At 37.4% G+C, this 112,446-nt stretch overlaps 2 protein-coding genes across 11 annotated transcripts; one reads left to right on the top strand and one right to left on the bottom strand.

Annotated features, from left to right (window-relative positions):
* Positions 1-13,214: 13,214 nt before the first annotated feature.
* Positions 13,215-31,478, top strand: ZRSR2 (zinc finger CCCH-type, RNA binding motif and serine/arginine rich 2). Of its 2 annotated transcripts, XM_043992357.1 has the most exons (11): positions 13,215-13,291; positions 13,563-13,642; positions 16,201-16,282; positions 18,408-18,516; positions 18,777-18,863; positions 21,513-21,551; positions 22,496-22,614; positions 24,035-24,248; positions 26,245-26,300; positions 27,436-27,545; positions 29,253-31,478. In XM_043992357.1, the coding sequence occupies exons 1-11, from the start codon at positions 13,251-13,253 to the stop codon at positions 29,714-29,716; spliced, it is 1,401 nt and encodes a 466-aa protein (XP_043848292.1). In that variant the 5' UTR covers positions 13,215-13,250; the 3' UTR covers positions 29,717-31,478. The 2 variants fall into 2 exon arrangements, with proteins under 2 accessions (XP_043848292.1, XP_043848293.1); XM_043992358.1 differs by lacking the exons at positions 13,215-13,291; positions 13,563-13,642; positions 16,201-16,282 and adding an exon at positions 19,745-19,794 and having other exon boundaries at positions 18,406-18,516; positions 18,777-18,896.
* Positions 31,479-32,001: 523 nt separating this feature from the next.
* On the bottom strand, positions 32,002-69,580 carry AP1S2 (adaptor related protein complex 1 subunit sigma 2). 9 transcript variants are annotated; one of them, XR_006355559.1, is made up of 7 exons: positions 69,438-69,579; positions 66,483-66,661; positions 55,510-55,618; positions 54,146-54,283; positions 49,609-49,704; positions 33,965-33,973; positions 32,002-33,228 (listed from the first exon to the last, which is right to left on the bottom strand). XR_006355559.1 is itself a non-coding variant. In XM_043992364.1 (6 exons), the coding sequence occupies exons 1-6, from the start codon at positions 69,438-69,440 to the stop codon at positions 33,181-33,183; spliced, it is 486 nt and encodes a 161-aa protein (XP_043848299.1). In that variant the 5' UTR covers positions 69,441-69,578; the 3' UTR covers positions 32,002-33,180. The 9 variants fall into 9 exon arrangements, 7 of the variants coding, with proteins under 7 accessions (XP_043848299.1, XP_043848300.1, XP_043848295.1 ...); XR_006355560.1 differs by lacking the exon at positions 33,965-33,973; XM_043992364.1 differs by lacking the exon at positions 49,609-49,704 and having other exon boundaries at positions 69,438-69,578.
* Positions 69,581-112,446: the final 42,866 nt, after the last annotated feature.

The following is a 112,446-nucleotide window of genomic DNA, read 5'->3' as shown; positions in this document are numbered from 1 at the left end:
TTTTTCCATTATTTCTCATGGCCAGTAACCTCATTCTTCGTCCTCACCAGGACTTCTATTCCTTCTGCCCTTCAGTTCTTTATTTGGTTACTTCCCCTGTCCTAGCTATAACCATCCCTCTTTCCCTATGTCAACTCCTAGGGGTTCATTTCAACTCTGCAGTATCCTTTACTTCCAAATCCCTTGGTTTTTTTTTGTTGTTTTTTTTTTCAATTGATGATCTTGCCTTGCCAAACTCCAACCCTGGATTACTCTTTTGTCCCGTGCTGCTGCCCAGGACTGGAGAAAATCACAGTCCTTTGTTTGGCACTTAATGCTCTTCAAAATTTGGTCCCTTCTGGGGGTCAGCTAGGTGATGCAGTGGATAAAGCACCGGCCCTGGATTCAGGAGTACCTGAGTTCAAATCGGCCTCAGACACTTGAAGTCACTTAACTCTCATTGCCCCACAAAAACAAAACAAAACAAAAAACTGAAAACAAAATCTGATCCCTTCTTACATTTCCAGGCTTATACTTCAATGCCCTCTATGCATTACATGATCCAGCTATATTACCCACTTGCTATTCTTTGTACATGACACTCCACCTGTCATCTCTGTATCTTTCATTGGCTAACCCTCATGTTTGGATTGCTCTCCTTCATTTCCATCTCTTAGTTTCCCTGGCTTCTTTCAAGACTAAATTGAAATCCCACCTTGTTTTGAAGGTCTTTCATGTCTTCCTTCTCCCACTCCCTCACCCCCAGGTACTAGAGCCTCTGAGATTACCTTTCACTGACTCTGTCTATATTTTTAATTATTTACTTATTTATATTATCTTCTTTATTAGAATGTAAGCCCCATGAAGGCAGGAACTCTTTTTTGCCTTTTTTTAATATCACCAGCACTTAGCACAGTGTCTGACACACTTAATAAATGATTAATAAATGCTTAATAAATAATATAATGCTTAATAAATAAATAATGCTTAATAAATTATTGTTGCCTACCTCAATAATTACATAATTAATCTTTATTATGTTAATTCCTTACTAAGTTTAGTATTTCTATGGAAATTTAAATATACTTCAAGTGTAAAATTTGAACATATATATATATATATATGTATGCCCTTTTATAGGATATATTTTTATCTGGTTTTTTTTTAGTCTGGATTAATATTTGTTATATACCTAAAGGGAATTTTCATCAGAAAAAATGCAATTGCCAAATATGTGGAATTATAATAATTTCTTAAGAGGCCATGTGCATAAATTTAAAAGAAAAAAATTCAAATACTTATCCAGGTAAATGACTAATACTTGGGGTTCTTTTATGGTCCAGAAGTGATTTTCGGGTTTTTTTGGTTTTGTTTTTTTATTTTTTGCTGGGCAATGACGGTTAAGTGACTTGCCCACACAGCTGGTAAATGTCAAGTGTCTGAGATCAGATTTGAACTCAGGTCCTTCTGAATTCAGGGCTGGTGCTTTATCCACTGTGCCACCTAGCTGGCCCTCCAGAAATGATTTTCAAAAAAATTTTAATTGATTTTATATATTTGCATTTGTACACTTTATAGAGGAATACACTTTAGATAATATTCTTTTTATTTCAGCAACTTGGTTATAATAAAGCTTGCAGAAATGCTAACAAATTAAATAATGTAGTGTTTTTCTGGCCAGTAACAATTACTTTTTGTATTTTATATATTATAATTTATTGAGTTGCTATTTGTGACAGGCAAGTGACCAGCTAAAATCTTATAAATGTATATAATAGTCTACACATTGCTTTGTTGCATGGGTCCTTAACATACTTTTTATAAGTTGCCACTTTTTGGTCTATTTCTCCAAAATTGCCTGTAAATAGCTTTGGGTGGTTCTCTGAACTGTTTGGAAATCTGCCTTCACTTTTAGAACTGCAGAGATAATTGGAACTTTAATATTTCATTAATATGCTAATTTTCTGCAGAGTTAGCTGAGCATATTTGTTCCTATATTAAGTTGCCTTCTCTGAGTATCATAATCCTAGGTATTTGCCTTTTTGAAGGAAGCAAAATTTTAATGTTTCAAAGACACAAAAAGCATGTTAACATTCATCTTATGGACTTTTAGTACACTATGTATCTTGTGCACATTGTATCATGCAGCACATCGGGTATCAAATACCCAATTTCATACAAATGAAAAGACTAGTGCAAAGCTACAATACGGTAGATGTTATGTATTGGTAAAAGCCCAAACATATAAGAATCTGTCTTTCCCTATCCTCAAGGGTGAATGGATATTCTTTTTTGTTTGTTTGTTTGTTTTTGTTTTTTGTGGGGCAATGAGGGTTAAGTGACTTGCCCAGGGTCACATAGCTAGTGTCAAGTATCTGAGGCTGAATTTGAACTCAGGTCCTCCTGAATCCGAGGCCAGTGCTTTATCCACTTTGAAACCTAGCTGCCTCCTGGATATTCTTTTTATACTTTAATTTTTTAATTGATCTTATTGATACCTTCATTTCCAAACGTATCCCTCTCTATTCCTTTGCCCAGTGAGCTATTCCTTGTAACAAAAAAGATTAAGACAAATGGCAGGAAAAGTTCAGCAGAACTTAACACATCCAAGTAGAGCTAAAGGTCTGTAATATTTTGTACTTATAATTCCCCATTTTTGCAAAGAGAGGCCATGTGTTTTCTCATCTCTTCTTCAGGTAACACCTTAGTTATTATATTTGAGCTGCTTTAGTTTCTTATTTTGGATGCTGTTCTTTCCATTGATGTTTTTGTTCTAAGTATACTCCTTTCCTGGCTCTGCTTACTTCCCTTAGATTCAGTTCATATAAGGCTTCCTGTGTTGCTTATTTTTTCATATTTATTTTCTATTACATTTGTAGACTCTTTGTTTGGGCATTCCCCAATTGATAGGAATCATTTTGTTTCTAATTTGATAATACCACAAAAAAGGGCTACTATATTTTGTGGATGTGGGATACATCTTTCTGTCTCTTACTTCCTTTGGGGTATAAACTTAGCAAATAAGATTATGGATCAAAGGGTATGGATATTTGGGGTCTCTTTCAGGAGGTGATCAGTGGATTCTTTCAATGATGATTTTGTCCTCTGATTCTATGATATCAGGGCAGTTCTCCTTAATAATTTCCTGGAATATGGTGTCTAGATTCTTTTTCTGGTCATGGCTTTCAGGCAGTCCAATGATTCTCAAATTGTCTCTCCTCGATCTGTTTTCCAGATCAGTTGTCTTTCCAATGAGGTATTTCACATTTTCTTCTATTTTTTTCATTTTTTTAATTCTGCTTGACTGATTCCTGGTGTCTCATGGATTCCTTATCTTCCAACTGTCCCACTTTAATTTTTAAGGCATTGTTTTCTTCAGTGAGATTATGCACCTTTTTTTTTTTTTTTTGGGTATTTTTTTTTACAGGGCAATGGGGTTAAGTGACTTGCCCAGGGTCACACAGCCAGTAAGTGCCAAGTGTCTGAGGCCGGATTTGAACTCAGGAACTCCTGAATCCAGGGCCGGTGCTTTATCCACTGCGCCACCTAGCCGCCCTGCACCTTTTTTTCCATTTGGCCAAGTGAATTTTTTAAGGCAGTGTTTTCTTCAATGAGATTATGCACCTTTTTTTCCATTTGGCCAGATGAATTTTTTAAGGTATTGTTTTCTTCGGTGAGATTATGCACCTTTTTTTCCATTTGGCCAAATGAATTTTTTAAGGCTTTGTTTTCTTCAGTGAAATTATGTGCTTCCTTTTCCAAGCTGCTGATTCTTTTTTCATAGTTTTCTTGTTTTGCTTTCATTTCTCTCCCCATTTTTTCTTCTACCTCTCGCAATTGATTTTTAAAATCCTTTTTGAGCTCTTCCAGGAAGGCTTTTTGTTCTTGAGACCAATTCACCTTCCCTCGTGAGGCTTCAGATGTAGGCAATTTGAGGCTATTGTCCTCATCTGAGTTTGTGTTGGCTTCTTCCCTATTGATACAGAAGCTCTCAATGGAGAGGGCTCTTTTTTGCTTCTTACTCATTATTGCAGCTTATTTATTTATTTTTAAGTTGAGGTCTGCTCTGGGGGCACCAGGGACCCTGTTTTGGGCTTCTTGTGCAGGGGTATAGGTGCTGTGTGACCAGGTTTTTACTCTGAGGCCTTTATGGTGTGTGGAGATCTCCCGCCCTGCACTTCCTATCTGATTGTGCTCGGCCAGCCAGGTGCCGGACGCCAGCGTCTGATCCCGCCTGACCTGTTCGTGGCCCTCTCGGCCGGTGCAGGTAGGTTTTTCCACTGTCCTTCTTGGCCACCAGATTTTTGAACCAGGTTCCAGGGGCCTCAGTTGTTCGGCTGTAGCCTGCAGCTCCTGCTGACTTGCCCCGACCCCCTCTGCGCTGGGTTGCTGCCCTGCGCTGGGCCTCCCTTTTGCCCGAGTCAGACCGACCTTTTCCTGAAGTCTTCTAAATTATATCTGGTTGGAGGACTGTGTCTCTCTGTCTCTTTGCAGGTTCTGTAGTTTCAGAATCCGTCCAGAGGCTTGATTTAATGTTCGTTTTGAGGGAACAGAAGGAGAGCTCAGGCAGCTTGCTGCTTCCTCTCCGCCATCTTGGCTCCGCCCTGGATATGGATATTTGAATCAATTCAGAATTCACAAACAGTTTATTTATGTGCCTGTCTTTTTTCCATCTCTTTAATATTGCCTATTCCTATCTTTTGCCATTTTTGTCATTTTTCTGGATGTGATATAAAAACCTTGTTTTGTTTTGCATGAAAATGAATATTCTTGATGACTCATAATGATACTCTGGAGGGGTAAGGGCTGTGGTGGTCTAATTTTGCTATATATTGAAGTGATCTTTGTGTATCACCTTAGTCATATGGCTTCAAAGAGGAGAACTGTTGAGACTGGAGATGTAGGAATATCACTGTATCAGTTCTACTGTTCTGGTATATGCTATATATCAGTGTATATAGACAGGAAATCTGTTCACCCTCCTCCTGCTTGTACCCACAACATGGTATACTGCCTTCTAGATATGAAAGGGAAAGCACGATTTAAGATATATTTTTAAAAGGTTAAGTAAAAACTTTAGAATCAAATATGTTTTTCTTTTGTTAAATATGTCAGTAATACTTTTGTTATGGTATTTCAATATTTGTCCTTTTAGTTGGAGTTTAGAAATTTCTTATTTTGTGTTTACAAGATATCTAATCAGTTATTGGTCCAAAGTTCTAATATTCCATCCTCTGATATGAAGGTCTAAGAGCTCATATAGACTCTGAGTGCAATTTGGAAAACAATGCCATGTACTCCAGAGAAACTCAAAAATATTAAATTTGAAGTGAATTGTTATTTTAAAAGTATTTAATGGTAACATAAGATTTCCTCCCCCCCCACTTAATTTGTTTATAAGTTTCTCAAATCTTTATTTGTGTCTTTTTTTTCTTTCCCATTTGAACTCTACCTTTACTTGTTTGCAAATCAAAGGACTTGTACTCTTAATTCACACTGAGAATCTGATACTGAGTTCCTACCACAGTGACTTAACCATGGCTACGTAGCTTGTGTCAGAAGTAGGATTTGAATTAAAGGTTTCCTGACTTTTTATCCACTATGCCATCCTGCTTCTCATAAGGGAAACAGGGGAAAGATATTTTATAGGATTGATTTAGGACTTGAAGGAACCTGAGAATCCATCTTGTCCAACCTATTCATTTTACAGGTGAAGAAACAAATGCCCAGAGAGATTACATGACTTGCCCACACTTATATAGGCAACAAGTGTCAGAGGCAGGATTTGTACCCAGGACTGCTGACTTCTAATCCAATGTTCTTTCTACTATAATACACTGTCTCTGCTCTCTACCCTTATGCAAATAGAAGGGCATTGCAGACATTCCATGGATGAGTCCGTGCAGAATCCGCATTTTGGTGTGGTCAGGTGTGACAGGACCAGATATATCCCTCCAAGACTTCTCCATGCCAAAGGAAAGTTTAGGAGGACAACACAGGAGGCTTCTCTGAAGTATTCCCAGATGTAGAGTTGAGAATTTGCCACATGGAAGAGTCTAGATATTTGACTAGAAGACACAACTTTTCTTAATTGCCTTTTCTGTTTAAAAATTGTCTTAGCTAAATAGAATTTTGGATGTTTACTGATTCTGAAATCATATTGTCAAATTTTATCAATTAGGTACATGGCTAAAATAGGCTATAATAATTATAGTACTGTAAATAAAACAAGCATTGCATACACACACATATACACATAAAATGTGGAAGTGCAATAGTCTCTTAGCCAAATACAAATTCTTACATTGTGGTCTCAAGCACCTTCTATAGATAATGCTTTAGTTCTGGCACAGAGAGAGAACATCAAATTTACAGTGATTTCTACTTAAAACACCACTGGCTATGTGTTGTTTAGATGTTATAGCTATAAAGAAAAGTAAGACAAACTATGAAAGATTGGAACATCTAGAAATTCTAAATATTTTCTTCCACAAAAAAACAGAATATATTCATAATGATAAAATTACTATTATAACTATGGTGTGTGTGTATATACACACACACACACACACACACACACACACATCATACATGTTCTGCCAAGCCAAACAGAAATGGTGAAGAGATAGTTGAAGCATCATAGGCTACCCTGAAGAGGATGAAATTCTTCACCTCTCCTACATTCTTCCAATGATAGAAAAATGTGTTCATTGGCCAAACCTGTTGTGGGAACTAATTTTTAATTGGGGAGTGTTAGCTATGAGGCTCGCTGCAATATTGGGGTAAGGAAGGAGACCGACAGCCTCCCTCAAAAACAGAACAGGATTTATTAACAAGAAAGAACTTGAAAACACAATCAAGATCAGTATAATTAAGGGAAAGGAAATAAAATTGGGGAAGGGATATGATACAACCTGAATAACACCACCGCCCAGGAATCAGCTAAGAACACACTGCTGTGTCCTGTTGCCTTTCAGTTTCAAGTTAGAATGGTGAATCTCCTCCCTTCTTCTTCCCAGAAGACCCGAGGGTGACCACACACAGTCCCAAGCCAATTGGCTGGCAGCCCTGACTGACAGTCACATGACTGCCCTCACTGGGCTTCCAGTCATTATATTTTGCCAGGCCCATGTAGGCATCCGTGAGTGGTGATGACATGAGATGCCAGTGCCATGGCAACAATACCCTTTCGTTTGTGGAGGTGCTGTGCCTGAGCCCTAGGCCAGTCCCAGGGTTCTTAAAATTCTAGCCAAAAGATGGGATCATAAAAATCTCAAATAACAATTAATTCTTTACATTGTGTATGTTATAGTGAAGGATTTTTTAATTGCCTACATAACTATTCTCAGCCTAATGGTGTATTTGTGCAGTAACTTTGAAAATGTCAAAGAAAATGTTAACAGCCTTATAAACAAAAGAATAAACAGTTTATCACTTTGCCAAGTTAAAAAAAAAATCTATTTGCTGTAGTAATATCTATCAATGATGACAGCAGTTCTTGGTTTTGAATAACCAATCAGCAAGCATTTATTCACTCTTTTGTATCAAGACTATGCTAGAAAGTACATTGGTTGAAAATTCTAGTGTTGGGGGCAGCTAGGTAGCACAGTGGAGAGAGCACCAGCCCTGGATTCAGGAGAACCCGAGTTCAAATCCAGCCTCAGACACCTTACACTTACTAGCTGTGTGACCCTGGGCAAGTCACTTAACCCTTATTGCCCTGAAAAAAAAAGAAAAGAAAATTCTAGTGTTGGTAATAATTAAATCTACTAATGTGAGTCAATATTATGATCTTTGTGATAATGTCATCATGTATTAGGACAGTTATACAAGTTTTCAATAAAGTATATATAGAGCATTTCCACTTTAGAAAAGGAAAACAAAAAAGAATCTGACTACTGGCATTGCTAGTTTGATTGTCTACACTGGCTGAATGTAAAAACAAAATAAAAATTTCCTTTTGTTTACTATGTTGTACATTGGTGAATTCAATGATTTGTTTCACACTGAACATTCTATTGGAAATATTTCATGTGATTTCAAGCCCTTTCCATACAGCCATATTTAACTGAAACACAGAATCTCCTGGTTTCTGTCTTGCTGAAATTGACCTTAGCTTTCATCCCATCACTAAACAAACAAACAAACAAATGTAACGATTGGAATGACGCCACCTGCTGGAGACTTACTGTAGAAGAGTTCTGCCCATGAAGCGAAGGTCTTTGAGGGCAAGACCAGGAGTCTTTTCTTTGGCATCAGGAAGTGACGTGGGCTAGTGGGAGGAGGAAGGAAGAGACTGGCGCTCAGTCTCGGGCTCTTTCCTTTGGACTCTGGTGGAGAGCGGAGCTAGAAATGTGCTCTCCCTTTAATAGATAGGAATCTATGCCTTTCTCTCTCTTTACCAAATTCTTATTCTCCTTAATAAATGCTTAAAAGTCTAACTCTTGCTAAAGCTTATAATTTATTGGCGACCACTCATTAGATATTTTAGACAGACTAGCTAGAATTTTAGCCCTTAACACAAACAAACATCACTCCATACTGCACAAATGTTTTGGTGGTAGCCCCAGATAGATATAGGGACTGGATGTGTGATTTCATAGGAAACTCTACCAGTACAGGTTGGTACCTTCTCTATGACTTGAGAGCTTGACAGCTTAATGCACTGAGAGGTTAAGAGATTTGTCTAGGGTCTCAGAGTCAGTATGTGTCAGAGTCAGGACTTGAATCCATGTCTTCCTGGCATTGAAGTCAGCTCTTTATCCATTATGTTGAACTGTTTCTCATACTCAGATATTACACATTATTCTTATTTTGAAGAAGTATGGCATTCAGGAATTTTGTAAGTAGTATATTGCTTTAATATTAGTAAATAAGCTTTTTGCTGAGCATGTAACAAACAAGAGTGAGATCAAACCTGCGGACCACCTGAGTGCTACACCATTATTCACAAAATATTAAAAGAACAGAAGAATGTCTCTGGTTCACTGAGTGGATTTGCTGTTGTAGGATTTATGAAAAGATGTGGACAAGACATATGAGATGAAGTGGAGGTAAAGGAAGCATCTATAATTTTAAAATCACAGGTCAATTGAAATGTAAAAGTAGATGTTTCACTATATTTAAAATGCTATGAGATTTATGTATTTTGACATCTAAGTTGCATTGAATATTTGCATGATCAATTTGAAAATTCTTCAAGATATAAACTTGCCAAATTAGTGGCATCTTCCCATCCTTATGATTATTAAATTTAAGCTGGGAATTTATTATGTTTCCTTATTCAGAAGAGCAATTTAATGTTAACATTCTAAAAAATATTAATTGAACATATCTATTGAGCATTTGATATGTGCAAGGTTATCATGTGAGATGCAAGAAACTATAAGACACTGTTTTCACAAAGCATTTGGTTAAGTATTCAATCATATTAAGGAAGGTATAAAATGCAAATTGTCTAGCAGGTCAATAATCTAAAATTTATTTTTCCTAAAATAACCATAATTATAAGGGTATTAGGAATAAAATTTCACATGTAGATTGTTGGTTTACTCGACCCCCCCCCCCCCCAATATGTTAAGCCCTTGAAGGTAGAGGGCTACACATCTCTGCAGTTACTAGTATCCAGCATAGTACTGGGTGTGATACATAGTAATAATGTACTACGTGTTGAAATGAAGAGAACTTAAGTAGCAAAATATAGGCATGTTGTTCTTTATATCAATGGATAGTATAATTATTTTCCCTTTGCTTTAAAATTTTACAAAATTAGTTTTAGCTAAATTTGTTATTATTGATAATTATTATAATTTGATAACTGAATTGACTTTTGGGTGATACTTCTGGTGACATTAACCTGAGGCATTACATACAGCTTGTTGTTTGAAAATGACTTGTAATTGTTAGTAAAGAAAAGAAAAACTGTATTACCATAGGAAAAATAATAAAGGTTGATTTACATTTTAAAAAATAAACACTGTTGCTAGAAAACAAACTCAAAAGTTCTTTCAGAAAAATAAACACCAATTTTCAAATCAGTGAATTCAAAGTTGTAACTATGTTGAGAAGATAGCTTAGGGATCTGTGATGGTTTATTTTCAGATATTTCAAATGTCATGTATTTTTCTAGAGAAAGAGCAATAAGTCAGAATGATAGAGAGGCAAAGCATCGATCAACATAAGGGAATACTTTCCAACAATTAGCGTTGTTCAGAAGTGGAATAGTCTTTGGTAGGTAGAGAGTTTACCATCTTTTTAGGTCTTTAAGAGGAGGCTTTGCAAGTTGTTAGGGTTCATGTTAGACCAAGTGACCTCTGAGGGATGCCTCCATCACTGATATTCTGTGATTAGGACTCTAGGTTAGAGTTTTTTACACTGATTTTTTTTCTGCCTAATTCCAACTAAAGCACTATGTTTATTCAAATATACAGAAAAGTATTAAAATGATCAGAGGCAGACAGAGCACTTGGCCTAGAGTTAGGAAGACCTAAGTTCAAATGTAACCTCAGATACTAGCTGTGTGATCCTGTGCAAGTCACTTAACCTGTTTACCTTAGGTTATAAATAGCAAAGAAAGAGATAGCAGACCACTCCATGGACAGTATTGCCATGTTATGGTCACGAAGAGTCTATACAACTGAACAACAACAGAGAACATAGGACAGTGGGAAGTAAGGGGTTTCCCCCTCTTTTTATTCTATAAAAGCATAGTTAATTGTCCAAATAAGAGGTCAACAACAAACCACATGAAGTACACAAAACATGTCCAACCATTCTGGAGAACAATTTGGAACTATGCCCAAAGGGCTATAAAACTGTGCATACAGGGGGGCAGCTAGGTGGTGCGGTGGATAGAGCACTGGCCTTGGATTCAGGAGGACCTGAGTTCAAATACAGCCTCAGACACTTTACACTTACTAGCTGTGTGACCCTGGGCAAGTCACAACCCCAATTGCCTCACCAAAAACAAAAACAAAAACAAAAACAAAAAACCCAAAATAAACAAAAAAAAACCTGTGCATACCCTTTGATCCAGCAATACCAATACTAGATCTGTATCCCAAAGAGATCACAAAAAGGGAAAAGTACCCACAAGAATTTTTCTAGCAGCTCTTTTTGTGGTGGCAAAGACTTGGAAATTGAGGGGATGCCCATCAATTAGAGAATGGCTAAACAACTTGTGGTACATGAATGTAATGGAATACTATTGTACTGTAAGAAATGATGAGCAGGCAGATTTCAGAATAACTGGTAAAGACTTAAGTGAATTGATGCTGAGTGAAGTGAGCAGAACCAGGAGAACATTGTACACAATAACAGTAAGATTATGTAATGATCAATTATGATGGACTTAGCTCTTCTCAGCAAAGCAATGATCCAAGACAATTCTAAAAGACTCATGATGGAAAATGTTTTCCACATCCAGGAAAAGAAATATGGAGTCTGAATGCAGATTGAAGCATACTATTTTTACTTTTTTCTTTGTTTTTGTTCTTTTTCATGTTTTTTCCCTTTTGTTGATTCTTCTTTCACAACATGACTAATGTGGAAATGTTTAACATGACTGTACTGTATAAACTTAAAAAAAAAAGCCTATGCTCTATCCGAGGAAACAATAATAATAGCTAACACATATATAGTGCTTACTATGTGCCAGGTACTATACTAAATGCTTTACAAATACTACCTCATTTGATCCTCACAACTCTGGGAAGTAGGTGTATTATTATCACCATTTTACAGACGAGGAGGCCAAGGGAAACAGAAGTGAAGTGACTTGCCCAGGGACACAGCTTGTAAGTGACTGAGACCAGATTTGAATTTAGGTTCTTCCTGAATCCATGCCTGGCACTCCATCCACAGTTGCCTAGGCATATCTAAGTGTATGTATGTATGTATATATATATATATATATATATATGTATATATATATACAAGGCAGTTTAATACAAGGTAGTTAATGATGGAGGGCACTAGCATTTGAAATGATTCAGGAAAGGTTTAAGGTGGAAGGTGGTGCTTGAGCTGCAGCCATAAGACTGAAGTGAAGAGCCCCATTTCTGGGAAGGCCAAGAGACCTTACAAAGGACAAAGAGAAGGCCAGTTTGGCTGTACTGGAGAGTATGAGAAAGACAGTAATGTATGGAGCCAGGGAAGATAGGTTGGAGTCAAACTGTAAAGTCCTTTAAAAGCCATACAGAGGGGTTTTTATTTTATTCTTGAGGTAATAGGAAGCCGGTGGAGTTTTTTGAGTAGGGGAGGAATGTGGTCAGATAGGCTTATGGAAAATCACTTTGGCAGCTTTGTGGATAATGGATGGATTGTAGTGAGAAGCAGGTTGAAGCTGACTTGGGAACTAGTCCAGGTAAGGGGTAAGAAGAGACTCAGGTGGGTCGTGATAGCCGATGAGTAGCAGGAAAGCTGTCTTGTGGGAGAGGGATTGGACTTCAATTAGGAGCAACAGAAGGAAGGTGCAGAATCACGTTTATGTTTGAAGTGGTGGTGGGAGCCTATATGGAAGCCACCCAAAAGCAGAATGGACTGCCTGGGGAGGAGGAGTGGACCCCCTCCTTGGGGAGGTCTTTAGAGCCCAGGTTTTTAGGGAATGCTGTACATTGTGTTGGAGGGGTGGGGGGGGGGGGAATGGATTTCCCCAGAGGGCTGCTGAGGTCCCTTCCAGCGCTGCAATCGCGACGCCCTCATTTATTGGTGAATTGTATTTTTTTAGGATTCTTGGGTTCTTCCTCGTAGTCTCCAGGACTGGGTCGGTAACTCTAGGGTGGCGGCGATCTTTGAGCCTCCTTGACTCCTTTTCCCGAGCCTGGGAAGACGCACCCTCGGAGTCTGATTTCTCTAAGTGGGGGCGGACGATCTGGAGCGGGAGGGGGAGGCGGCGAGGCTCGGGACATCTCACGACATCCACCGTTCATCTTGAGAAATCTGGCCTACGGAGCAGAGCGGGCGATCAACCTCCAGTGCTCTTATCTTCTCCACCATCCTCCTCTTCTTGTCTGAGGATGGATCCCTTACCTTCGCGCCGAATATCGGTGAACCAACTGCGCTTGCGCGAGGGGCGCTACCTGCCCTTTCTCCCTCCCTCCCCAACGAAGGCGGGTACTTTGGAAGGAGGTGGGGTGGGGCGGGGCGTTTGTTTTCCCCACCTCCCCGAGAGGTGACAGCGAATCCGTGCGGCTGTTTCCCCGAGGCCCCGCCTCTTCCGGTTGACCCGGCGGGAAGTGAAGAGGCGTGTAGTGGGCGGTGGCGTTCTCAAGATGGCTGCGCCCGCGGTGTTGCCGTTACCGGAGAAACCTAAGTAAGCCGGGCTGGGGGACTCAACAGGGAGCGCCCCGAGGGACTGCGGTGAACGGCTGGGAGGAAAAGGTGGACGGCCCCGCTCCCGCCCCTGTCACCCGCCTCCCGTGTCACCGGGGCGGGGGTGATGGGGCGCCTGGGGCCGGCCGGGGCCGGGATGAGGACGGGGAGGCCTGACCAGAAACCCGAAGTGGCAGTTCCCGGAGGGCGAACGGGGGGCAGGGGGCCCCGCGGCAGGGCCCCCCGAGTGACCCCGCATGTCTGCTTTCTAGCCACAAGAAATACAGAGCTGCTTTGAAGAAAGAGAAACGCCGCAGACGGAGGCAGGAACGGGCTCGGTTGCGAGACTCAGGTAATGGGCACCCCGCCCTTACTTGTCATCCCCGCCCCCGAAGTGTGGGCGAGGACGCTGACACCCACGCGAGGCGGGCCTGGTGTAAGGGTATGTGGCCAGTCCACGGCCGGCTCCAGGATTTCTGAGATTGAAAGCTGGGAAGAGCCCTCGGACACCCGTCCAGTTCGTCTATTTAAAGATGAAAAAAGGCGAGAGTAACCTTTTTAAGTGGAGTGACTGTCACGCGGGGCACGGCGTGATGTCAGCCCCCCGACCAGTGCGCTTGGGAGCCCCGGTCCCCAGTGGGGAGGGCAGATGCTCTGTGAGTGTTGCCCCTAGTCTCGCGGTGTAGTGGAAAGAACACCTGCTTCCAGCGCTGATTAGGCGGACTGCAATTAATTGTGGCCAAGTCATTTGAACCCCTGAGCCCTAGTTTCCTTGTTTGCGCAATAGGGTGATCTTATGCACTAAAGGTACCTCGTGGGGTTGGTGCGAGGAAAGCACTTCGTAAATAATAAAGCGGATTTAAATGTGAGCTGCTGTCATTTGCCATTAGAGTAATAAGTGGTGTTGTGGATTTATTCTCTTTGATCTGTGAGGATACCAAAACAAGCGCAAGAGGTTGATGACTTCACAAGGTAATAAAGTAGCAGGTAATAGAGTTAGCAAGAATAAGATAGTGTAGGTTGATCTTTGAGGATACTGAATGAAGTACAAGAGGCTGGTGACTTCCCAAGGTAATAAAGTAGCAGGGACTGAGCCTAAAATGAAAGTCTCCTGAATCCCAATTCCAGACTTTGCTAAAGTACAGCTATTTCTTGCTTCTTTTTCTTGTGACATTGTTCAGATACTTGGGACAAGTAGGCAAGAGAAACATAAAACTACTTTGGTTATGTTATATTTGGTGAACCATTTTTATGATCCAGCGTTATTTCTGTTCTCAATGAGTTGCCAGATACATAGTTGTTAATCAAATAGTGCTCAGAACAGGGTATATAATTATATGGAAACTACAGAAAACATATAAATTTTATGTCAGTCATTTAAATCTTCCAATCCAAAGTTTTACCTGCTTTGCCAAGGAAAAAAGTTGAATTTTCTGAATTTTGTCTCTTTTAATTTCACCTGTCCAACTAAGGTCATCCTGAGTTTTTCAAAGTTACCATCTTAACAGGGAGTACTTAGGAGGATCTGGAATTACAGGTGGCTATAAAAACTTTGGACATAAATAGAAAACCTTCAAAGGATTTCAGTGTTGAAAACTCTTTAAAAAATTATTAATCAAGTAATTGAAGTTACTTTTACTTACACTTGGCTAAGTTGTAAAAATCACTTTCTCCATTAGCTGAAAAGAAATATCAACAAAACAATTTGTGCTGGAGGGTGAAAAACATTATTTCCTCTTAATGTGGATTTCATTGAATAACCAATACTTAGCCTTTCTTTTTTTTTTTTTTTTTTTTTGGTGAGGCAATTGGGGTTAAGTGATTCGCCCAGGGTCACACAGCTAGTAAGTGTTAAGTGTCTGAGGCAGATTTGAACTCAGGTCCTCCTGACTCCAGGGCTGGTGCTCTATCCACTGCGCCACCTAGCTGCCCCAATACTTAGCCTTTCTAAGGAAACATAGGATCTAAGCATTCCTTCTTAATATTTTGATTTTTTGATGACTAGAAATTTTAGGGGCGGCTAGGTGGCGCAGTGGATAAAGCACCGGCCCTGGATTCAGGAGTACCTGAGTTCAAATCCGTCCTCAGACACTTGACACTTACTAGCTGTGTGACCCTAGGCGAGTCACTTAACCCCCATTGCCTAAAAAAAAAAAAAGAATGTTCAGGAAATTTTAACTAAACTAGAACTTCTCGAATAATGGGGAAAATACAAGGAATCGTGACATAACCTAAAGCTGGAACATATGACTAGTCTTAAAGATATATTTCAAGGAACATTCTTTGTTGTCCTGCACTTATTGGATCATAGATTTAGATTTGGAATTTTAATTTAAAACTAAAAGGGATTTCATCCATTATACAGTCCAATTCCCTTATTTTACAGAAGAAAATGAAGCCCATGGAGGTTGTGATTTGCCCATGGACATATAGGTTTTATCCAGAGTTGAATCCAGATCTTTTGTCTTCAAATTTTGTACTCATTCCATTGAAAATTAGACACTATAGTAGACTCCTTGCCTTTGCTGCCATTACTTAATACTTAAACTTGTCTTAAGTGGAACAGAGTACTCATATTTCAAGTATCCTAAGTAACTTCTTTATAAATTGTGTGGAATTGCTGTTGAGTCCCATTTCAGGGACAAGTTTTCCTATCATCTCTGGATACCTGTCTTCCTTGCTTTCATTTTTTTAATCCCTTTAGGCTCCTTTATTCTCTTACTGTGAACTTTTCAGATTTGAATTAATGAGTAGAAGGAAGAAAATCCTTGGTAGAAGTTATTAGAAAACATTTTATTACCCCTTTTACCATAATTATTAATTAAAATTTTCCCCTGAATTATTAGGTAAAATTCAAAAGAAAATTGTAGAGCTCCTAGGCATTTAAGTAAGATATTCCTGTCCCTTCAGGACTGTCACAGAAAGATGAAGATGAAGATGAATCCATTGTTGAACAACTGGAAGAAGAGGAAAAACAGTTAGAAGCTGAAAGGTTAGTAGTGAGCTAAAATACATTAATTTAAGCAAAGGAAATAAATGTTAGTACTTATTAATACTTATGTTGGATGTACCAGATTTTTTGTTGGTAGTTACACTTTGGAGCAGCATACAATAATTTAGAAATTGAAACTGCAAACTTATGCCATTTCAGAGGTGTTTCAAGGGGTCCCCCTAAATTCCAGGATGAGAAAAAATATTCCACTCTTGAAGAACACACAGTAAAGTCTTCAAGAATAAGATTGGAGTGGGGAAGGGGAGATGTGGAGGCTTACATTCTACTAGAGACAATGTGTAAATAACTTGGAACATATAAAGCATATCCTAAGTAGATAGAAGGTAATCTGAAAGGGGGAGTCACTAGCAACTAGGTCAACAAGGACCCCTGCAAGAAGCTAAACTTTGTGCTGAACCTTGAAGGAAGTCAAGGAAATAGAAAAAAAAGATTAAGGGGCTGGTATGGGAAGATAGTGCAAAGGCATAAAGATGGAGAATGGAATGTCTTGTTTAAGCAACTGCAGGTAGGCCATCGTTGCTTGTAGGAAGAAATCAGGTTGTGAAGGGTTTTAAATGCCAAAAAAACCCAAACAAGACCCTTTATATTTTATTCTGATGGTAATAGAGATCTACAGACACTCATTAAGTAAGGGTAGTAATATAGTCAGTATAGTTATTTGTAAAAACAAAACCTTAACAGTTGAACAGTGGATGGATTGTAGTAGATCAAGACTTGATGAGGATACTTAGAAGGTCATTGTAATGGTCCAGGCAAAGGTGATCAGCACCTGCTCTACAGTGGTGGCTTTGTGAGCATAGAGAAGGGGATTTAGAGAAAAGATGTTGTGAAGGAGAAGCACAGGTTTATTCTATGCCACACATTGTACTAAATGCTGGGATTTAGATGCCTGGGATGAGTACAGATTGAAGGATAACACCAAGGTTACAGGTCTGGGTGACTGGGAGAGTGGTTGGGGTATCAAGGATAATAAGTTCAGAAGGGAGCTTTAAGGGGGAAAATAATGAATTCTGTTTTCAACATGTTGAACTTTAAGATGCCTATGAAATGTCCACTTTAAAATGTCTTAACAGTGGGGCAGCTAGGTGGCGCAGTGGATAGGGCACCGGCCCTGGAGTCAGGAGGACCTGAGTTCAAATCCGGCCTCAGACACTTAACACTTACTAGCTGTGTGACCCTGGGCAAGTCACTTAACCCCAATTGCCTCACTAAAAAAAAAAACAAAAACAAAAACAAAACAAAATGTCTTAACAGACATTTGGAGATGCAAGACTCCAGTTCACCAGTTTCTTATATTGAAACCTTGATATTATCATTGATGTTACTGTAGCTAATTCTTCACAGTTAATTAGTTGCCAAGTTCTTTTGGTTCTACTTCTGTATAGCTCTCCTATCCAACCTATTCCCATAGCTAGCACTGTAGTATTACCTTTTATTATTTGTTCTATACATAGCATGCTATCTGGTACATTGTAGCCTGACAGTAGCCTCCTAAGTGGTTTAATGGTATTAATTTTTTTTAACCCATTCTTCACAATTCTGCCAGTTTAATTTTCCTTATGCATATCTACATCAATGGCTTCTTATTGCCTATTGAGTTAAGTTGAAACAGCTTAACTAACCACTCAAGAGTACAAGCTGCTCTTATCTGCCTTTATTCAGCCTTATTTTATACAACTCTACTACTTACTATCCCTTGCCTTTTATCATTTCCTAGATCTGGAATGTCTTATCCAACTTATGGGAATGACCTCCCATCTATTAAACTCTTATATATACTTTTAAGTTGAAGTTTTAATTTTCTTCCTCCAATAAGTGGTTCCCAGTTTCCCCAGTATGCAATGATCTACCTTCCAAAACCACTTAAAGCACTTAGTTCCTCTCTCTTAAATACTTACATATATTTTTATATTATAATTTTTTTCTACCCATCAACATTGCTGTATAAACTGTGATTTCCATGAGAGCAGGGAGTGTTGTATCTAAATCTTCTTTAGCACCTAGCACAGTGTTGTAGGCCCTTAAAAATTTTGCATAAAGCCATATTCAAATATGTGTCTGGATTGACAGTTTGCTTTTTATGAGTGTTTGATTGTATTGGTAGGCAAAAATTACATGACGAGTGGTTGCTGAGGGAACAGAAGGCTCAAGAAGAATTTAAACTAAAGAAGGAAAAGGAAGAGGCAGCAAAAAGACGTCAAGAAGAAGAAGAGGTGTAGTACTAATCAAAACCAAAATGATTGTTAATTTTAATTCAGCTAACTGATGTTTATACATGACAGTTTTAAATACATTGAGAAATGAGAATTGATATTCTAAATTCTTGATCCCCATTGAAACATTTTAAATTTAGTTTATATCTGCTCTACCTATTTATTTACATTTTGGTTTTTATGTATGCTGGCTTAAGTGTTTCTTTTTTGAAGGGTGATTCTAAAAAAGCTTACCTCCCCCCCCCCCTTTTTTTTTAAAGAGAAAAATCAAAGAAGAATGGGAAGAACAGCAAAGAAAAGAGAAACAGGAAGAAGAGCAGAGACAACAGGAGAAGAGAGACAGAGAGGTGATTCCTGTCCTAGGAGGATAAACGCACTGCGTATCCTCTTATAGTGTCACATGTAATGGACAATGGGCATAAAGAATAAGCTTTAGAAATTCTGAATTTTATTTTAAACTTTAGAAGAAATATATAAACAGCATTTGGATATAAAATAGAACTTCACTATCAGATTAATTTTTAGTCTATTTGTGATAGTTGAAACCACCTTAAAATGAAATGAGGTCCTTCAGTACCGGTACTTAGGAACTGTTGATGTGGAATTATGCTCCATAGCAAGTAGTGGTATAGTCAGTTTCCAGTAAATCAAGAAATAACATATATTTTATTTCTTACATAATTTTATTTCAAATCAGATTTGATCATTTCTATGACATCTCAGCAAGCATATGTGTTTATGTGTATCATACATCTGTGTCATATGTATGTATATATAGGATGGACCAAAAGTTACAACGGGGTTTCAGTATTTAAAAACTCCTTTATTTTTTGTTTTTAATTTACAATACAGTATATTTAGGAAATGAATTTACATTATGTGTGAAAAATCAAATCCTGTAAATGGGGAAAAATAGAGAAAAAATAATTTTCAACAAAGTTATTAGAACACTGTGACTTTTGGCCCACCCTGTACATACATACGTACATACACACATACACACATACACGCATTTGCATTAGCCGAGTTAGAGTAGCTTGGGGAAATTGTTTTTGAGTGGGGAAGTGTAGAATTTAGATTTGCTTAAAAATTCAGCCTACTAATCAATTCTAGCTACTGTTTAATTTCTTTTCATATAAAAAAATTGGTATATATTGGATTGTGCCTTTTTAAAACTTTTGACTTGGATATCTTGCTGCTGCTCCTTAACAGTGTATTTATTCAAAAGATATCACAGCTCATCTTTCCTTGACTGGTTCATCAGGATGTATCTTTTCTGTAAATTACTGAGTGGGAACAAGATAGAATTGGGTTGTTAGTGGCATTAAAGGGGATAAAAAAAGTGTAGTAGATCCTAGGTTTTTGAGGCTGTTAGGATCATCTACCAAATTATTAGGGTAATTTACAATGACAGCATTAAATATTCAGATTTAAGTATTGTTCCCTACTTGTAGGGGTTAGAGTAAAGAGATTGCTTGGAACATTTTTTTTATAAAAGCACTTCAGGGGCAGCTAGGTGGTACAGTGGACCCTGGATTCAGGAAGACCTGAGTACAAATCCGGCCTCAGATGCTTGATACTTACTAGCTGTGTGACCCTGGGCAAGTCACTTAACCCTCATTGCCCCACCAAAACAAAACAATAAAAGCACTTCATTGCTTGGTAATGATACCTTGTGTGTTAGAATTCAGTAAAGACCTAGGCTACAAATTATTATGTAAAAAGCAAATTTAAGTTTATTGATGACTAAAAACTCTTGTGTATTATTTTAATTTTATGTGGTCCTGATAGAGACTCTTTTTTTTTTTCTAAAATTGCAAGGGACAAAGACACTTCATCAATTCCAAGTGTACCACTGACTTTGCATAGGTCAACAATGGGAAATCCTTGCATTTTGCAGCACAAAGTCCCTTAAGCAGTATTTGACAGGAGCCTAGGCTGTAGATAACTTACAGATCATGTTTGGGAATCCTCATTTTACAGATGAGGAAACTAAGGCTGGGAGAGATGAAATGATTGAGTTCTGATCATAATAAGTAGCCGAGTCAGAAAACAAATCCAAGCTCTCTGATTCTGAGTGGTGCAGCTTCTTAAACAGCTTCAGGAGTATCGAGTAGAACTACTTACATAGAACTTCTCATCATGTGCTCAGGATAGAGTTAGGGCACACAAGATTTCACTACAACCAAAGGAAACACTCAGAGAAGCTGATAACAGGAAGTACTCACTTCAACAAACATTAAGGGCCTACTATTTTTAAGACCCTGTGGTAGATTCTAGGAGAATTATAAGACTCATACAATAATATATGAGAAACACACAGTAATAAGGCCACGGCCCTCCCAAAGAAGAAAAGGAAAAGTGGACTTTTGGGGAATATTTTAAGATTTGTTCTCAAATTGGATAACTGCTTTTTATTTAATACTTTTATTCATCACTTGAAGGCATTAGAGGAAATCTCTTGCACAGGTCCCTTGCACATACCTTAGGTTATGTTAGCTAGGACTTTGTACAGTGTAAGTAGAATTTGATTTGTCTTATTGATGAAAATGAAAAATTTCCCACCATTAGTCCTATTTATTCATATTAGGATTATAAATTGTACTCCAGCACTTTTTCATTAAATTTCTTTCAATTTTTAAAATGTATTTTGTGGTGCTCAGTACAGTGATATTTTTTAAAGAAATGAGTTAGTGCCTACTTATGGGAAGATATGTAAGGTCCTGCTGCTCCTGAAGCTTATTACAATTTCTTATTAAGAATAACTTAAGATGTTTAGTATTCTTTAACTGTACCACTTGGATGAAAATTTTCTCAGCTGTATCCTTTAATAATTTTTAGGGGATCTTTGCAATTAGAAAGCTAATAAAAGGTTTAAGCATTTTTGATGTATAAAGTCAGAAATCTATGTTTCAAGTGAGGTTCTTAACCAGAGAAACCAGATGTGTTACCTGACTTCAAGGTTTTCACTAGTCCTATGTTTGCACCATTTATAGGAAGCTGTGCAGAAGATGCTGGATCAGGCTGAAAGTCAGGTATTTTCTATATCTTCTGTTTAGAATTGAAATTCAGTTATTGTGGCATTTAACAAGAACCCTGATGCTTCTTTATTTTTGCTAAACCAGTTAATTTACTTTTGAAGGCACATACTTGCCTCTGCTACTTTTATAGCCAAGGGATATTAAATAATAAACAAGTATAATTGATGCTAAAAATATTTCAGTCTTTGAAAATTTTAGAAGGAAAGTGAAATTGCAAGGAATCAGCTTGACCTAGGGACTATGGAAATGGTCTTGCAAAGCAGTGAGAGTCTTGTTTTTATTTGCCCGTGATAGTTTCTATTTATGCAACTCACATGTATTTGCATTTGTGAGACATAGCAATTGAGGATATTAAAACCAATATGGATTATTTTAGCTTCGAAGTGACAGCAATCTGATTTAATTTCAGAATATTCCCTTCACCACTATTGATTATACCTCATCTATGACAGGAATGGTCTCTGAGAGTTGCTTTGACCGAAACTTGTATCACCCTGCAGCCATCCTGGTATTACGCCTTTTCAGATCAACTTGGCTGGTCTTCAAATGATATATATTGTCAGTGTCCAGATCTATACTCCAAATTTTCCTGGTTTGGCAGTACCTGTCAGAGCTGACATTTTATAGGCATTGTCTTGGGTCACAGTGTCATAATGGAACATCAGAAGATTTTAAGAGAAGTCATCCTTTTGAAAAAGAGTGGGAATGTGGAAACCTGTGCTAGGTTTCAATATTTGGGGACATGGAAAAGGACTTGGAGCTGAAAGAGAAATGGCCTGTTTCTAGGGGAAAAAAGATTATATACTGTTATAGATTAAAAATACTTGAGAATTCAATTCTTTAAGCTTCACAAAAAATATTATGAAGACATATTTTGAAAGAACGCCTCCTTGATGGAATTATGCAGATGATAAAATAAATTATGGTGTCTTATACAGCTGGAAAATGGTGTCACATGGCATAATCCAGAACCACCAGTGGATTTAAGAGCAACAGAGAAAGATCAAGCTAATTGTCCATTCTACATTAAGACAGGATCTTGTCGATTTGGAGATAGGTAATATTTAAATACGTTAAGAAAAAAGATATTTGCATAATAATATGGGGATTTTGAGTGTGAAATGTTAATACAATCAACTCATGTTCATTTTTGTGCTTCTCCATCCTCCTTCTAATGCTGTGGCTGCCTTTCCCCATTTCTGTTTTCTGAATGGCCTCCTGTCCTTCATTTTCTGCAGTTTTCCTTTGATTATTCCTTACAGATTATTTTTGCATAAAGCTGCCTTTTTCCCATTTTTTCTTGCTGGTATAAAAATAATTGATCTTTAAAAGATCTGTTAGGCTGTCAGCAAGGGGGACATAAGAAGGTTTCCAGATTCATGCACTCGCTCTTCAGTAGTTTGCTGGGAATTCCAGACATATTCTTTCTTATTTCCATCTTTAAAATTTCAGTCACTTGTGATTATTTGAGAGTTTGTTGATCTAGAGCTAACACCCTCATGTTACAGGGAGGAAATGGGAGTTGCCATGGGAGTGCCTATACAGCAGTAGGGTTCGAACCTGAATTGTTAGTACTTGGCTTTTTTTCCTCATAAGTTATTATTTATCATCTCTTAAGAAATATTTCATAATGTCTGCTAACCCGTTTTGGGGTGTAACATTGTATAATGTTATTCTTTTCTCAAAGAGAAGATAGAAACATAAGCTTATTAAAATTACATTAATCTTAAAAAGACACATAGTTATATTCATGTACCTGTTTTATCTGTTAACTAAACATCTGTACCACAGAGACTTCGACAGAATTTTTAAAATATGTTTTAGCAATGTTTTTTTTTCTTTTTTACATCATTATTACTTGCTGGTGACTCTTCTTACCCTGTCTTGGAACAGATAGGTACAGTTTTATAAAACAAGTCAAAAATATTTGCTCTTTCTGAAAATCTGTGCCTCATTCCATAGTTAACCATTTCTGCTGAGGGTTGTACTTCAAAATTAGTTCTCCAAACTCACAATTGGTCATTGCATTCAGAGTTCTCAAGTCCTTCAGTATTGTTTGTTTTTATATCATTTAAATTGCCATAGCTTATACAAGTAAATAGAACAAAACAGTTCCTTTTAATGCCTTCTTTCCTTTTGATGGATCCTACCTTCCCAACCATATTCCCTCAAACACAGATTCCATTTGTCCTTATTACTGCATTCTGTTAGTCATCTTTTTCACTGAGAGATAGCTGAGTAAGCCATGGTCTGAGAGGAACTGTTCTCTACAGAGCTGTCTAACCTATTGAAAGCTACATATTTTCCAGTTGTTCAGTTTATGGCTTTGACGGAATTTGAGACCTGCATTTTACTCTTAACAGAATTTAAATAATTGAGTTAATTGTAACTGTAGCTCATTTAACTTAAAACAGGATTGTTATGTGCTATTTTAAAATATAGTGTGTCCATGTGTATTTTTTCCCTCATCTATACAGGTGTTCACGTAAGCACAATTACCCAACATCTAGTCAAACACTTCTTATTAGAAGTATGTTTATAACATTTGGAATGGAGCAATGTAGAAGGGATGACTACGATACTGATGCCAGTCTGGAATACAGTGAGGAGGAAACCTATCAACAGTTCTTAGATTTCTATGAAGACGTACTCCCAGAATTCAAGAACGTGGGGAAAGTTATTCAGTTCAAGGTAGGGTTAAGTGTGAAGAGGATGGTGATGTTTTATAAATTAAAATTCTGCAAACATTAGTTAACTACTGTTCAGTTTAAGAGATGGCATGATCAGTTCAGACAGCAGCCAGTCCAATTTGGCTGGAATTTAGAATGTGTAAAGTAATTAAAATGTGTAATCCAGTTGAAAAAAATAAAATGGGGTGGGTGGGTGGAACACTGGGCTAAATAGTTTCTGCTTTATCTAACTAAGTGGCATTGGGTAACTGCTGAGGGTTTTTGAGCATAGGAATGGCATGATTAGACTTCTGCCTTAGGATTATTTTGTTAGTTGTGTGATAACTAGATTGGAATGGGGAGAGACTGGAGGCAGGCCAATTAGGATGGTCTTAGAATCATCTAGACTAGTTTTGATAAGGCCCTGAACTAGAGTTGTAGTTGTAAATAGAGAGAGAGGGGACATATGGGAGAGATGTTGTAGAGGTGGAATTGACAGGACTTAGCAACTGCTAAGATATGGAGAAAGTAGACAGAAGTCAGAATTGTACTCTAGATTTCAAACTGGAATATTGATGCTATTAACCCAGAAAACTGAAGTCTGGAAGAGGCTGAGAAGATGATTTATATGGTTTTGGTACAATTATTCTAATGGAAATAGGATGGAGAGAAAGGAAGAAGCAGCATAATGGCAAGCCAACAGAAGAAACAAATTCCACGAGGAGATGTTTGACGGCATCAAAACACGTAGAAAATCAAAGGGATGGAGACTGAGAAAAAGCATCCTGATTGAGAATTTACTCACTCATTGGTTGAGTGTGTGGTAGAGAACTGTAAACAGTGGTTGTGGACCATCTTTATCAGAGCACAACAGTGAATGGAAGGAGAGGGAAGCAGTGGTGATTTGATAGAATCCCAGAATCACTCTTTTCTTCTTTGGGGGGGGGGGGCGGCGGGCAATGAGGGTTAAGTGACTTGTACAGCTAGTGAGTATCTAGTGTCTGGGTCCGGATTTGAATTCAGGTCCTCCTGAATCCAGGGCCAGTGCTTTATCCAATGTACCACCTATCTGCCCTCTAGGATCACTTTTAACAGTTTCTTAACTTGGGTTAAAACTTGAGCATATTGATATTCAGCAGTCCAAAGATGGTAGGAGGAGGATAACAAAGCAGTCATGGAGGAGTTAGCTTAGAGGATGGGTTAGAGAATGTAGCTTTGAAAGAAAGACACCGTAGATGTTTGCTGTCTACTCTGTATTTTGATCTGATTTTTCAGTTTCTATTGTATCCCTTTCTCCACTGATATACTTTATACCTGTTTGACTGCCTTTCTTTCTGAGTACAAACGTTAATTACTATATATTATAAACACCTCCCAATAATACCAGAAGTCTTTTAGAAATATTGTTAAATAAGATTTTTAATCTTCTAAGTATTGTTTGAAGTTAGCAGTGCTATTTGATAATCTAATGAAGATACTTTTGTAACTTACTTGGGAAGGTGATCAAATTTTTGAAATTATTAGACTGTTTTGAAAGTATTTGGAAATGTAATCCTAAATAAAAAAAATTACTATATGGATTTGAGATAATTTTGAGGGGTGGGAAGAGGAAAAACAAATATTGGGGAAAAATTTGTATGTAGTGCTTAACAAAATTTAGCATGATATATATATATATGTATATATACCAAATTCATCACTTGAACTGTAAGAATGGTCAGATATGGCCCAGTAGAATATAAGTTCCTGTAGGGCAAGAACTGTTTTTTACTTCGTGACACAGGGCACAGTGCCCTGCACATAGTAGGAACTCAGTAAATGCTTACTGAATTGAATATAAAAATCCTTTCAAGAGAATCATGGAGATGCTTCCTTGGCAACATAGCATTTATTTTGATAATATTGATTGAAATCATTCTCTGTTTTGGTGTATTAGCCTGGACATATTTAGCATTTGCTTTATGACTATACTCCTTGGATTTGTTTTTCTATTTGTAGAATATTTCTGTTTTTCTTAGGTCAGCTGCAACTTTGAACCTCATCTAAGAGGAAATGTATATGTGCAGTATCAGTCGTAAGTATGCCAAACTTGGGCTCTTTTGGAGTGTGGTCATAGTGCGCTTGAGTTCTGAGATTTTGCCACCAAATGATATAATACGGATTTTCAGATCATCTGATATACTGGTGGTGGGTATAAAAAGTAAATTCAACATGCCAGATGATTCAGTATAGAAAACATTTCATAGTCAAATTTTTATTTTTTATTACACAGGATGGTAGTTAACTATCTAGACTTCTGCTATGCCCTATCAGGCTATACCAAATATTGTAGTAAGACAAGTTTGTACTTACAAAAGTAATCTATGGATGCTTCTGAAAAAAAAGTATTTTAATCCTTCAGAACTAAATTTTCTTTTAATGCCTCTGCTAGACAACAGAGAAGGCAAAACCATAGACTGGCTCCATTTATATCAATGACATTAATGGGAGGTGTGGGAAAGTGAAGAGAGCACTAAATCTAGACTTAATAGATCTAAGTTTGGGTTCCAGCCGTACGATTTGGGGGAAGTTAGTTAACTTTATTGGAGCTCATTTATAAAATGGGGGAAATGCCACTTGTCCTCCCCACCTTTATACAGTTGTTGTATTAAATGAAATGACATAAAGTACATTGTAACTTGTAAAATGTCATACAAGTATAAGATTGAGATGTTATTAATAATGATCTTTTAGTTGGTGAAGAAACTTGGTCCCTGCCACAGCGGCATTGTAGAGTTGTGGAGAAAAGTTTTATTCTTAGGCAGCTTTGAAGTTGATAAGCAGGAATGTTCTGGTGCAGTGTGACCTACCTGAAAATATGTTATAGGCTGGTAAAATATGTCATCTATCTCCACCCACTTGGGCTGTCTCTTTGCTTTGGACTTTTAGTAACTATGGGAGGGGCAGGATGTAAGCAGACAAAGGACTTCAGTTTGGTTTTTTTAAGTTTAGAAGTTTTAAGAAGCAAGGAATTTTTTGGTAGTAAGATTTGAAATCAGTAAAAATTTATGCGAATGATACTAATCTGTAATTAGAAAACATTCCAGTGGGTAATAGGAATAATGAAGCAAGTTAAAATGTTAATCCTATTGTTAATTCATAATGAGGTTTAATTCAATATGAATAATTTAGATTTACATGAAATACTATTTTTAATTTTTTATTTAAAGGGAGGAAGAATGTCAGGCAGCATTCTCTCTATTCAACGGACGATGGTATGCAGGACGACAGCTTCAATGTGAATTCTCTCCAGTAACACGGTGGAAAATGGCTATCTGTGGTAAAGTAGATCATTATAGTTGAAAAAGAAACTGCTGTAATAAAAGGGATTGTGGGATGCAAGCTCTAGAGCTGGAAGGGACGTCAGAGGGCACTGAGTTCATGTTTGTCCACTTAGAGATGAGGAAATTGAGTCCCAGAGGGGTCTACAGTCATAGAACTACAAGGGGGCAGAGTCAGCATTTGAATTCAGGACCTGACTTCAAATCCATTGGTCTTATCACTGTACCAAGGAAAGAAAATGTAAGGAGAAATTTCCTGAAAAGGAAATTAAAAAAACTAAAGGCATACCTTTTTATATGCAGATCAGAATGATAGATAATGGACTAGTGATTCTCAAAGTTTTTGGTCTTTAAAAATTAGCAAGGATCCTCCAAAGAGGTTTTGTTTATGTGTGTTATAGCTATCTTTCTTTATTATATTAGACATGAAAACATACTAGTATTAATGAGAGAAATAATTTGACCTCAGGGGCTCCCCAAATCTCTGAGGACTATACCCCCTAGTTTTAAACCATAAGAGGTGGGGAATCAAGCCATAGAATCAGGATTCTTCTGGTCATTGTTATGTTAGACAAGTTAGTCTGATTAGAGATAATTGCTGTTTAGTGCATCTCTTGTAAATGGAGATCATTTTAGATCCTATACATTTCTCCTCTTAACATAGAAGAAATGGCTTATCAAGTTAACAAAATTACTATTATTGTAAAAGGCAAAATGATATGTTTTAAGGGTTTGGCAGCCTTTTTATCTGATTAAGTGACACTTATTCCTAGTAAAACTTCAAAACCACAAATTTTGTTGGAAGGAAATGTGATTGAGTTGCCAAAGCAATTATATTAAAATAAGAGCAGTAGTTTTTACTTGTTTCAGTGTCTTTTATGCAGACAGTAAACAAAATGCCAGAAGAATCAGAGATGGAAAAGAATGTAAAATTGTAATCTGGTATCATATCATTGATTCACAGCAGTATTTACATATATCTACTACACAATAGTAATTGGTCCTGAAGCACTCCAAGATCCAGAAATGCCTGGTAAATTATCAAAATAGAATTATGGGGGGGCAGTTAGGTGGCTCAGTGGATAAAACACTGGCCTTGGATTCAGGAGGACCTAAGTTCAAATCCAGCCTCAGACACTTGGCTGTGTGACCCTGGGCAAGTCACTTAACCCCCAATACCTAGTTAAGCCTCAATTCAGTACTCTCTTAAATTCCACTGTCATTTGAAGTTTGGATACCACTCTGGACATATCAGTTGTCTTCCACTTTAGCAGGAATGGCCATTATATGCCACCATAATATCTTTATGCCATATGAGCTACCCAGGCTTTTAAAATTTATATAGTCCAAACTTCTTGCTTACAGATAAATTACTTGCCCGTCAGAGAGCTAGTGCTGGGATTGGAGCCCAAGGTTTCTGATTCTTGGTTTAGTGCTCTTTTTACATTGCTGTAAGATTTCCACTCAATGAGGATCCCAAAATTTGAGATAATTGAAATATTTCACTATTTTTTCATTGCAGATTTGTTATAGCCATTTGTTTGATTCTTCCCACACTAATTGTGCTGTGGGTTGTTTTTGTACTTTTATCCAAATATCACAAATAGGGGGGATAAAAGTAGTTAGCAAACTTGAAATACAAATTTCCTAGGCAAAAGTAAATGATGTGAGGTACATATTAACTACTTTTTCATTATCTGTTATAGGTTTATTTGGAAGGCAAAAGTGTCCAAGGGGGAAGCACTGTAACTTTCTTCATGTATTCAGAAATCCCAACAATGAATTTTGGGAAGCTAATAGAGACATACATATGTCTCCAGATTGGAATACATCATTTGGTAAAAGCTCAGAAAGGAGAGAAAGGACAGGTTACCATGAGGAATATTACAGCAGATCGAGGAGACGGCGAAGTCCTAGTCCAGATCATTCTTATAAAAGAAATGGGGAATCTGAGAGGAAGAAAAGTAATCATCATAGGAGTAAGAAAAAATCTCATAAACGTTCCTCAAAAAGTCATGAAAGGCGACGTTCACGAAGTAGAGGAAGAAAGAGGGATCGGAGTCGGAGAAGCAGGAGCCAGAGCAGAGGCCGAAGAAGCCAAAGCAAAAGTACATCCAGGTCTAGGAGTCGGGACAGGAGAAGGTCAACCAGCAGAGACAGAAATACTTAAATCACAAACAAAATACATTTTTTTTTCATTCTGAAACGTGTTGCTCTCAAAATTGTATCTTTTAGGGCTGCCAGAGTTACTTTTCTTAATTTAAACCAACTTTTCAAATCTAAATTGTCCTGAATACAACTCAGAAGGTAGTTTTTCAACCAGAATAACTAACGCTGTTTAGAGCTCATTTTGGGCTTTTAAAAGTCTAATACAACATTCTTGGCACTTTAAAGAGAGAAAGAGACAGACACTCCCCCTCCCCCCAACTTGAGAGCTAGATCTTTTCTAGCCTTGTTCCCTTATAATAGATACTCAGCTGTTTGGGGGAGACTGAAGTTGAATCACTTCCACTACACCTAGTGAATATTGTCGTTTACAGCAGCACCAGTAACAACTGTCATTTATCATAGATTGGACAAAAGGGAGGCCTAACAAAGTTGAGAAAGGGAAACACATTTTGTTTTTCCTTTAACACTAGTGTGCATGAGCTTTAAATGGAAATGCTGCTCTTGGTTTTCTTATTAGGAAAAGCTTTCCCCTTGCAAAGCAGTTTTATTCCTGTTAATAACTTATTTCAAGGTGGAAGGTAGCGAGGAAATTGGAGTAGGATGAGACTTATAAAATGTTTTACATGAAACAAAGCAGAGGAGGTGGAAAAGTGGTTACTTTATTTTAAAAGTTGGATATGGGATGGAAGTTTTTAACCTCCCTTCTGTGAAAGGAACCGAAGTAGTGTACTGTGCTGCTTATTTTAGAAAGCTTGGTCTTCCAGCTGTTTTCTGAAGCAGTTGTTCATGTGACTGAAAATGCTCTGTTTTTACTATAAAACTATTTTGTAATTGACTTTCAATAATGAATATCGTTATGCATATGACTATTTTCTCCCAAATAAGTGTACATATATGATTAATTTGAAACCCCTAATTTTTAACATTCCATTAAAAAAAAAGTTGATCTGGAAATGCTTACAAATGGTTTTGGAGATAACTTGGTAACATGAAATATTATCTAAGGAACGAATATTTTGTTTCTCTGCCCTTCCACCCTCCCCAAAATTAACACTGTTATACTTTAGAAGTGATTACTTCATTTTGAACTTGTGGTTGTCTTTTTTTACAAATCTGCCTTCTAGCATGTGATCTATCATTAGTCTTTTCCTTGATTAAATTTCCTTCAAGGAAGGCCCAGCTCTTGTTTGAGGTGCCAATCAGGACTGATGAATTTGATAATAGCTGTTTGCTTTTCAGACATCTTAGCCCAAATTAATTTAATGCCTGGACAGAACGGAAATGTCATTTGTTCTCTTCAGGGATCTATGGTTTCCACTGAGCAATTGTAAATCCTTTTAAATCTTGAGTAGATAGTCTTAGCCTTAATAAGTTGCTTCTCTCAACTTGACCAGACCTTAGAGAAGGCACAGTGTTCACCACCAAGACCTACATTTTAGTAGAAACTCTTGTGTTCTGCTGGCATGGCCTTCAAGAACCCTGAGGACCTTTTTACCACATAGAAGGATTATGGCATTTCCCAAACATGGTTAAACTGCCCATTTAAATTTAAGATGATCAGAAACTTCAAGGGTTAACTTGATTCACTTCATAAGAGCCAACATTCTCTGGGGATAGAAATTATTCACTGGTTACCATTTTTATAAGTAGCTGGGGGGGTTGTGTACAGCATCAGAACGGAACCAAAAGCTATTGTGACTCAGTGACTTCTGAAAAGCATCACAAAATTGAATTATTCTGGGTATTTATTCAAGATATAAGCTTTGGTTTGATTTTTATTTGTTTATCTGGAATAAATGCTGGTATAAAGATAAAGATGCTCTTTCAGAAAGAGTAGAGAGTAAGTGCATAGAAGTTTAAATGTTGCTATTTATTATTTTGTAAAATAAATGTAAATAATTCAGACAGTGCTGTAGCATTCTTATTTTTAATAAATTTGAAGTGTTTTGTTTGAAAACAATTCAAATCTACCTTGTGTTCACTTGTAACAATAACACATTTAATGAGGTTTAATTTTATTTCAATTTTAGTAAAGGAGCTGAACATATTTATGTCTCAGTGGAATCTCCCTTTCCAGCAGTTCTCTACTAACAAACCTTTGGATAGAGATAAACACACTGCAATGGTGTAAGAGTGGACATTTATTACAACTAATGTATGTGATAAGACAATGGTCACAGCCTAAATATTGGTCATAATCACAAAGCTTAATCCAGCCAAGCACATACAAATAAGTGAAAGTGTAAACCTTGAAGACATGTTTAAATACATATGAAAATGGTACCGAAACTGAATTCTAACAGTTTTAAAAAATAAATTCCCCTATTGCCATTTTACCTCATCCAGCTAACATTTTTACATGTGCATGATGAATATTTTCTGATAAGGAGGTGGCACAAGGAGAAAAATGTCAAACTAACAGTACTTTTAAAAATATAGGGAAAATTTAGTAAGCCAGAATATCACCACCACTGGAACAAACTTAGCCATGTGATATTTTGTGAATGCAGCCAAGTTCCTGTTGAGATAGCAATAATACTAGACAAATCAGTATTTTAATTTATAACAACCTATTTAAATAGATGTTTTCCTTAGTTCATGGAGAAATGAGGTAAATAGTGGCAGTATAATGTACTTGGGGCATAAAAATAATCCATCCAAGTTGTAAAACTGTATTTTAAGGAATCTTACATAAAAATAATGTAACCATTTTCATAGAATATGTTATGTGCTCATATTGGAGTATAGTCTTCCATCCAAATTCCTGCCTTCAACTAATGGTCAATGTAAAATAGGATTTTTCTCATTAAAGTCACCTGTATTCCCTTTAATGTAATTCCCTTTAATCCCAGAAACATACATTTCTCATTAAGCTACCAGTTTAAGATATGTAATTCCCAATAAGTGTCTTTGGTATACACATGTATGTTTAAGTTTCAGCGGTAATGTTAAAATTTAAATCATTTTGATATGTAAAATCAGTCAATTTTTCTCATTCCCATAAATACTGAAATGTAACACTAGTCTTTGGTTGCATAAAACCATATTGAAACATTATTACATTTACTTTCAAGTTGATACAAGTGTAGCTTCCTTTCAGTTGAATGCAGTAATACCAACAAATATGCTTCCTGATTGTGATTTTATGTGTATATTCATAATTATACAAATAAAATTAATGGGAAACTGACATAATCCAACCTTAAAGAATACTGAAAAGATATTTCTTCTGCATCAAGTTTTAGTTAACATTTAAGTCCCTTTAAAAAAAAAGATTAATACTTTTTATTCCCTTTTGAAAAAGTGGAGTGTTTTTTTTTTTTTAATGTAGGCCTGAATGAAGCGGCTTAGCAAAACAGTAATACTGACAAACAGCATCTTACACCATTAGCTAAACATTGACATGAAGGCAGTGAACATCTACAGTATGTGAGACCACATGATGTCATCAACATGGGAGATGGCTTATGTCAGTCCAATTTCTTCAAGAACACTACGTGGGGTTTCAGCTTCCTGTGAAGGGAAAATTTAAGAATCTGGTAAGATCTAGTGGGTTTTAGAATTTTAAAATTGTTCTGTGAAGAATTTGAATGGAAAAATGCTTATTTGAAAGCAAAAAAAAATGTAAATGCCAATTTGAGAGTACCAAGAACAAAAGAAAATGAAATTTTTTTTTGATATTACTGAAAAAGTGGGTCATATATACTTACAGTAGCTTTCAACTTTTATGGCTTAAAACAGTTTTAATAGGATGAAATCATGAAATACTATACTAAAATAGTTAAACATATGGCCATTGAAAAGTAAATTCCAATTTCTCTACTTGAACCAGTATAAACAGTATCCCAAGTTCCCTTGGTATTTTCATCATTTGCCCTGATTATAACAATGGAAATCTTTTTCATGTATTTTGGAGTTGGTATCTTGTTATTTTAAAACGTCAATATTTAACATTTTCAGTAACCATTGTCAGATCTATCCAGAAACAAACAACACTGGTAGAGGCAATATATGGCAACGAGATATCAAAACAGCAAAATATACAACCATTAAATTTTGTAAATCCCACAATTAGGACTAGGATGAAGCAAGTATCTTTTGAAATTATGAAAGATGATTGCAAATTTTGAAACAATTTATTTATACAAGTTTTGATTACTAGCAACAATATTATCAAGAGGGGATACTGCATCTTTATGGAAGCAAGCACTGATCAATTTTATATGCACTTATGACTAAGTAAACTTACTTTAGCATCCTAAAACACGGTACAGCACAAAGCAAGGAAAAGAAAGATATTAAACAGTAAATCTTCAGAAAAATTACAACGTTAGATGACACATTATAAAGTTTTATGTTCAGTGTGAATACAAGTACTTGGCCACATAACCAACCTTTAAGAATAAGTGTATATATATATATATATATATATATATATATATATATATATATATATATATATGCTTTTTGCCATTTTATTGTTTATGTGCACTGATGTGTGAGAAAGCAGTTATATTTTGTTACTTTTGAAAGAGTGTGTCTAGTAAAGTTTGTTGTCACTTGTGAAAATAAAGTTTAGAAGATGGCTATAAGATGTTGAAATGGGTCAGAGTAACTGAACAAATTCATTAAAAATTCTAAGAACTTATTCTATCATGACTAGAGGAAAAAATATGCATAATATACACATATACACACACTATACACAACAAAAATTTTTCCCCTGCTCTTTACTCCAGCCAGTTAAATCAACTAGTCACATTATGCATGAAACCCAACCAAGAGAATCTTAATTTGGTTTATGCTAATTTGGATTATGCTAGATACATCTACTCAGTTAAGAGCTACCACTATAGAGCTATTCCTAGGAGTTTAGTAAGATCCTTTCTATGTTTCATTTTGCTATCTTAGATTATTTGGTGAAAACCAACAGATTTTTCTTTATGTATTTTCCCCAACACTTGAACAAATGCAGAGTGTACATCTGCTAATTTGGTTAATTTGGATTACAGCAATAAATGTAGAACAGAGGTGTCAGCCTCATGAGTGTTGTCCAAACCTGGTTAAAATATAACTGGGAAATGTTTAACAAAATAAATAAAAGTATAATATGACATAGATAAAGTTAATTTGTGGTTTTCTATGTTATTATGCAGCCTGCAGGCATCCCTTTCTCTTTGAGTTTGATTCCATTGATGTGTAATACACTTTTCAAAAGTATATACATGTATATGTAAATACAAAAATTACCTGGACATACTGAAATCTAATGAAATCTAAAACAAATTCTCCTGGGTAGATGGAATAAGGTAGAGGAGGAAAGCCATTCACATGAGACAGAATGCATGCAATATTTTTATTTTAGACATGCCAAGAAAGCTATTTCGGAAAGTAGTCATTTAAAGCAAGCAGCTATATACAAAGAACAAGAAAAGCAACATTTTGGTACAGCTCAGCACACTGCATTTTTGGCCAACGGGCATGATAATGTGCATGTTAACATTACATTAAATACTGTATTACCTTAAAAAATACTATCTTTGGAAAAAATTACTTATAACTAGGTCCTAGAATACAATATATTCCCAATATGATTAAACCTTTTGTGATAGCACATATATTATTTTAGGATCTATAAAATACAAATAACTTAATTTATAAAATACAAATAACTTAATTCCTAATAACTTGCCTAACCTATTTTGATAGGCTGTCACAATGATTAGTTTGATCAGATAATTATTTTGGAGGTGATTATGCTTCTAAATGGTCTACTGATTTGCTCAAGATATGAAATTATATGGAATTTTTCCTTTTGAAATGCTATCCTTATAAATAGAAAGAGTAGTAAAAGTTTTGAATCATTATTGTTCAATACTGGCTACCATACAGTGCAAAAAGACAATTCATTAATTAAATCATTGAGCAAATGCAGAATTCTACCCTTCTTCATACCAGTTTAATAAATGACAAATCATTTGTGTATTAACCACTATACTATAATATGCCTTGGATTTTCAATTTATAATTTTCCTGTGTTATTTCTATATATACTTAAATATGCAGCATTAATAGGACATATTCATTATGAAATTTGAGATTATCGTTTTGAAAAACAAATACTATTCTACATATCACTACTGCTAGTTTGGGTTTAGCTTTAGTGGGCCATATGATACTATATTACTCATTTTGGCTATAATGAAACATCTCCTTTAACTATGAAATTAATCACAGGTGGTTGTTAATAACAATTATGTACTTAAGATGAAAACTTTTAAACATACACATGTCATATTATTTCATGAAAAAAACTAAACCAGATATTGACAGGAACAAACTACATCAAGATGACATGGGGAAAAAACAACGTAAAGGTAGGGATATAAATAGGGAGGACAAAGCACAACAGTAAAATGGTTATGATATTCTATGTTCAAGATGATTTGTTTCACCAGCTGTTCTGTCATAAGTAAATCAGCTCTATTTCCTCTGTGAAATTCTGCATACTCGATGAGTGATGTCATTTAGTACACAGGGACATTAAAGTATTCATGGCGTGGCTACAAAAGAAATGCACACATTCTTATATATGGTACACAAATGGACATATAACACAATATTAGTTCTAGTAGAATGTTCTGTCTCATACAGTTATCATGTACTAACATTTCACTTAGGAAGCTGTAACTTCATCTAATAAAACCTCAATTAAATGGAATGGGGAGAGGAAAATATGTATGAATTTTTAGGAAAAAATAGGTAAATTATAGGAAACACTGAAAGATGGACTTATCTATCCATCAAAACTTCTGAGGGATGTTCTGGAGACAAGCCATGCTCATCTTAATCTTCTATGCCTATATACTAGAAGAAATGTTAAGGAAAATACAATACAATCCTCTTGTTTTACAGGTGAGGAAAGTGAGGCCCTGAGTAGTGACAAAAATTACCACCTAGATTTCTGACTCCTAGTCCATTGCTTTTCCAACCTCCCTTACAATGGGCATTAATGTTCAAAATTATAGCACTAAAGCACTGCAAGATCCTGAAGTATCTAAGTAAGATTTAATAATGTTAGGTACATTGTATTTGCTGAAGCAGGAAAGTCGACTAATAAGTTTTGGAAAGATATTCAATGAGAGTTTTCTGAGTCAACTGGAAAATTCTGCCAAAATGCACCATTAAATGCTTCAGTTAATCAAGGTTTTAGTATACTTAGGAAAGGAATTTAATCTCAATGAAAACAAATTAGAACTTAAGGTAGCTATAAATCTCCTTACAGATCAAAAAGGAAATTCTTTTCCCAAGGGGGGAAAAAAATCCCTACTCACTCACCTGGCATTTTAAGCTGCAAAAGTACCCATTTTTTTTAAATTAGAAAAAAATAGGCACAATGCAACTATTCTTTAAGAATGTGATCTTAAGATTTGGAGATATTAAAATATTTATTAAAGAGGAATTACTTATATAAAGAACTCTCTGTCTTAGTTGTATTAACTAGGATTTAAAAGTAAATCTGGTTGCAAATTTGCCAAAAAAAGTTTCTTTCATTAAATGTATGAATCCATGATAGTTTGTGTTCCCAACTAAAAGTGTTACCTCCAAAAGTGTCCATAGTCTAATGTTGACTCAATTTAAGATCTTTGTTGCAACTGTAAAAGCATTGACATAAAATGACTTAATAAATAATGCGCCCACATCTATTTTTGTTTAGAATGTCTGAGAAGGAAATGCTGAAGTTTTAGTTCAGATAGTTCCTGGTCAATTTTAAATGTATATGTTTTTTAAGCAGGACATAATTATACCTAAATGAAATGAAATAAAATAAAATGGTAAAAAAAATCCAGACATTGTTTAGTGGGAATGCATCTTTTTAAAAGGTAAATATAAAATGGTACAACTAAGATAGGAAAGCAACTGTACATGAGCAAAGTAAAAATAAGCACCAGAGAGATTTCCTCATTTTCACAGGGAAATTCTATTTTTGTATCAACGACGTAACTATAGTTTGTGAGTATCTTGGGGACTTATAACATTATTATTTTGTGAAAAAAATTTATCATTTCAGAAAAAAAATACAGAATATGAATATAAATCAAATTACACTAAAGCAAAATCTTGTGTGTAATATACAAGAACACTATAATATATAATGAAAACTAAAAAGCTTAGCTTTGAATAACTGTAATGATCAATCCTGATCCCAGATCAGGTCCTGGAACAGATAGACCTACTCCCCCCAAGCCCCCCAACTGCCTCCACCCACACCCTCCTCAGGAGGAAAGACCATTTCATACAATGTTATACAAAGCCACTGTATTGTTTTTCTTTTTTCTTTGCTACAAGGGAAAATTCAATGCCGGCTTGGGAAGGAATTTATCTGGAAATTACTATGATATAAAAAAAAAAAACTAACAATAATCCACCAATAAACTATTAAAAACTCTCCACTTATGTCCTCCTTTCCAAAAAGAACTAAGCTCCAGGAGATGGAACATACATTGGAGAAATGCTTCACATAACAAAATAATTGGGACATTATTTTTGAGATGTATTTCTTATAGTATAGATAGACATCTATTATTAAGGCTCAAATTTCTATTAGATGTGATATCTGCATTTAAAGTTATTGATTGTTAATAATTATACATACAACTAAGATTTAAAAATATTAATAATTCTTAGAGCAAAGGAGTCATGTTTAGAAACCCTATCTATATTTTTCCAATATGAGAAATGCTGTAAAGGACTCTGAGGTCATTTAATTCTGCTACTTATTTATAAGGAGGCATATATCATGTAAACCAAAAGGGCCAATTCTAAGGTTTCATTATTAAAAATCCATCAAGTTCTTTCTTAATCAAATTTGCCATATGTAATTTATGTCTATGTTTTCATGTCCTGTGTTTTCTAAAAATAATGAACAGGAAGACAACTTATTTTTCAAGATAGTTAAGTCAGGCCTTCAACTAAATAATGAAAATATTTCATTTTTACCATAGTTTTTAATTCTTAATGTTTTTGTTATCTTTTTTAGTTTCCTTATGTTCTTTTTTAAAATGCAGAAATTAAGAGAGGTCTGGACTTAACTGGTGTTTTATATAACAAACGGGGTTAGTTTCAAGATGAGAATAGATTTGGTGTACTCCCAAAGAGTATAAAGGAAAAGGAATCAACACTAACAAACAAGTCTAAGTAACTCAGTCTTTGACAAAATTGAATATCAAGGAAGAGATAAGATATTATACATTAATATAACACTTATTATGTGCCAGGCACTATGCTAAGTGCTTTACAATTATTAGCTTATTTGACCCTCACAACCACATCAGTAGGTACTGATGTGGCAAAAAGAGGTGAAGGGACTTGTCCAAATGTGAAACAGCTAGTAAATGGTTGAGGTGACATATGAACTCAGGTCTTCTTGACTCCAGGCTCTGTGCTCTATCCACTGTTTCACCAGCACTGCCCCAACAACTAAGTTGCTGTGCAGCCATCAATTTTTACTCTTTGTATATTTCCAGTTTTGTACTTGATAACAAGAAATTGTAACGTATGGATGACATGAAAAATAGGATGGCTCAAAAAAAAAAATCCACAACTACGGAATATATAAAATGAAATATCCTTAATCAATAAGTGGTTATGACTTGTTTGATAATGTGCAACCAATATGTATTTTACTGTATTGTAATTTAATTTGTATTTTAATTTGACAATATATGATTATACGTATATTTTTAGACAAAATACAAAATAGCTCTGTAATAAAAAAGTATCTTTCAATTTTTTTATTTAATGCTTTTTGGGGGACGTGGGATGGAGAATTTATCACAGTAGGAAGGTGAGCCTATTTTCAAGAGCTATGCCAACTAAGCACAAGATATGGTGGTTCCTATAACAGGAAAGTCTGAATATTGGATTCCGTGTCTGTTGTTTAACAAACAACTTAAGTTCTGAGAGGCCTGCCACCTAAATATTTTAGTCTTGACAATATATAGACAACCACTCTCTAAGATAGTGACAATTTGTTAATCTATGTAAGTTGAGAGAATTCTCACACTGATGAAATGAGGGAACTATAGAAGTAAAAAAGCTGATTTTACTTAAATACTGGATACAATTCAAATAAACATTCCCCCCCCCTCCAAACAAAGTATTTTTGAGCAATCTGAGAATCACTTCATTATGGGTCCATCACGTTACACCTTACTGGCTAGACTTCGGGTGAAATTAAGATTATTGGGTAATTTGCCAGAAAATTTAATTAGGTTGGGAAAGAATTCATTTTTTCTAGTCCCAAGGAACCAGTTAGGCATTGTCCTCCCATTTAGGGAACCATAAGAATGAATTGCATATTTTTAATAAAATAGTAAAATGCCACAAACATGGATCAAATAGAAAGATAATTTACCTATTTTTTCCTAAAAATTGATACTAATTTCAAGTAGCTCAAAGAAGGCCAATCAAGTACTTCTTTTCTTCAATTAGCTAAGTACAAAGAGCTCTGACTGGCAGTTCAGAGGCTTAGATTAGCATGCCATTATGTTAGTTATTTCACCTGTATAGATTCATCTGTAAGGCTGGAATATATTAACCTGCCCTACTGACTCTACCAAACAGTTGCAAAAATCAAAGATAGTCTGTTATCAAAAGAGTTAGGCAAATGATAAAGCACAGTATAAATGTAAGCTTTGTTGCTAGGCAGTCATTTCAGTTGTGTTTGATTTTTCATGACCCCATTTGGGGTTTTCTTGGCAAAGATACTGGAGTAATTTACCATTTCCTTCTCCAGGTTATTTTATAGATGAGGAAACTGAGGCAAACAGGGTTAAGTTTCTTGCCCAGGGTCACACAACTAGTAAGTGTCTGAAGCCAGATTCGAACTCAGGAAGATGAGTCTTCCTGACTTCAGACCTGGCACACTATCCACTGTGCCACCTGGCTGCCTTAAAATATTAGTGTTTTTATATAAATAAATGTAAGGTGGAAGAGTGGAGTGGATAGAGAGCAGAATCCAGAAGACCTGGGTTTGAGTCCTGCCTCTGACAGAGATTTGCTATGTGACCGTGGGCAAGTCACTTAAACTTTCCAAGATCTAGTCAACTCTCTAACACTATAAGTGCAAAGAAAGTGCCGACTTGGTACTGAGTTTCCTCATCTCATACCAATGAAATCACAGGTTTAAGTTCCTATCCATATATGATAATGGCTAATTTAGAAATTCTTAAAAATAGTTCTCATAAGTATTTTAAATAGTCTCCAAAATGATCACATTACTAATCTGTACTACTAAGGGGATTTTACTCAGCAAATGTAGTTCAGTCTAGCCTGAATTACCAGATTCCAAATTAACTGAGTCCAAATAAACAAGATTTTAATTCTATTAAAAGTGACTCTGTGTTACGTGGAAGTGCCAGGAAAAGAGTAGGAATGTAAAGAGAACACAGAAAGAGAAAAATATGCAACCTGTTTTTGATGCTTGTTCTTACCTATGTCAGTTTGGAAGAGACCACTCTGGGTTTCAGTTTTTCTTATCCATAAAAAGACAGGGCTTGGCCAAGCTCTTTTTCCAGCTCTTATTTACAATCTCATGTTACACTTACTCCAAAATCTGTTAAACTCACTACTCTCCAAATTAGGCCTCTGTCCCTCTATAGGGTCCCAGAGCCAAAACAGGTTGGGGAAAAGGAGGTTTTCGAGGAAGATTTGTTAAGTGAGGGATCAGTTCTATTAATCCTGTCAGTGTGAAGGGGAATAAACAGGAGACAGGGGAGTTAGCAAAGAGAAAGGTGATTTCAATCTCAATTGAAATAATCCCCTTCCACCAATCTTTTTTTATCTTACAAATAGCTCCTCTGCACTCATCAGTAGGGTTGTTAAATTAGTACCAATAGAGAGATAATGCTTACTTTCAGAACACATATGGATAGCAGAACCTGTAAATAGATTGAAAATTGTAAATCCCCATTTCTAACTCTGGCATCCTAGACCTCTTTTTGAAGATGAGTATGGGAAAAACGCAATTCTAAAATATTTAGACACTAAGAAAATAAAAACAGAAAGCACTTCTGAAACACTCTTTATATAAGGCATCTAACATAGTCTCTTAAAATTTTTATGTTACTAATATTTGTGTAGCAGTAGAAAAACATTAAGCAAAAAGGGCAACTGGGGGTAAAGATAGCATGGAAGTTTTACTCTCACCTCTAAACGTTTAAAGAAGCAGATCATTCTGACATACAAAAATTGCTATCTCCAATATGGCAGCAATAAAAACAAAAACAAAACCCAAACCTATGACTAAGACAAACACATTATCAACTGAATTAAAATCCAAATAACTGAACTATTCTAATAAAGCCATGAAACAGAAATTAAGAGTTACAGAATGTTAAAACTAACTATAACAAAAATCCAGTCTAAACTATAACCCAAAGCAGGAAATCCTTCAACAAGATTAACATATGAGCATTCCATCTCTGATTCAATACTACAATGACATGTAGCTTATTACTTATTGAAGGAGCTTGTTTATTGTTGGGCAGCACCAGTTTTTTTTTCCCCCATAAAAGTATTTTATTATTTTCCAGTTACATGTAGAGATAGTTTGGAACATTTTGTTTTGTTTTGTTTCTTTTTTTGTTTTGAAATTAAGTGAAGCAATTGGGGTTAAGTGACTTGCCCAGGGTCACACAGCTAGTAAGTGTTAAGTGTCTGAGGCCGGATTTGAACTCAGGCACTCCTGACTCCAGGGCCAGTGCTCTATCCACTGCTCTACCTAGCTGCCCCTAGAAAATTTGTTTTTATAAGATTTCTAGTTTCAATTTTTTTCCCCCTCTCCCCAAGACAGCAAGCAATCCGATATAGGTTATATGTACAATCACATTAAACATACTTCCTGCAGTTGCTTTTTTTTTTTTTGCAAGGCAATGGGGATTAAGTGACTTGCCCAGGGTCACACAGCTAGTAAGTGTCAAGTGTCTGAGGCTGGTTTTAAACTCAGGTCCTCCTCCATCTAGGGCTGGTGCTCTATCCACTGTACCACCTAGCTGCCCCCTGGGCAGCACCAGTTTTTAAGAAAGTCCAAAGATAAATAGATTTAAACTTGGGAGTAGGAACTATGAGGTCATTTAGTTCAACTACTGCATTTTATTGATGAAAAAATTAAGACCCAGAGAAGTGTATTGACCAGCCCAAGGTAACAGGTGATAAAGTGATGTGCCTAAGGTCACAAAGGTCATAAGCAGCACAATTGTAATTTGACACAGTTCCAGAATCCAAATCCAGTGCTGTTTAGGGGAGACTAGGTGTGGCTACTTCCTTCCTCTTAATATGGTTTCGATTTCTCCATACTACTTCTTCCCAAATCCACTCTAGTTCTATATTGCTAGTCAGCATGGTAAAGAGGAAAATTTGCTAGATTTGGGGCCAGAAGACTTATATTCAGATCCTGGCTCTACTACTTAATACCTATGTGAACTTGAACAAAGCACTTAATTTCTGGTGGTCTGTTTCCTCACCTGTCTAGTTCTTAATCAATATCCTATGATTCTATCTGATATCTTGATGCCTTTAAGATTTTTTTAAGTCTAAGGCTCAGCCCAACCTTATGCCTTACAACTAAGAGCTGGATCAGGCTGTCAGAAAGTAACTGAGTGTCAATTTGGGCCAGGCACTGTGCTAAGCCCTAGTGAGACAAAGAAAGACAAAAAACAAAAACAAAAACAAAACTCAGTTCCTGCACTCAAGGAGCTCACAGTCTAATGGGGGAGACAACATTCGAATAACTATGAACAAACAGTATACAAGATAAATAGGAAATAACAACAGAGAGAAGGCATTAGAATTAAGCAGTATTAGGAAAGGCCTCCTGTAGAAGGTAGGATTTTAACAGGGACTTGAAAGAAGCCAGCAAAGTCAGGAGGCAAAATATTTTAGATAGATGGTGGTTAACCAGTGCAAACTCATGAAATGGCACATCTTGTGCAAAGAACAATAAAGGGGCCCATAATACACACACACACACACACACACACACACACACACACACACACACAGAGACAGACACTGACTGAGACTAGAAAGGTTGGGGTGGGTAGTTTATCAAGAACTGAATGCCAAAGGTCTTTAGATTTGAGCCTGGAAGTGATGGGGAACAACTGGAGTTATATTGAGTAGGGGTCTGACATGATGATGTAATGGGATTTATTTTATGCTGCTGAAGTATGTGTAAGGAAAGGAAAACAAAAGAATACAGAAAAAAGCAAGTGTCATACTTATTTAGAGGCCTAAACATCAGGAACTGAAATACTTAAGATTATCTGGTTTCTTTTATTTTTTATTTTTTCTTGATTTAATTTTATTCAGGGATCACTTTGTGAAATCCTTCAAAATCAAACGAACTCAACCCATTAAATATATTAAACTCATAAAACATTACTGAGACAACATAGAAACCTCCTTAGAGGTTGCAAAAAGACTATGGGGGGGGGGCAGCTAGGTGGCACAGTGGATAGAGCACCGGCCCTGGAGTCGGGAGGACCTGAGTTCAGGTCCGGCCTCAGACACTTAATACTTACTAGCTGTGTGACCCTGGGCAGGTCACTTAACCCTCATTGCCCAACCAAAAAAAAAAAAAAAAAGATTCTTATAAAAAAAAAAAAAAGACTATGAATACCTGGTCTTAACTGCTATGGGATACGAAAATAGAAAACAAGAGTAGTAGTAGCCTTCTTGGTATAAAATACTTGGAAAATTCATTCATCTCTTTAGATCAGTGACTCCCAAACAGTTATATAATTGTAGAAAACAGAATCTGATTTGGAAAGGGCCTCAGCAGTCTGCTATAATCTGCCCTCTAAATGAATGAAGCATGAATCCCATTACAACATACCGGACAAGTACTCTCACTGTATTCCTTTCACCAAGTCCCTTCTCCCTGGACTTCAATGTCCTTATATGGCACATGAAGGGGTTGGACAATTCATGGTTGTTTCTAAACTTATGACCCAACAACAAAATTTATAATCTCTTTTGTAACATCTGCTTACAATAAGAATAACCTGCTGAATCAGTTTAAAAAAACACTCAACCTATTAAACTCTTTTCATGCCAGTGGTGTGAGAAAGCAATATGCTATTACGGAAAGGTCACTGGATTGGTAGTATAAGGATCTCTGTTCATACCCTCAGGAGCTATTCGACTTATTACCTGTGATACCTTGGTTAATAAGGAGTTGGACCAGATGATTACCAAGGTCCCTTTAAGCTCTAAATTACATTTTCCTATGACTATCCTAATCATCCACCCTCTACTTGAACATTTTCAGAGTTGGGGAATTTGTTATCTCCCAAGATAGCCAATTCTACTTTGGAATAGTTCTAATCACTAGTTAGTTTTTCTTTATTTTGAGCCAAAATCTACCTTGTAGCTATCACTGAATGTCCTTATTCCAGCCCCCTAGAACTACTAAGTTTCACCCCTCTTCTAACATAACAACCTTTGAAATATTTGAAGACAATAATATGTCAACAAAGTCTTCTCTTTACCAGATTCAATCATCTTGCTTCTTTCTACAGATTCTGACAGCGAATGGTTGTTGTGCCACTTCATCATCATGTGTCCTCTGAGGCATACTGGATTGAATACTAGTGAGTTAGAAGACATGGGTTTTAATCCTGCCTCTGACACTGGCTGTGTGACCACGGCCAAGTAATTTAATCTCTTGGGGACTACTCATCTATAAAATAAAGATAATCCCTGTAGAACCTATGTTGGTATGTTTTGAAGATTATATGTACAAAAATCATTCTGCAAACTTTAAAGTACTATATGTCAACTGTTTTAACATTCTCTTAGCAAAAACAAGGAAGCTAACTTGTACCTTGTCTTTACAAAAATATAGCACATAGAACTATATAAAACATTTCAGGTATGGTCTAAACAGGACAGATCACAATGGGACTATAGGCTTATTAGTAGTAAGAACCAGCATTTATATAGCACTCTCAGGTTTTCAAAGCACTTTACAAATACCTCATTTTTCTTTTTTTCTTTTCTTTTTTTGGGTGGGGCAATGAGGTTTAAGTGACTTGCCTAAGGTCACACAGCTAGTAAGTGTCATATATGTCTGAGGCCATATTTGAACTCAGATATTCCTGGATCCAGGGCCAGTGCTTTATCTACTGCACCACCTAGCTGCCCCCTAAACACCTCATTTTTCAACCCTATGAGGTAGGTGATTTCACCCCCCATTGTACAGATAAGGAATCAAGCATACAGAAGTTAAATGACTCGTCAAGAGTCATATTGCTGGAACTTGGGTCTTTCTGACTCTGGGTTCAGAACTCTATCCACCTAACCACCTAGATTCTATGTTCTATTCACTATACTATTAATTCAGCCTATAATTAATTACTTTAGGTTTTTTGGTTGCCACATCACACAACTGACTTGTTCTTAGGTTTCAATTTGCGTAAATTCCAATTCTTTTTCACCTTTAATGGCTTTTCAGCCATATGTGCTCCATCTTGTACTTGAACAAATGACTACTTTTAACCAAAGGGCAGGAGTTTCACTTTATCCTTATATAATATTATCTTATTAGATTTGGCTCATTATTCTAGCCCACTAAAATCTTTTTGGATAATGATTCTGTCACCTAACATTTTTAGCAGTTTCTCTAGGTTTCCTGTTATCCACAAAGAAACAGGTTAGGTTTTTATCCAATGAAGCAATGATATCAATCAACAATGATAAAAAATACTGATTAAAAGGGATGAATGACAGCTGCCTGATATGAATGACTTCTATTCTACAAAGGTCTCTTTCCAGGTTGACAATACTTCATTATCACTCTTTGGATCCATTTGTGAATTCACCTAATATTCAACTTGCCTATCCCTCCATCTTTTCTCAGAAGGCCATCATGATATTCTCTGAAGTATAAATAAACGATGTCGGGGCAGCTAGGTGGCACAGTGGATAGAGCACCGGCCCTGAAGTCAGGAGGACCTGAGTTCAAATCCAGCCTCAGACACTTAACACTTACTAGCTGTGTGACCCTAGGCAAGTCACTTAACCCCAATTGCCTCACCATAAAAAAAAAAAAATAAACGATGTCTATGGCATTGTACTGCTATATGAACTTACTATACTAATACTCAAATGGATTTGTAAACTTAAATACAGGTGTATTCCCTCCAAGAATTCATTTGTTGTGTCGGTTATAGACACAGACATATGGACAGACAGACAGACACATACCCCACTCTATAAGTTGTACATTCAACTAGACAACAGGCATTCTTCATCCACTTGCTGAATTAGTTAGGAGCAGAATTACAATTAGAACTCAGGTACTGATTCAAATATCAACACAGAAACTTTTCCAAGCCCCACTCAAAAACTTATCACAAAGTACTGAAGATATATATATACATAGGGCAATTGATCTTACCTTTAATTTCAAAAAAGGAAAAAGTATTATGTAACAAATACAACTTGACTTAGAAGTTAACTTTTAAGTACATCATAGGGTAAGGTTTTATATCACATTTCACCTTCTTTTCTATTTGTATCACAAAGAGAACATACTCCTCTATAATAAACTGCACTTATGGTTATAAAAGCAATTTTGAACTTATACATAAAACACTAGAAATAATGTAATAAAAATCCTAAATGGCTTTGGAAAGCAAATGGGTTAAAGCATTTGTCCTTAACAGTTTGTCATTTCTAGAAAAGGTACCCAAAACAAAAAATTTAATTAAATCTAATACTGGGGATGGGGTTGGAGGGGTGAGGAACAACTGTCAGTTTCACAGTTTACTGGGCTCAACTTAGTCTTTTTCTTAGCCACCAAAAGAAATGGAGCTAACATGAAGACATTTCTTAAATATACCTTTAGATGTATAATAAGCAAGTTAAACAAAGGTTAAGAAAATTAAATTTAATGATTAAAGCATTTTCTTATTAAACTATGTTTATCTTTCTACTTAGGTTATCATGTCTTTTATACAACTTTATAGTTAAAATGGATTTGTAAGTTACTAATATCTTTACCATTATTTAGCAAATTTCTGAATAGCTATTTTAAAAATGAAACATGATAGGTGTTCTTAGGAATATACTTTTGGTCTTCTATACATTCTTTGGGAGGAATATTCACTTTTGCCAATGTAGTGCAAATTTCATGGCAGCTATAGTTCACTACCATATGGTGATCAAGGGTTTGTATCCAATACCTTTTTCAATTTTAGGCTTCTTGATTTACCTTCTTTCCTCTTCCCCTTACCCGATCAATGTTTCTTTAACAACTATTATTTTCAAGTACTGTATCTATTTTCCCTCTGAGCTTCAACCAAAAGGCTTTACCCCTTTTTCACTTTGAATTTTCCTTTTAGTACTTATTCTGTTTCATTCACAAAAATGTAGCTAGTTTGTGGCTGCTGCTACATTACTCTAGCTACAAATCAGAAAAGCTGAAATGAATATAGACTGAAGGTCTAAGTCACAGATTAAAAACAAATGATGCAGGTATTTTTGCTGTGGCTGCCTTTTATTGAGTGTAAAAGTCACTTTTTTCCCATGAGAAATTACAAATCATGGAAAGGACAGTTTCAGAGGAAACTGGGAAAATCTCTATGAACTAATTCAGAGCGAAGTGAGCAGAAATAGAATAATTTATACAATGACAACAATGTTATAAAGAAAAACAACTTTGAAACCCTTTACAAATTATGATTACAAAGGACCAAAGATGAAGCACACTACATCCTATCAGAGGCATGTTAGACCAACAACACAGAACAAGGTACACATTTTTGGACATGGCAAATGTAGTAATTTTTTTTAATGATTATGCATATTTTTATGAGGTTTTTCTTTTCCTTTTTTATCATTCAAATGAAGTGAGAGGGAGTGAATAATCTTTCTAAACTGTAATTTCCACATGTGTAAAATAGAGACATTACTACCTCATTTCATATAAATATTTTTCTTTTTTTGGTAAGGAAAAAGTTTTGTAATGCAGGATAAGGATTAAAGCCAATTATATCAGATATCTGCATGAAAACACTTTCAACTGTCAGCTGAAGTTACTGTTATGCAATGGAAACTTACATAACTCTATCTTTAAAAATATTCTGCAATTCATATTGCCAATCTAAATTATTATTTTAATATGGTAATTTTATGCAGAAAACAGCAATAAAATAAACACTGTATAGAAATAGTTCATGAAAAATTTAGTATTTTTTAGGAAATTACAAAGTTTCCATTAAAAACAACTTTTTTATCCAAAGATTCTTATCTTCACTTTTTGAAGCACTGTTGTAGTTCCTTTAATAATCATCTTCTCTACAAATATGTTGATGTTATAGATGCCAATATAATCTATTCTATCATGTAGCCCACAGTATTAAAATAAATCACTTGTCTATAAACCTCCATTTCCTAAAAAAATATTAACAACTATATATTCAATAAGTATAAATATTTATAAATAGATCATCTTGAAGAAGATACAACAAATTCCCAAGCTTAATGCTTGCTTTTTTTATTTTCCACAAACTACTTTCATAGGAAACAGTATCAACAGCAAAGCTCAAAAGGGGTATTAAAATGAAAACAAACAAACAAATCCCAAACTTCAAATTGATGCTGTTAGTATGAAAAGGAAAGGGTTAAAACACCCCCCACCCCCCAAAGCACTCTTTAAATACCATCATGCAAATACTGCAGAGGCTTTAAGCCCATTACCCATACTGATAGTACTGCTTTGCCTTCACTTTATCAAGCAAGGACTTAAATTCATTTCACGTGCAACAATCTTTGCATAGCACCTCATTTGATCCATGCCACCAAAATGGTAAATTTAGTAATTACCAATAATTAGGGTGGGGGTGAAGGGAAACTAAAGCCTTATATTGTTCTTAATCATATGAAATCGTCAGACAAACCTCCCCAGTCTTCATTCTGGTTCTACAAAATTAAGCAGTAGAGAAAAATGGTTAAGTGCCTGACTGAAAAATATGTGTATTTTGTGTTTTTGTTACTATAGATAAGGCAGGAATTCTGGTGTTGTACCAACCACCCCTCTACCCCATCATGCTTCCACCCTCAAATCTAATTTTAACTAAGGTATTTTAATATTGGTGGTAATGGGAAAGAAGACTGATCATACTGGCTATGTAAAATATTTTTAGAACAAATATATTTAAAGTACTACAACAGAATACCAATTCAGCATTCCTAATGTTACATTTCTTGACTCTCCATTACTTTTAATAAGTTTAATAAAGTGTAATACCAATGACTAATAAATCATTTTCTATATACCCCAAAATTAAATATTAAAACTAACTATTTGGACCAATTTCTAGGCCCTGCCCCCAACTGATGATAGTATCTAGTTAATATAGCTATATATCAGAAGAATAAAATACATAGTCCAATCTGGAAGTAATACATTTGATCTTTTAACTTTCATTTCGATCAAAATCCTATTTATTTGGACCTGTATAAAAATAAATGCACCAGACATACTAGTCATGTCAGATGCTATTTGGGTAAAAATCATTGTTTAAAATACATTTGTCTTATTACTGACTTATGGCATACCATAAGAGAAAATCTATTCTACCCACATTCTTTAACTTCCCTATACAAACCAATAACTTAATTATCCAAAAAAGAAAATCTTTAAGTTTTTCAAATTTATCTGTAAAGATGAAATATTGGTTTCACATTAAAAAAAAAGATACCAAAAAAAATTTTTTTTTAAATCTCACTAATGGGCAGATACCTCAAAATGAACATCTATTTTAAAATTTTGTATCTCCAAGTATATCAAAATGATATTAAAGCAATAAAAACACCTATCCAAGTTGAAAAATGATAGGTGAAAGACTACTTCTTAACTCTTCTAGTACTGCAAAACTTTTTTGGAGTTTTATGTAATCATATAGACTTTTTTTTTTTGCGGGGCTATGGCTATGGCTATGTGACTTGCCCAGCTAGTAAGTGTCAAGTGTCTGAGGCCAGATTTGAACTCAGGTACTCCTGAATCCAGGGCCAGTGCTTTATCCACTGAACCACCTAGCTGCCCCCTCATATAGACTTTTAAGACCAATTTTTTGACAGATTCTAAGAGAACTATTCCCCAATCTATGAGGTGGAAGGTACTGAAGATAATTATAGATTCAGAAACAACTGCATCTAATAAAATTCTGCTTGGAATATATTTTTTAAATTGTTACTTAAATTTTTTTTCTATTTAAAAACTTGGACTAACATACCAAGTAAATATCAGTACAACACACTAAAAAGAAAATGAAAGAACACTGGTGCTTATGATAAGGCTACTACTGTATTTTCTTCACATGAAAAAAGTAATATATCTGTTAATTATTAAATTATCTCCTAGAGATTTGGGGAGCTGGGGGTATATTGGTGACATAACCTGGAAAACATGCTAAAGCTCCTTTCTTTTAAGAAAATATGGAGGGGCCTATAACAGCATAAATAATTTCTGAATAAGCAACCACAATAAGATCATTTAACTTAGCAATGTACAAAATGATTTTCAGCATAGGCTAGATAATTATTTTATCATTATTTAATCCTACTAAAGATCCAGTAGCTACATGCATAAAAATATTTCATCTATATAGAACTGTTCTTATGTTACAGTTTCTGCATGACTCTAGATGAAAAAACATCTGAGCTATTAAAGGCATTTATAGCTAAATAACAGGCTCTAAGCTTCAAATACCTGTCCAGACAATGAAATGGAGAATTAGGGAACTTTGTTAACTAAAGGGTTTTTTCCTTCTTCCCAATTTTGAACTTTAACCTAAGCTTTCCTAACCTAAAGATTTTTTAAAAAACAAATTCTAGTTATTATCTATTAAAAAAAGATTTAGCATTACTTAGTAACATGCTACAAAGCAAGTTTTTAAAGGGTATTGTATGAACTTAAAATGTTTCATTAGTAATACCTTCCTTTGGGGTTTAAAACATACACACACACACACACACACACACACACACACACACACACACTTCTAAATGAGAGGGTATAGTGTACTGAGTATTCTATTGCTAAAACAATTTGTAATTAAAAACTGAACTTTAATGATTGATAAAATATTTTAAACAAATAATTCTGAATTTACACACAAGGAAACAGATGTTCATAGAATCATTCATAGATCCTGAACTGCAAGAAACCTCAGGTCATACTAAATAGAGAAATTTATTACTCACGAATTCAATTTTACTTGGAAACAACAAAGGAATGGTGGAGAACAGTTCTAATCATATGCACTTTGGTATGTTTCAATCAAAGGAAATACAAGTGTAAAAAAGAAAGGACATAAAGGATTAATAAGTATTAATGAAAGAACTTAATTCTTCCTTCCTGATCTTGCAACGGTATGAAGTTAAAGAACTTTTAAAGGCAAATGTTTGGGTTTTAGAATAATGTGTACGAAGAGGTACTAACCATAAAAATCATTTCATAAATAATTTAAGATTATGCTGTACACTGCTACAAAAAAAAGTTTAATAACAGTATTGTAATTATAAACAAATATGGGCACATTGTAAATTCAACCCAAAAAATGTACCCTTAAAAAACTAAAGTTTCTAAAGGGGCCAAATACCACTGCTTCATAATTTCTGACAATATGAGAGTAGAAAATAAGTTGTTTTACTTTTGTAGAAAATATTACCAATGTTCATACAACAGTTGATTCAAACTCTAAGTGATATTTAAAATTTTCACAATAACTAATGCAGTGAGATTATGAGAAAAAAAAATTTCTTTTTCTTTTCTTTTTTTTCTGATGGAAGTCAAGGTTTAGGAAAGAAGAATTTAAACAACATAATACATTTTACCTTTTTTTAGTCAACTATCATTTCTTTACCTCAAAACTGGTCATTATGTACAAGTGAAAATTTTGCAAAAATATAAATATATTGTTGAATTTTCTTCAACAACAACAACAACAAATTATCTAAAAAGAACTTTGTAAAAGGGTTAAGTTCTTCTAAAAGATACCCTTGCAATTGCTTTGTGTTCTTGACCAATGCATATGATCTTTCTGGGCGTCAGTTTAACCTGTAAATTTTTATCTGTAAAATAGGGGGCTTTGACTAGATGACCTTTGTGATCCCTTCCAGTCCTAAATCTTGAATTCTCTCATCTTAAAAATGAGGACTCAAAAAACAAGTCACTTCAAAAAAATCATTACAACACTCCAGGGGAAAAAAAAAAAGGTTAGCCATTTAACAGAGTAACAGAAAGCAGTTTATTTTAAAACATTTTTTGTACTTTGCATGTCTTCCAGGTCTTTAAAAAAATTCCATGGTTTAAGTTTTCTATAACTACAAAAGTCTTAACTACTACTGAAGTATAATTCTCTTTTATAATACAAAAATTATACTGATGAACTTCAGAAAAGGTCATATGAACCATACTCATCAACCCCTTAAAAAGAGTCTAACTGCTGAACTTCAGAAATCAAACTATCAACACACATGCATCTAATATGAACTAAAACAAAGAACTGTGAGAAATGAAAAGAGCTTAAGTAGTGTAAAATAGGAATTTAGGTATACTGTTTATTTAACTCAACATGGATTTACTAGCAAATTATTAAAATCAACTCCCCCAATAACATTAAGAATCACAGAAAAGTATAAGTAGCTTGGATAAAGCAGTTAAAAATAAAAATAAAACCCCTGCATTGGTAACAAAAAACTACAGGGTTATTAGCCTTTTAAGAATTAACACATTTGGGGGCAGCTAGGTGTCGCAGTGGATAGAGTACCGGCCCTGAAGTCAGGAGGACCTGAGTTCAAATCCGACCTCAGACACTTAACACTTCCTAGCTCTGTGACCCTAGGCAAGTCACTTCACCCCAAATGCCTCACACCTCCCACCCAAAATTTAAAAATAAAAAAGAATTAACATATTTGGAGCATGAGGACATTATGTGCTAACTCCCATTTACACATACATGGGAAGTGAAAATACAAAACAAATGAAAGGCCAGCACGGTACAATTAACTCAACCATTGTTAATGGAAAAGATCAGTCTTAACAAACAACGGAGAGTTCCAAAATTGAGATTTACCTTGGATATTTGGCTACACATAGGCAGAGATCGACTGCCTACGGTTCCAAACCTGACAGAGCAACAAGAGCATGGGACGCCTGAAGGCTACACATATGGTCCACATAGTGAGTTATCCACTAAAATGAATGAGTTGATTGTACACACATTACATATAAAATACATGTATGCCACATGCTAAACATGCTAAGAACTTCTAAAACTATTTAGAACAAAAAAGCCCTTTCTAGCAGGAACACGCCATGCTTCAGTGCTGGGAGAATCATTACTCCTTTACTTACCTCTTGGAGCAGATCTGCCTGCTCAATGGCTTTAAGTACATTTTTCTTGGATGTTTCCTGAACTTCTCCTCCCAAAAGAAATTCATCCAGAATAAAATAAGCTTTCTCAAAATTAAAGATGATATCAAGTTCACACACCTGAAATGTAAAATAAGTGCATGTTAACACTTAGGCAAACAAAATTTGTTCCCTTTATTTCAAAAGTCAGGAAAAATTTACAAACTAAGGACATCTGCAATTCCTACTCCCATGACATCAAATTAATTCCAACCTTTCTAAAAAAAGGCAATATTGCCAACAAAACAATATTGCTTTTTTTTTTTGGGGGGGGCGGGACAATGAGGGTGAAGCGACTTGCGCAGGGTCACACAGATACTTAAGTGTTAAGTGTCTGAGCTCTAATTTGAATTCAGGTCCTCCTGAATCCAGGGCCTGTACTTTTTCCACTGCGCCACCTAGCTGCCCCCAACAACACTGCTTTTAACAAGCTCAAGTTTCACATGTGTGGTATAACAATTCCCTTAAAATATTACAAGGAAAAAAACTAAATCTACAATCTTCCAAACATGAATAACATATTTCTATTCACTGAAATGGATTTTAAGTAACATTATCCCTAATTAGTAGATTATAAGTACTAACAAAAATCCAAATTCCATAATCAATTCAAGAATATTAATGTGTTTGCTGTTAGATTCCTTCCCATTACATAATTTTAAATTTCATTCTCATAAGCCTGATTTTAAAAGGTAATCCTGGCAGAGAGGAGGGCCATCACCAAAAAATATATATTCTTTCCTTTCTGCTACGCAATATGACTTCTAGGCTTGTCCCATTCTGTGGTACTTATAAAGGCCTATGAGTAGTCTACATGTTGTTACCTATGAAGGACAAGGAGGATTTTTCTTTTCCATAAGAGAAACTTTGTTGTCTAAGGTCAGGACAATGGAAAACCCCTGCTCAATTGGTAGTACTTGTAATAACTTGGTCACTATGCCCTGTTGACTATATCTTGATCAGTCACCTAACTTTGTGTCTCTCTCTTCTGGCATTGTATTTCCTAAGTTTATGCCACCCACATTTAGTTTTTTTGTTATTATCAACAAATTAAAAATTATTAAAACTATTTTTAGTGCAGATGAAGAGTTTAGTTTTGGCACCTAATCAATAGTAGTCTGACTTTTCCCTAGTGCAAGAATTAAAATGTTAGATTAAATTGAAATCACAATGTGCTAAATTGTTTGACAATCATACCACGACTTTAAAACAGAGTAAGATACTTATTCTAAAATACAAGAATGATAACATGTATATAAGATTAATATGGATAGGAATCTTAGTTTTTAAAAAAAATTACTACTCACACTGCCAAAATATTTGTCAAGTAGTTCAACGTAACGATGAATTATTTCCAGGGTAATTAGTTCATTGTCCTGATCTTCAATAGCACAGCAGAAATACAGGCTAGCATATCTATAATAACATATAAGCACCAAGACAATATTTTGTTACATGTCATCAATATTCATCATTAAAATAGAGCATTTATAAGGTTTCTCTTAACCTGTTTTTTTAAGAATTCACTTTTTTTTTTTGTGGGCAAATGAGGGTTAAGTGACTTGCCCAGGGTCACACAGCTAGTGTCAAGTGTCTGAGGCTGGATTTAAACTCAGGTCCTCCTGAATACAGGGCCAGTGCTTTATCCACTGCGCCACCTAGCTGCCCTGAATTTATTTTTAATTTCCAATGAATGTTATCAATTCAAGGTACAAGAATGAGAAAAATAACCATTGCATATGTATAAAATGCATTCATCTCAGATGAAATTTTCAAAGAACCAGATGTAATTTATTATTATAGTTTTTTTTCAATATGAATACCCACTATGTTTCTTGTACTATTACAAGCATATAACTAAAAGCAAATCTCATCAGTTTTACTGATGTAAAATAGCCAGAATTTGCTAACATAAGCAAATCAAGGCAAAGGAAAGAAAAATATGGTCAATTAAATCCAAAAATTCAGTCTGTTTAAAACATTATAAAGAGACTGTCACTTACAGGAAATGAAGGGAAAACATTTCCAATAGCAGGATGTTTGTAAGAAAAACCAGCAAAAATTTAAAAAAATACAGGAAGAAGCTGGAAAAATTTCATGAGAAAGATAGAACAAGTGTTGTTTTTTTCAAATGAACATTCTGAATTTAATCCTAAAACAAGATGTCTTATATGACTTGTCAAGTTGGGGTAAATTTTTATTATAGCAGACACACTTATGCTATACTACCTAATTGTCACTGAGATACCTGGGGATTTGTAATTTCTGGATGGAACTTCATTCGCAGATGAATACCAATTGCAAAATGGGTTTCAAAAGGATTCTAAAATGATGCAAGTGGTTCAAAGATGTCTCTATTATTTGAACAGATCAAAACAGGTTTAATCAAACCACTTTTCAGCTGCACCCAAAGTCTTAATATAATTTAAAGGTACATAAACAAAAACCCAGGTACTTCCAATCATTTTTGGGACCAAGAGTTCTGATGGTCCCTATTATAGCAGCAGACAAGTTGTCTTGCCTGCATACTCCTTGTGTTCCATAGTAGTCCAAATCCATCAGGACCGTGTAAGTCACTCCTTTATTGAGTTGGCATAATATAATGATGTTCCTATATTCCTCCCCCTCAAATGAAAATTCAGAATTGTAGAGCATCAGCCCAATAATAAGGAAGCTAAAATTAACGAGGTGAACAGTTTAGCATTAAGGGTCTCAGGTCTGTGTAACTGTGTAATCCATGTAACTTATCAAATTGCTTTAATGAGAATTAAAATAGCATACAAAGAAATTAATGTAGACTTGGGCTTTGGGAAAGAAGCAGAGCTTTAAAAAAAGAGAAGACTAATGGAAAATAATTTCAGTTGATATAAATATGGGTAGAGGAATATTTGGAAAATTAAGATTATTTTTAAAATTGCTGTTTGTTATCTAAATCTAACATACAAAAAGGCTTCGTCACTTTCATGGTCAAGATCTCACACATAAATATTAACATATAGCGTCAGTTGTCTTGATATATACATCCCTGTTTTTCTCTCTGTATGAAATCTGAAAATGAAGCAGCCCATCTTGTAGATTAGATGGATATAATAATTTGTATCACTTGTACATTATATTTGCATAGTCATATACTTAGCACTCACCACAGTGAATATTAGCTTATACAGAAGCTAAATAAATTATGACGGGACAGAGCTTGTGATAAATTGGAATGAGCACTGGATTAAGAGTCAGAAGACTAGTATTCAAGTTTCAGCTTTGCCACTTACTCTCTGTGTAACCTTACAGAGATTATTTTCTCTCTCTGGGCCAGTTCCTCATTTGTAAAAGGAGAGTATTGGACTAGACAGCCTCTGGGGTCTCTTCTAATCTTGTGGTGCTTTTAACTTCTTAAAGGTAAGCCCCTTAACTTCCTTGAATTTGGATACTCCTCCCCTCCTTTTTTTTTTTTTTTTGCAGGGCAATGAGGGTTAAGTGATTTGCCCAGGGTCACACAGCTAGTAAGTGTCAAGTGTCTGAGACCAGATTTGAACTCAGGTCCTCCTGAATCCAGGGCTGTGTGTAATTTAAGATTCTAAATGTGGATTCTAATGTGTTCCCCCAGTTTGGGGGAAACTGACTAAAAATCACTGATAAAACGAGTTTAGGTTTTTAAGGGTTTATTGGAAAATAGAAAGAAAAAGATTGAGAACAGAATTCTAACAGTCTGGCATTCCTATCTTTCCTCAAATCTCCTGTGAAGTCCTCTGCCGCCACCACCATCAAGTCCGGAAGCCAAAAGGGCCCGCGCTCTCTGCGCAGGCTCCCTTTCCTCCTTCCTGTCTCCTCCCAGACCATAGGAGGCTCCTCCAGTTGATTGGCTGGTAGACTTGATAGACAGCACCCATGAGCAAGCGTCATTTACGCCAAGGAAAAGCCACAATGCCTCTGAGGCATTTTCCTCATGGTGGAGCTCTCCACAGCAAGTCTCCAGTAGGTGGCGTCATTCCAATCATTACAGCTGGTACTTTATCCACTGAGCTATCCACCTAGCTGCCCCCTAATAATCCCCTTTTTAACTCTAAAATCCTATACTCTGTAAATTCAGTTTTACTGTTTCAGTGATTTAATCTAATCAAACATTTATGACTCTTAAGTGTCTATGTTCTAGGCTCTGGGGAGAGTGTTTAAGCCATAGCCCCTTGTCCTCAAGAAACTTACCACGAAGTAGGAGAGATAAAAACACAAAAATTAAAATGTGCTAAGTGCATAGGAAGTTAATATATGTGTATGTATATCAGAAATCTTGGGAATAGAATAAAATATTTAACTTTTTTGGGGGGGGGGCAAGTAGGGAAGAGTTAAGAATCAGTGACTGCAAGAGCAGCTAGGTGAATAGAGCACCAGCCCTGGATTCATTCAGGAGGACCTGAGTTCAAATCTGACCTCAGACACTTGACACTTACTAGCTGTGTGACCCTGGGCAAATCACTTAACTCCAAATGCCTCACTAAAAAAAAAAAATCAGGGACTGCTTCAAGCAAATTTCTGATCTAGGTAAAACATTCTCCTGAGTGGACCAGAGGCAACTAGGTGTGTAGTGGATAAGGAACTGAATTTGGATTCAGGAAGACCTGAGTTTAAATCCTAACTTAAAAACTTAGTAGTTGTGTGGGTAAGTCTAGTTACATCACTCAACATTTCTTCTTCAGTTTCCTTCTGTGAAATAAGGGGGTTGCATTAAATGGCCTTTTAAGGTCCCTTCTAGCTCTAAATATGAACAAAAAACTAATGATTTTTTTTAATGATTCCTTCTGTTAAGATACAGCAATAACTGCTCCCAAATGAATATACATACACACATGCAGATAGCTATACATATATAGACATATATGTGTATATATATATGCATGCACACAGATATACATACACACAGGGCATCAGTACAGCCAACAGAGAGGAAATTGGGATGTATCCTTGCTGAATATCCTTTCCTTGTCATGGCTAAGTAAACTTTTTTTTTGGTTACCTGCTAGAAGGTCTAACAAGTGTTTCAGGTCCCAGTTCCAAATCTGAACCACCAGGCCAGCCTGAGTCAGAGCCAACCTGGATTTTGGCAATAACATGCAGGGCTGGATTAGGAAATGGTGAGGGGAAGCCCTGCAATGTGTGGATTTCACAGCTCTGGCAGTCCAGGAGGAGGTGCTGGCGACATACTGTGAAGCATCCACTTTGCCCAGAGGGGATCACCAAGTCAACCAGAAACAGATGTGAATGTCCTCTGACTGCTTTAAAACCCATGCCCTGAAGAGAAATGTTGTAAAGTGTCAGCTGTTGAACTTGCTTAATTTTAAAATTTCATGGTGAGAGCAATCTCTAAGGCCACCAACTGTAGGAGACCTGGGCCTCCCTAGATGAAAATTTTGGACTAAAGAATTATGCTGAAGGTGCTATTTGGGATTTCTTTATGTGGCATCTGAGAAACTATTTGGAATTATGCCAGGGGATTTTGAAGGGACTTTTTAATGCAAAGCACTGGGAGAAACACTTGAAAGGATAATGCCTGAGCCACCTGAGGACCCTAGAGAGTTCAAGAATTAGTGATAGGGTCAAATGTGCCAAATAAACCTGAACTGCTAAGGAGGAGGTATATCAATCAAACAGATAGGTAGCTTTTACTTTAGCTCCTGTGAATTTTAACTTTTTCCTTGGGATTTAAGGTCCCTGTGGCATAGGTCCCAACAAAGGTCCTGCATGTCCTCCCCTTCCCTGGTAGGAAGGGTAACCACATGTGTATGGCAGCTAGGGCACATGTACTGGAAGTTAACTCAGGTCCTAACAGGGGCAGCACGCAGGACCCAATATAAAGGGCACCAAGATGCTGAGCACAGGGAAACAGCATTATCATACCAGGGCCTAGAGGCAACAGGCATTGGCACAGTCAGTGGTACATGCTTAGTGGCAGAGTGAGAACTGGCAAAGACAGACCTATCATAACCCATACTTACTGTGTAGCCATGACTTAATGTAACCCTTATTGACAGTATAGTACCCAGTAGCCACTGGAAAATCTCTCTCCCAGGGAAGACTGAGAGAACCAAATAGTGGCTGACTGGGGTAGGTGAAAAGTGTCTACTTCTCTCTCTCTCTTTTTTTTTTTAGTGAGGCAATTGGGGTTAAGTGACTTGCCCAGGGTCACACAGCTAGTAAGTGTTAAGTGTCTGAGGCCGGATTTGAACTCAGGTCCTCCTGACTCCAGGGCTGGTGCTCTATCCACTGCACCACCTAGCTACCCCTCTACTTCTCTTACATGGAAGGAGGGTCAGCTCCTCAGCAGAGCCTTCAAAGAAGAAAATCTTTAGTAATCTAGCCCACTCAAGGGAGATCTAGAGAGGATGAGGTCCTGGTTGGTGGGCCTAGAAACACTAAGAATGTGGTGGTAAATGGAGATTCTCAGAATAGATTCTGGAGTTAGCATAGGCAGCATGCAAGAAGGTAGCAACCTGTTTACAGGTAAGGTTACCTTACTACTGACCCAAGATGAGGATCAATAACTGTACCACAAGTATCATCCACCCTGTGGGTAACTTGCTGTTTCATTTACATCAGGAAACAGGCTGTGAACTGAAAAGATTTGATATCATCCACCACAGGGATCAGATCATTAAGACATGAAACCATCCTTCTGAAGGGAAGAGTTGAAAACTTGGGATTTTTGGTCTTCAATCTGTGATATTCTCTCACTCCTTCGGAAGCCATTACATGGCTTATGGTATTCTCTGCTCTCCCACATTTCTGTTTTCTTTCTCCAGTGCTGTTTCCTTCATCTTCAAGGTTAGGAATATCCAGCAACAGCCCTAAAGATATAAATGGCAGAAGGCCACCTAGAAGACCTTTAAGCCCTCGCTAACAAGGAAGAGGGTGTGGTAAGAGCAATATTCTAAGGTTCTAGGTTATCCTTTCCTTAACAGGTATAGAAACCTTCTGTGAGACTTAAATAACCAAGGCCCCTTGATGTTGAGTTAGGTTCCTCGTGGCTTAAGTAAAAAAACCGGCATGAGGAGGCATCAGGAACTACTCCTTCAAGCCAGTGCCCCAATATGGCCAACACTGAGGCAGAGATATATGCCCAAGTCATTTTATGCTGTATACTTACTGAATACCCTTTCCACGCTACAGTTAAAGAAACTTATTTTTATTAAGTGCTAGATTAAATGTAACATTTCATTCTAACCCTCAGTCAGGCCTAGCCTACACCATTCCTACCCCTAGTAAGCTTACAGTGTGGGAAATAGTAATAAACATACAAATGCCTATACTGTAAAATAACACCTGGTAAGTGTTAAAGATGAACAAACAAGATCTTAGGTGAGGTCTCGGGTGGAGAAAGACTATTAATTAAGGGTGGTGATGAATCAGGGAAGGTCTCATGAAGATGGCATTTGAGCTAGGTTGAAAGGATGATAGTATTCAACAGGTAGAGCTGGAGGAAAGGGTACTTCAGGCATAAGAAACGTCATGAACAGAGAAGCAGAGGTGCTGTGAGAGATGTATTATGGGGGAAATCAAGTAATCTATTTTTGGCTGGACAGGTGGGCCATATTCAGAAGACTAGAAAGAAAGGTAGCAGCAGGCTATGAATATGAGGATAAGGAGTTTGTATTTTATTAGATAAACAGGGAGCCACTGAAATGGTTTGGGAAAGAATGACATGACTAGATTTATGCATATAGACTCTTCCCCCCTCCCCAAGCCCCCAGCCATCCATTTCTCAGAATGCTGCCAGAACAGAGAAGGAAAGATTAGTTAGGAGGTTATTGTTTGAGGTTGGCAGAAAAATGAGGGTCCAAACTAAAATACTGGCAGTAATGTTTGAATGAAAAAGCATTTATTACTTACTATGTGTAAAGCACTGTGCTAAGCACCAGGGATACAAACATTAAAGCAAAATGGACCCTGCTCTCAAGGAGCTCACATTCTAATACGGGGAAAACATATAAAATCAGATGAAAAGGTCCTATGGTCCTTAAGGTGCAGCAGGAAAGCAAATAGGTATCTTCTTTCGTGCTACTTCCATTAACAAGATATATATTGCAAAGGTAGAGTGGAAAAGATTTGATAGCTGATTGAATGTGGGAAGTGAAGGTGAAGAAATAAAATGAATCATAAGATTTCAAGCAGGAAAGAATAGATTTACAATGGTGCAACTGGTAGAAATATTTGCCAGGATGATCAGATTGGGGGGTGAGGCAATAAGCTTGGTTTTTATTCCAATCTAAGTAACACTAGCAGACTAATTTTCTTAGTCAAAATTATATAATTCTTTTGTCAAGGAACACAGTAGTGTATTGAAATATACACTTGCTTTGCAACAGGAAGGCTTGAATTTTAGTCCTGACTCTCAAAACTTGCCATGTCATGTGACCATGGAAAAAAAAAATCACAACTCTCTAACCTTATTTCCTCAACCGTATGAAAGGAAATCTACTTTAAGGGACTGTTGTGAGGAAAATAGTTTATAATGTGAGGGAGGTTTTTGTAAATTTGAATAAAGATTACTGGATTTTGATATAACATTTTAGGAAAAAAGTAAAAAGACCTGTGACTAAATACCCCAAAAGATCTAGATGCCAGTTTATCCTCTACTAGATATGTGTGCTTGAGCCAAGTTTCAAGTTCCCTAAGCCAAATTACTAGAAGTTATAGAACCAATGAAATTCTAATATTGTACTTCTGAAAATGTAGGTATTAGGGTCATAAGCATCTACCAAATTTCAGAATATCACAAGGCAGGAAGGGAGAAGAGAAAAATATTTGCCTAACATAGTAAAAATTAAAACACTGATCAACAAGCATTTACTAAAAGCAAATACTATGAAACAGGCCCTCTGATAAATATTGGGTATATAATGACAAAACATTCAAAATTATGTGAAAAAAATGTAATGAAAGAAAAATGCAAAAATGGACACAAAGATTCAGGGAAAAGATATTTTAGATAAACTTAAAAAGAACAATTATTACTCATTGTTTCCTTTTAAAAAATCAAAATGAGTTCATTACATTCATTAAGTGCATATATTTATTAATCTACACCTGAAATAAAATCAGTAATAGTTAAGTAAGGAAAAAAGGTATTGTTGAATATTTTTAGCACTGTGGATTAAGGCTTACTCTAATTACTGGCACTAAGTACATTTGAAAGTGCCTATTCTTATATTCAAAACACATGACTTCTCCACAGTCAGCTAAATATCAGCTGACTGTTGGTGAGCGCAGCTAAACTGTTCTCAATACCCACTGGTATTTCATTAATCTTTGTTATTGAAGAAAATCAAAACAACAATATTCCTTAGCCAATTCTCAAGATAAAATAATCTGGAGAGACATAACTTGAATTTAAATTTGACCTGACTTCAATCAAGTGGTATTTCCATAATGCCGCAATACAAACTAAATTTCCTTAAAAACAACTGAACATGAGGAAATTTCAGGATGAAGGATACTGATATAGAGCAAAAGAAACAAGAATTAGAGAATAGCCAAGAGTGATTACTTGATGACAAGAATAACTCTGATCTCTGCATATCTGGCAGTTCCTAACTTTCCAGGAGTGAATTCTTTTGATGTAAAAAAATCTTATTTTTAGAGTAAACAATGACTGGATAGAGACGGGGGTCAGGATAGGAAGACACAGGAATATTACACTGGTGCAAGTAAATGGTACAGAATGTCTAAACTAGGGTGGTGACAGAGAAAAGAAAGATGGATATGAGGTGAATGGGAAGAGCTGCTTCTACTGCATGAATGAGATTTTTTTGGCCAGTGAGTCAAACAAAAATATACAGATAAAGAAGTTTGCTCAAACAGTAATAGATCTGGAACTGAGTTTAGTTCTTCTGTCCCTCAATCTATCACTAGTTCTTCAACCTACTAATATTTTGTCTTTTAGATTTATGGAATAGATATTATCCCTGATTCAACTATTAGTCCATCCAATTTCATAAACTTCTCACAGAAACAATATACTGGCTACTTGGTGAATATGAAGGACTGAATTCAATTCAGACCAAACTATCTGGAAGGCACATTAAACTGATGTTAGTTCTTTATAATTTCACACTTGCTAGTTGGGTGGCCTTAGGCAAAATTCTATAATGTAATTCTACAAACCTTTATTAAGGCACTATAATAAGCTAGGCCTGGGGATACAAAGACAAAAAAGAAACAGCTTATAGAGGCTTCAGTTTCCTCATCTGTAAACTGGGTTGGGAGGGACTAAATGATTTCCAGGGTCCCTTCCATTTCCAAATTCTATTCTTTCTTAAGAAATATTAAAATAATATTGTTATCTATTCTAATTTTTACAAAATACAAGGTTTTCCATTCCTCTAAATTTATCCACCACAAGTTTTGTAAACCCTCTTTATAAAATCCTAAATGCTTAAAAAACAGAGAAGGAATGGAGAAAATTGACCTTTTTTCACCTTTCTGATTTCATAACTTTGTCGGCAGGCTTTTTTCCATATTACAGAATGTTTTCCTAATATTGAAATATTCCTCTTTTCTTTTGCTCAGTAAGTTATTTGTGCTATATATGGAAATAATGACAGGAAAATAAACAGAGTGAAGAAAAGTCAATGTCCCAAATCAAAGTCTACAGATTAAAAAATACTTTATTCCAAAGTTTGAGAAATATTACTTTCATTGCAATATAATTAAATAAGACTACTCTACTTTCTACAGGAGTAAAGATAACTGTTACAATCTATTTCTCATCTTGTTATAAAGAGTAACTTTCAGCTGTTATTTCATAGAGATCAAACTTCAACATCTTCCTATGATGAAACTACTTCATATCTCACCACATGATATTGCAAAATGTGAATTAACTTTGTTAATGAGCAAGTGAGTTTTAGTTGTATCAAATAAACAAGACTTTTAAACATCAATATGACTGAAAAAGTTTGGATATAAGATGTGTCAAAAATCAGTCTCTACTCATCAGCTTGCTTTTATGCCAAAGCACTTAACAATAATCCAAAAACTTCCTGCCCTCAATGAGCTTACATTCTATTGGGGAGACAATGTGAGTGATGTATGTATTGACAAAATACATAAAAGATTCTTTTCTCCCTCAGAGGACAGGGAGGGAGACATGAGCAACCAGGCAGATATCAGAAAAGGCATGATTTCAATACGTATAAGTGAGAAAAGTGTGAAGTCAAGCTATGTTTGTGTTTTTTTTTTTTGGGGGGGGGTCATGAAGGAACAGGAGGGAGGGAGAAGAAAGACAGGCACAGAAGTAGGGCTTTGGAATGTTGTTGTGAAAGCAAAGCAAGAAGGCCAGTTTGGCTGGACATACCTGAAGGTACATGAAGAGGAGAATATAAATAAGCCTGGAAAGGTAGGTTAGAGTCAGATTCTAAAAAGGCTTTAAACACAAACAGGAGTTCATATTTGATGCTCAGTATTTTAGTTATCTGTTTAGGAGAACCTGGTGATTCTGGGTTTCTTATAGCCTCAAATAAGTTACTTTCAGTGAAAATTATTCTTCAAATTTTACTAACCAGATGACATTATTAAAAGTGCCTAGTATATAAGTGTCTGGAGACCTGGGTTCAAAATCTCATTCCTAACATTTAATGCTATGTGATCATGAGCAAGTTATATCTTTCTTTTTTTTTTTGTTGCGGGTCAGTGGGGGTTAAGTGACTTGCCCAGGGTCACACAGCTAGTAAGTGTCAAGTGTCTGAGGCTGCATTTGAACTCAGGTCCTCCTGAATCCAGGGCCAGTGCTTTATCCACTGCGCCACCCTAGCTGCCCCAGTTATATCTTTTCAAAAACCTCAATAAAATGTAGATAATAGTTGTACTACCTACCTTAGAGGGCTGTTGAGGAAAAGTGCTTTGCAACTTGAAAAATGCTATTTAAATGTGAGTTATGATTATTTTTCTAAGTTATTACATGTGAAAAAATTGATAAATTGATAAACAAGAATATATACACCATTAAAGCTATTTTTAAACTTTGAAAGAATCATCTATTACAAATATTTCATCAATTCTGTCATTTCAATTCTGTGTAATCAAAGGAGGGAGATTATCATTTACTTCATCTAGGGTTTCATCACTTTAAATCTACTGTAGACATTTCTCATTACAAAAGTGATCTTCTTCAGTGTATAATTGTCCAAATAAGTCAACCCTTAAAATTAGTTGATTTTTGTTCATATCTGACTACCACTAGGAACTAAAACTTGGTCTCCCGCTGAGACTTTCTGATAAATGAAAATTATACCTTTTGTAGACAATCTTCAGATCTCGCCACTCCAAAAAGCTGCACATTTTGGGTTTACGGGCTAAAACTGTTTGAACAAGTTCTCTTGTGATTTTTTTCTTTTCTTTGTCCGATAATGGGACATACCATTTCTGAAGTCGGAGCTTTCCCTGACGACTAAAAAGCAACATAAACTGCATCTGTTAAAATAAACAAAACAAATCTTATTTTCAGGTCTTTGATTCTACACACTGAGATTAAAGCTACATTTTTCAATGTAGTTTTGAACAAGCGCCATTATAATAGAGCAGAGAGAAAGTAAATGGATAGATGATTACCATAATATACACACTAAATTAAAAAATATATCATTCACAGAGCTCAGTCTCACACACAGAGTTCTCTGACAAACTCAGAAATGTAGTTGAAAAAAGAAAATACATGGTTAGAGCAGGAAACTGTCACCTTTGATATGCTTTAAAGAGGTCAAGAATAACATGTGTTTTAGTAACATTTAGTAACATAAAACATTCTGGTTCTATCTTCTCATACCTTATTTGTCCCAACTGGAAGGCACTTTTCAAGACAAATGAACATTTCAGTTGGTATCTCTTAACAAAGTAAAACATGAAAGACCAACCATGCTTTCAAATCAATTTCTGCTCTCATACCCATTTTATAAAAATTCAAAACATGGTGCATGGCTATATTATTAAAGTCATATAGAAAAGGCAATCTTCTCAATTATTTGATATGTGGGCTTATAGTTATGGTTTGCAAATAAAATTTTGACTATTTAAAAACGTAATATTTCAGGAAAGCTCATTTTAACTTGACATTTTAAACTACAAATAAGGTAATATTGAATACATGAAATAATACATTTCATATATAATTTTTTAATGTATCACATCAGCCTTTTTTGGTAATGTTAACATTTCAGGTTCAACTGTAATTCTGGATTTTTTTTTTCTAACGTTCATAATATGCTGAATTTTAAAAATACAACTTTTTTTTTGGTGTGTGGAATAGGCCCTTTCTCGATTTGGTAAAAAAGAAATTTTAAATATTATAAACCACCAAAGATATTTTACAATTTTGACTGGGCTAACCTTATTCAACCCATCAAAGACCGAAACCAATTCTATCTCATTTAACAAAACAAGCACATAATCAAACAGTCAATAAGCATTTATTAAACGCTTACTACGAATCAGGTACTGGGCTAATAACACTCACTTTTCCAAGGATCTCAAAGCTCCTCACAAACGCGTACTGCGATCTAAAGGGTCACTAAGGGTCAACACTGGGCTAATAATATAAATACTGTACACATTTCCATAGCTCCCCAAACTCCTCACAAACGAATACTGCAATTTTCATAAAAGGAAGCGAAAGAACCAACTAGTCCTTTCAAATCTCAAAGCGGCTGCAGAACTTGGAAGGAATGGATTCCATTTTCCTAGATCTTGCAGAATTGAGACGGAAAGTGTAGGCTATCAGCTGGAGGGAGGAGAGTCCTTCGCCAGAACTCCTACTTAACACATTAAATAAATCACTTATCCTCCTATAAAACAAATTACCTCCCAAACTGGGGCTATACCTGCCCAGAAAAACTTACAACTCTACCTGCTTTAAAAAGCCCCTCTGATAGTGATAGAGCAAAAGGAGGAGGAGATGGAGATGGGGGGGGGGGGGGCGCAGTCTTGCCTGGAAGACTAACCAAGGCAAAAATGCTCCTGGAGTCCCAGCTGTTTCCCTATTCTTCCTTTAGTCTAAAAGGTTGCTGCCGGATAGCCAGAAAGGGATGGGAAAAGGGGAATGGAAAGGACAATAGCCCCGGCGGCCGCGCTCGGTCCCCTAGGCGCGGATCCCTGCCCAGGGCAGGGCAGACCTCCCCCTCCCTCTTCCCCAGGTTCCCCAGACTCTCCATCCCTGGGCAGCAAAAGTCCATTTCGGCCGGAGACCATCCGTCACCCGCTTGCCCGCCGGGAGAGGGCGAGCGGACAGAGAGGGGAGTCCCCGCACGCGAGGATGGGGGCGCCGGGAGAGGACCCCCGAGTTCGGGAAAGCGACTCCGCTTGCTCCCCAGCGAGGAGTGCCCAAGACAACCCCAAAATAACCACCCTCCCCCCAAAATAGGGAACAGAGTGAAGTCATGTCTCTGCTCCCCATCTCTTCTTCGGGATAAAAGCTGGGAGGGAGGAATTTTTTGGGGGGGTGCGTGCATCACCCCCCGCGGGTCACCTTAGGGGCGCGGTCCACGGGGAGGAGAGAAGACACTCCGGGGAAGTCTCTGCTCGAGACCTACGAGCGCGCGCGCGAGTGGAGCGAATATTACAATGGGGGGGTGGGAAAGAGGAGGGCGCGGGGGGGGGGAAACACCTCCCCCTCCACGTGACTGCCCCTCCCGCGAGGAGTCCCCCCCCACAAACACACTTACTGTGGCTGCCGACGGGAGGGAAGCGCCGCCGCCGCCCGCAGCTCCCGGAGCCCGCAGCAGCCGCCAAGTGAAAAACCCCCTCCAAGCGTCTGGGAGCCAAGCAGGCGGGGCGTGGGGAGACGGGTAGAGGGAGAGCGGAGCGGGGCCGGGGAGGCCCCGCCCCGGGGGCTGGCCGAGGGAGGAGCCCGGGGATCGGGGCGGGGGCTGGAGGAAGGAGGCGGGGTGAGCTGAACGGGGAAACCGGCTCCCGGATCTCCCCCCAACTCCCCCCGCCCCCCGCCACAAAACGGGCGGGCTGCGCCACTCCACCGTTCCGCGCCGGAAACGGGCGCACGTGACCCGGAAACGGCTTCCTGGACGAAGCCTCCCCAACAACCCTCCCCCCCGCCCCTCTCGCTTCTAACGAGCGGGTGGCGCATGTGCGTGCACTTTCCCTTCCCTCTACTTCTCCTCCTGGCCCTCCCTCCTTTTTCCCCTCCTCTTCCCTCTTCCCGCCCTTCTCCTCCTCTTCCTTCCCCCCACCTCAGTAGTACCATAACGCAGAGTAGGCTGAGTGCTGTACAGTTACTTGTACGGGCACTCTGACTGGGAAGAGACGAGGCAGCCTGCTGCTCAGGTTCAGAACCCTGCCGCTACTGAGCCTGCGCAGTAGCGCAGTCCGCGACCACGCGGAGGCGGGCTCGTGCTCTCCTTCCTCCAGTCCCGGGCTTCTCTAGGGAGCGGCGCGCGCTGTGTTGTTTGTTTCCCGCTCCCGGTAGAGGGGCGGGGTAGAGGGGGGGGGGATAAAGAGTGGGGAGCTGGGCGATGGGGGGGGGGGGGGACGATAACAAGCAAACTAGCCAGGCCCAGGCCGGGAGGTGGAGGAGGGAAGACATCGTTTCACTGAACGTTCTTTAGAGAGGCACCCCCAGCATCAAAACTGACCGTTGCTCGTTGAATATAGGTTTCTTTAAATTAGGATCGTGGGGGGAAGGATACAAAAAAGAGGGAGGGGAGGAAGTTTGAGAAGATAATCATTGCATTCTGCAGCGGATCAAGCGCTTAGAACTTGCTCAGGTTCAAGCGTGACTCCTAAGAGCTGCTGACCCGGGCTCATCCCAGCCACGTTACTGGTCCCGTTAGGAGGGCGGGTAGGGTGGGGCTCAGGAGCGCTGCTGCTGGCGCTGATCTGAAAGTGCGCAGGGGGATTGGAAGTTCAGGAGGCGGGGAGGGGGGATCGAAATGGGAAGAAGCGTGGGGGTGGGGAGGGGGGGGGGGGGCCCCCGAGAATGGGAAAGCTGCAATGGAAAACGGGGAGCGTGAAGCAAGAGGGTTAGGAATTATTAACACCTTAGTTTTTCGTTTGGTGTTCGTTTTTACTCATTAAATGGGAAGCAAGGAGGACATCCTCAAATTACAGTTAGGCTTGATAATGGCTTTTATGCCAGGTTTTGCTTTGTGGTTCTTATTAATATAAACAACTATTGGTCTGGATTGGCGATGAGGGGAGATCATCCACTCTTGGGTGTTCGTGTTGCAGTTAGTTAGAATGCGGGAAAAGTAACCAGCTAGGTGCTGAGGCAGGGTTACACCGTGGGCGTACCCCTGGGTAAATCTCAGCCTCTTTGGGCCTCAGTTTTCTCTTTCCTTTAATGAGGGGATCAGCTGAATTCCCAATCTGGTCCAGTAGTCTCAAATCTGCACGTAGTTGAAGAAGCTTCCTTCCCACATTTCTTTTGGTTGAGGCCGATTTGGTGATGGGAAACGTCCCTTGATTGCTCATTCTTTGTAACTACTCTGACCTCTCCTAGGACATTGTGTTAACCGGTGGACCGGTATGCCCATCTGCGTTTGCCTTTTATCCCCAGTAGTGAAGAGAGATTCGTCTTTCTCTCAGCAAAAGATATCACATAATGTTTCTGAGTTACACACCTTCAAGTAGAAGAACCATTAGTTACGCTTCTGACATATTGGCGTGTTGCCTTAAGAATAAACGCTTTTCGCATAGATGTATTTGTAGTTATATGAAATGACAGTTTTCGATGTGAAAGAAAATGGGATTTGTAAGTGAAAATAGCCTAAAATAACCATTACATAACCTTAGCTACATTTTTTTATTCCACTGAAACAATGGCTTATTAAATCCTAATAGCAAAACACAACGGCAAACAACCTAGCAATTAAAAGGGTAGTGCCATGTGAAAAATATGGTCTCTCTCCTGGCAAGAATAAAGAATCACAATTTATAGAAGCAGATGGTCTTTTCAATAGATTGTAGATAGTTCATTCCCTAGTCACAATATTAAGTGCTAATTGTGCAGTCACTGTGAAGGCTGTAAGCACTAGTTTGTTAGTAATTAACTGCTTGCTTTTAGATCCAAAGATTTCCAAATTGTGGGCTTTTATACTATGCATGTTTCTTCCCTCTAAACATTGTCTTTATTTGTCAAGGCATTAAGGTATATTTTCACATCATCAACTTTAGCTATTTAGGAAACACCCAACTAGTTTGAGTTAATAGCAGGGGAATAAAATTATTTGTAAAAGAATTTTTAGTGGGATTCTTTCCATTTTATATTTAAAGAAGCCTATGCAACATTTTAATTAATGCTAATTCTCAATGAGAACTTCATGGTGTAGGGATTCTGTTTAGTTTTAACATGATGATTCATATGCTCTTGGGGAAAAAGTCACAATAAATTGATTACAACAGGTCAGGAACCTATTGGGAACCTAATGTTAGAGCATCTCTCAGAATTGTTCTATATATCATTTAGAAGTTATTAAACTTCACTGTAATGAACTATAACTAAAGAATACTGGAAGGCATAAATTTTAAGTGTGTATACAGAATGTGGTAGATGCCTCAAAATTTGCTATTTTAAGTTTCTCTTAAAGTTTAGTTGCTAAATTTTAAAAAATTAAATATTCTAGTTTCCCTAAGGGACTAAATAGTCATTAATGTTCACCTTAAAAAAGATTTCCTTAGAGGCATACCCTATTTAAATATGAATTGATGCAAAATTTAGTAAAGAGGAGGAGAGAGTTTACACAGCAAGGGAAATGGGAAAAATTGAAAATAAACATTTTAGAATGGCTAACAGCCCTAAGAATATTTGAAATGCTCTTCAATGTATTCAATGTGTTTGGTTAGTTTTGCTAAACTTTTTTTCCACATTCTATTTTTATTCTTTGTTAAAGAGATGACTTTGGGTGGGAGCAGGATGTATTGGGAAACGAGTTACGTAAAAGAAAGAGATTAAAAATTCATTAAAAAAATAAATAAAACTGTCCAATGGAAATCAATGTTTAGTCAGACTACATTGAGTATCCAGCCTGTTTTCCAACTATGTATTCAAGTGTCCTAGGGTAACATTCTTCTTGTCAAAGAATTGGTTCCAATTAGATAGCAGTTAATGAATAAAATCATTATAAGTTATAACTCTCATAGCCTCTCCTAAGTTTTTATCACTGAGATAGAGAAATATATTGAGATCATGCAATTTTGAAACCTTGGATAGCGAAGTGACACAGTGCACTGGGCTTTTCCTAGGTTAAAATCTGGCACTGACATTTGCCCAGCTGTGTGATAGTAGGCAAGTGACAACTCTGCCTCAGTTCCTCATTTATAAAAATGGGCTGGAGAAGGAATATGGCAAACTGTCTTTGTCAAGGAAACCACAAAATGGAAGTCATGAAGAGCTGGAAACTTGAAAAGAAACCACACAACAAAATTCTAAAGAGACATTATTATGTAGCCCATGAACTATGCAACCTTGGCAATTGTCTGAGCCTCAATTTCTCATCTGTGAAATGGGGATCATAATATTTGCTCTGTTTAACACAGAGGAGATACTTTTAGAAGAAAGAATTTAGTGAACTATAAAGCAGAATACAAATTTAAGTGATCCTGCTACTCATGAACAAAATAGTGACACTGATATTTTTTAAAAAGGAAAGGTGTAATGATAGTTATTCGGTAAGCACTTAAAGAAATGAACACGATCTTTAGATTATTTTCTTGCCATTGTGCCTAATAGGCGGTGGTAGGGTCATTCCTCAATTACTGAAAAAGAGTTGGCTTAACATGGTTATATTTTGCAATCAAATCTCTCTAATAGTCTGATAAATTTCAGTAATGAAAGATAAATACCCAAGATCTGTATTACTGATGGGTTGGGTTTTATAAAAAATACCAGTCAATCTGTAGAACTCAGGCACCTGGATTCTTAGAGACTATTGATATGATAATACATTTTGTAACAACAGTAGCTTTTAAGGGCTTTAGATGATTTCATTTAAGAAATCCTTTATTGAAAAGCAAAAATGGTTCTGTCTTTTGAAAACTATGAATAAATAGTGAATAAATAATAAAGATTCACTTGAACAACAGAAATTGTATTTCCCCCTACTATGTGAGCAAGGCAATGGTAATTAGAAACTGGGGATCCACACTCTGAAGAAAACAGGATTAGCCTCAAAGAGCTTAGACCAGCATTGATGGTTATGGAGTGGGGAAGATAATATACAAATACGCATAGAACAAGTACAGCATTAGAGGATCAGGGACGACCTTTTGGGAGAAAAGTACATCTGGATGCATTTCAATCATTCAGTATAGTCTAAGCTCCTTGGGGGGGGGGGTATTGTTTTCCCTTGGTAATGATTGTAATGATGCCACTACTGGAGACTTGCTGTGGAAAGCGCCACCATGAGGAAAATGCCTCAGAGGCATTGTGGCTTTTCCTTGGCGTGACGTTTGCTCAGGGGTGCTGTCTATCAAGGCTACCAGCCAATCAACTTGAGGAGCCTCCTATTTTCTGGGAGGAGACAGAAGGAAGGAAAGGAGCCAGCGCGGAGAGCTCTCTGGTTTTTTGGGTTCCTGACTTGGTCGGTGGCAGCGGCAGAGGACCTTCACAGGAAATTTGAGGAAACATAGGAATGCCAGGCTGTTGGAATTCTGTTCTCAATCTTTCTCTTTCTATTTTCCAATAAACCCTTAAAAACCTAAACTCGTTTTATCAGTGATTTTAGTTAGTTTCCCCCAAAACTGGGGGAACAGATTAGAATCCACATTTAGAATCTTAAATTACACACCTTTTTTATATCAAGTATATGGTGTAACTTTGGACACTGTAGACATTTGAGTACTGTTGCTGAGTATTTTAAGTTTCTTATATTGAGTGGTCTGCAATATAATTTATTGAATTTTTAGAATAACAACTGAAATACTCAAAATAACAAACCACATTGCAAAGTATTCATTGTGTTGAGATTAACATCCATAACATATACTTGTTTTTATTTAAAACAATTTAATGTCTGTTATTGGCCTCTTCATGTATTGTAGCAAAAGTATTACCCAGATATTGGTTATCAATCTGTTTGAGTGAAGAGCAAGGAATGATCAGTAAATGTTAGGTGGATTCAACTGAATGGGTAATCTCATAATAACAAAGACCCAAAGGACAAAGCCCATAGGGAAGCAAAAGAAAGTATAAGGAGATCTTGGGCAAGGTAGAATGAGAGGGAGAATGTTGTGCTCATAGATCTGAACAGCTTATTTCTGTAGATGTTAGCAGGTAATGACATAAAATCCAGAAGATAGTGTGGGGAAATGTTGACTTCTCTCAGCTGATTAGAACTCTCTGGGAAAACAGTTACAGGTGATTTAATGTCTGAGAAGTGGATTCAGATTCAGAGATACTCAAACGCTAATATCCACAAATGTGGGTTAATTCAAATAAAGAACTTCCCATGGAGGTTCCCAGGAGAAAAAAAAAATCAATGTGGAGGGGCGGAGATGCTGCATTTGATTGATTAGCCAGAGGGAGGGCCAATCACCATTAGGGATAGGAAGAAAATAAAAATGGACCTGTGAGCCTGCAACCTGGTTCACTCCACTGGGGGGGGGAGGGTGGCCCATTCTTGTGAAAATGACAATAAATTGGCCCTTTGACACATCACCAATATGAGTTTCAGAAGATATTGGAGTTCTGTTTCTCACAATAGGACCAGTAAATTCATGGCGGGGAGGGGGTGCTATATTAAAGGACAAAAGCCAGGAATGAAACCCATAGATACATATCTACCTATGGATGCATGAAGTATAAGTAAGGAACAGTGCAATTAGGTGGTACACTAGATAGAATGTAGCCCTAGAGTATGGAGGACCCTGAGTTCAAATCCTTACTTCTGACACATACTGCTGCAAGACCCTGGGCAAGTCACTTAACCCTGGTTTGCCTCAGATCCTTATCTATAAAGTGAGCTGGAGAAAGAAATGGCAAACCACTCAAGTATCTTTGTCAAGAAAACCCCAAAGTCACACAACTGAAATGACTCAACAACATGCACATTTTATCTTGGTGTCACTGAGATGGGACTCACCTTACTTAGAAGGAGCATAATAAATAAAAAAGAAGCATTGGAGTAGCCTTGTAGTTTTAGAAGATCAACAAGTATTTATCTAGAGACTACTATCTGCCAGTGACTGTTAGTGTGTTAGGGGTGTGAAGACAGAAATATGATAATGGCTACTCTCAAAAAGCTCAAGAAATACAGGACCCAGGGAGGGTGAGGTACAGAGTAAAGAACATGTGGGTAGAGATCAAAGGCAAAAAACGTAAGCAATATTTTCATGGGGACACACCACATTTCATTTGAATAGGAGGAATTAAATGAGAAGTTTGGCAAAGGAGATTGTCTGGACCCGAGGTACCTCAGAAGTTTTCTGGGGGAAATCAAGGAACCTCCTTCAGAAGCTAAACCAAAAGGACCGACACACCTAAAGAGATAGGCCCATTGGGTGTGGCTACTGCCGTTGTGGCCTGAGGGGGACCAGGATGGCTCTAAGATCTGAGCTGGCCGCTCTCTGAGAATTCTAACCACCACCAGTGGGGGGACGGTCCTCTCCCAATAAGGGAACTTTCCACAGTCAGATAGTCACCCCATCAGCCCACCATGGATGCTCTATAAAAGTATTTGCCTGTCTCCTGCTTGGCGAGATAGGTATCTCAGAGAACCATGCCTCTGTGCCATGTCCTCTTCACATGAGAAGAAGTCCAAGGTCTTGGTTTCCTTTTCCTAGTGCCTAAATTAAACTATTATTTTATTCTAATTGTACTTGTGTACAAGAGGGTGTTATTCTTTTTTTTTTAGTGAGGCAATTGGGGTTAAGTGACTTGCCCAAGGTCACACAGCTAGTAAGTGTTAAGTGTCTGAAGCTAGATTTGAACTCAGGTACTCCTGACTCCAGGGCCGGTGCTCTATCCACTGTGCCACCTAGCTGCTCCGAGGGTGTTATTCTTTAAAGAGAATTCCTAAGAAACCCATACCCCAAATGCCCCACCAATTCCCCCATAACAGAGATAATTAATCTGGAATAGAAGCATGAAATTGTGATGGGGTTTCCTTCAGGTAAACAAAACTGCTAAAATTTCTGACAGAGGAAGAGGAAGAGATAAATGAAACTATTTTGTGTTGACCTCTGACTCACAAGGAGAATTTGGGTGATGAAGTAGAAATGACAACAACTTTGATTATAAAACTATAAATTCCTTGATAGAGGAGGGGGAAAGGTGGGCATTGCCTGATGTGAACTAAGAATTGGAAGAGAACAAATTTTAGGGAGTTAAGAGAAATATAGAAATTCAGTGGCCTGATATTTTGCTGAGGGGGGGGGAGTTAGTACAAGTTCCAATATTAAGTCTGAAATATAAAATTTTAAAGGCTCAGATAAGCTAGATCAGTACAATAAAGGGAGCTGCCTAAAGAGACTAATGTGCTTACAAAGGGACCTCACATACCCACTCAGGTTTTTAGATGACAAGAGCTGGGAAGCAATGGCAAGTAACTGAGTAGCATAGTAGTAATGCAAAAAATAACCAAAAATTAAAAAGAAAAGAAAAAAGAAAACAATCTTATGAACATTGATACCCAGAAGGAACTGAGGTTGGCAGAAAATACTGAGGACAAAGAAAAAGGTGGGGATTTTTAAATCCTATATCAGAGGCAAGAAGAAAATCCTAAGAAGGGAAAAGGTTGCTGCCGTATATAGTAGATGAAGACAAAGGACAATGGTGAGAAAGCTGTATTAAATTTTTATTTTGATTCTATTCTTTTTGTTCAAAACTCAATTTCATAAGTATGGGATCAGGGACAGGTAGCTAGACAACAGATGTAACGAAAATATCAGGGCTCTTAGTCAAAAGTGTTAAATTCATTTCTGGCCGCCATATTTTTTGAAAAGTGTGGACAAAGTTAGAAAATCTACAGAAGAAGATGGTGAATAGCTTGTGAGTAGAGATCTGGAGGACATGCCATAGCAATATAAAGGATGTTTGAAAGAATTTCCCTATTGTAATCTATTTTCCTCTAAACCCTGGGGCAATTTGTGTTGTTATATATGCAGAGGAAGTTATAGCTCCTTAATGGTGGAGAGAATGCTGAGTCCCATGATATGATTCTTGCATAAAGGAGTTAATGATTTGGCACCAGAGCTTTTTTGGGGAAAGACAAGTGTGGTTCCAGAGAGAGCATAAATCAAATGTTGTCTTTTTTTTTAATTAATGAAAATTTACCAGTAGATGAAAATATCTACATTGATTTTATGTTCTAGGAATCAACTCCTGGCATTATTTAAATAAAGAAAAAGCTTCAATATAATGGAGTAATGGCTGGTTAAATCTACCAAAAACACCTTTTTCTTCAACAAGACCCCAGAGATGTTTTTCACTATCCACATCTTAATATGAGCCACAATACAAAAAACACTTTAGCCCTGATGACCTCTCCAGATCTAAAATAGTTATTTTTAATGCTCTGAATTTTCACTTTTTTTTTTTTGCCATCTGCATTATCTTTATTGAGATGCTCTCAGTGACTGCAACATATACTAAGGATTTTTAAAAATTCATTTTTATTATTATTTTTAACAAAACACTAAGTTAACAAGGGGATCTCTATCTCAGGCCAAGCAATTTCCAATGTAATCTTCTTGATCTGTCTCTTGAATTAAAGTCCTTTTAAATTTTGAGGTGGTACATTGTAGATAATAAATATAATCATTGTGTCATGTAATTACAATCCCAAATCTCCAGATAGCAGTATTTCTAGCATTTCTTTTTCTTTCCCCATGAATAATTAGAACAGTGGTGTCAAATGCAAATAGAAATGGATCCCTCTGGGTAGCATATTGATATTGGGATAATTAACATCTATGTATGTTTTTATTTATTTTGTGTTAAATATTTATCAAATTATATCTTAATCTGGCTCCAAGGCAATCAGGAGTTTTGTGGACTAATTGCTGGTGGGGAGTCAGATACTTCTGGTCTAGAACAAGGGTTCCCAACTGGTGGGCCAGGAAGCCCTGGGAAAAGGGACTGAGAAAAATGACTCCTGCTCAATAATTCTCTGGAACTCAGCAGTGATCTGACAAAGGCTTGTTTATTGTCATTCTCACGAGAATGGGCAACCCAGTGTGCAGCTGGTGGGTGCTAAAAATGGAGGCTCGCAGACCCCATTTTGTCCTCTAGTCCCTAACACAAATGGCCCTTCCCCTTTTTCATCACTGCTCCCGTTACTCAAGGGTTACGATCTATGCACAAAAGCTAGCTAATTGGAACTCAGTATTCCCAACCCTTTGCCTCTACTTTCCCAGGTGGAGTTACCATTGTGAGGGGAGTCTCTATCAGCCTCTGAATTAACCCTCATTGAGAGGACAATGTACCCAATTCCTCACAATCCTCCTCTTTATTTTCGACTATTAGGCTCCTCTCATTCATTTATTGAATAATATCCTCTGCCTCTGAATTAGCCCCGAAAGAAAGGGGATAATACAACATTCTGTCATTGTTAAAACCCCTGCCACTATGATAAGAGTGGTGAGGATAGAGGCCACAAAACCTTTCCATTTCCCAAGCCAGGATTCCATCCATCCCATCCAGGTAGTATCAACCCCTGAGTTTTCTAACATCTTATCAAGGGCCATCCTGTTTTCCTCAAGGCCATTTTTCTAGTTACAGCCAGTTGTTCAGAAATACCCTGTACAATGTCCTTTCAAGACTGGTTTTTGCTCCTTGGAAAATTCTGTTTTCATTGTATTTTGGGTACAGCCCCAGTGGAATAACACAAGGAACAAATCTCAATGACTACCAAGACTACAACATCAAGCATGGTTAACAGCATTAGCTAATATCAAGTCTCTTTGTAATTTGAGTAACACATTCCCTGTGTCCATCCACTCACTTAGCAATTTCACCTTGGATCTCAGATGTCCCATATAACTGTCTGGTCTCTGGAACTACTTTTCTTGGGGCAGTCTGGAAGATGTCTTGTCTCCAGGGCACCTCTTCAGTAGATTTACTTCTCAGGTTTCAAATTGCGTGTAGAGACTCCTCAGATGTCCCTATTAAAATCTCAATATGATACAGATCGCAATACAATTGGTACAGTCTCCCCTAATAACTATTCCATTCGGTAAAAGCTACCTCAAATCTTATGGTTCTGATCTTACGAACTCAAGGTCTCATAGTTACATGAACCTTAAAGATTTATAACATGAGTGCCTCCATATTGTTTACACAACTTTATTCTAATTCTGTCTTTAACAAACGTTATTAACAATAGGCCAAAGGGTTACCACCATCTTGATATACCTGCAGGCTATAACTTAAATCTTTCAAAATACCAGAGAAAGCAGAACTCTTAAATCTTTCCAAATTACATACATACACACATACATACATACATACCTACCACACACATACACACACATATCAATTTGACCTTATTTCTTCAAAAATTCTTACTCCGTTGTTTAAGATCTGATCCTCACATAAACCTTAGGTTACAGAATTCTTTCTTTCTTTCTTTCTTTCTTTTTTGGTGAGGCAATTGGGGTTAAGTGATTTGCCCAGGGTCACACAGCTAGTAAGTGTTAAGTGTCAGGCTAGATTTGAACTCAGGTCCTCCTGAGTCCAGGGCCAGTGCCCTATCCACCGTGCCACCTAGCTTCCCCTACAGAATACTTTCATAAGAAAATGACCACAAATGGACCAAGTTAATTTCAGTTGTAGTAAAAGACTTATGATGATACTTAAGCAATTAATTACAAAACAGTGCATGTCAAATAAGTTGTCCATCCATCAGGTGTAAAAAAACATTCTGTAAGTTACCCTCCTCTAAAAAAACTGGTTGCATTAAAAATCTTTTCTGCAAAACAAATTTTAAGATGTTTCTGATTCAGTTTTAAAATGCATAACTAACAACAGATGACAAAGTCAGATGCTTATACACTCTATTTGTTTTGATTCTAAAAGGGACCAGAATTTTCTAGGTCAAATAGCTTGAGTCTTATACCTGCATCTCACCCAAATATTACAGTATTAACCTAGGGATGAAGAGCCAATATTGTGTTCATGCTGATCCAATGACATGATTAAAGGAATTTGCCATAAAAGAAGAACAAAGCTCTGGGGGAAAAAGTGTTTCCCAACTCCCAGTAGACGTTTTGAAGACAGCAAATGCAGTATGCCATATCTAACATCAGCCAGGTGGGAGAGTTTACATTCCATATGTAATATTTGGGGAAACTGAGTCAGGAGACACCTACCTCAGCCTTTGACAAAAAGTTGGTCTCCCAGCCTTTCCCAAGAGAATTCCACCTGTAGTGCATACATGTAAAAACCCCATAGGGTTGCTGGCATCATGGGTCCTTGATGGTGATAACTGGAGTTAGACTCAGAATAATAATAGTTAATAGTCCCATAATGTCTTACATAGCAAGTTCCAATAATCAGTACTAAAAGTGAACTCACTTCTCAAGGACCATATATCATATGTAATAAGCATTAACTATGCTTGTACCCATGTTAAATTTATGCTTTTCATCCCTGAGTTAGCACTACACAAATGAATCTGCCTTGATATGCTCAATAACAAGCAATGGTTGAAATGAGTGTAAACCATCCCAAATTGCATACTGGGAACAAACTAGAAAATGTCCCACTCAACAACAGAGGGTACTGCCCTCAGAATTCCTTTAAATCTTCGAGATGACTTAACTACTTTACATGTGTTCCTTCACATACTCTAATTCCAAATAATAGTCATAGGTAGGTACACTCCTATTTCCTATTAAGGTGATATAAGACAATTCATAAGTTACCAGTGTTCAGTAGTTTATACATATCAAATTCAGGTACTAATTTAACTATTGCTTAATACCAATAAATTCAGGTCAAAACAGCAAGATCTTTCTCACAGCTTACTAGTTATTTAGATACTCTAGTATTAATTTAATAGCCAATTAATTCAATATTGCAATAACAACTTCCACTTTGTCTACTCTTATAACAATATCAAATTGTCATTGAAACAAATTAGTTTACAAACAAGATAGCAGGCCTTCTAAATCATACAATTGTTAATTGAACATTTTACACATTATATCCTGAAAAATTTTTTTTTGAGCAATAGCTTAAAATTTATCCTGATGTTAAAAGGAATATTCACCAAACATTCATGAAATAAAATGCATTTAAAATACTAAATCTCTATTTCTATTTTTTTTTTTGTTATGGCCCTAGCATACCCCAGAAGTTCCCTGGGGCAAATCAAAAGAACTCTCTCCTTGAGAAACCAAACCAAAGGACACACTCAGAGATAAGCAGCACCGGACCCAGACTGAGTTAACTCCAGGACTATCACCCTTCACTCCAGCCTCCCCCACCCCTCAGGGAAACAAGACCAGGTGTGGCTGCCACCCCTGTGGCACTAGGTGGAGAGAGATGACCCCAGAGATCCGGAGCTGCCCCTCACCCAACCTCATCCAGCCACCACCTATGGGGGATGGGCCTCCTCCAACAAGGGAGCCCTTCACAGTCAGATGATGACCCCACCTGACCACCACTATCCGTCCTCCACAAAAGTATCTGCTCATTTTCCACTCAGGGAGAAAGGCATCCTAGAGAGCCACACCTCTGTGCCATGCCCTCTCCCCATGAGAAGAAGTCCAAGGATCTCTCTCCTGGCTCCTAAATAAACCATTATTTTACTCCAATTGGATTTGTATGCAAGAGAGTGCAGTTCTTCAAAGAGGAATTCCTAAGAACCCCTATACCAACCCCCCACCAATTTTCCCCATAACATGTTTGTTCTATATTTTACACAGAAAATCATTTAACACTTGCCCGGTGCTAAGCACTTGACAGTCATACAATCCTCATAACCCTGGGAGGGTTTATTACAGAAAAGTAAACTGAAACAGAATTGTGTTGGGGTCACACAACTAGTAGATTTCTTAATGCCAAATCTTTTTGATGTTAAGTCCTAATTTACCATAATAATCCTGAAAGAAGAGCACACATTCATACCACATTATTTCTTTTAGGGCAGATTTTGGTTTAAATCAAATCAACTGTAGATTTATAATAACTAATGGTAACATTTTAATACTCTGCAAAATATTATCATTATAATACCTTTGTAAAAATTTATTTCCTCCTTTTCTCTAAGGAGGTAGGACCTCCCATCATGCCCTTGAAACTTACCAGATAACAAGTTACTGGCTTGTTTTCTTCCTCAGAGCAGCTTTTCTGTCCCAAGGCTTTTTGTTGACTATAGATAAAGAATGTGTCTGAATGCTGAGAGGGTGTGGCTCGTTCTCAATTTGGATAGCACAAGGAGATATTTCAGGTTCCATATAATAGGCACATTAACCAATAACCAATCTTTACCATATCCAATACTTATATAACATTAGATTTCATGTCTTTCTAGAGATTTCTCCTAAAAGTGGCTAGATTCTATTAAGTAGATGCTTATCTAGCTTTTACTAGTTGGAAACTGAAGACAGAGTTTGAGAGCAAAAGGTTCTTACTATGCCTACTTCACAGAAAACCAATATTACAATCAATTAAATTCATCTACATTCTGACAATATCTCTAATACAATGAACTATTAATTGTTAGGCCCTTTTCTTTTACATGTTACAAATACAAATAATTTTCAAATGAGACCATAATTGATTCAATTACACCTGAATCTATTTTCCAAATGATATCCCATAGAACCTCAACTGATAATTTCATCTTAGTATTAATTCACCCAAGAACCATTTATTCCAAGCATTTCATATTTTAACAGATTTTACTTGACTTTAGTTTGTATGAATCCTCAAATTTCTTAACTAGGTGGCCCAATCAAATTCACTGACCTTTTTGGATCATTTCCTTTCTTTTGTTGGTTTAAATTAATAACTAATGCTACATTCAGTCTTCTAATTAGTTTGCAAAACAGTGCTTGAGTGGCAAATTTCTTTCAGCCCCTCCCCCATTTCCTTAGCCTAGCCACATTTTGGGGGGGAGGTAGTTTTATCAAACAATTAGACAAAACTTTCCTTCTGAATTCCAAAGCAGAAACTTGAACACATGAGACAATCTCACACATTTATGCAGAGACAAGATAATATAGACACACATATGAACCAATCCCATATAATTTCTTTTTCAACCCAATTTAGATTGGTCAAAGGAGCTCCAATAGGTCAAATTGGTTTGTCATTATCTTTAGTCGATTCTAATCATTTTAAAATAATTTTTGTGCACCAAAAACAATATGTTTAGAAGATCAAAATCTTAGGCACTAGATGCCCACCAGATCCTTCCCCTCCCCCTATAGCAGACACTGCCACAGGGAAAGAGGGGAGGGGCTTTAGAACACATGACATCCTCCATTCTGATTTTAGCCCCCTGTAACCATTTTGGAAAATAAAAAGAATCCATCAGAATATTATACCAAATTCAAAACTCATTCGTCCCAAAATATTTTATTCTGTTTCAATCACTTTCTGGTTCTTCCCAGATAATTGCAAGTAATCACTTAAAGGACAGAACACATTTTTTCCTTTCATTACAAACAGGGTTCAATTTCTTTCTATTCTCTTAATCTGTTCCCTAAAAGGGCTGTCTTTTGGGGGATTTTTGAGAGGCCACTTTTACTCAGTTCTTTCAACACTGACTTTGGTGACTTTTCTAATTCAGCGGAACTCCCTATAATCTCCTAGATATCCCAGCCTACAGACTTAAACTGCTTGGCTATAATATAAGCCTTCAGACTTAAACTGAATGGACCTACTGGAGGTTTTACCTCAAACCCTGGCTTTTTTAACCACCCAGTAAGTACTCAACAGCCCTTTCCTCCTGTGGGATCTCGTGGTTTCAAATTACCCGATCTGATAAATTCTCACCCCCTTTGTGAGCATACTCCACCCTGCGTTTCAGACATCCCTGCTGAGTTCCTCAGGCTTCCTCAGGAGTCACCTCCCCGCCCCCCCCCCCCCTCCCAGGCTCCAACAGTCGCTCGATCACTGATAATAGTTCAGTAAGACGTCTTGTCAAAAGAGTGGTGGGCCCAGAGGTGGGGAGCCATCTAGCCATCTCAGTGGAACCTCCAAATTGTGAGAAAAACGACTCCTGCTCAATAATTCTCTGGAACTCAGCAGTGATCTGACAAAGGCTTGTTTATTGTCATTTTCATGAGAATGAGCAGCTCATTTGTGCACATTTTTTTGATGTGCACAAAAATTATTTTAAAATGATTAGAGTTGGGGCAGCTAGATGGCACAGTGGATAGAGCAATGGCCCTGGAGTCAGGAATACCTGAGTTCAAATCCAGCCTCAGACACTTAACACTTACTGGCTGTGTGACCCTGGGCAAGTCACTTAACCCCAATTGCCTCACTAAAAACAAAACAAAAAAAAATGATTAGAGTTGACTAAAGATAATAACAAACCAATTTGACCTATTAGAGCTCCTTTGACCAATCTAAATTGGGTTGAAAAAGAAATTATATGGGATTGGTTCATGTGTGTGCAGCTGGTAGGTGCCAAAAATGGAGGTTCGCAGGCCCCATTTTGTCCCCTAGTCCCTAACACAAATGGCCCCTCCCCTTTTTCATCACTGTTCCCATTACTCAAGGGTTACAATATATGCACAAAAACTAGCTAACTGGAACACAGTATTCCCAACCCTTTGCCTCTACTTTCCCAGGTGGAGTTACCTTTGTGAGGGGAGTGAGTGTCTATTAGCCTTTAAATTAACCCTCATCTGTGAATACACTTTCCCAGATGGAGTTACCTTTGTGAGGGGAGTCTTTATTAGTCTCTGAACTAATCCTCATTGAGAGGAGACAATTACCCAATTCCTCACAGAGACACAGAGTTATTGAAAAGGGGTCCATCTGGTTAAAAATTACAATAAATATTTTATTATAATACATATAGAAACTTGAAGCCAGCCCATGTACTTGAATCAACTCTTAACAACCTATTTAAACAAACTATTATTATAAAAAATGTGATATGGATAAAAGAACCAACCCTGATAGTTCTCAGTGAAAAGCCTTAAAAGATCCTAGAAACCACTTCAGACACAGCAAACACTTGGGCAAGCAGACATTTGCAGAGATTTCTTTTTTTTTTTTTTTTTTGTGGAGCAATGAGGGTTAAGTGACCTGCACAGGGTCACAAGCTAGTATGTGTCAAGTGTTTGAGGCTGGATTTGAACTCAGGTTCTCCTGAATCCAGGGCCAGTGCTCTATCCATTGTGCCACCTAGCTGCCTCCTGCAGAGATTTTTACAATAAACTATTTTCTTCAATGACAGAGGAGCTACCACATTTGGATTCTTAATATCACAGTCCCTGATGAACTTCATGAGGAAGCAAAAAGGATACCAATGAAGACATGGATGAGGAAAGCAGTTGGCCTAGACCATGAGTCCATGGAAGAAGTCAAAGATCAATGCAACAGTTTTGATGGGATCAAGAGAGTGATCACTATCAAATGTTGCAGATAACTGAAGAAGGATAAGCCCTGAGAAGTCATTGGATTTGCTAAAGAGTTCATTGGTAGCTCTGAAGAGAGTAGTTTCAATTGAATGATGAGGTTAGAAGCAAGATTATAGAGAAATTAGGAGATGGGTAGAGGAGCAGAAGTGAATGATGAAATGTTTCCCATTTCCACAAGGCTAATGAAGAGTTGTCTATAAATGAAAGTGTTTGAAATATTATTCTGAACAACTGAAAAACTTCCAGGTCTTTATGTTGAACATTCTAAAGTTTTAAATAGACCACATTAGCAATAGAGACTCTATTGCACTGTACACTAAAGACGCTTAAAAATTCCCAATACAGAAATAACCTACAATTGTTGTATTTGTGAGCTTTTACATATTTGAGAATAGCAAGATTTTTGCTGAACATAGTTCAGCACAAAAGTCAGCACAGTGACTTAATCAGTAGTTTTCAACTCATCATAACCCCCTTTAGGGAGTTTTCTTGGCAAAGATACTGAAATGGTTTGCTATTTCCTTCTCTAACTCATTTTACAGATGAAGAAACTGAGTTAAGTGACTTGCCCAGGATCACACAGCTAGTAAGTGTCTGAGGTCACATTTGAACTCAGGAAGAGGAGTCTTTCCAACTGCTTTCCGAGTTTCTATCCACTGCACCACCCAGCTGGGTATGGTGGGTCCTATCATAAAGATAGGAGTATGGAATGTGACAGAGTTTTGTCTAGCTCATTTGTTCTTGCCCCTAGTTTTTGCCAGTCAGTAAAGGAGATGACAACATAGTAAAGGAAAAGAATACTGGAGGAAGAAGTCAGAGAAATTAGGTTCAAATACTGGCCCTGCTTCTTACTACCTCTCTACCTTGGGGCAAGCCTTTAATCTCTTTATATTTTAGGATATTTGTAAAATAGGGAGATGCATTAGATGGCCTCTGGTTCCTCAAGCTGTATGGTCCCTAGAATGCTAGATGAAAATTCACATTCAGAGATTTAAAAAGGAATACCAAATTTAATACCAAACAGAGAGCTGGCTTGGAACTAAAGGACTGTGAGTTGGCAACCAGAGAGCTGGTCAAAAGAAAAGAACTGGTATTAGTTGGGTGGGGGTGGAGGGGTTTTCTGCTACCTTTGCTGGTACCAGTACAATGAAATAGTGTACACCCCTGGGCTTCATACAAAAGAAAGGCAGCCCACCTTTGTCTCGGAGAGGCTTTGGTGACATTGTTCCCAGCGTCAGTGATGCGACTTTGTAGGGATATGAATGGACCCGGCCTGGTCCGTGCACATTCTTTGTTCCCACATCAGGGTGAAGTAACCTGGAGGAAGAGCGCACCATGTGCTTCATGGGACCTCTCTCTGGATTTTGCTCTGCTGTTTGATTAAAGGGCCTTTGCATTGGATGGCTGGGTCCTTTAGATGTCTGCAGTAACTGTGGCGCTCGTAGGGCACTTTTCAGACTCAGGAAGCATTTAGGTTTATGATCTCACTTGAGCCTCACAACAATACTGAGGTAGGTGTCATTATTATCCCCATTCTACAGCTGAGGAAACAGGAGCAAAGAGAAGGTAAGACTAGCTGTGCCACACAGTAATAAATGTTTAGAGGCAGAATCTCAACTCCAGACTTTCCTGAATCCAAGTCCAGCACACCAACCACCAGACCATGGAGTTGTATAAAAGTAAACCCATTGGTAGGCGCTTGGAAGCTATGGTTTTGTAACCTCTGATGTATTTGGAATAACTTTCTGAAGAGTCTGTGAGTTGGTGCTGGGAAGGAAAGAAGTACTTAATGGAAACAAATGTTGAAAACTTTACATGTAACTGGAAAATAATAAAATACTTTAAGATAAAAAAAAGTCCAAAATGGTTGATTTGAGATCCTCTTTTTTCCCTTTGACAATCTAGCCAGCAGATATCATAATGAATAGTGAAATGAGCAACAGATATGTCAGCAGAAAGTTGAAAGAGAAATAGGAATGGAAAATATGCACAAACTAGATAATCAGCTACCAGTAGATTAAAAAGTCCAAAAGGGGGGCAGCTAGGTGGCGCAGTGGATAAAGCACTGGCCCTGGATTCAGGAGGACCTAAGTTCAAATCTGACTTCAGACACTTGACACTTACTAGCTGTGTGACCCTGGGCAAGTCACTTAACCTTCATTGGCCCCTCCCCCCCCAAAAAGTCCAAAAGAACACTCAAGGTTCTTTACGTGATCTAGCAGAAACAGAGATAAAGCATACATCATGACTTAAATAAAATGCTATATTGTGGTTATGGCACAGATACTTGTTTAAATGGAAGATTTTATTTTAGAAGTAGATACCTCATCAAGTTATTAAGAACAGTTTAAAAATAGTGAAGCATAAGGCACATAAATATATTCCCCACACTAGCCCCTGTGACTAAAGATAAACATCTTTCTACAAAGGATTCTAGAATCCATTAGAAGATGGGGGGAAATTACACAAATATGTAAGTGCTCACACCAAGAAAGCATTTTATTAAATTCTTGAAGTCATTGAAAATAGCTTCATTTCAAGTCCTTTTAACTTGAATTATTTTCTTTCTTGTCAAAATAAAGACCAGCTCTCTTCTTGTAGTCAATATTCTCTTAGAAACTAGCAATTAATTGATCTGACTGGTGCTCCCTATCATTTGGTGACTTGGTATTTTGCTACTGGGACCTGTCAACTCAAAATAAGTCAGTCTCTAAATCTACTTGGAGACATTTAGATCACTAAAGAAACAGGAGCTTCATTATTTGAGACAAGTGTGAGGTTTAATAGTAAAGGGCCCAGGGCCTTATTTATGCTCCCATCTCTATGTCAGATGGAGTATATTTCTCTGTCTTTCCATTTCTCTCTCTCTCGTCCTTCCTCCCCTTTTCTCCCTTTCCACATCTCATGTTCTTGTTCTCAGACCCACCCTCTCCTGAAACACATGCGTTTCTGAATCAGATTTCTTCCAAGGGCTTATCTGATTTATATGCCCTAAATAGTAGCAACATACCTTTGGTCAAGGTAATTATTCTCTACCTTGTACCTGCCTGCGCTTATCTTGAACTTATTAAAATCCAGGTACATTTCTGTTATTAAATTTTAAATTAAAAATAAAATGATTTTTAAAAATAAATTATATTTGAGAACCTCTAAGGAAATCAGAAGTGAACACTATCTGAAACCTACTGCAGAACAACTTCCTATTTTCTGTATCAAAGTAGAGTAACACTTTTCCATAATGCTATAGACTTCAGGTTTATGTGAAATAGGAGAAAAGGAAGACTTCTGGATCTTAAGGCCACAAGAGATGAGGGCTACAGGAGAGATGCTAGATGCTAGATAGGCATCCAAGAGACACACAAAATACTGGAAATACCAGAACTAGGGAGTAAAAGTCCCAGAGAAAAGGACGAGAGAAGTAGACCCCGAAACATCTCTGGGACACTTGATAAAAATGTAGAAAGAAAAAAACTGAAAGAGTTGGAATCCTGAGTTTTATGGGGACCATGACTAAGATTCCCTGGAGTTGGAGGAGGAAGAAAATGCCACTCATTGGGAAGCAGTCTTTACCTTTTTTTCTTTTTCTTTTTTTTTTTTTGCTCATTATCTCTGATTTTTTCAGGGTAGGGAACTCTCTATACTGATTCAAATCAGCTACTTGCTTATAACTTGCTTATAACTTAAAATTTTTGAGGAGTATCTGGTCTCTGAGAGTGTGGGGCCCTAGCCAGAATAATATCAATCAGAGGGCCTGAACATGTCTTTGGGAAAGTGTGAACCCAACCTGATCAGGGTGCAAATAGAGAGTACTTTTTGTTTGTTTGTTTGTTTGTTTTTGGCGGGGCAGTGGGGGTTAAGTGACTTGCCCAGGGTCACACAGCTAGTAAGTGTCAAGTGTCTGAGGCCGGATTTGAACTCAGGTACTCCTGAATTCAGGGCTGATGCTTTATCTACTGCACCACCTAGCTGCCCCCTTGACTCTTGAATGTGATCCCTTTCCTGTATTATTAAAACTCTTGTCCATTTTTTGGGGGGGGGGAAGGGCAGGGCAATGAGGGTTAAGTGACTTGCCCAAGGTCACATAGCTAATAAGTGTCAGGTGTCTGAGGCTGGATTTGAACTCAGGTCCTCCTGAATTCAGGGCCAGTGCTTTATCTACTGTGCCACCTAGCTGCCCCAAACTCTTATACATTTTGAAGCCATATAAACTTGAATGCTTATAGCAGGAGTTGGTGGCTATTCTAGAGCCTAGCTTTTTAAACTGTGGGCCATGACCCCATATGGGGTCGCATAACTGAATGTGGTAGTCGTGAAAAATTTGGCAACAATAAAAGGTTATGTATACCTATTTTATATACCTATATCTCTTGAGTCATGTATAAATTTCTCAGGAATCGGGAATGGCAAAAGTTTAAATACATTTCAGGGATTTGTCAAAGTAGGGACAGTGAGCCAGAAAATTGATAGGTCTACAAAGCATGCCCCAGCCCTTTATATCAGGAATGAGCCTCTGATACAAGTGCTACAAAAACATTATACAGTCACAGCTTAGCTCATTATCACTTAACCCAATGTTTGCTGGTGGAATTAGAGAAGTTCAGCTTTGGAGACCTACTCAAAAAATAAGAGAATTGTCTCAGGAAGAAATTTATCATGAGGGCCTCAAACAAGAGCCCTTCATGGATTTAGAATACACTTTTCTATCCTGTCTTATTTGTCAGTTCATTTTTTTTTTAAGTGAGGCAATTGGGGTTAAGTGACTTGCCCAGGGTCACACAGCTAGTAAGTGTTAAGTGTCTGAGGCTGGATTTGAACTCAGGTCTTCCTGACTCCAGGGCCAGTGCTCTATCCACTGCGCTACCTAGCTGCCCCATGTCAGTTCATTTTTTGCAGGTAATAGAAGACATTTAATGAGTCCAGAATATTCTGTGGTTATCTCTATTGACAGTCCAAAATCCATATCGTCATCCTAGACCCTCACTTTATCTAAAACCTGGTCTTTATTCCCCATCTAAGACCCATTCACATTACTTTGCTTCTGAGCCCTGACTTTAGAGATGAATTCATGGAATGAGAAAATAGGTAGATGTATAAATAAATAAGCTATTGGAAAGAGTACTGGTTTAGGGTCAGAGGATCTGGGTTCAAATCACTCTTCTTACTATTATTTTCTGTTTGACCCTGGGCAAGGTCCTTAGCACTTAGTTTATTCATCTGTTCAATGAATGGATTCGATTAGATGATTTCTGAGGTCCCATCTAGATCTATGATAAAAAGAAAGCCTGGGAGATAGCACAATTCAATTCAACACTAGTTTAACAGTTTACTATATGTAAGGCATTATGCTAAGGCACTGGGATAGCAAGACAAAGATTAAAAGCAATTCTTGCCTTAAAGGAGCTTCAGAATTTTAGTCAACAGTGACTGAGTCATAGGTTACTTCTGTATCCCTTGCATCTTTTAAGTATGGTACTGAACAAAGTCAGGAATTAAATTCATAATTGTTTAATTGAATTAAATCCTACCTATATTGTAGTTCTTTTACTGGTTGGTTGTTCTTTGAAAAACCACACTCTTTGAATGTTCACTCTTTGAACTCAGGGTTGGTGGGGGGGGACTAGACAGCCCTTTTTAATGTGTTCCCTTTTCTGTTTTTCTAAACTACTTGATGTCAACATTATTTCAAAGGCACTATGTTCCTTCTTTTTTAAACTCTCTCAGAGGGCAGAGCCAAAAGAGGAGGATAGTAGATAAATAAGATTTGGAGCTAAAATCATAGCTTGTTGGACTTGAAAGGGAACTACATGTTACCATAACCATTTAGGCAGGACTGGATGGTAGTAGACTTGTGGGTGGGAAGGAAGCAGCTGCTGCCAATGGCCCTGAGGATACCTGTAGGCAGCATTTTTTAAAAAAAAGGACCAACAGAGACTTGGCTGTTGTTTTGGCTCTCCTTCTATGCAGCAGTTGCAGAGCTTTGTGTTTTAGAAGGAGGAAGAGCCAGATAAAATATCATTTTGTGAGAGCAGGGCAGCCCTGGAGGGCCTTGGCTCTTGAGTTTTTCTCTTGTGTTTTCACCTCAGCAGGCTCTTTTATTACATCTCTTGCAGCACTTCATTTCAGCACTGGGATTGGAACGAAGGGAGAGGCTGGTTATAGTAGGCCAGAACTGACTCCTAGGCTGGTTTGGTAGGTCAGCTCTGAGGCTGGAACAAAATAAGATACTGATAGTGTATCTGAAAGTTAACAAAAGGAGATTTATGTAGCATAGCAGGGGGAGGATACTCTGAATGAAGAAAGGACATTCAGTAAGGATATGTCATTGGTTCACTTGAACATAGCTTCACTGCCTCTGCTTTGCCCCAGCCTGGGGGGAGACCATAGATATGAGTCTGGATAGAGGCAGTGAGCCAGAGAGTGTGAGAAAGCCTCATCACTTTGGCATAAGGCTTTCAATGGGACTGAACCTGGGTTCATTTGAGCCCAGAGCTAGAGCCTTTTTTTTATTTTATTTTATTTTATTTTTTTGTTTTTATTTTTTTTGTTTGTTTGTTTTTTTTTTTGAGATATTTTATTTTTTCCCGTTACATGTAAAGATAGTTCTCAACTTTTGTTTATACATGCTTTACAATTTCAGATTTTTCTCCCTCCCTCCCTCCCCTCCCTCCCCCCTCCCCTAGACAGCAGGTAATCTGATATAGGTTATATCTATATATATCTATACATATAGATATAGATATATATATACACACACATATATATACACATAATAACATTAATCCTATTTCTGCATTAATCCTGTTACAAGAGAAAGAATCAGAGCAGTGATGCAAAACCTCAAAATAGAAAAAAAAAACAACAGCACCCAAAACAAAAGAAATAATATGGTTCAATCAGCATCTATACTCCACAGTTCTTTCTTTCTTTTTTTTTCTTGGATTTGGAGATCCTCTTCTATCATGAGTTCCCTGGAACTCTTCTGTACCATTGCATTGGTGAGAAGAATATAGTCCATCACAGTAGGTCAACACTCAATGTTGATGATACTGTGTACAATGTTCTTCTGGTTCTGCTCATCTCACTCATCATCAGCTCACGTAAGACCCTCCAGGTTTCTCTGAACTCTTCCTGCTCATCATTTCTTACAGCACAATAGTATTCCATTGTATTCATATACCACAACTTGTCCAGCCATTCCCCAATTGATGGGCACCCCCTCAACTTCCAATTCCTTGCTACCACGTAAAGAGCAGCTATAAATATTTTTGTACATGTGGGTCCCTTTCCCCCCTTCCATGATTTCTTTGGGCAAAAGACCTAAAAGTGGGATTGCTGGGTCAAAGGGTATGCACAGCTTTATCGCCCTTTGGGCATAATTCCAAATTGTAGAGCCTTTTTTTTTAAATGGGAAAGGATCTTCCTGGTTCTCCCCCTGGCCACAGGCAATGTGTTTGTTAAATTGAATTTACTTATAATGTGTTCCTGGCTAAGAATTGGTCTGGGAAGCCAGATTGCTTGAAGTTTTGGCCCAGAAGACACATAAGAATTGGCCAATACTGTACCTCAAAAATAGGGAACAGGGACTGACCCTGTGGTTTCACTGATACAGGGAACACACAGGTAAGGCAATTCTCTGTCAGTGGAAGTCTCCAACTTCTCTGTAACTTTAAATAGAGAGGTGGTGACTCTTCCAGGGTCACAGAACCAGTCTGTGTCAGAAGTGGGATTGAACATAAGTCGTCTTGGTTTAAAGGCCAGCTAGCTATCCACTAGATCATACTTCACTAAGCTAGAAAATAAAAACAAAATGGGTGTCCGTTGGTTGGGAAATGGCTGAATAAATTGTGGTACTTGAATGTAATGAGACATTGCATCCTGATAAACAATGATTATGAGAAATCCATAGACATGAAACCCACACTAATATAAAATGAAAGAAGCAAAACTAGGAAAATAACATAGACAATGACTACAATAATGCAATTAAAAAGAACACTAAAGGAAGCCAAACAACTGAAATCATTAATTAAAAATTTAAAAATATTAATGAAAAATAAAAAATATTGGGAATAGAGATGGAGGAAGAATTGCATCTCACTCCTTTAACAAGGAGGAAAGGGTCTATGGGTATAGAGTTTTGCATATGGTGTCAGATGGAGTTAATTGGTTGGTCGATTGGTTTTCTTAATGGAGGGCTCTTATGGATGTGACTGATCTGGAAATCTGACTGATATAAAGAAAGGATTAGCCATCCACACCCAGGTCCATCCACCTCCTTCGTTATTGTCTTCTACATGCCTTAGATCACAAGACCCTGGCAGTCAGATTGATGGAACCCACCTCATTGCACTCCTTTGATTTCTCCACTATGCCCCCAGGAACCTTGTCATCCTGCAGATTTGAATCAGCTTTGGTACTAACACCTCATCAGTACTCTTAATATTTCTGATTGGAGGGCACGGTGAACTCCCAAACCTCTATTCAAGGAAGGGGTCCCCAGACAGCTCACTCTTCATTTCCAACCTGGCTGCCTCCCTTTGGCTTCTCCACCATGTCTCTGAACAGAACCTTCTCCCCTTTCTCCCCCTTGCCCTTTTAGCTTCTTTTTGTGTGTTTTTGACCATTAGATTGTAAACTCCTTGAGGGTAGGGCCTACCTTTTCTGCATTTGTACCCTCGTCATTTAGTCTAATGCCCAGCACATTGTGGTTGCTTATTAAATGTTTATAACTAACTGCCTGGGACCCTGACTTAGATCATCTAGTCCATTGCTCTCTTTTTATAGATGAGTCTGAGAGAGGTAAATGTTTGTTTAAAAGGTCAAAGAATATCTTGCTTGTACATCTGAGGCTAGAATTCAAATCTCTCAATTCAGGACTCTTTTTTATCATACTGTGATGCCGGTCAAGAACAGATGGGAAGAAAGGGCAGGGAGAAAGTTATTTTCTGCCAGCTAGAAACTGCCATCTGCTCTGGTGCCCATCCCCTCTGTGCTATCAGGTGGACCTGTCCTTCCTGGCATAGCCCCTTCCTGCCACCTCTGGCTGCCCAAGACTAAAAACTTACTTCTCTTGCCTACACTGACTACCAGGGGGGTGGTACAGACACCACCCAGGCTGAAACATATAAGGGAAACATGAGAGACATTTTATGATATTACCTTTTTAGAAATTTACAGATTCGAATGTTCAAAAATTTAATTCTCTGTTGCTTGGAAGTATATATTTTGTGATAAGCCAATTTATGTGTATTATAAGTAAGCCTTAAAGCCTCTGGTAGACGGGGGATTGATTTTCAAACTTTGCCTGGGGCACATAAATCCCTAATCCTGACTTCATGTGTATCTCACACCTCCAGAAAGCTTGGGCTATTGGAACCAGTGGGAACAGAGAGGTAGCTATGTTTTCAAGTCTTGGTGGGTATAGCTGCCTACAACTCTGTCTTGTTTAAGAGCATCAGGATGGAGCCTCAGGCTAATGTTGGTCAGGGGTGCAGTTCCCAGCCTGGCCAGGATTGAAGATCATGGAGGGAGACTTTACTTGCTGGTGAGAATGTTGGAACCACCATGAGAGGGTCTGAAAAGACCATGAGGGTGTCACAGGGTGACTTTGAGGAGGGATTATGGCATGAGAGTGATTTTATTGAGTGTGGAAAGAAGTCTTTCTAAGGTAAGACCTAGAAATTGTGCCTTGTCTATGTGAGGCAGTCCATCAATCAGCAATCATTCAGTAGGTGCTTACTATGTCTTAAACACTGTGCTAAGCACTGGGAATACAAAAAAGGGCAAAATCATCCTCTACCGTCAAAGAGTTTACATTGTAATAAGTGAACGAACCTGTAAATAACTAGGTAGGTACAAGATACAGAAAGAACAGATGGTAGGGGCAGCTAAGTGGCACAATGTATAGAGCACTGGGTTTGAAATCAGGAAGACTTATCTTAATGAATTCAAATCTGGCCTCAGACCTTTACTACTTGTGTGACCCTGGGCAAGTCACTTAACCCTTTTTGTCTCAGTTTCCTCATCTGTAAAATGAGCTGGAGAAGGAATGGTAAACCATTCAGTATCTTGGTCAAGAAAACCCCAAGTGGGATTGCAAAGTTAGATACAATAGAAACAACCCAACCACAATAAAATTTAGATTTATATGAGAGAGATTATATGTAGGGTAGAAAAGTGACCTAGGTCCTAATCCATGCACCTTAACTGAGAAAGTAGCATTGAAAATCTTTAATTTATATAAAACCGGAATTGTGAAAAGCCCTATGGCTTATGGGTAGAGAATGATTTTTCTAACATTTGGTTTTTAATAGGTGACAAATAAATGCTTGTTTCCTTTTATTTCATAAGTATCATGGATTTCTCAGTTCTCTTTTGGAAAGAAATTTCCCACTGAGTATGTGTGTGTGTGTGTTGGGAGATTGAAGGATAGCAAGGCAAGGAATAGCATAGTCACTGGGGAATACACAGTAGTTATGCTACTTTGCCCTCTGTGGGGGCAATTCTTTTTTTTTTTTTTTTTTAGTGAGGCAATTGGGGTTAAGTGACTTGTCCAGGGTCACACAGCTAGTAAGTGTTAAGTATCTGAGGCCGGATTTGAACTCAGGTACTCCTGACTCCAGGGCCGGTGCTCTATCCACTGAGCCACCTAGCTGCCCCTGTGGGGGCAATTCTAATAGAAATATCAGGCTCCCTCTTTTCCTAGGTAACACATGCAATTTACTAAGTCTTTTGAAAGGATACCTTTATCACACACAGAAGAATGGTTCTGATTCTGGGAATTTAAGGCCAAGTAGGAGGAAGTCACAAGACTTATAGATAAGCCATTAGATGGATCAGGAGGCCCGGCAGTTACCTAAAAGGTCACATAACACAAAGGCCTCCATTTGTATACTATAATCCACAACCTCCTCCATTTGTATACTATAATCCTTAGAGGATGTTGGGTTAGCAAAATGGCCCAGTGCTAAGCACACTAGAATTTCATTCCAGCAGTCTCTATTCTGTGAAATTCAGTACTAGAAAGGCTAGTACATCCTGGACTCCATCCAGATGGCTAAAGCGGGAGCCAGAAAGTGGTGCCATAGCAGAGATCCTGGGGAGAGCGTGATGGTGAAGGCCAAAGTATTGAAGTATTAAATTGTATTAACTGCCATGTTTTCAACTGGAGGAACATTGTGACCCCACTGTTCTGATGTTTAGGCTTTGGCTACATACGTATTACATGTGTGTATAGATACACATAACATGTACCATATATAGACGTAGCTATTTACATTATCTTTGCTTTCTGGTAAGTAGAGAGTGTGGGAGGTTATATGGAGGAGGAAGAATTGTGGGAAGGATTAGGTAAAAAAATGCAGTATTTGAGTTAATTGTATTTTCTTTTTTTTGTTTTTAGTGAGGCAATTGGGGTTAAGTGACTTGCCCAGGGTCACACAGCTAGTAAGTATTAAGTGTCGGAGGCCGGATTTGAACTCAGGTACTCCTGACTCCAGGGCCGGTGCTCTATCCACTGCGCCACCTAGCTGCCCCAGAGTTAATTATATTTTATGTACAAGTAAAAATAGAAGTTGATTCTAAGTTGGCTATGTTATTTACCCCAGATTACTAATGCTTTCTTCTCTCTGAGTGCTGTCCATCTGCTCTGTATATCATCTCTCTACCTAGTGCTTAAAAAATGTCATATTCCCTTCTATAATATAAGCTCTTTGAAGTCAAAGACTGTTGGGGGAGTGGGGGGGATCTAGCACAATGTGCATTATAAGTACTTAAGAAATATATTTGTTGACTTAACCTTCTAAGGAGAGTCTAAGTAATAAGGTGGCCCTATGAGTTTGGAGAGATGAAAGTGTCCCAGAGAAGGAGGGAAATTGGATTTCACAGGAGAGAGAAGAGCGTTGTATCAATTTTTATAGACTACTGTGAGTTGTCTGTTTTTCATTTTCTGTGGGGTGAAATAAAGGCTATCCTATACCTGATATGCGCTGTTGCGTTGTGTGCTTTCACAGGAACGAAGATCTTTTCACTCGCATAAGTAGAAATTTAAATAGGTGCTATATTATGTGGCTTGTGAAGGAAACTGTAGAGTCTAAAAAATAAAAAGTCAAAGACATGATTTGGAGGTTATTTCCAAGACTGAACTCAGTCTGTCTAAAGCCCAGAGTTAGAGTGGGACACTTTGAGAGGCACAGGTTAAGTGGAATCATCAAAAATCTTACTACTTTTTTAATTTTTTAGTGAGGCAATTAGGGTTAAGTGACTTGCCCAGGGTCACACAGCTAGTAAGTGTTAAGTGTCTGAGGCCAGATTTGAACTCAGGTACTCCTGACTCCAGGGCCGGTGCTCTATCCACTGCGCCACCTAGTTGCCCCTATCTTACTACTTTTTAATCAACAATATGTTAATCAGGCCAGTAGCATATACGCATCTGTTTCTAATTAATTAAGGAAAAAAATTAGAAAAAAGTAAGTTGGTTTTAGATGCATTGATTGTATTTTTAATGTCCTCCCCCACCCCCACCCCCCACCCCCAGTTAGTGACATTGGAAGTTGTCCTTCACTGGACCCATCATCTCTAGCTTCCTGCTGATTTGCAAAACAATGAAATACTAGACATTTTAGAAGTTTGGTCATGTGCCAAACCTTAGAATCCAAAATGTTTCATCTTAGTACATCTAATTCCAGGAAACATGAATGAGGAATACACATAAAGTGTTGTCCCTGACTATTTACATGAAGCTCTTTGCTGAAAAAGATCAGTCAGCAAAGGAGAGTAACTCACTTTCATGCAGTGCTTTGGGGCTGGTAAGGCACCTTGCTCACAATTCTGTGAGGTAGGCACTGCAAGGGTTATTTCCTCATTTTACATGTAACGAGACTGAGCAATGAGAGTCCTGTCCTCAGAGCAGGCACAGTGGGCATTGTATGCTGTAGAGTTATGTAGGGAGGCTTGGTGAAGCTGGTTCTGGGTGTGCATGAGCTCCTGTCATGGGCTCGTGTCATAGAAGGGCTCTGCTCTTCACTTTGGAGTGTGGCCAAGTCATACATAAGTTTTCTTGGCTGTTTACTGAACAGTGAAGGAAGGGCCCTTGTCTGTTGGCCACTGAACTGGAGCTTCCATGAGGGCACTCTTTCTCTCTCCTGGTGGTGATCAAGGCAAGGACTGCTTGATATAAGCTTCTGGGTGGGGGGGAAAGAGGGAGAGAAGGGGAAGAGAAAAAAGAGATAGGGAAGTGGGAGAGGAGAGAGGAAAGACAGTAGTAGTGGCAACAGTGGTCTTCTTCTGCCATCTGCCTATCTCCCCACTTGACTCAACACATGGCGGCAAACTTGGCACCTCTATTTCTTTGCTTCTTTGGTCTTACCTGTGCTTAGGTGAAGGAGAATTAGAGGCAGAAGAGACTAGGATGTGACCTTGTGAGTTTTGAAAGATTGAGAGAGCTGACAAGGGGTAAGAAATTTTTGGCAGCTGAACCAGGTTGAAGTGCCAGCGAGGACCTGAGGAGTGACCTGTTTGACCTAGCCCAGCAGCAGATTGATTCTGAGATGCCAGCCTGTCCTGCTGCATCAAGGGATAAATTACTTCAATAGCTGTGCCACATTTGGAAGTAAACTTGATAAGGCAAAGCTTTGTGGCATTCATTTTAAATGAGAGGCCTCTTTACAATCCAATAAAAATTTATCAAGCATCTACTATGTGCCAGGCACTATGCTACTGCTGGGGATACAATTAATAAACAGAAAAATTCCTGCCCTCAAAGAGTTTACAATCTAATTTGCTTACAACAAACAAAAGGAAGCAGGAAAGTGGCAGCAGGTAGGGAGGGAGATATTGTTCCATGACTTTGAAAGCTGGTTAATCAGTAAATGCAAAGTGGAGTGATCTGAATGTCCAGGAAATGGGAGTAGTTTGATACTCCTCCCTCCAATCAGTGGAGAGAGGAGACTAAGGTGGATGGTGTCAGTCTCATGCCTTGAGTGTAGTAGCTTGGTGGTGAGTTGAGAAGTGATAAACTTATCCTGGGAGGGGCAACTTATTCTGTGAGTTGAAACCAGTCAGGGCAACAGATGAAAAGTAGCCACTTTCCCCAACCACTGCGGAGAGTATTCTCCTGGTTCTGGGGGACTAGTTTTTTTTTTTTGTTGTTGTTGTTTGTTTGTTTTGTTTTTACTAGTTCTGTTCTTGCCATATTGTCTCAGTAAATATCCTTTTTTAGAAATGATGTTAATTGGTAAAATGATACTAAGGGACTAATCAATGGGGGTCAGTCAATGTTAGAGAGAAAATAATAACTATAATGGTGCTTGATATTGGAAAGAACATTTCAGAATGAGAACTAAAGGTGCTGACATTAGAAGAATTTAACCCAACCCTCAAGGGTACCCCTAGGACCCTGGGGGAGAACATTAGCTAACCCAGATGTGGAGGGCCCAATTTATCAATGCAAGTGAGATTGGGGATGAGGACTCACAACAGAGGATATGTATGCTATGTACACATGAGGAAACTGATACTCTGAGATGTAGAGATTAATCTATGTTCCCATATCTAATAAATGTCTGAGGCAGGATTCAAACCCAGGTATATAACTTTTTATTCTAGTCAATGCACTGTATATCATTTTTTCTTTCTCCCTTAAAAAATATGTATTATGTGTTCTGATCTGATACCCTGTGGAGGACATCTGTGAAAGTCAGACCTTCACCAATGAAATCATAAATCCATCAGAGTAACAGCATCTGTGGATGGCAAACCTTCTCCAGTGAAATATAAATCCTTCAGAGTAACAATATCCCAGTATAGTTCATAAAAACCAGATGAATGGGATATCTATTATCTTCAGTCTCCCCCAATACCCACCACTGTGCTCTGCCCTCAGTAAACCCATAACATACATACAAGGTAATGGCTGAACATTATGTCTATGGTTTTCCCTCAGTTTTTCCAAAGAAAGTGCTTTTTATTCTTTACCTTATCTATATTCGTGATCTGACCTTGAATTAACTTTGTTGTCTCATAAATTGCTTTTTTAAACTCTGTTTTTCCCTGCTTCCTCCTCCATCCCCCCACCTGCCACAACTCCTGGTTTAGACTAGGGAAATTGTAATTTTCCCCGAAATGCCTGTACAAAGATCTGGCCTTTCAGTGATGTAAAATCTTTTCCCCCTTATAATGTTTCCTTTAGTTGACTTGACTTGTTTGGTTATGAATTTAATGTTTGTAACAAATGCCCCACATAGCTTTTATAGGCACTGCAGAGTAAATTGACTCTTACTGACTTTCTAGAAAGCCCTTATCCAGTGAGTGAGTCAGTTAACATTCATGACAATAAAAATTTGTGCCTAATATGTGTCAGGCACTGTGCTAAGTACTGGGGATACAAAAAGGTAAAAAGCCAGTCCCTGCCTTTATCCATCTCTTTTTTGGCTCTGAGTAGTCTTTATTTATTTATTTGCTCTAGACATTAAAATTACTGTTTACATTGCATTTGTTCTGTCACTTATCTATTCTTTTCCTGAGTTAGGAGTGCATTTAAACTGCCCAAACTCCATAATTACAGTTTATTTTCAAGTGGTGGGATATTTCTGTGGCTCTCATCTTTATTACAGGCTGGATTCCATATGGTCCTCTGGTGGGTCAGGCCTGTGTCCTTGAATCCTGCCTCCTTTTGAGAGTGAGCCTGGGATTTTTTTATATTAAGGGAATGATTTCAAGGTACGTCCCTTCATAGCTCCCCCGACCAAGCTTTCCACACATTTATTGGTCTTGAAGGGCTGGGACTACATCATTAGAGACTATTTACTGTATCATTAGTAGAAAAGAAAAGGAAAGACTCCATTCCGGTTTCAGTGCAGCTTAACCAAGGCCTTACCTCATGGAGATGGTCCTTACATAGCTAAACAAGGAGGCTTTTGTAAGGCAGCTATGCACTTGTCTATTGTTCAGTCAGTTGAACTGAAGACCTGTATTATAAATTCTCAATAGATTTTAATCTGATTTGGCAGCTTTTCTAAGTACTACAGTCATGTGGAAACAGGAATAATGAACACTGCAAAAAAAGGCATGGCTATATTCACCCTGATCCTCTGGTAATGATTTAAAACGGACCTTAGGGAAACAGCATAAAAGTGTAACTGACTTTTGTCTCTCATTAGTTATAGTCATTCTAGCTATTGGTGTACGTATCTCTGCTTTCCTACTAGACTTAGAGTCTCAGGGGCATTCATTTGTTGTCTTTGTCTTTTCTGTAGTTTATTAGGTGGTCAATAGATGTTTGCTGAATGAATAAATTTTTAAAAAAAATTTGTAAAGTGTGAGCAGGTTGAACTGATAAGGGTTAGCATCCTCTTTGCTGAACTAGTTTAATTAAATAAACATTTCAAAATCCCAAGGTAGAGTTAAGAACTTTGGTCGCCATCAGAGAATCTCAGAGTTGGAAGGTACCATAGAAGACATATAGTCTATTCCATATCCAACAAGAATCTCTATAACATACTTGACAAATGATCATCCAATCTTACTTGAAGATCTCCAGTAAAGAGATGCCCTTGATCTCTCAAAGCAGGAATTTTCCATTGTTGGAGTGTTCTAGTATTTAGGAATTTTTTTCTCACCTGAGCCAAAAGTTGCTTCCCTGAGTCTTTGACTTAATGCTTCATTGCCCTACCTTGCCCCCAACAAACCGAACCAGGTCTAATCCCTCTTTCATGTCTAATCCCCCTTCCATGTGACTTTCCTTCTAATACTTAAAGAGAGCTATTTTGTCCCCAAAAGGCATTTCCAGGATGATTATGTTCAGTTCCTTCACTCAATTCTCATATCGATTCTTGAAAATTCACCATCTAAATTACTTCTTCAGGATGATTTAGCATCCTTCTTTAATGTAATACTGAGAGAAAAAAAGACATACTTAATATGTTATCTGACCAAGGTAGAGACTTGACCACCCTAGTTTGGGATGCTGTGCCTCTCTTGATGTGGTTTAATATCACATTTTGTTATTGTCGCTGTTGTTATTGTGGTCATATTAGAGAACTGACCTATGATCCACTAAATTCCCAATATTTTTTTCAGATAATCTACTTGTGGTCTGCTTTGGCTTCTTCAGTGATGGTGGCAGGGAAGTAGGAAAGGGGGCAACAAGGTGCTAAAAACACAATTTTGAGATCATCTCTAAACTCCAGTTTGCCTGTTGGTTTTTGTTTGATGACCAACAAGTAGGCAGATTCGAGAAGCTGAGTCACATTCATCTTGACAGTATTACTACAAGTGAAACCAGAAGAAATTGCAGTTAGTAATATAAAAACAACAATCAATCCTAATAAACTGTCATAACCTGTGTACCTAGATCCTCTTATTTTAGGAAGTTCCCCAGGCATCTACTTCCTGGCTCAAAAACTCTACCCAGAATCTTGGGACAATAGCCATGCTCAATAGTCCAGCCTGTTCTCTTTGGCACCTGGCTACGGGGCATCACAGCAAACTTTATTAGGTGAGAGGCAACATGGCTAGGGTGCTGGACTTTAAGTCAGGAATCCCTGAGTTTGAATCCCACCTAGATAACGACTAGCTTGGCATTCAAGACCAAGTCAATTAATCTCTGCGAGATGGGAATAAGAGCACCTGGAGTATTTGTATGTAAAATACTTTGGAACCTTAAAGGTATATATAAATTTCATCTGTTATTACATAAACAACTTAAAGAGAATAGAGAAAACCCAGAAATATGTTCCATGCCCTCACAGTCCATCCTTAAGGAGGTGAGAATATCAATTATTCCTTTGGTCTGGTTCTAGTTAAGGACTTCATATGCTGCCCCCACACCATTTCCTAATTACTAATTGTCTGGTTGCTGTAGGTCATTTCTGGATGAAGCTTGGTTTTGTTGCTCATTTCTTTCTCTTCTGGGAAGCTCCTTTTAACTTGGCTTCTCTTCCCCTCCCCTTTTTTTTTTTTGCTGGAAGAGTTTATAAACAGTAAACTAGTCACATAGTCATGAATTCTTAGACCGTGGCAACTCAAGAAACAAAGAAAAAGGCAAATTGGCCTTTGTCCTTTCTGCCACCCTTCAATTTCTGGTGCCAATGACAGAAAAGAGAGCAGAAGCTGCTAAGTCACTCAGTTTTAGACCATCTATTAATATTAACTTATTTTTTGGTTCTCTATGTTTGAATTTCAGTGTGACCAATGAACGGACAACCTATCTTAGGAAATGAATCATATCAATCTTGACATTCTTACTATAAACAAAACCATAAAAGGAAAAAAACAACACAGTAGCTAAATGGAAAAGATGGCTCACAGGTTCTCTTTTTAGAGGCAAAAGACGGAATTAATTGACTTGGTTTTTATCATGCATCTGAAGGCAATAGGAAAAATCATTTCCTGGGACATCTGTTCCTCTCATATTGCAGTTCACACAATGAGCATTTGCAAAAAGAGCACCATGAAAATAATTGCAGCTTGCGTATCAACATCTGTGGCAGAGGGCAAGGAGGTAGAAAAATCCTACAAAAAACTCAGCAAGACACCCTTTAAATTAAATCAACACAGACTTTTCATACTCAATGACTTGAATTCAAAGGTGGGAATAGGAAAAGGAAATGAGTGAAAAATAAGTTGGAAAATATGGATGAATGAGAATGAGTGAGACTAAAGTCTTATAGAATATACAAAAGCCTAATACCTATTTATGAATACTTTTTTGAAAAAAAAAAGAGTTGGGAAGCACCAGGCATAACATAATATCACAAAAAAATCAAATTGCTTGTATTTGGACAGACAGGAGACAACTGGTTACAGATATAGGAGTCAATTATGAATCAGCTCTCTTTGTACAATTGAACCATCAACTTGTATGAGGAAAAATCAAAATCAATACAATACTACCGTAGAAATAAAAATGAGAAGGAAATATGATTTGAAAGTGAGGCAACTCCAGCATGCTCTACTTAAATAAATTATTGATTCTGATAAATGAGAAATAGATGAGAACAGGGATGGACAATGAAAAAGGCATTTCCTAAATAAGCTTAACAGATGTAAATATTGATGGGCATAAGTACACCAAAGGAGGCTAGAAACAGTCTTAGTCAGCCAGTATTAGACCTTCATGCCAAATGGAAAGATTTGGTAGCCAAAGACAATGCCAGTTTACAATATAAATCCATTGTGAAATCTTATGAAAGAGGATTGTGGAAGATTGTGAGGCAGCCAGGTGGTTCAGTGGACGGAGAGCTGAATTTGGAGTCAGAAAGATCTGAGTGACTTTGGGAATGTCACTTAATTCCTATATGCCTTGGTTTCTTCATCCATGTATAGTGAGGCACAGTCCCCCTATAGTCCAGGACTACATGTATAGCTCAAAGGGAGGCATTATTCTCCAAGGAAGACTTTATTACCTGCCAGGAAGGTGGGTTCAGAAGCTTAGTCACTCTGCTTTTCTCAGAAAGAGGGGGTTCCAGGCTAGAATTGAAACTGTTCCCATAAATATTATTAGCGTAGGGGATATATAGTTTTCAGGCTCAAGCTAGAATCTGTATTGATCTTTCTCCCCGCCCCCCCTTTTTTTTCTGTGGGGCAATCAGGGTTAAATGACTCGCCCAAGGTCACACAGCTAGTGTCTGAGGCTGGATTTGAACTCAGGTCCTCCTGAATCCAGAGCCGGTGCTTTATCCACTGTGCTACCTAGTTGCTCCCGTGTATTGCTCTTTCTTAATGGGAACAAAAGATCTAAGTTTTATATCTAAGGCTTGACTCTCTTCCCATCAAATAAGCATTTCCACAATGAGCACACACAGAAAGAAGCAAAGAAACTCCTTTATCCAATTTGATATCAAAGCAGAAATAAGAAAGAGTATATATGGAGTGAAGGAACAAGGCAATTCATTCAACCAAGAGAGGCCTCTGGTTGCAGCAAACTGGGAAGAGGCACGTGATAGAGATCACCAGCTCATCTCATTTTGACTTTTCTCAGAGTCTTATTGTCTCTCTAGCCACCTGAAGTTGGGCTGGCATTGTCCCTCTTTTCTCTTGAAGCTGGAATCCAGAAGACCCAGAAGAATCCATAGAGGCTCCCCTCTCTCCAACTCCATTCTGTCCTTCACCCAAGCTTGAGACAGTCATCTCTACCAATGAAGAGAGAAGCCATACCTTGGACTTGGATTATGTGCAAAATGGGAATAATAATGGCACCTACCTCCTATGGTTGTTGTGAGGATAAAGTTAGACAATATTCATAAAGAGTCTTGAAAATTCATTTTAAATATAATTATTTAAATTCATAAATTTATTTTAAATATAATTATTATTTTTATTATCACCTAATGCCACCTAAGGAAGGTCATGTTGCAGGTATGTAAGAGTAAAAGTGATCAGAAGACAAGAAACAGATGAGAAATAGAGAAGATCAGTAAAGTTTCTTTTTGTTTTTGTTTGGTTTTTTTTGGGGGGGGGTTTGGTGAGGCAGTTGGGGTTAAGTGACTTGCCCAGGGTCACAAAGCTAGTAAGTATCAAGCGTCTGAGGTTGGATTTGAACTCAGGTCCTTCTGAATCTAGGACCGGTGCTCTATCCACTGCACCACCTAGCTGCCCCAGTAAAGTTTCTTTTTAAAAAAGTAAACCCATTTCATTCATGGCAGTCAGAGTCACCACATTTGGACACAAACAGAATAGTTCCTGGTGTGCATAAGGAAATGGAGATGAAAGTTACGGAAGAAACCAAAGATAGATGCTTAGTCAAGTCAAGTATACACAAAGGAGCACCATGTGGAGATAATAGCATTTTGAGAGCACTGGGGTATTAATTCTCAAGGTATCCAAAAGAGGCTTAGAAAAAAGCATGAGACTTTATTACCCTCTCAAAAAAAGTGACTGAGAATAGTGATAGCTACCAACCTATGTGCCTACTCTTTAATCTCAAGAAAATTTTATGAGTAACTTAGACACACCTCAAGCTGTTATAAAGGTATGAGAAGGGAATATTTAGGCATTCACAAATGATCCTCTGTAGCCATCCACATCTTTACAGCCACACGACTGACTGAAATGTATAGGGAATATAGCATCCTGGTGTGCTTATTCTTTGTTGACTATAAAAAGCATTTATTTGGTTGAGCAGAATACTTCTTAACAGGCTCTCCTCCAACAAAGCATCTTCAATAGAGATGTCATACAAAATTCCTTGGAAAATATGCTAAGAGGTAGTATAGTGTAAGAAATAGAGAACTTGAGGCAGAACCAGGATTTCCTGGATTCAAATTCTGCCTTGCTTACCTGTGGCAATTCTATCAGACTAGAAAGTGCTGATCTGTGTTAGTAGAATGAATTTTCTCATCCAGGATTTCCATATATCAGTGAAATCATAAGTAATTCCTATTCCTATCCCTGCAACAGTAGAAATGACATTATTTTATAACATCAGAGAGACAAGGAGTGTTATTACCATCATGGAGAATGTCCAGTGAAGACTGAGTCAACAAATGTTTATTAAATGTCTACGATGTACCAAGTACAATGAGAGTTTAAGAAGCCATGGAATTGAAGTAATATCCTTTCTCCTATATCTAGTTATGAATTCTTATCCTTAGCTGGGAAAAGTACAATCTTCCAATTATCCATGATTATTTAAGTGATGTAGGGTGGGTTTTTTGGGCAGGGAAATGAGGGTTAAGTGACTTGCCCAGGGTCACACAGCTAGTAACTGTCAAGTGTCTGAGACTGGATCCTGAACTCAGGTCCTCCTGAATCCAGGGCCAGTGCCTTATCCACTGGGCCAGCTAGCTGTCCCTGATGTAAGTTTTTATGTTTATGTTGAATTATGTTGTAATATTCTGGTCAGATATAAAGTCCTTGGCAAATCTTAAAGGACTATATAAAAACTAGTTATCATCCTTAACATCTCTATTAATTATATTGTTATTATCATATTAAATTTACTTATAAATCTGCTGGAGTCAGGAATGGGGGGGGGAAATTCACTTTTGGTTGGCTCAGTTTCTCTGAGATTGGTTTGTTTAGATCATTTTTCTGTTTGGACATTTTATGTTTTTTATAATTCATCTAATTTATTTAAGTTTATGATGTAGTTGGCATGTAATTTGGTAAAGTAATTTCTGGAAACTTTCTTTATATCTCCTTAATTTGTTGTGGGATTGGGTTTTTTTATCTTACTGTTTTTCCCAAGAAAGTTAAGAATTGTTGAGAATTCAAGTAATAAACTTAATCTCATAATTATCTGTTACTGTACTTTTGCATGTACAAATACATGCAATTTTTAAATCTTGTATTCTTTGCCCCATGGGGCCTCTTATCCAGACTCCCAGTGAGATATAATTATACAGATAATGACCATCTGTGTGGAGGGATAGGGTTATAGCCTGAAAAATTCACAGATAAAATGTTTTGCAGACTTCAGTCAAGGCCATGAGAACAGGCTTCCTCTCCATATTATAAAGATAATATTTGCAAAGTCAATCATTAGGTAAACCAGATACACTTTTCATCTTTCTTTCACTCTACACAATTAAAATGCTTAAAGATGCCAAATCACAGACACGGGAGCAGAGTAACAGATCATATCTTGTATCTCCACCAATCAGTGTTCTGGGATCATAGGACATGAAGAAACTAGTGAGGTGTCACCAGGCTGTGTCATAGTTGAGATTTATTCTATATAAAACAGGGAATCTGGGAAGCTATTTTGATGCTTATGTATCTCTTGTAAACTAATTTGGGAATGTTTGCAGTTAACATAGAACAGTAGTTGGTCTGAGACTCAATCCTAGGTGAAACACAAACTTCAAAGAACTCAAATGTATTTTGCTGCCTGTATTTCCATCCTTTTGGGGGCTTGATTGGTTATTTAAAAAAGATCTTGGGGTAAATCTCATAAAGATTGTTGTAAATGGGCTTTTTTCATGTTTCTGTTGTGTTGGTCAGCTTGTTCAATCATCTCTGACTCTTCTTTATGAGTGGCCTAATTTTTACAGATTAGGACCTGAGGCAAATTGGATTTAAATGACTTGTCCAGGATCATACAGCTATTTCTTTGAGTCTGAGACTGGATTTGAACTTAGGTCTTCTTAATTCCATACCCAGTCCTCTATTCACTGTGCCTCCCTCTGAAGGTAAACTTGCCATATAACAATCTGTTTACAGAACATTTGCTATTAAATGGTGAGGGATATTTTAGAGAAATTAATCACTTCTCTAATATTCCAAAATAAGTCTCCAGGACCTAACAGTATTATACCTTCTCCTATATGTATCTTTTAGCTTCTAGTGCCACATTCTCATCATAGAGTTCATCCCCCAAGTCCAAGGAAAATTTGCATGGTCAAATTTTACTCCTTGCGTTATTATGCCTGCTAGTTCACTGCTAACTTGTGAGTTTGTGAACAAACATCTGAGATGATGGACTTTATTACTAGCTCTTTTCTTGGACTTTGTTGGTATCTTCACTACCATACTTCTTCCTAAATGAAGTGAGGGACAGCTAGTTGGTGCAATGGATAGATCATTTGGTTTGGAATCAGGAAGGCATCTTAATGAGTTCAAATCTGGCCTGAGATGTTTACAAGCAATTCACTTAACCTTGTTTGCCTCAGTCTCCTCATCTGTAAAATGAGCTGGAGGAGGAATGGCAAACCACTTTAGTATCTCTGCCAAATGGAGCCACAAAGAGTCAGACACGACTGAAAATGATTGAACAACAACACGTGAAGCCAGACTTTAAGACAGCTTAGCTTGGTAGATACAAATAGATAGTTATCTTACTTCCCCTTTCCACTTCATTTTAAAACCCTCCTAATTACATTTTCAAGACTCCAGGCAACTACATTATGAAAAGGTTTCGTTAAGGGCACTGCACATTTGGGTAAAAGCTTATATTTTATATTGTAGTCCAGAGAGTGAAAAACCATGCTTAGATACTATCATCTTAACCAACTGTTCATCCCCAGGGGGTAGGACACAATAATAGGAATGTATTAGTATTTTAAAATAAAAATTGACAGAAGAAAACATTTTAACAAAATGTTCTTTTTTTTTGGACAGAAGACAAAACTACACAATAGTGACACTGTTCAGAAATTCCATATTTCACTCAAAAGATAATAAAGAGCAGGAAAGAAAAAAAGTATCTTGTCTAAATGCCTCCATTTCCCTTCTCTCACCCAGAACATAAGAAAAAATAATGATATAGCTATAACAAGAACCCAGAGGCTTAGAGGTAGCAATAAACTCATTTAAAGTGCTCAGATTTATTTCTCACAGCACATAACAGATGGCTGCTAACATTCAACAATATGTCTCCTTCAAATCAGCAAACTTAAAAGCTACTGTATACCAAACATCTTGCTTTATGTACTAACTCTCTGTTAAGAATATTCATAACCAAGAAAAACTCCAGGTGTAACATAGCATATACTTAGCAAGCCTAGTAAGAATGGTTGTGATCATACGGGAAGAAGAAAAGCAACTCTAAAAACACCTCAAAAAAAGGATTATTATAATCAACATTGTCACTATAAATTAAGACAACAGAAACATTAAATTAGTACCCATCAAAATCCTCATTACATTATATCATCAATAGCATAAGTACATACAAGGATAATTTTAGACATCTCTAAATATTATGAAAAAATAAATCTATTACTTGACTACATAACATGAGATGCACAAATTTAGAGGCATCTCCACTCCAAATGTTCATGTAGACTATTTGTGCTTGACCTGTGGTAGAACCTTCCCAGCTTGCATTGGTTTAATCAGCCACAGTTGAACACATTGTACCTTGACCCCAACATAATGATGCCATTGTGGTCCTCTTCTAGAAGGACAATAATCAGCCAATATAGTTTCCTACAAATTATATGAGAAAAGTGTAAAAGAAGGTAACAAATATGATGTTTTCTTTTCTTTTTTTTTTCTTCTGTGGGGTAGTCAGGGTCACACAGCTAGTAAGTGTCAAGTGTCTGCAGCTGGATTTGAACTCGGGTCCTCCTGAATCCAGGGCCAGTGCTTTATCTACTGTGCCACCCAGATACCCCTATGATTTGTTTTCAGATGACAACTATATGCTTAGAAAAATCTAACCCAATCATTACTCTGTCCTTTTGTGTATGTTTGTGTGTAGGCAGGGGGTGGGGATTGGTAAGGGATTGTAGGCTGAGGGAATGACATTTTATTTATTTATTTATTTATTTTTAATGTATGAGGTATTTTATTTTTTCCATTACATGTAAAGATAGTTCTCAACTTTTGTTTATACATGCTTTACAATTTCAGATTTTTCTCCCTCCCACCCCTCCCTCCCCCCTCCCCTAGACAGCAGGTAATCTGATATAGGTTATATCTATATATCTCTATACATATACATATAGATATATATATATACACACACACATATATATACACATAATAACATTAATCCTATTTCTGCATTAATCCTGTTACAAGAGAAAGAATCAGAGCAGTGATGCAAAACCTCAAAATAGAAAGAAAAAAAAAACCAACAGCAGCCAAAACAAAAGAAATAATATGGTTCAATCAGCATCTATACTCCACAGTTCTTTCTTTCTTTTTTTTTTTCTTGGATTTGGAGATCCTCTTCTATCATGAGTTCCCTGGAACTCTTCTGTACCATTGCATTGGTAAGAAGAATATAGTCCATCACAGTAGGTCAACACTCAATGTTGATGATACTGTGTCCAATGTTCTTCTGGTTCTGCTCATCTCACTCATCATCAGCTCACCTAAGACCCTCCAGGTTTCTCTGAACTCTTCCTGCTCATCATTTCTTACAGCACAATAGTATTCCATTGTATTCATATACCACAACTTGTCCAGCCATTCCCCAATTGATGGGCACCCCCTCAACTTCCAATTCCTTGCTACCACATAAAGAGCAGCTATAAATATTTTTGTACATGTGGGTCCCTTTCCCCCTTCCATGATTTCTTTGGGCAAAAGACCTAAAAGTGGGATTGCTGGGTCAAAGGGTATGCACAGCTTTATCGCCCTTTGGGCATAATTCCAAATTGCTCTCCAGAATGGTTGGATCAGCTCACAGCTCCACCAACAATGCATTAGTGTTCCAATTTTCCCACAGCCTCTCCAACATTTATTATCTTCCTTTTTTGTCATTTTAGCCAATCTGATAGGTGTCAGGTGGTACCTCAGAGTTGCTTTAATTTGCATCTCTCTAATCATTAGAGATTTAGAGCATTTTTTCATATGGGAATAGATAGCTTTGGTTTCTTCATCAGAAAACTGCCTGTTCATATCCTTTGACCATTTCTCAATTGGGGAATGACTTGGATTCTTATAAATTTGATTTAATTCCCTATATATTTTAGAGATGAGGCCTTTATCAGAAGCACTGGCCTCAAAAATTGTTTCCCAGCTTTCTGCCTCCCTTCCAATTTTGGATGCATTGCTTCTGTTTATACAAAAATTTTTTAATTTAATATAATCAAAATCATCCATTTTGCATTTTATAATATACTCTATCTCTTGTTTGGTCAAAAACTGTTTTCCTTTCCAAAGATCTGATAGGTACACTATTCCTTTCTCTCCTAATTTACCTATGGTATCACCTCTTATGTCTAAATCATGTATCCATTTTGACTTTATTTTAGTATAAGGTGTAAGATGTTGGTCTATGCCTAATTTCTGCCATACTATCTTCCAGTTTTCCCAGC

Source organism: Dromiciops gliroides, chromosome 3, assembly GCF_019393635.1.
Source record: "Dromiciops gliroides isolate mDroGli1 chromosome 3, mDroGli1.pri, whole genome shotgun sequence".
In the NCBI taxonomy this organism is placed as follows: Eukaryota; Metazoa; Chordata; class Mammalia; order Microbiotheria; family Microbiotheriidae; genus Dromiciops; species Dromiciops gliroides.
The sequence above is the reverse complement of the archived record's forward strand: the minus strand, read 5'-3'. Positions and strand labels throughout refer to the sequence as shown.

Excerpts from the sequence above, each read along its gene's own strand:
- AP1S2 (XM_043992360.1), bottom strand. Across the intron at positions 54,284-55,509 it reads TTGACAAATATTTTGGCAGT|GTGTGTGAACTTGATATCAT; the intron begins GTGAGTAGTAAT and ends TTTACATTTCAG. Across the intron at positions 36,279-41,630 it reads TATCCATATGTGTTCTGAAA|CCACGCCATGAATACTTTAA; the intron begins GTAAGCATTATC and ends TTTCTTTTGTAG.
- ZRSR2 (XM_043992357.1), top strand. The coding sequence starts at position 13,251 with ATGGCTGCGCCCGCGGTGTTGCCGTTACCGGAGAAACCTAA. Across the intron at positions 16,283-18,407 it reads AAACAGTTAGAAGCTGAAAG|GCAAAAATTACATGACGAGT; the intron begins GTTAGTAGTGAG and ends TTGTATTGGTAG. Across the intron at positions 26,301-27,435 it reads GTATATGTGCAGTATCAGTC|GGAGGAAGAATGTCAGGCAG; the intron begins GTAAGTATGCCA and ends TTTTATTTAAAG.